At 32.0% G+C, this 144,179-nt stretch overlaps 10 protein-coding genes and 1 long non-coding RNA gene across 18 annotated transcripts; 6 read left to right on the forward strand and 5 right to left on the reverse strand.

Annotated features, from left to right (window-relative positions):
- Nucleotides 1-21,124: 21,124 nt before the first annotated feature.
- LOC146952194 (endo-1,4-beta-xylanase 1-like) lies at nt 21,125-26,487 on the reverse strand. The gene is made up of 7 exons (XM_085758659.1): nt 26,137-26,487; nt 25,177-25,544; nt 24,932-25,088; nt 24,375-24,733; nt 23,919-24,096; nt 22,831-23,367; nt 21,125-22,385 (listed from the first exon to the last, which is right to left on the reverse strand). The coding sequence occupies exons 1-7, from the start codon at nt 26,212-26,214 to the stop codon at nt 21,270-21,272; spliced, it is 2,793 nt and encodes a 930-aa protein (XP_085614785.1). The 5' UTR covers nt 26,215-26,487; the 3' UTR covers nt 21,125-21,269.
- Nucleotides 26,488-40,496: 14,009 nt separating this feature from the next.
- Nucleotides 40,497-49,934, forward strand: LOC146952195 (transcription factor MYB15-like). Its single transcript, XM_085758677.1, has 3 exons — nt 40,497-40,760; nt 41,420-41,549; nt 49,242-49,934. The coding sequence occupies exons 1-3, from the start codon at nt 40,625-40,627 to the stop codon at nt 49,735-49,737; spliced, it is 762 nt and encodes a 253-aa protein (XP_085614803.1). The 5' UTR covers nt 40,497-40,624; the 3' UTR covers nt 49,738-49,934.
- Nucleotides 49,935-55,962: 6,028 nt separating this feature from the next.
- On the forward strand, nt 55,963-62,255 carry LOC146952196 (ENTH/VHS family protein). The gene is made up of 11 exons (XM_085758762.1): nt 55,963-56,110; nt 56,233-56,284; nt 57,415-57,494; nt 57,689-57,767; nt 57,882-57,965; nt 58,080-58,225; nt 58,336-58,578; nt 59,599-59,729; nt 60,008-60,201; nt 60,924-61,299; nt 61,737-62,255. The coding sequence occupies exons 1-11, from the start codon at nt 56,070-56,072 to the stop codon at nt 61,958-61,960; spliced, it is 1,650 nt and encodes a 549-aa protein (XP_085614888.1). The 5' UTR covers nt 55,963-56,069; the 3' UTR covers nt 61,961-62,255.
- A 3,432-nt stretch (nt 62,256-65,687) lies between these two features.
- Nucleotides 65,688-73,265, reverse strand: LOC146952197 (3'-5' exonuclease domain-containing protein / K homology domain-containing protein / KH domain-containing protein). Of its 2 annotated transcripts, XR_015034129.1 has the most exons (11): nt 73,101-73,265; nt 72,808-72,974; nt 71,684-71,815; nt 71,434-71,484; nt 68,654-68,750; nt 68,438-68,484; nt 67,337-67,553; nt 66,655-66,784; nt 66,314-66,356; nt 65,953-66,098; nt 65,688-65,812 (listed from the first exon to the last, which is right to left on the reverse strand). XR_015034129.1 is itself a non-coding variant. In XM_085758765.1 (10 exons), the coding sequence occupies exons 1-10, from the start codon at nt 73,201-73,203 to the stop codon at nt 66,024-66,026; spliced, it is 1,062 nt and encodes a 353-aa protein (XP_085614891.1). In that variant the 5' UTR covers nt 73,204-73,265; the 3' UTR covers nt 65,688-66,023. The 2 variants fall into 2 exon arrangements, 1 of the variants encoding a protein (XP_085614891.1); XM_085758765.1 differs by having other exon boundaries at nt 65,688-66,098.
- A 1,841-nt stretch (nt 73,266-75,106) lies between these two features.
- LOC146952198 (pentatricopeptide repeat-containing protein At2g46050, mitochondrial-like) lies at nt 75,107-75,721 on the forward strand. The gene has a single exon (XM_085711426.1). It carries the CDS (start codon nt 75,107-75,109, stop codon nt 75,719-75,721), a length of 615 nt encoding a protein of 204 aa, XP_085567552.1.
- A 13,653-nt stretch (nt 75,722-89,374) lies between these two features.
- On the forward strand, nt 89,375-93,749 carry LOC146952199 (protein EARLY FLOWERING 3-like). The gene is made up of 4 exons (XM_085758780.1): nt 89,375-89,715; nt 90,761-91,464; nt 92,430-92,481; nt 92,555-93,749. Exons 1-4 carry the CDS (start codon nt 89,503-89,505, stop codon nt 93,548-93,550), a joined length of 1,965 nt encoding a protein of 654 aa, XP_085614906.1. The 5' UTR covers nt 89,375-89,502; the 3' UTR covers nt 93,551-93,749.
- Nucleotides 93,742-96,667, reverse strand: LOC146952200 (protein neprosin-like). 3 transcript variants are annotated; one of them, XM_085758808.1, is made up of 8 exons: nt 96,576-96,667; nt 96,219-96,319; nt 95,992-96,078; nt 95,257-95,565; nt 94,720-94,881; nt 94,573-94,626; nt 94,327-94,473; nt 93,742-94,234 (listed from the first exon to the last, which is right to left on the reverse strand). In XM_085758808.1, exons 1-8 carry the CDS (start codon nt 96,595-96,597, stop codon nt 93,860-93,862), a joined length of 1,257 nt encoding a protein of 418 aa, XP_085614934.1. In that variant the 5' UTR covers nt 96,598-96,667; the 3' UTR covers nt 93,742-93,859. The 3 variants fall into 3 exon arrangements, with proteins under 3 accessions (XP_085614934.1, XP_085614927.1, XP_085614920.1); XM_085758801.1 differs by lacking the exon at nt 96,576-96,667 and having other exon boundaries at nt 94,720-94,878; nt 96,219-96,486; XM_085758794.1 differs by lacking the exon at nt 96,576-96,667 and having other exon boundaries at nt 96,219-96,483.
- A 1,836-nt stretch (nt 96,668-98,503) lies between these two features.
- LOC146952201 (uncharacterized) lies at nt 98,504-102,674 on the forward strand. The gene is made up of 4 exons (XM_085758688.1): nt 98,504-98,801; nt 98,896-99,003; nt 101,411-101,578; nt 102,335-102,674. The coding sequence occupies exons 1-4, from the start codon at nt 98,700-98,702 to the stop codon at nt 102,455-102,457; spliced, it is 501 nt and encodes a 166-aa protein (XP_085614814.1). The 5' UTR covers nt 98,504-98,699; the 3' UTR covers nt 102,458-102,674.
- A 1,910-nt stretch (nt 102,675-104,584) lies between these two features.
- Nucleotides 104,585-107,594, reverse strand: LOC146952202 (uncharacterized). Its single transcript, XR_015016567.1, has 2 exons — nt 107,430-107,594; nt 104,585-104,961 (listed from the first exon to the last, which is right to left on the reverse strand). It is a non-coding gene; the product is annotated as an uncharacterized LOC146952202 (long non-coding RNA).
- Nucleotides 107,595-108,343: 749 nt separating this feature from the next.
- On the forward strand, nt 108,344-115,428 carry LOC146952203 (Core-2/I-branching beta-1,6-N-acetylglucosaminyltransferase family protein). Of its 4 annotated transcripts, none has more exons than XM_085758819.1 (3): nt 108,344-108,411; nt 109,151-109,652; nt 114,543-115,428. In XM_085758819.1, exons 2-3 carry the CDS (start codon nt 109,164-109,166, stop codon nt 115,182-115,184), a joined length of 1,131 nt encoding a protein of 376 aa, XP_085614945.1. In that variant the 5' UTR covers nt 108,344-108,411; nt 109,151-109,163; the 3' UTR covers nt 115,185-115,428. The 4 variants fall into 4 exon arrangements, with proteins under 4 accessions (XP_085614945.1, XP_085614942.1, XP_085614951.1 ...); XM_085758816.1 differs by having other exon boundaries at nt 108,347-108,411; nt 109,160-109,652; XM_085758825.1 differs by lacking the exon at nt 108,344-108,411 and adding an exon at nt 108,657-108,747.
- A 19,591-nt stretch (nt 115,429-135,019) lies between these two features.
- On the reverse strand, nt 135,020-144,120 carry LOC146952204 (uncharacterized). Of its 2 annotated transcripts, XM_085758837.1 has the most exons (8): nt 143,940-144,120; nt 143,742-143,828; nt 143,546-143,640; nt 143,246-143,377; nt 141,691-142,128; nt 138,195-138,543; nt 135,651-135,728; nt 135,020-135,372 (listed from the first exon to the last, which is right to left on the reverse strand). In XM_085758837.1, exons 5-8 carry the CDS (start codon nt 142,113-142,115, stop codon nt 135,322-135,324), a joined length of 903 nt encoding a protein of 300 aa, XP_085614963.1. In that variant the 5' UTR covers nt 142,116-142,128; nt 143,246-143,377; nt 143,546-143,640; nt 143,742-143,828; nt 143,940-144,120; the 3' UTR covers nt 135,020-135,321. The 2 variants fall into 2 exon arrangements, with proteins under 2 accessions (XP_085614963.1, XP_085614970.1); XM_085758844.1 differs by lacking the exon at nt 143,742-143,828.
- Nucleotides 144,121-144,179: the final 59 nt, after the last annotated feature.

Below are 144,179 nucleotides of genomic sequence, written 5' to 3' on the forward strand. Positions count from 1 at the left end.
ATTAAAATCAGTACACCTTCACTACCAAAAAGATTAGTACACCTTTCGTCTCATTTTTTTTTTATGACATTAAAGCAAGGATGTTAAATTTTACTTGACAACATGAGCTATGTCGTTTTCACAATTAACTAATATTAGTCAAATTATTTTCTACATTCATGAAAAAAAGTATACATTTGGTTTTTGAACACATTTACAATTTTTCACACAAATTAAATAGATATGTACATCATGAGTATTTTTTTTTAATAAAGATGTACCTCATGAGTATTTGTTTCCCCTAAAAAAATCATGAGTATTTTTTTTCTTTCTAATTTAATCGTACAAATTGTTGATAATTAATGTACCATTTAATTGTCAATTACTACATCCATGGAATTTTTTTTGTGATTGCTTCATACATGCTGGCTATAAATATTGTGTTTGAAGCTCACACTTTTTACACCATTTTAAGTTACAACTCACAATTTTCATATCACTACTATACATTGTGCTTTTTGGTTTCAACATTCTCACTCAATTTCGAGATTCATACTAAAATTTTGAAAATTTTCTCGAGATCATTCTTTTATTTTATTCATTTTTACTTCTTATTCTCATTTTTTTCTTCTTAGATCTAATTCTTAAGACTGGATCAATTTCTAATATTTTTTCATAGGTACAACAATTAAACAAACTTCTCTCTGTTTTTCTTTGTCAATTATTCTTGATCTTCATTCACTTTCTATTTAGTTGTTGCAGAAGTGGATCTCAAACGTTGAATGTGATGAAAGAATCAACATATGGTTTGAACTTTGAAGAAATTGGATTAAACACTTTGATTAGAATGGATGTATTTTATTAGTTTTTTAAGCAATGATTATTCTTTTGTACAACTATTCATCTAATTAGTTTTAGAGATATAATCTGTTTTTGTAAATGATAGATATTTCACATTCCAAATAGTAGTTTTTCTATAGATTAATGATTATGTTGTACTTTCAACTTTGATGTGCATCTACGAAAAAATGTAAGAATTGTCATATGTTCATTATGAGTTTTTTCTTAATATTATAATATTGATAAGATCTTATTGCATATTATAGAAATTTGTTATTTGCTTCTTTGTAATTTGTTATTCAAAGAAATTAATGAGCACCAAAATACAATTATAGATCTTCTTTTTAAGAGACATGGAACATCGTGGTTCAAATCTTTCGCCTATGACTTTGTGTGGGACGTGAATAGAGACAAACTTTCTAAATCTTTAGAAATGGTTTTAATGAATCAATAAAATTGGCTTGCAGTTTTGATTTTTAACTTTTGAACTTTTTAGTAGTTTACATTATTGGTGATTTATTCAATATTTTTGTTGAATTTTAGATTTTTTAATGATTTTCGATTTTAGTTTTTTACTAATATTTGACTTTAAAATTGAAAACTGTTCCATCTATAATAAAAATTATCAAGATTGGTTTTTTTTTCCCATACCATTTTGTTTCATCCGATGGTAATAATCTTCATAGAAATGAGAAAAATAATATCATTAAAATAAAACAATATAAAATACTATCCTTCAACAAAAAAATGTTATTGAACCGTTTTTTTTTGTTAAAAAATGATATTGAACCATTTTTTTTGTCAAAAAGAAGTTATTGAACCGTTTATATTAAACCGTTTTATGTTGATTTTTTTTTTATAAGTCAAGAGCAAAATGAGTTTTATGTTGAATTAAAATAGACTATCCATTTATGTCGAACTGTTTTATTCATAATGATATTGATAATCCATGTAGGATATATGGTACACGTTAAATGTCCATTTTTTTCTCATGGCAGTGCTATCCATTTAGCAATTAAAATATACCCATATAACTTTGCATTTTAAGTTAAATCACAATGAGCACAATTCCTTTTAAAAAAATTAAAGCACAATTATTGCATTATTGTTAACCACAACTTTTAAAGCTAATATTTTTTCCAAGGAAATGATTAATGAGTAAATATTTACTATTCAATAGACATTATTATTGATCAAAACTTTTAATGCGGTTGAAGTGTTACATATATTTTCAGACACTGTTAATATTTTAATTTTAATAAATAAAATAGAAGATGGTATATATTTTTTTTAAAAAAAACGAGATTAAATTTATCATCGACAAAAAAACATAGACATTTGTTGTTTGTTATAAGAACCAAATAAACCTCACCCTTTTATATCCTAAACGGATTATCCTACGATTCAAAATATTCACCCTTCAAAGTATTTTTTATAATATAAATCCTAAATTAATCGATATATGTACCATTCTAGGTATATATTTTACATTAATATTTTTTTATTAGTTTAATTTTTTTTCCAAGTACCAAAATTTATAAGGAACCATTGTTTTAATGGACATTTAACGAGGAAATATTCATCATTCAATAGGCATTACCATTGTCTTAGTCCTTTAATGAGAAAATATTCACCATTCAATAGACATTACCATTTTATCTCTTGAACAAGTATAAATAAAAATACTTTGATTTTTCTAAAATTCAAATCATTTTTAATCTAAGGTACATGGTTAAAATGATTTTGATATTTATTTTTAAATTTGTTAAGATTTTAAATATTATAGTTATATAATTTTTTTTTTCATATTAAAAGAAACCTATGAAGGAAGACAAATATCTAAGAGAATCATAAGCAATTTAAATGATATGATCAAATTGTAATATTTTCAATAAATATTAATTATAATGAATACTTTCCTTAACGAGTAATGATGTTTTTCAAATAAGGACATTCTCATTATTGTCAAATTTTAATAATTATAATTATAATAATAAATAAAAAATTCAATTTTTTATAACTATAATTATACATTAATAGATTAAAATATTAAGTATTATTAAAATAAAAATGGAAAACCAGTCCATTTCATTTTATCACAAGTTGATATAATTTGTTGATTTCTCTTTAATGTCCAAGTTCTATCTTTTTACCACCAGACCAAACATTTACAAATGTATTACATTAATATATTATTTGTTGATTTTTTTAAAAAAAATATGATATTTTATATCATTCTTATGAGTGTGTGTGTGTGTCCATGGGCGGATGCACCATATGGTTTGGTGTGACTATAATCACGCCAAATTTTTTCTAAAAATACTTACATGTGAAAGATATCTACAAGATAACTGTAGAATTGCAAGTTTAGAAAATTGGTCAAACCATTTGTGATTATATATACTTGGTGTTTCATACATGTTGTTGCATCCACGCCTATAGGTGTTCACAGGATGGATCGGTTTTCATTGTAATCTATTACCCGATGAAATGAAGTTTCGTTAGGTTGGATCAATAAATAATTACACATAACTTTTTAAAATTTTTTTTCAAAAAGTTACAAAATATCACAAAAGTATGGATAATATTTAGAGATTTGCATGTTACATATTAATATATTTCTACATTCGGTACGGGTTCGAAGTGTGTATCTATATCTTTAAAGACTTGCTAATCATAATAGGAACATGGGCTACCATAGACCTTATAGGAAAAACCATTTTCAAAAGGTGAATTTGACAATAGTAAATAATTTTTTTTTAAATGTCAATGTAATATATTCTTGGGGTAAATATTATCATGTTGGAGAGATTCAAACAATTGTTCTTTTTCTGATGACAAATGTTAGTAATTAGTTGTTAAATTAATATTTACTCTTTTATTTGAGTTTGACCCGGTACCTTCAACTCCTTATTCCTTAACTCAAATCATTTGAACTACTCAACCCCCAAAACAATTTATTAGTTAGGATAAAAGTATTAGTTTAAAAAATATATATATATATTTGTAAACTACATATATAAACTTTATATTTGTAAAAGTAAATATCTTAATACAACTGTATAATATTTTTTACAAAAACTACCAATATTACAAGTTATAGTTTTTGTCAAAAAGCTTTATAATTTATATTAAAGTTATTTTAAATTTATATTGATTTATATATCAAATAACTTAAATACTCGCTAACTTTGTGTAAATTAGTTTTCGATTTAAAATAGTATTTTATAAAACATTAATAAATACGTTAATTCCTTGAGTAAAAAAAAAATAAGTACGTTAATTTCCCGTGCTTAGCATGGGTATCACATTAGCTTATCATTGAGAAACATCGATCAGGCCAATGGACTGTGTAATGGTACGAGGCTGACAGTTACACATCTAGGGAAGAGCACGATAGCTGCTACCGTAATAACAGGAAAAAGGGCAGGTACCAGGGTATTCATTCCCAGGAATGGATGAATCTTATTCTGAGTGATCCAGGACTACCCTTCAAATTCAGGCGCAGACAATCTCCATTGACACTTTGTTTTGCAATGACAATAAATAAAAGTCATGGTCAATCTTTATCTCGAATGGGAGTTTATCTTCCTAACCCGTGTTCACGGATGGACAACTCTATGTCGCTGTCTCTCGAGTTAATTCTAGAAAAGGTTTGAAGCTGCTCATCTTGGATGAAGATAATAATGTTTGCAAGGAGACCACAAATGTTGTGTATCGTGAAGTTTTTTCAAAAAGTATGATCGTTGATTATGTTTTAGAATTGTTGTTGCTATAATTTAGAAAACTAAAGTTGCGTATAGTTTGGAAGTCGTTTTTTTTAATTTCTTTGTAAGGCGTACTGGTCATTACAGGACATGCAATTTCTATATAAGCAGATCCTCCTACCATTGACTTTTAATTGATGCACTTTTCAGGTATAACAATCCGCGAAACTTTTTTTTTACATCGTTGTTACCCTAAAATACAATATTTACTAGACATGGCAACAAACCCATCCCCTGCCAGACCCAGCCGCCCCGCCCCGAATTTAACGGGGAAAATCCGATTTAACCGGGTGCGGATGTGGGGGAAATTTGAAGTTTTAGTACGGGGGCGGGGCCGGGTGCGGTGGATGCTTACACCCCGCCCCGCACCCGCTTTTTAAAATTTTGTTTATTAAATTTTATAATCTTATTTCCATAGCGCCAACCTATTTTAATATATTATTACTCTTTAGAAACACATTTATAATAATTATTTTGCTCTTTTGAAATAAGTTTATTAGATAGAAAATTATTAATATAATTATTGTGTTTTTGTTGTTATGAAAAAATGAAAAAAATATGCATTTTTTAAATATTTTATAAAAAATAAAGTTTTCGCGGGTGGGGGTTGGGGCGGGGCCGGGAGACCCGTCCCCATTGGGGGCGGGGTTGGGTGTTCAATTTTTACCCCCGATATGGTTTGGGGACGGGGGCGGGGGCAGGGACGGGGATACTCAAACCCGCCTCCGATCCGCCCCGTTGCGATGTCTAATATTTACATTAGACCATTGGTTTTGTAAAAAATAAAAACAAATAACAATCGGCGTTTCTGTAGCCCAAACTATATTTATACACACCCGTAAAAAATTAACGAGTTCATTCACAGACTAGGTGTATACATCTGACACTGACTATGATATAAAAAATACAAATTTTTTAGTTTTTATGATTAATAAAATACATTATGTCAACAAATAATAATATACAGTACGTCGGTGTATTTTTGCAAAAATATTACATATGCTAAGTTTAACAATTAGTACATCTTATACTACAAATAATTAGTATAAGTATAAATCCAAATACTTTAATCGTTATGTGCAATGTTTAGATATTTCAAAATATATACAAAATTAACAAAATTAAGATGATATTTTTTTCCATATCAAATTTGAATTATAACCACATTTATAACTTTAAGATAACATAATATAAAATCTATACATTTGATCAAAAAAGTTTTTTATTTCCCGTGCTTGGCACGGGTCACTATACTAGTATTACTTATTTCAGAAATTTGACAATTCTAATATCCTGAAAACCAATATGGCAATCAAACAGTGATTTTAGTTTAAGATGTTAAAAGTAGAAAGTTTAATTTTTATGCTTAATGAACATTTTTGGGGATGTGTTAATTAACGAGACCTAAGGTCCCAATACAAATCCTATCAAAACTTTAACTCCAATCTGACAGAGACCCATTCATTTCTGTTTGAGGAAAGCAATGGAATTGAAAATGAAGTCCGGCAAGGCACACTATGTCACCATGTGGGGAGTGGGCTCCATCATATGGTGAAACTAAGAAGAGAAGAGAAGAGAACATTCAAATTTCAAGCAGACATGGGATGGAATAGGACTTCCCAAACCAGCCCAATCATCAACCTTCTTATATTCATATATTTTGTTTAGCAAAATTCAAGGATTTGATACTATAAAATTCATGGACTAAAACACCAAATTACTCTTTTGGATTTGTAAGGCACTCTTAAATAGATTTAGTGAATATTTTAGAAAAGTCTCGATAACTCTAGTAAACTTTACTCATAAGTCATTATGAAAACATTTTACGGATTATTGTATATTGATTGTAAGGCTTTGTTTGATAAAAAAATGGATAACTCATAAACTATAGCTGATAGTTGACCATCAATAGCCGATAATTTATGGTTGATGATTGATAGTCTGTTAAATTAAAGTGTTAGCTAAAATTGACAGTTTCATTAGCTAATAAATGTAAAATGACAAATAGAAAACATTCTTAATTCATAATGAATTTTATATCAATTAATATTTAAATATTTAGAATTTAATAATTCAAATTTATTAATTTAATATATCTTTTATATACTAATATTAAATTAATTTTTATTCGCTAATATTTTATTTATATTTATTTTTATTTTAGTTTTTATACTTCATAAAAAAATTAAATCTCACAATAAAACATACTCAACTCATAATAGTGAGTTAAGACAAAATTAAAAGCAAAAATAGTTGGCGGTGACGCTAGATTGTACTCCTTCAGTTCTAAATTACAAGCGGTGTATTTAGCCGAAGTTTTACACCAAATACATTAATTTTGTTTGATATACTTTTTTTATAATTTAGAATAGAGCAAATAGTATATGTAATAGGATAATAGCTAGCATGTTCAAAACCGAACTAATCCAATAGAAAAACTGTTAACTGAGTCAACTCAAACCGCAAAAAACCGCATTTGATTTAGATGTATTCGGATCACTTTTTTTACTCAACCGCATGGTTTGGTTTACGGTTTTAATTTTACCAACCGAACCAAACCAAATCAAACCACAACATAATAAAAATACTAATTAAAATCTATGTCACCTAAACCAATACTCATGAAAACCGCACCACGAACACCCCTGATAATAGCACACATACAAAAAAAAAAAAAGACTCTTTTTTTTTAGTTTTATCTACTTGTCTAAATGTGTCCAAATTGTTTAAATTTGTGATCGACACGAAGAGCAGCTTAATTGGTAAGACATTTCGGTTAAGGTTGGTTTAAATCATAAAAGAGGAAATGAAATGAAAAATTCTAATCTCTTTTCATAAAAAGCAAAATAACTTCTCACATTATCAAGTAGATTTTCGAAATTGCGGATGATTGTGTATCTCTATTTTTCCAGCTACTCAATCAACTACCCCAACGATAACTTCACATTTTTGTCATAAATTATGGTGCATATGGAAGTGAAGAAACGACGACCTCTGGAGCGATATTGGTACAAGCCCTCGTGTGTCTGTCCATATGACGCGCGAAACCTTATTGCAATGCCAGCAGGCTCACGCAATTAAGGATTGTAGCAAAGAAAAAGAGTTGAACAACAACGGATCTTTCCACCCTGAACAAAGTAGATGGAGGAAACCATAGGGGGGGCGGGGGGCGGGGGGTGAAGTGCAATATTGATGCGGCAATTTTCAAGGGGGAAGGTTGTTATGATATTGACATGTATCTTTGTGTTTTTGGAATTATAAAAAGTATCTTAAATAGAAAAATTCACCACCGAAGAGATTACTAGGTTAAGTCACGACCATGTCGTTCTCTTTAAGACGTTTCGCGACACTACCTGAAATTGTGCAAGGTAGGCCTCAAGGATAAACTAGCCCAGTTCACTTGTTCGATCACGCACTGCATTGTAAATAATAGTTTGAGAAATAACACCCTCAATATGGTATAAGAAGACCACTCAAAACTGAAGGGACAGAAGAGTATAAGAAAGGAAGAAAGACTCGTCAACACAAGTTGAAAGGAGGGAGAGAGAAGAAAAATAATAGAATCATCAACAATATTTTTCGGTGTACAGAATAAGTAGCGAGCTCTCTTCTTTTATAGGGAGAGTTTTTTTTTATTGGATTTTTATAGGGAGAGTTCGTAACAAATCCGAAGCGACTTAAGGATTATGCTAACTTGCGGATTAAACAATCTGTGATCTATTTTCACGTGAGCGGATATATCCGGAATTTTCTGTTGGATCGGATTATAACGAAACTTCTTCATTAAAAAGCGCTTTTGGATAATGATTAAATTAATGAAAATTTAATTTAATATTTTTAGGTGATTAATTAAAAATATATTTATCATTTTTGCCCAAACCCAAGCCCAGACGGACAGACGATAGCGGTGCACGTGATATATATTTTCTTAAGCGCTCACTTGTTCACAAAAGTGGGTACCTCAATGACACATCCTTGTAGGCCAACCCTCACTTATATAAAGATTACTAATGGATATGTCCTTTTCAATGTGGGACATTATTTTAATTCATACCAACACTAGTTCTTTTCAACGAGACTTGTGTTTACTCTTACAATTTCTATTCAAATTCAACTGGTGTTCCAATAGGAAGGCGTGACGAATATATAACAGTTATGACAACTTGGTTTCAAGGATTGCCACAATCTCATGAGGTGGAAGTAAGAGATTAAAGGAAGCAATAAATTGGCTTGGTAGCTTAGGTTTGTCTAACGTGTCTATCAAACCTGATTGCAAGTAAGTGATTGACAAAGAAATAATGTTATTTATTTATTAGTTAGAACGTCCTTATCTTATATCAGTTTCTAAATTCATGATCATATATCATCTTATATTGTGATAGTTATTATTAATGAAATGGGTTGATTTATTTTTGTCAAAAAAAAATATTGTTGATGTAAATAATAGTACTTTATATTGATCATATAAAAAAAAACTATAGATTTACAGATATTCATTCTAATCACATTCATACCACGTCAAAAAAAATAAAATTATTTTAGCCATAGAAGTCATTGATCAACTATAGTACATAGTTAGTGGAAGGCTGTCAAGTTGATGTGAGTGGGTGTCTGATAGTGTCTTCTTCTCTATCTGGATCTGACCCATCTCACTATTGGATTTGATGGCTACTTAATTAATAATTGACCTTTCTCTTTGCATAAATTAAACTATTAATAGGAAAAACTCGATTCTGTTTGCTATTCTGCATCGAACCTCAAATAAGTATAGATTATTATATTATGTATTGATTGAATTGAATGAATGACTATGCACCGTTGAAAAATAGAATCAATTCCATACCAAATCTAAACTAAAAACGAATGTTCTGGTAAAACATCGTTTCAAACCATGTGATAAAATAAAAATTTATTTGAATTGCTAAATGGATCAAAAGTGTATTCTAGGAAATCACCCGTCTTGTATTATTTTTTGAAAGAAACGAACAAAATGGTTATGTTGCTTCCATTTTTGAGACGATTAAAGATCCCCCAAGTAATGTTATGATTCACGAATAATTTAAAGGATCTTGGAACAAGTCAATACAATTTAAAAATTGTCTCAACAATGAATTGTATTAGAATGAAGAAAAACACTAGATTCGCAAGAAGAAAAGAAAGAATAAAGCGCTCCATAAAAAACCTTAAAGGCTCTTTTTTCATTTGAGTTATTTTAAAGTTATCAAAATTTAGGTATGAGGTTGCGAACACAAATAGTTATTTTTTTTTTATTCAGAAAGAATAAGAAAAAAACGTAAACCATTGATTTAACGATTTGATTGATCTATTTGACATCATAATTAAAGACATAATTTTGAATTTGATTGAGAGCCGTATGAAAAAAAAACTTCTTATACGTTTCTAGGGGATATATTGTTCATCTATATGTATCCCAATGATCCGTTTATCGAATCGTTGAAATTGATGTTTGATCCCGAAGAGAGGGATCAAACCTCCTGAAAGTGTTTTTTTTTTTGTTGATCCAATAAAGAACCTATTTTTATATTCCTGTTATTTTTAATTTCTTTGAACAAGGTGCTCAACTTACAGGAACTAGTCAGGATATTTTAAAAAAGGCGGGTGGTTTTATGTAACTTTGCCCTAATCAACAAATGAAATTGAATTAATGAAAATAAAGAGGGTGTGGATAACTTCTATAAATATATTTATAGAACTCTTTTCTCTTTTATCCCCCCGCTCTCTTGTTCTATTCATACCTAATTTCGCATTTCCCTATTAATAACAGGGAATCGAATTTTTAGATTACAAATAGTTATAAATGGTTTTTTAAATACTTACTCGCTCGTTATTATTATTATCAGTTATTAATCCTAGTGATCTATACTTAAAACTTAAATGACTATTCATCTATTGTATTTTCATGTAAATAGAGGAAAAAAGCTCTATGGAAAAATGGTGGTTCAATTCAATGATGTTTAATAGGGGTTTAGAATACAGGTGTGGTATAAGTAAATCAATAGATAGTTTTGGTCCTATTGAAAATAACAGTGTAAACGAAGACCCATCTATTTTAACTGATATGGATAATACTATTCATAGTGATTATGATTATTTAGTAGATGTCAGGGTTGGAAAAACAATAGTGAGAATTCTAGTTATAGCCATGAACATACGGAATTTCCTATCTGATAAAACTTTTTTAGTTAGGGATAGTAATAGTTATTCCATATATAATTGGAATAATATCATTAATAGTTGTATTGAAGGTTATCTTCGTTCTGAAATCGGTATTGATAATTCCATTTTCGATGATAGCAATGATAGTGACAGTGACAATGACAGTGACAAATACAATGATAGTGATTGGGACAATGATAGTGGCAATGATAGTGATGATTATGATAAGCTCCAAAAGGCTAGTTACATTTTAGAACCGGAAAATGATAGTGACACTGATAGTGATGATGATGATGAGTTGGATAAGCTCCAAAAGGCTAGTTACATTTTAGAACCGGAAAATGATAGTGACACTGATAGTGGCAATGATAGTGGCAATGATAGTGATAAGGTCCAAAATAGGTTTAAATCATACCAAATCAAAGGACATTTAAACTCATGAACTAAATCTGAGTTCAGAAAGTTAGTTCAGAAGGTTGTTCAGAATGTTGATCAGAAAGCTGAACGTTCTGATGGAAACCCAGAAGGGTGTTCATAAGCAAACCCAGGTTTATCAAGAACGTGAAGAACATGCTAGTACATTTGACATAAATGAAAGGTCCAGAAAAGTACATTTGCATGGGCCTATCAACAAATAAAGGCATGAACAAGGAATCATGTGAAAAGGATCTTTAATGTTCATCCAAGACTATGAACATTAAAGTACTAGGAATATTCCAATGTGAATTTAATCCTAGATGTTGCATTCACTGCACTTCAGTTATGTCCTTACTATTAGGATTGATTACATTAAAAGCTAGTCTTACAAATCATCCTAAAGTAAGCACAAATGGAACATTATGATGGTCAGAATGTTCATGTCTGCGCATGCTTCAGCCAATGAACAGTGTAGTTGGTGAAAAGTTAGCAAGCAAAGCAAAAGAGATCTTGCATCAGAGATAACCTGACCTCTGAGCTGTAAACAAGCAGATTTCTTTGAAGCATGGGCCTGAAGTTGCAGATCCACTGCTCTCTCTCTCCTGCACAAAGTCCAAGACAGATTTGGTGTACTTTATCCCACATTTTCCAGCAAAACTGGATGCATATGGAAAGGCTACTTTTTGGAGGATAAAACTCATACATATCTCATACCACGTGCTGGGCAAGCCCAGATATTCATCCAACATTCATCCATGATGAACCCAGATGAAGAACATCATGAATATCCAACATTCTGATGAAGAACACAGCAACATTCTGATGTTCATCCTGGGAACTCAACAACATTCTGATGGTCAGAATGTTCACCCAGATTTTCAAGTAAAAGCTTGTGGGGCCCAGGACACGTGGCATAACACCATTGGTCACCTTACAACGGCTATATGAGCCCAAAAACTCTATAAATAGAGATCAAAAGCTCAGCATTACTTGCACCATTGCAAAGCATACAAGAAAACAACTTAATTTGTTTGAAGCTCTTGCAATTCAATTGATCATCACTGAAGGCTTTCTTCTTACCTTCTTTATAGTGTACATCAATTTTCTTTCTCCCTCTTTGTTATCTTATTCACAGATAACTTCTTCCTTCCTCTCTTCTTCTGTTTGTCTGATTCACATTCAAACTTTCACACAAATTGTAACAAAGTCTCATCTAGCTTTAGGGGTTCTAAAGTGTTAGCTTGAGCAAGAATTGTAAAAGTCTAAGTGGGTAACTTAGCAACAAGGTGCAAGCCTGCTGAGGCTTAAAGAATACAGGTTGTAAGTGTTCAGGTGAACACAGTTTGTAAGGTGCAGGAGTTGAGAAGTTATCTCAAGCATCATAGTGGAAAACTCTCACAAGATTGTGAAGAGAGGACTAGCCCACATTGGGTGAACCTCTATAAATCTCTGTGTGTTCTTTCTTTCTTCCCTATACTCTTTAATTTCAGTATACACAACACACACCAACACATTTACTTCATTAATCAGTTTCTGTGTATGAACTTCAGAACGTTCTGAGTTCAGAAAGTTAACTTAACCATTCCAAGAATTTTCTTGAGAATTATTTTTAAGTTACAGGTTATTTTTAAAGGGTCACAATTCAAACCCCCCTTTCTTGTGACTATTTTATCTACTTCAAGCATATTAATATAAAAAATGATAGACCGAATCGACTGCTGAGAGAAGCATATTAATAAAAAATAATACATATGCTTTGATGCTTTTGATTTGCAATTTAAAAAAATATTTGCTTAAAGTTAGATTTGTATTCATTAAAAAATAGAAAACGACAAGGCTATATTGGACTTTGAGCCCCTTCCGTGCCCTTCCGTCCAATATAGAGCAGAAACAATTCTGAGCATGGACCCCACCCAAAACAATCTTTCCTCGCTACAGTAAAATAGATCGAAACTATGGAAGCCCGAATTTCAAGAAAGTTTTTGTCCTCAGAGCTATCTTTCCCTTTACTTTCTTCAGTTCTAAACAAACCCTAAGACACTGTTTGGTTCTAAGGAAAGAGTGTGGATGGAAAGGAGCAAGGAAAGAAAGATTATAGAAAACCCTTCCTTCCATTGTTTGGATGCACTGTCAGTAAGGAAAGAAAACATCTTTTGGGAGGGGCCCACGTTAAATACTTTTCGTCCAGTGATGCGAAGAAAGCATGGTGAAAAGTTCCAATGTGCTGAAATGACATATCTACCCTTTGTTTTCCACATTTACATTTTCCTTATCATTTTAATTTTTAATTTGTGCTTTTGGCTTACAACGTCACTTGTTTTTTGTTTTTTTATATTGTTCTTTCATAAACATTTATTTATATAAATTACTGGGTGTAGTGGCAATTTTTTAATAAAAATTAATTAATTACAAAAATAAAATATTAAATAAGTTAATATTTATTCTATAAATATATACATATACAAGGATGGTTATGTCTTTTACCAAATACAGTATATATCTTTCTTTCCTCACATAATCTAGTCACTTTCACTCATATCAAACAACCAAAAAAATCATCTAACTTTCCACTCACTTTCATTCCTTCAACAATCTTTCATTTTATTATCTTTTGTACTATTTTCTTTTCTCTTCCAAACAAAGCCTAAAAGTATAACTTAATTCTCATGTACTTTCAAGATTCTACTCACCAAAATTTATCTCCTAACAAAATATTATCGCATATTATTTTTTGTTTGAAAAAAACTAAATTAATTCATCTAAATTAACATTTAAAATAATTAAATCTAAAGTTTTGAGTGGAACACACTTCAAAATTTTAAATAACACCACCAAACTAATCCAAATATTTTTTTTAGATTATTAATAAATAAAAGGTACAAAAAGTGTTTGACTAAGGTCGTGTACGAATTCTTAGTGACCTAAGAGAGACTGTACTGCTATATTCTCTCGTTCTTGCTTGATAGATCTCTTTCAATATCTTTAATTTTTATTAGAGTTGAGTGATCCTGAGAGGTCCAAAATTAAATCATCATCAATTATTCCCTCCTAAAATAAAATATAATTGCATACATCAAATCAATGCTTTAATTTTTATCAACAACCGATGGTTTTATGTTTCACCATAAAAAACAAGTTCATTAATTCTTTCTTGTCCTCTAAATTATTATTATTATTATTATTTTATGAAAACTTATATATTTTCTTCTTCTTTTATTATCCTGGAAAACCTTGACATTTTGAGATGGGAGTCTAATTATTGTCCGATTTTTTTATTGTTTTCGTCATCACTCAGAGCTGATAGAATTGGCAGATGACTTTTTTGTTAGAAATTAGAAAGCAAGAGAATCTATGCGACAAGAAGAAAAAAATAATAAACTGCAGAGTCGGGAAAAACGTGAATTGTGAAAGAGAGACAAAACAAGAATTTTTATGAGAGAAAGGTGATGGAAAGAAAGACTTTCCTCGGCACTAGTGTCATTCAGGCCTTCTCTAGCACTATCGAAGATTGCACCAATAATTTTCTTCAAAGTCCTCGGCACACTGAAACAATTTTCATTGGTTGGAAGCAGCCTCGAGAGGGATGGGTTAAACTCAATTGCGATGGAGCGTGCAAAGAGAATGGAAATCGAGCGGGGTGTGGCGGTCTTCTCCGAGACAGTAATGGCAAATGGCTCAAAGGATTTGTGCGCAAGATTGGAGTTTGCGATGCTCTGCATGCAGAAATGTGGGGTTTATATTCGGGGTTGGAGCTAGCTTGGCAGGTTGGAGTTTCACACCTCTGTGTGGAAGGCGATTCAAAATTGCTTATTGACATGGTTACAAACAACTGCAAGACTAATGGGACGACCCCTTCGTTGATGCGGCGTATCAGAAATCTTTTAGACCGTAGTTGGCACGTTGAGATTCATCATACTTGGCGAGAGGGCAATAAAAGTGCTGATTGACTTGCTAACTTCAGCCTTACCATGGATTCTTGGGATTTTGTTATTTTGGAGACCCCTCCTAGTGAGCTCAATAGTCTCCTATCTGATGATATTTCCGGGGCTTGCATGCCTAGGAATGTTCGTTTAGTTGTTTAGTTTTTTCTTTGGGCTTTTGCCCTCTTTTGTACCAAAAAAAAAAAAGACTTTCCTTTGTTTGGAACTCACTAAAAAGGTGTAGGAAAGAAATAATATTAGTGGGACCTACGTCTGAAACCTTTCCACCCACATATGGACATAAAGCTTGAGAATCACAGGGATTATGTTTTAAATGTCCAAAATACCCCAACTTTTATTATTTATTTTTTACTAACATATTATTTTTGTTTAAGGGCACCTATGTCAATTACTACATTTAGGCCTTTCTTTCCTCAAACTTTCTATTCCACTTTCTCTTGTACCAAACAACCAAAATAATCCTCTCACTTTCTACTCTTTTTCTTTCCTTAAACAATCTTTCCTTTCTCATTCTTTACTTTCACTTTCTTTGTGCATCCAAACAAAGCCTTAAGTTTTGTCTAAAAAACAATAAGAACCAAAACTTTATTCACGGTTTTCATGTGTGCCGAAGCTTCAAAAGTAAGAATATCATTTGAAGGATCAGTGGAGAGATTTTTACAACACCATGAACATATATGTGTGATTTAGTGAGAATAGAAGTCAAATATTTTATGACCGAAAAATAAAGAGTCAAATGTTTAGTTGTGTGAGAGTTTTAATGATTTTTATCATTTCGTACCTATGGAAAAAAGTTAAATATTTTAGGTTAAATATCTCTTTTGGTCTTTTAAGTTTAACAAAAATATCATGTTAGTCCATTAGGTTTTTTTAAGTTTTAAATAGGTCTTTATTACCCTTTTAAATACCTATTTGACACTTAAAAACTTAAAAAACTTTAAAAAGGTGAATTAAATTAACAACTTAAATGACATATTTGAAACTTAAAGGACCTATTTGAAACTTACAAAAGCTTAAAAGACTTATTTGAAATTTAACAAACTTAAAGGATCAAAAGAGGTATTTTAATTTCATTCAAATTGACAAAGTACGTTGAAATCAAATAGAAATCCAACTTTGTTAAAAACAAAAGGATAAACCTACAAACAAACTCAAAACATCAAAGTTAATAGTATAAAACGAAAAACCATTTACAAATCATGTGACAAAATTAAAGTGATCGAAATACGTATGTCTTGAGATCTGCAACGTTAAAGACCTAGTTATTTGAGTGAATTTGTAATTGATTGATGTTTATCTACAAATCAAAATCAAATGAACACTACATTAAAATGCTAAATGAACCAATGTCTCACCAAAACGACGAGCAAAGAAACTCCATATTAAGACGACAAAATCACAAAACAAAAATTTAGAGTATGTGGAAACCATTTATTTAAATTAAAAGAGAAGAAATAAATATAAAGAGGACTGGTTTCGTTCACAAAAGACTAAAAACGCCTCTTCAATTATAAAAATGAGTAATGATATTTGAACAACTATTTGATGACGATTTTTGTGACAACTTTGTTTTTCTCCCTTTAGAGAGAGAGAGAGAGAGAGAGAGAGAGAGAGAGAGAGAGAGAGAGAGAGAGAGAGAGAGAGAGAGAGAGAGAGAGAGAGAGAGAGAGAGAGAGAGAGAGAGAGAGAGAGAGAGAGAGAGAGATGTCTAAAAATTATTATAAAATTGTTGTTCAAATACCTATTCTCTATAAAAATAGAAGAGAGACTCTGTAGAGAAATGCTAAGGCTGACTCGGTTGTTGGAGAGGGAGTTTCTAATATTCATTGATGCACTGTAAGGATCGTAATTATTTCCAAATTTGTACTTGACAACAAACACATAAAGTTATATGGTTTTCGGTGCATTAGAAACAAGGTAATTAAATCAGGATGAATTAGAATTAGATTCTTTCTGTATAAGAAGAATTAGAATAGAATTAGATTATTCTATCAAAAAAGAATAGAATTAGATTAGTATAGTTATTACATGTATTTTTTTTTATGGTCATGTTATCTTGTGCCCTAAGGGCACATGTTAAGCAACCCAGAAATAGAAATATTCTTTTAAATTTTGTGCATTCAATTAATTAAAGTTAAAAAGTTGGGTGGCATTTAGCTTGCACCACCAATTAGATTGGTTCAACTTAAACCATTTTTTCTGTAGTTTAGATTAAATCACCCACCAAATCATTTTATGTACCATCCACACCAAATCATTTTATTTATCTCGTCCTCTCTCTCCCTGGTCTATCACCAACCACCACAACTCAAAAACAACATAAATCTGGAAAATGCAGAGTTCATCAATAGATACAAAAACAAATATGCCAAAATCACCCAACCCACCTTTATCTTCATTCTCATCGACAAGTTTCTCACCCACCCCACCTTGACCTTGGCTTTCCATAATTCCATTATCCCATCAAGAAATAATGACTTGTCTCTATTAAATCCTTAAAATCCCAAAGTTTTTCCACATGCTTTATACCTTGAATCCTCATGTCAGTCAAATCTTATCAACTCAAATTATTCTCTGGTTGTGTTTATCAATGTGTGCAGGTTTCAAAGCAATAGAAATATGAGAGGAAGAAGAAAGGGATTCCAAATTTCTGGGTTTTTTTTTTATAAAAAAATCATGGGAATAAAGTCTGGTCTCACTTCTTAGAAACTCAAGAACAATGGATTTGAACAATCTCTAAATTTTTAATGGGTTTTATTTTGAAAAAATTGGAAACATTGTAAAATGAAATGTAATCCAAGAATTTAAAAAGCTTCAAACTTGTAGATTTATGATGGATGAAAACTAATTTTTTCTGGATTGTAGAAGAAAAATAACATGAAGAGAAGAATATTTGGCAGCAATTACAAGTTATCGTAATTGTTTTCTTAAAACGAAAAAATACATTCTATGTGAAATTGCTACAAAGAAAAGAGAGAATTAGAGAGAGAGAGAGAGAAATTTTATGGGTCAGATTTGGTGTGGATGGTGCACAACAAGATTTAGTAGGTGATTTAATCTAAAGGTGAAAAAAAAATGGTCCAAGTTGGAGACCAACATAAACTGGTCCAAATTAAAATTCACCAAAAAGTTGAATTCAATACACAAGTTCCAACAAAAACTTTCTACATTTGACACATTAACTTGTGCCTTAAGGGCACAAGTTAACATTTTCCTTTTTTTTAATAATTTGGGTGGTAAAAATGGAATAAAACATAAATTGTGTTTAGAAAATATAAGATTTTAAAGTTTTAAATTATGGATTGTACAATTTCTTATAAAATGTTTCTATCTTTAATTTTTTAACTTGTGCTTTAAAGGTCAAGTTAGCATTTATTTAATAATTTTTATAAGAAAAAAAGTAAAATAGAGAGAATGTTACATGTAGTCTTTAAATACATTCAAATCCCTTTCAGAATGGAGTATTCATACATTAAGAAAAATTATTATTTTTATTTAATAGTTTGTACTATATACATTTTTCTTTTGAAAAGTTAATGTGTGTGTGTCTATATATATATATATATATATATATATATATATATATATATATATATATATATATATATAACTTGCTTTGATTAATTCTATTGAAAATATATTTTTTAGAGAACTTTATGTATGAATGAATCATTTACAACGAAAAATGTAAGAAAAAAGACATTTGAATGATAAAAAAGGCACAACTTTACATATTCATGAGGACACCAAAAATCTTATGACTGACTCTGGGTTGAAAAACGGTACTCTATAGACGAAATTTCTTTAACATTTAAACTTATTTAAAATATATATAAATATGACATGTCATTGGATGATGGCAGGGGTGGCCATGTCGGGAGGGACGTTAATTTAGGGTACCATTTTTTTTTTCCACCAAAATTATTAATTTTACTTAGTAGTAAATAATATATATATATTTTTTTTTAATTTCCTTTGCAACAGAAAATGTAAGAAGAAAGATATTCGAATAAATAAAATGACACAACTTTATTGATTCACCAGAACACCAAAAATCTTAAAACCGACACTAGATGATGAGTGCATATCCAACCAAAGAACCATCGTGTTCACCATATAAACAACAATGAATGTCATATTTGATGTTCGCATTTGATATTGGAACATTATTTACTCTAATGGACGAACGAATTACATTAAAAAAAAGGGTGAAGAATATGAAGAGAATGGTTAAAATATGTGGGGGTAAATTTATCATAAGCTTGGAAGCTTTCTTTGTTTCGTTTTTTCTGTTGAAAATGGAATAAGCATCTGGGAATTGCTCTTTATGCACTGTATAAATCAATTACAGAATGTAATAATAGAAGTGGTGCATAAAAAACAAAAAAAATAGAAGTGGTGCATGCTCACGCCCACAGCAAATCAATCTCATGATGTATATTAAAGCAATAGAGGATGATTTATAGTCATAAAAACAATTTTTTATTTTTTAACCAGACAATGCTAGTATTAACGCTAGTATTATATACTTGAAGAGGGATCAAATTCTCAGTCTCTTTGTCACTATGCTCTTGTATGGATCAGAAGATACAGCCTGATCCAAGATCAGGTTGTATTTTCTGATCCAAGATCAGGGGTTACGGTCCAACATGTTCGAAAGTTAGAGAGGGTAGTTTGAGATATTTTAGGGGTCTGTGAGCTATCCATGGGTGTTAAAGAGCAATTTTCTAAGCATTTTGAGTGCAAAAGTAGTCATTAACCCATTTCTGTGGTATAGCCCAAATAACACTGTTATTGATCTTTTTGTAGCTGAGGCTTTTATAGGACAACATTGCAATTTACAACATCAATTAGAATGATTAACAAGTAACCAAGCGAAATTGGACTAATGAATTCAACGAATTATTATGAAGACTTTGAATTTGAATTCTAGCAGGAACAATCCTTGGCACCAACAAGTAAATATTTACCCTAAGTTAATATTTAATTGTCAAAATGGTAATTAGAAAGATCAACAAGTAAATAATTATAACACAAATTAGAATAACCAAGAAGCTATGAAGCCCGGATACGTAGTGCGATACGGGTACGATACGATACGGGTACGCGAATACGCAAAATTTTTAAAATTTAGGATACGATACGGCTAAGATACGTTAACAAAATATTTATATTAAAATTTATATGCGTGTAAAATACTTAAAAAAACATTGATTACTCATACTATATAATCATAAAAGTTACAATTTACAAAAAAAAAAAAATACATATGATCAAAATAAAAAATGTAAAGTTTTTGTATAAATCATATTCTATTTTCATTCATATGTTAGGATATCAACAAATGTATCAATAAAAGAACTCAAAACAAAGTTTGTTTAATGTTGATTGATTAAATCTCCCCTCTCTGGTTACTTTCATCCACCAAAATCATAATATTTAATTTGTTAATTGAAAAGTAATTATAGTGATTCGTATCTTAAATTTTCACAACACAATCTCATTTTTATACACTTCATTTTTTTTGGATATGTCCGTGTGAAGTATCTTATAAGTATCTGTGTGTATCCGTCGAGTATCTTTTAAGTATCCGATAAAATATACTCCCTCCGTTTCAAAATGAGTGTCGCTTTAGCCAAAAAAATTTGTTTCAAAACGAGTGTCGCTTTCAGTTTCCAATGCGATAATAACTTTTTCTTTTCAATTGTACCCTCCAATTAATACTCTGCACACTACTTCCAAAGTATTACTTTTAAAACTAACCAATAGTTAATAAGGATAATTTGGTAAAATAACCATTCTCTTTCTCTTAATCATTGCATTTCTTAATATGTGTGTAAACACCTAAAACGACACTCATTTTGAAACGGAGGGAGTATATTTTAAATTAAAATAATTAATTCCGATACTTCTGGGATACGGTATCCGGAGTATCCGCGGAGTATCGGTATCCGATACGTATCCGACACGGGTACGGCACCATTTTGGAGTATCCGGGCTTCATAGCCAAGAAGTAAAACCATTTTATTTATTTGCAGAACACAGCAGAGACAACATTACAATTTACATCATCATATTGTTTCATCAAACCCAATAATAAGAAAGAGAAAGAAAAAAAGACACATTAATTCATAGCAGTATACTTTGCTTATAAATCAATTGACACCTCCATTGGGGAGTCACCTTTATCAAGCACGAATGTCTTCGAAATTTTCTTTGATGGTGTCACAATTTCCACATTATATGTTCCATAAAATCCTCTGAAGTTGAATTGACCTTGTTCATCAACATGACCATGACTGTGAGATAGCCACTCTTGTTTCAAAGCTAGAAACCTTTTTCCAGCTTCATTAATATCACCTTCTGCATTCACCAAATGCGCATTATCCCTACTCATAAACAACTCCCAGAATCCCCACAACATTATCCCTTCAACAGCAGGGTGAGCCATGGCTTCCCTAAGCATAACTTCAAGATCATCACCTCTCACATATTCATTCATAGAAGACACATCAAGTTCTGTAAACCATATCGGTAAACCAAGAATACCTAATTTATCAAGCGAAGAACAAACGACAGGCCCAACTGGACTATCTATGTGTCCTTGAATTCCAATTCCACCTACTGGTGCACCTTGTTCTTGCAAATCAAGAATGTGTTCAATGTATTTATTTGGACACGATCTTGTGTCACATCCATCTTCAATATGATAATCATTCACAAACAATGTAGCGGACGGATCTAGTTGGTTTGCAGTCTTGAACATGTTTGCCCTTATATCTTTGCCTAATCTATCTTGGTAAAATGAACCATGCAGCATTTCATTGTTAACATCATAGTGACTAAACTTACCCTTGTAGCGAGTCAGAAGACTGGTTAATCGGTTTTGAACAGCCGTCATCAAATCATTTTTATTCAGTGACTTAATCCATTGCTGAACAGTTCCATCCACTTCCCAGAAGATGCAGTGTCCGCGAGTTTGGATCTTGTACTTTTGACACAAGGTTAAAAGATCATCGGCGTCTTTGTAATTCAAATTCCCTTGTTGTGGCTCAGTCCAATACCACTTCAACTCATTTGCAAACACAGCCCAGTTGAAGTGTTTCACAAGGAAGTTGACAAAATCTTCATTGTCAATGTTTGATCTGCTGATGCATGTTCCAATCGGGAAATCGTTCTGTGTTTGTTTAACTTGCACCATGGTGTTAGGGTAGCTGCTAGAGTCTAGTCCCGTGAATTTCAGGACAACATCACGCTTCCGAATCTGCAGTGTGGAAAAACTTATATATAAATTAAGGCTAATGTTAACTTGTGCCCTCAAGGCACATGTTAAGATACTCATTATAGAAATACACATATCAAAAGGCGTGCATTCAACTTCTTAAAAGTTGTTATATTGTGTTTTCCAATGCAAAATTGCTCTATTTAGGTTGCTTAACATGTGCCCTAAGGGCACAAGTTAACATGACCCATAAATTAAATGTTATATATATATATATATAATAAATGCAAAGCATCACATATCCTACCAATGAAGAAAGAATATATTAGAAAAGATTAACATTAAAGTCTGAATATGCACAGCTTCATGAAATATATAAACAAATCTGCAAATGCAAAGCATTACATATCCTATCAATAAAGAATGTAAAATTAATTTTATATATAAAATAAAATAGAATAAAACTAAATATCACACTAAATATCACCTTGTCTGTCTGCATCTTTAAATATCTAAATCTTGCATGTCTATCAACAGGGAAAATTTGAAGTCCGGCAACCATTAAGTCTACACCAGAAGCTGGACCTTGAATATAAACCATAATCTTTGTTGGCTGCTTTTCAATTCTAAAGGATCCACCAATTTCATGCCATCTATCATCTGAAACCTCGGTTTGTCCTCCATTGATCCACTGATTGTCAGCGCCAAGGGCAACATTCACATTTTGTGGTCCATTTGAACCAGAACCAATCCGGACCCAAGCAGATACTTGATAAGTCAAAAATAGCTTTAATTTCTCGGTGATCACCTGAGCAGGACCCATCCAAGTTTGTGTTCTATTAGTTACAAGTATGTAGCGGCCACTTAGGATTCCGTGAGGTCCAAGAGAATCTCTTGCCATTGGTGGAAGTATATGAGGAGAACCGGATTTAACAGTTAAAGTGCAATTACCAAGTGGAAACCATCCTTTTGTATCATCAGAAAGATTGCTGTTCTCAATTATATTAATTCCAAAAGCAACATTCTGTAAAATAAAATAAATTGTTAGAGGCTTGCAAAACATAAAAGTCAATAATACAACCGAAGTTCAATATGAATCTGTTTGAATTGGCTTATTTAAGCTTATCTACTGACATAAAAACTTGTTAGACTGTTTGGAAGAGCTAATGGGAACATCTTATGACAAGTCCATAAGCTGTTTTTAGCTTATTTTCGTAAGCTCTCCAAGATAGCATATTGAAACAGCTTATAGCTTATATGAAAATAGTTAGAATATATTTTATCTTTTGTTATAGAAATAACTTCCAATAAATACTTATATGACAAGCGCTAATGCTATAACAGCTTAATTAAGTTGTCTATCGAAACCGGGCCTAGGGCAACAGCTAAGTTCTTCGCCAATGCTCGTGCAAAACAAAAAAGTTAGGAATAACAAACATTGATAATAATAATAATAAAGTAGATTGATATGAGCTTATAGGTTCGAGTATATTTTACGTTGGTGTTGATCGCTTAAAACAATCTTTACACTAAGTTTTCCAATGTAAATTACAGATAATTTATCAAAAGTCCAACCTGTGCAGCTGGTGGTGTCGAAGGAGGTGTTTTAGCAGCATGCTTTACAACCAAAGTATTAACAAGAATGTCGGTGCCAGAAGGAGGTCCCTCTAAATAAAGGACCGCTTTGGATGAGGGGCCATTTAGAAGGAATTTTCCCTGCAGCGTCACCCAATCTGTATCGGTTCCCTGCACACTTTAGAACACACCAGCATTGTTCAACAACTACCATAAATGTTAAGGTTTAGATTATCGCTAATGCAGAAAACTCATGGCTAAATCATACTACAGTAAGTTTCCTTTTGTTATTTTTATCTAGTTTCAAGAATAATAAACAGAAAAATCATATGCCTCAAGAGTCAATCTAAAATTCATGGCTGAATCATACGATTGATAGACAGTGTAAAAAATATTTCTAGTACACTGACGATGTATATGAATTAAATCTTTAGCAAAAATAATGTGAAGACTAACTTTGCAATGCCTATATACTGCTCTCGGAGATCTGGTGTTTGAACCCACAAAGTAGCTCGTACATCGGCATTAGTGACATTGTTGCCATATATTCGAACTAAAGCAGTGATCTCATAGGCCAGCTTGCGCTGCACACGTCCAGTTATCTCCTGCTGAATTCCATTCCAGAATTGTGTTCGTTCTGTTGCGCATGCAAAATATTTCCCAGACTTTGGAACAATTTTACCATCTGCCATGGAATCATGCAACACAATCTTGCAGCTTCTTCCAGACCAATTATTCAGGCCATCCTCAAATTGTGGGTTTATTATGATGCTTTCATCTCCAGTAGAAACACATGTTTCTGTACTTGTGAACTTCTGAAATATGACGAAAAGGTACACCAGTTAGTGTGTTATTAAAACATATAGATTTCGCAAAAAGTTAAAGAGTGAAACCATAATAGGCTCAATACAAGTTCAATTTAACAATTAAAGAAGTAATAAAAACTTTGCCATATGTAGAATTCCATAAAGAAATAACAGTATCTGAAATGCATAATTTCATGTATGATATACGTTGTCATTTGGAATGGAACAGTTGATCTCTACTGATCTTATAAGCAAGTCAATTCCAGGAGCAGGTCCTTCCAAATAAAATACAACCCGATCGGGTTTAGTCGACAGTGAAAATGTTCCTTCCAACTTTTCCCAGCTACCCTTCATAACAGAAGTTCTGTAGAAAATAATGGTGAACATGTAAGGGAATTTTCCTCAATTTCTTTAAAAGATAGATGTAATGAAATTACGAAAAAATATTATACCCTCCAATGAACAAATAATTTGTAGCTGAATCATGATATTCTAGTTTCAGTGTAGCTTTCACATCAGCAGATTCCTGAGAAAGGTCGGATACTCCAACAAAAGCCGAAACCGTGTAAGCAGAACCAATGGAAATTCTGTCTGTGATATCTTGCTCAAGACCTTGCCAGCATTCGTTTCGGTCGGTGATAACAGCATAATTACAATCCGAATCCATCAAATTAACACCTTGATCACCTGCTTTGGACGAAATTACATAGCCATTGCAGCAATTGAGATGCCAAGAGTTCAGGTCATTTGAGAAGTCATGATTCAGCAAAATATTAGCAGCATTGCTCTCACTTGGACCAGAGATGTTTCCTGCCATTATCTGTCAAAAAAAACAATATCATAAAACAATGATGCTAAATGCCAAGAAGAAACTATTTTCCTTAAGTGTTTAGTGTGTGTGTTTAACATCTATGTAGCATCAACACTTCATATTGAAGGCGTGTTCGGTGTCCATTCAGTCGCTTTCATTTTTTCAAATTATTACCGGTGTGAGTCGTGCCCAGTCTCATCTATATCTGTGTTGGTGCTTCATAGATTAACACGGTTAGAAGAAAAAAAACAAGAATTTCAACAAACATGTCAGCTGCAATGCAAACCATTAAGCATTATACATCACATTCAAATATTTCTTAGAAAAAAAAAACTAAAAGCTACAGCGAAGCTTTAAAAACAGGTCTGCAACGGCTACATTAAGGTCACAAACTCAGACAGTTAGTGACGTGTGACCGTCCTATCAAAGATTGGACGGTCTACTTTTGATTTCCTTTAAAAATTAAAATTACAAAGTCTGAAATATGGATCATCCAATTTGATGAGACGGGTCACGCAGTCACTCACTTTGTAAAATGCATGTAGTAAGAGATGACAGAGAATCTTAAAAAATAACTGAGGAGGGTAAAAAAGTAAGGTACCTGAGAGTGAGAGTGAGATTTCTTATGTTTCGAGTGGGAGTGAAACTTTGAGACACAGCTTGTGAAGAACCTCTTCATGCATTAACTATATATACACCCCCCACTCAAATTTGCGAGTAACGCCTAAGAAAAATTGGGTGACCAACCAGAAAATTTCCTTCCAATTCAAATATCATAATCCAAACTTTGGGATTAAATGAATTTTATAACCAATTATCATTCAAAACTATGGGATCATGAATATTTTTTGAATATTTTTGGGGGGGTTGGGTCTCTGTGCTTTTTGCTTTGGCTTGCAGATTGGTAATACTTGAATTGAAATGAAAGGCGAAGTAAGTAAAGATCAAAGGTAAAGGAATGATTCTTTGGTTCCTTGATTAAATAGATTAATAAATCGGATTTGTGTGAAACTTAGATTGTACGTAAGATTTTGCAACGATGTTAGGTGTTGATTACTTTTCAATCCGTACGAAATAGCATAATGGCATTTGAAAAATACACTCTTTGAATTCCAATGCTATTTTTTTACGATAAATAAATGGTCTATATTGGATTCTTTCTTTTTTTCCTTAGAAATATTTGAATTTTTCATAATCCATCCTAATTTCCCAAATGAAATGTTAACTAGTGTTTCGAAACACTTTTTAAAAATCTTAGATAATACACTTTTATAAAAATTTATCTATTCAATGTATTCAAAATTTTATTATCTAGTTTTTTAAAAAATAATTTCTTAATTTAGTATTCTTAAAAAATGTGTTGGGAACACTCGTTAGCAAAACCCTACAATTTTACATATGTGATTGTTTGTGATGTGTCAATTGTGTAAATATTTTTACACGGACAATTGCTTACAATTATAACTCTTTTAGTTATTATTTAGGCTTAATTTCACTTTTACTCTCCCTATCTAACCAAAATAACTAAAAAATAATCCCCTTTTTAAGATAACACCTTTTGATCCTTTAAATGTCATATTTGTTGCAATTTTGTTTTTTAGGGGATGTTGCAATTTTGGTTTTTGTCCATAAAAATGGTCGTGTTTGGTTCTAAAAGGGTGAACTGTCAACCTCAAAAGTGATATTTTCTCTTAGATTTAAAATGTGAGCATTAAACCATCATTTTTGGAGGTTTTTTTTTTGTTTTTTTTTTTGAGGGAAATCATTTTTGGAGGTTAAAAGTATAGTTTGGGACCAAAATTGCAATCAATAAGGAGACTTTTGTTAGTGAGACAAACTTGGAGAATAAAAGCGCAATGAAACATAATACTTTTTGAGCAAAACAACATATTACTTAGGGTCTTGTTAACCGGTGCCTCCGGGGCACTGGTTAAGGAATCCAAAAATAGAAAAATTATTTTGGAAATATAAACTGTTACTTTTGACTAACTAATTATTACATTACTTTTTAATAAGATCTTACCTCTTTTAGTTGCTTAACCAATGCCCGAGGACACTGGTTAATATTCTCCTGTTACTTATTATAGAAGTGTCTTGTATTATCATAAGAACGTCAACAACATGTTTTATTACACATTCTTTTTTATCGATTAAAATCTAAATAAATTCTACTAAATAATATAGATCCTACATAAATTTAGAGTCGTGAGTTATAGAAATTTTCATACAAGTTTGTTGACGACAAAAAATGTTGTCCGACACTATATTTTTATACTTTCTTCAAAAAACACTATATTTTTATACGGTTGTCAAATTAATAATATTTTTCTCTTTCTCTCTCTTAATTAAATTAACACTTATTTTATATGTATTTTCATTTTTATATATTATTGTTCAAATAATTATCACATTTGGTTATTCAAATATCACAACTCTAAATTTCAACCGATCAAAATAAGTATATTGCTAGCGTTCTTTCTTTTGGAAAGAAATACATGATTTTGGTACATGTACTTCTTATTAGTTAAACTAACTTTTTGTGCTCTTCCGACTGAGAAAGTGTGATCTCAATTTTATTGTTTAATTGCTAAATTGCTAATAGAATGTGCTAATTTAAACACAAGTTTGACGTGACAAGTATAACGGATGATGCATATCACTACTCTTATGTTAAAGGAAGTTTCTAGTTTGATGGAACTTAGAGTTGTGTTATAATGTATGATTGAAATGATCATGAACCAAGTGTGAATTCTGATTGTATCTTGTGGGAGTAGTCTTGGATTGCATGTTTGGTCATCCCATGTTTTACATTTCAATCTTTGGCTGTCCTATTCTATTGTATTTTGATAGGAGTGCTCGTTATACTTTAAATTTTGTTATTATATACTCCCTCCGTCCCATATTACTTGACCTATTTAGAATATTTGCACTATTCATGTACCATGCTTTGACTCTATTTTTCTACTAATATATAAAAACAAAATATAGCATATAAGATGTTGTTAGATTCGTCTCGATTAATATTTTCAAAATATCAAATTTTCGTAATTTTTTATCCTAGATTATTAAAGAAATTTAAGTTTAAAATTGTGCATTGGCATACGTGACAGAGTCAACTAGGTCAAGTAATATGGGACGGAGGGAGTATTTATATGTATACTTTTGCTTCAAAAAAATTCATATCCCTTGTTAGTGTTACGACCTAAAAAGTGATTTTGATTAGCACATTTATCATCCATTGAATGTCTGATCAAATTTGTTTGAATAGAAATCTATTGAATGTCTGATCAAATTTGTTTGAATAGAAAAATATGAAAATTTAAGACTTGTTTTCTTGGTGGTGGAATTTAAAACTTGTTTGATTGTATTTTTTTTTTTTAAGTTTTTTAAAACAAGTATTATATATTTTGTTTTTTTGTTTAAAAACAAGAAAATAAGAAATATTCGTATAAAGAAAAAGAGAAATTATATTTGTACATCTACTTTTTGACAACTTTTGAAACAACTCTATCTCTCATACTTATATTTGTTTTTATTCTCTCTCTTCTTCTTTCTCTCTCCATTGTTTTTGTCCAATAAAAAAAGAAGAAAAGTAGTTGTCACAAAAGATATACAAAATTAGTTGTACAAATATCACTCCTAAAAAAAAAGAAAAACGATTTCTCTTTTAATATTCGACTTTAGAATATGCAACTTCTTGTTATATGGGGGATGGCATCTCTTGAAGTCTTTTTGTTCTTTGTGGACGCATTTGTAATATTTTTCAATTTATAACACACTGAACTGTTAATTTAAGGGGCTTTAACAATTTGAATTTTGAACCACAACTCCAATGTTATAGGGACTTAAAATACTGCAAATGAATGAGTTTATTTTTTTATAACCTTTAAAATTGTAGGCCCCGTATCAAGGGGACTTAAAATTGCCGACCTTTCCATTGCCTTTTTTTTCAAAAAAAAAATCCTGAATTTTTTTTTCAACAATTTTTTTAACAAGATAAGCACATTTTTTTCCTTCAATTTATTTCAGCAATACTTTTAAAAAACACTATAAGCGTTCATTCATTTTTTCTAAACCACATTCACTTAAATTTTTTAAAACATTTTTTTTTATAAACAACTTATTTGCGGCGTATAGCACAAACACTTATCTTGATAAGCGCTTATATATAGTGTGTATTTGGTTGAGCGGCAAAAAGAGTTGATTTTGGCATAATTGATTTTGAAAGAATTGATTTTAGTTAAAAGTGAGTTGAATGTGTATTGATTTATGTTTGGATATACCAACTCAAAAGTGATTCTTATAAAGTTGTGTCGTTTGGATAAATTGAATCAAAATTGATTTTAAATGTATGATTACCAAAATGGGTATTGACATTGATTTAAAATCAAATTTCATTTCTACTCTATATAATTATTTATAAATTTTTTAGGGGAATTATTTATTTTAGATTATTAAAAATGTAAATTAAAAGTTACAAAAAAAAGACTAAATTATTATATTTTTTTATAAAAGAAAAAAAAATTGACAAGTTTTTATATAAAAGTTAAGATGCATATTAGAATTTGTTAAGTTAGTGGGCCGGTGTGTAACAAAAAGAAAAGAAAATTGCTTTTTTTTGACAATGAATACTTCCAATTGACACATGGAAATGACACTTTTACCCCAGCGGTAGTTAACTACCGCTGGTTAAAGCTCCGGCAGTTAACTACCGCTGGTTAAAGCTCCTGTTAACTACCGCTGAGTTCTGCGATTAAACAAGAACAGAACCTTCATTTTCTCATTTTCCAGAAACACAAACACAAGAAAACACTCTTCCAAATTTCTCCAAACTTCATTTGATCGAATTTGAGCCCAATTTCTTCGATTAATTCACAAGTAAGTTCTCTTCTTCTTATTTACATGCAATGTAGTTTGTTTAGGGTGTTAGTTTTCATAATTTTGAGCAAAATGTTAGTTTTAGGTTAGGTTAGAAAATTGAAAATTAACTATGATTTAGATGTTTTAATGTATTGTTTATGCTGGAATTGTTGTTTAGAGTAAGTGTAGGTACAATGTAGTTGTTTAGATGTTCAAATAACACTAATTGTGCTCCTAATTTAGAATGCACATAAGGTGTTTGACAAAATGCCTAAGTGAGAAATTGTTGCTTTTTTTTGTGTAATTTTTTTTCAAGTATGTTCAATTTTATAATGTATAGATGTTGTAATTATTATAAGCCTGGATTTTGACATTTTTTGGCAAGTTTAAGAATGACATAATGTTATACGATACATAATTTTTTTTGATGAAATGCCCAAGTTGAATGATTCTAAGTTTGGATTTTTATGAATGCCTAAGTTAAATTTGTGATATGTTACATGTTACTTGCCTTAGGTTCAACGCCTTGGATTTTTATGATATGTTCAATGGCTTAGAATCATGTTACCGTAAAGTATACATTGCCCACGTATTTATGCCTTCTTTTAATTTGTGTTTTGTACAGATATGGCTAGGGATACGGATGAGCAGCAGCGGATTATTAGAGAGGATAGGATGCAGAGAGGTAAAGAGGCGAGTACCGCTAGTGCTCGGAGAGAAAAGAGGGCTGATGACCCATATGTCCCTAAGACTCGGAGGCGCAGGGACCCGATGATACATGGAGAGGGCTCACATGCACATGTGGATGACTCCTTCCAGGTGGTTGATCCGACACCATCACATGATTATGCTGGGTATGCGGATGATGGTTTTGTTGGCTATGATCAGATGGAGGAAGAGAGGATGTATTTTCAGCCGCCGCTGCAGGACGAGACAGAGGATGAGGGTGAGGGGGTGCCAGAGGATGTTGTGGCAGATTATATGGAGGATGTTGTGCCTGAGCGTGAGCCTCAGCCACGACGAGGTGGTCGTGTTCCGCGGATACCGCCCTATCCTGCTGGAGAGGCTCCCTTTCCTGAAGGACCTCAGACCACAGAATTGTTGTCCGACTACGCGAGGCACGTGACGAACCCTCTTTGGGTGAACCACAATAATGTAAGTGTTTAAATTGTTTAAAATTCTTTAAATGTTTTAATTAATTATATTAGGTAGCGTAAATGGCTTAATTAATTACAATAACGTAGCGTAAGTTGTTTAATTAATTAATATTAGGTAGCGTAAGTTGTTTAATTAATTAAAATAACGTATCGTAAGTGATTTAATTAATTAATATAACGTAGCGTAACTGATTTATTTATTTAAAATAATGTAGCGTAAGTGTTTAATTAATTAAAATAACGTAGCGTAAGTGATTTAATTAATTAATATAACGTAGCGTAACTGATTTATTTATTTAAAATAATGTAGCGTAAGTGTTTTAGTTATTTAAAATAATGACAATGTCTTATTTAATTTGAATTTCAGATGTGGCATGATGCAGTGGGTTATAAGTGCGTAAACGCGGGGAAAAGGTTGAAGGAGCTTGATAAGCCGGAGGCGGCTTTGAGGTGGTTTTGGGAGCCTGTGGAGGGGTCTGGCCTCCATGGTTTGATACACGTTGGGTATTTGACTGTGACCCATGCGATGATACGTGCTCTATGCGAGAGGTGGCACACGGAGACGAGTAGTTTTCATCTACCTGTGGGGGAGATGACGATCACTCTGGACGATGTGCATAATCTTCTGCACATTCCTATTTACGGCCGCATGTTGGAGCACGATGAGTCGATGGATCGGGACCGATCTATTGATATGATGACCAGGTTGTTGGGCATGTCAGATGCTGATGCCAGAGCTCAGGTTAGGGATGAATCTCCTGGTCATATCAGTTATCCCGCACTGAAGCGGCTTTATGAGCAGCACCTGACTGAGGCTAGACGACTTGAGCATGCACAGTCGAGGGAGGAGATGCAGGAGAGAGCCAGGAGGAGGGCGTGTTGTATGAGGAGTTTCCTTTTATATCTCGTCGGTTGTGCGCTGTTCACTAACAAAACGAACAGACACATCGACTTGATATATCTAGATTGCATGGCGGACTTGGGGGCGATTGGGAAGTGGTCGTGGGGAGGGATGACGTTAGCCTACCTCTACGATTATCTGGATGATTCTGTTATCTTGAATAACAGAACGATGGCTGGCTCTGCGACTCTTTTGATGGTAATATTTATCTTAATTTCTTTATGAATTTATTTTATAAATTTTATTATCATGTTAGACTATTTTATAATGTTTTAGATTTATTAATATTTAAATCGAATAATTATTTTTGTGTATTATTTATTTTGTTGCAGGGATGGATTTTGGAGCATTTGTCAGGTCTTTACCCAAGAAAGCGTAACCCGGATTGGGACCCGCGGACACCATGTGCTGGGAGATGGCTCACTAGCAAAGGCCATAAGAGTGTGCACCATTACCGCTCACGCCTGGATCGCATGGAGGTGGATGACGTCAGGTTTTCTACCTATGGTGATTGCAGAGACGTGCACCCATTTAATATGTTGTGCACTTACTCAGGATGGCTCATGTGCGGGAAGGAGAGGGTGTACCGGCATTTGCCTGAGCGGGTGAAGAGGCAGTTCTCCTTTGTCCAGGACGTTCCCAGACATCCTTCAGCTGTCCCTCTGGTGCCTACACAGATGCTGACTACTGTGTTGATGGACGCTACTGCATGGTTAGTAGGTGGTTGGGTAGATGGGTGTCAGACATCATGGCAGCATGTTCCTGGCTACATGGCTTGGTATGCCAGAGTCTCTCACCCTCACATTCTCCCACCCGATGAGGGATCCCCTCCCAGGCCGGCGAACGTGGAGCAGCTGATTGAGGAGGAGCATGCCAGAGAGATGCCTGACACACTGACCATCGTCCGGGATGTGGCTCACATAGCCCGAGATATTGCGGTCAGGCATGGCGAGATGACCAAAGAGGAGGTTGTCCAGGTGGTCATGCAGATAGTTAGTGCTACTGAGCCTGTCCTTACTTATCAGATTTTCAGGCGGCGCAGGGGGCAGCAGAGGCAAGGTAGGCAGGGCTGATTAGTATTAGGATTTTTTTTATGTATTTTTTGAGTATGATGATCATGATGTATTGTTATGACATATGTTCCATACATTTTTCCTATTTCTATGACATATACGTACGTTCGTTTTATATTATTTCTTGCGTTTTAATTTTACCATGTTCCTGTTGAATATTGGATGAATATGTTTAGGTATTATTAGATGAAAATTTTAGAAGATTTTTCAATTGGTTATTTGATAAAATTTTTAGATGAAAATGAATATGAAAATGAAAATTGGTTAGGAAACCTTCAGGAAAATGGAAATGAGCTCCTGGAAAATGGGCAAGCACGTAGCGGCAGTTAACAACCGCTGACTTCAGATTCGGCGGTTGTTAACAACCGCTGGCACTCAGCGGTAGTTAACTACCAGCGTGTTTCCCAGCGGCAATTAACAACCGCCAGGGGCAATATGGTCATTTCCATATGTCAATTGGAAGTATTCTTTGTCAAAAAAGCAAGCTTCAAAAGAAAAAAATGAATGGGCTTTTGCTTTTAAAGCCCAGATCGTCCTTCATCCCTAACCTTCAAAGCATATTTATCGCTAGAAGCCTGGAATGGTGGTCGGCATCGGAAACAAAAATAAAAAATACCAGAAGGGGGAGAAGAGAAAGATAGGGGTGAGGAGACATAAAGCAATACAATGAATTTCACAAATGGTGTTTGCAGTTAAAATCAACCAACAAGAAAAGGGTAGTGAAGGAAGGAAACAAATGTTGTAACTCTCAAAACCGAAAAAGGTCGAATCACGTTTAGAATAGAGAATCGATTATAGAATAGAAAGCCAAATATGTTGGCAGCACAAGATGAAAACCATGTTACATTGCTGAAACGCCATAGTCATAGGCTTGCATAAGTTATTTTGTCCCCGCCATGTATCACCTTACAAATGTGCACATCTTAAAAAATGAACTTCATTTTGTGCATGATATCGTGAAGCTCTAGTGTGTCTGTGTCTACAATGTAATCCATTTCAAAATTTATATTCTATAAATAACTTAGTATCATTTTCAAATGGATCTTTGTTCCAGTTTTTATCCTGCCTTCAAAAAAATAAATAAAATAAAAGATAAAATAAAGTTAAATTGTTGTTGGATATTCTATAAGTTATTTTTATGCTATAAACTTAAAGAACTTGTAAGCATAAGCTATAAACTAGGACTGACAATGAACCGAACCAACTCGACAATAGTTTGAAACTCAATTCGACAATTATCTCGTTGAACTTGGTTCATGAACCAAATGAGTTGAACTTGAGCTAAAAATTAAGTTCGTTAAATAAACGAGCTGAACTTGAGTTGTATATAGTTCGACTCGATTGGTTCATGAGTTGACTCGATAATATATATATATATATATATATATATATATATATATATATATTTGTGTGTGTTAGTTTAGTAAAATTTAGTAAAGTACAAGCTTAAATGTTAAAATACGAAATATATAATTTATTATAGGATTCCTCTAATATTAATGTACTTATTTTTAGAGAAATTATTACTAATTTAATTAACAATAATTATAATAAAAGAGAGGGAAAAAAAACGCTAATAAAATACTTGTGTATGCTTATAACACATATGTGTGTTATAATTCTCTAAAAAAAAAAAAAAAAAACATATGTGTGTTATAAGTATGCTTATAACACATATGTGTTATAAGCATACATATGTTTTTCTTTTTTTTTAACAAAAAAAAAAGCAAAATTACACAATTAGTCCCTTAACTTAATTTTAGGTAACATTTTCGTCCTTTATCTTTTTTTGGTAACGATTTAGTCCTTTATGTTATAAAATAACAACATAGTTATCCTTTTTTATGAATAAAATAATCAAAAACTCCAAAATAAATTCATCAAACTCATAGACAAACGCAAATCTTCATCATACAAGCCTAGAGAATCAAATTTCATTGAAAAAATCTCATAAAAAATGATAAAATATTGTCATTTTATAACATAAAAGGACTAAATCGTTACAAAAAAAAAGATACAGGACGAAAGTGTTACCTAAAATTAAGTTAAGGGACTAATTGTGTAATTTTGCCAAAAAAAAACATATGTGTAATAAAATTAGTCCCACGTCGGGGAGTTTGAAAACAATACACAGGAGGAGTAGATATAAAATGAGAACTGCGTTACACCACAACTGTTTTAGTTTTATTATTTTGGGTTAATTAAGTAAATGGTCCTTATAAATATTTAGAATTTTGTTTTTAGTTCCTACAAAATAAAATCACACTTTTTAGTCCCTATAAAATTTTCCACCAACATTTTTAGTCCCTATAAAATTTTTCCATCAGCATTTTTAGTCCCTAAAATGCTTAAGAAAAATGTCACAGGGACTAAAAAGTGTGATTTTATTTTGTAGGGACTAAAAACAAAACTGTGAATATTTATAAGGACTAAAAACTTAATTAACCCTATTATTTATAATAAAGTAATACTTTTTAATGGAAATTACACAATTATCCCTAGTGTCGAATTTATGTATGATTTTTTGTGTTCAGTTATCATTACTGTTTAATATTTATGGAACAATTAAAAAATGTTGGCTCATGTGCGCTAATAAAAGTCTCATTTTCCCATAGTATAGGCGATGGTAATAGAAAGTATGTCAAAAGAGCGTGAAAAGTGCCCCCTTAGACAACATGCAACACTAGGATATAATATAGTTGCAAAACATCCCCTATTCATTTAGGTAATGTTTTTCACAATTCTCGCAACACTTTTCAATTGTTGCTGAAAAGAAAAAGTGGTGGTGATATATATAGATCTGATTGTGGTTTAATTCTGAGGAATTTACTGAGATGTAATCTAACCCCTTACAGTTTAGTTTATGGATGATATATAAGGGAAGCAAGGGTAAAGACGTGGTTCTTAAAATGAAGTCCTTTTGTGATATATTTCCCTTCTTGTAACTTGAACTTGGGACATAAAGCCAAGGGATGATCATGTATTGCTAGCTAATGCAAAATTTATATGCTTATCAAGTACTAATTTGTAACACCTTAAATTAAACTGTAGACAATGAGTTATGATGTTATGTTTTAGTATCAAAGCTAGTCGAACCTGGTTGTTCCTTTCGTAGTTAGGAATAGTTAAGAGTAGTTGTCCTCATAGTTTTAAACAATATGTTCTAATTATTATTTCATTAAATATTAAGCCTGGTCAAATTAATATTTACGTGTGATATGCAGAATATTTTTGGTCAAATTAAATATTAAATATGAGTGAAAATCGAAGAAGACTTGGTATGACCCCAAATAACTAGCTAAAGGGCGAATGTAAATGACGATTGTTGAAGTCAGATGATGCAGTAGCAGCAGTATTAGATGATGCAACAACAACAAAAGGTGATTCTACAACAACAAATAATGTAACATTAATAGGCACCAGACTAGTTTCAGTTACCACCCTCACTAGAGGTGGGGAATCATACCTTTGATGAACTCCACGAGTTAAAGCCACCATCTTTTGAGGGAAATTGCATTCCCTTAGAAGATCAAGGTTAGATGAAAGAGATGGACAAGAATGTCAAGTTTGCACCATGTAAGTAGGAAGATAAAGTGATATTTTCCACTCACATACTGAAGGGAGTAGACGAGACATGGTGGGATAATGCAATAGCTTATATGATTTCAGCTAATGTATGTGTTACTGGATTGGGAACACTTTTATTCAATTTTCCTTGACAAGTATTTCCATGCCAACATCAAGATACTGAGAAACCAATAATTTCTCCACTTGAATCTAGGAGGAAAGCTAGTAGCAGAGTATGTTGCCAAATTTGAAGAGCATGACAGATTTTTCTCCCAAGGTCTATATGCACCAGATAGAAGTGGAAGGTGAATCAAGTCAAATGGGTTCAAAGACTAGATATTGAACACCAAATATCAATGCAAGATTTCAAAAGTTATGATATGTTGGTACAAAAATGTTAGTCATATAAACAAGTCTGACAAAAGGTTCGGGAAGAGAAAGATCTGAAATGGCAACAGAGGAAGGAGCCAGACAATTATACAGGGAAACAATACCATACCATAAAGTTGAATACATCGAACAAATATGGGAAGTCTCGTTTGGGAGAATGTACGTTAGGAAAATATGTGTTATATGTGTAAGCAACTATGTCATTTGAAGAAATATTGTCCTCTTTGAGAGAGATAGGGAACAGTTGATACAAGTGCATCAGGGGCTGACATAATATATACACTTGATGCAAAAAGAACAAAAAGGAACACATGCCTAATTGTTAGTAAGTGTTACATACACCAGGAGTCAATTATTGTATTTTATGAATGTGAAGTATCCCATTCTTTTATTTATTTCAAATGTGTTTGAATACTTATAAGTCTAAAATTGTCTTTATTACCTTCTATGATGGTATTTACTACTACAGATGATGGTAATGTAGAGATTGCTTTAATATATAAAAATGCCTCGTTACAGTTTTCGACTGAACATTTCAAGTAGATTTACTTGTTTTCCGTTGAAGAGTATGGACGTCAGTTTAGGTATTTATTGACTTTATGCTAACCAAGTGTATATAGGATGTAAATAAATGGTTATCTTTATAACCCCTAATGGCTGAAGGAGAAGTCATTTTCGCATTGTTGGTTGTTAGGCATCAAATGATTTAGTGCTTGTTCGAGAGTGATCATAATTTCCTGTTAATTTTTTCGATGAACTCTGAACTCAACCTCATTGCAGATCCATTCTAGTATTGTGTGCATAAAAGGATGTTTTTTTTTTTAGGGAACATACAAGGATGTTTTTGTAGAGTGAGAGATAGAGTTCACCGTATATTTAGTCTTAGGTGTAAGATCAATTTTCTCCGCCCACATAGGATGTCCTCTTTATAATTTAAATAACTTAAATAACAATTAGAATATATCATAAAGAATCCTTTCATTAGGCCTTGTGTCTCCCAGTGATATTGGTCAATAAGAAAAATTATGTATTGACTATCAAAAACTTAACAAGGAGACCATAAAGAATGTATACCCCCTTCCTAAGATTGATGATTTTCTAGACCAACTCAGATGAGAAATAATATTCTCCAAGATTGATCTATATTCCTTCGTACTCTTAATCTAGCTTATATGATAAATTTAGTTTGGAATATGATTGCACCCCCGAACTGACTTTAAGTTATAATCTTTAGAGCCAAGTATGCTTGCAAATATCAAGTCCTTCATGAGATTCATAACCATATCAACACATCAGTTGCTTGGATTGGTATTGTCAAAGTGTTGAATCATGTTGATGTTAACCTCTCTTAGATCACACAGATGGCAGGGTGTAAAAGTGCATCTAACCCTTTAGATGTCATAAAATAGAAATAGCATTCAACTTTATTGTTTTCAAATTAAAATATGAAAACAATACATTTTCAAGATTTGACATCCTTAATTCATATTGTTTTCAAGATTAAAAATAGGTCAAAATCTTTAATAGCCCATGTATATAGTCCGATTTGGTTACTAGAAATATACATTTCTATTTGGTTTGAAATCTTGAAGTGTGCTCCTTTCAATGTCTTATATTGAATTCTCGTGTGTGTCAATTATGGTGGACAAATTTGACTTCTTCAAAAAAAAAAAAATCGAAATCTTTTTTTACACAATTTTGAGTTTAAAGGTGGTGAATGTTGATTTAAAACAACTCTATGCAGACAACCAATGAAAACACTCAGAAGTGGGAGAATGCAGTTACATAGCATCATAAATGTTTTCTATTAACATGATGTGACAATTCTGAGTGTTTTTATTGGTTGTCTATGTAAAGTTGCTTTGAACTAATACTCCACCACTCCATAATTTTTTACGTCGCACACCATATAAAGATATGTTTCAGAGGTCTCGTAAACCTAACTCAATTAATAAAGACATTGCAATTGATAAATATTGACATTTGAATTCAAGATTATCCACTTATTCACCTTAGTATATGAACTTTTGATCTCCACACTACTACTTGATAAAAAAAATACGTTTGTGAGTTTTTATCATTAGTTCTCTCTTATCTAGAATGAAAAGTACAATAATTCAAAATGTATTTCATAGGGTATCGAAATAACATCCCTAGATCAACTACGGGATTTTTTTTTTTTGTGTGGATATGGGACTATATCCTTAAAAATAATCTCTCTTGAGAGTGTGTTTGTTTCAAAGTTTGTAATATGATTTTCGATAATGTGAGATTGGAGATGCATTATTAAATTTGTTCCGTGGAATGTTATATTCCCAAGAATGTTATTTACACATGATTTTTTATATTGTTATTATCATGCTTAAAGGATGGGAATCTAATATTCACATGAGAATAAAACTCAACTTGATATAAATTCTCACTACCATTCACATTTATTTTCTTTTATATTTTTTTAATTAAATGATTTCTAAAACAGTCCCTGGAATATTATTCATATGAATATCGTTTGAAGGAATGTAATTTCTTACCTTGAAACAAACACACTCTCAGTTAAAAAATATAAAGTTGTTATTAATGTATTTGGTATGTAATACAAACTAAGTACATTAATCATTTAATGAATCTAAAAATAAACTTATACTTATAATTTAAAAAGTGAATTTATACTTGTAATTAAGACATGATGTTTTAAAATAAAACTAGAGGATGTATACATCACACAAGCATATAAATATTAATTTTCCCCCTAAAAGTATATAAACATTAAATTTTAAAAAAATAAAATTAAACGGCATAATAAATTTGGGTTAAACAATAAAGAAAAAGCTATTTCAACAACCGATAATAAAACAATAACCAATAAAATAATATTATAACTTTAGACCAAAATTTTGTCAAAAAAAAAAAAACTTTAGACCAAATTAAATTATATATTTTTTGAGGAGACCAAATTAAATTTCAATTTACTAACTTTTTGACAGGTTCATATTTGACTTATTAATTGCCACAATGCAAAAATACATAGCTTTGTCTTGTAGTTGACTAGGTTCTTCTGCTTTAATGTAACCATAGCGGTGGCATCAAAGAAGTTTATAACATCATTGTTCAACAATTTCTTTGTTGAGTGAGAGAGTAGCCATGGGAAGAGCTCCTTGTTGTGACAAAGAGAAAGTTAAGAAAGGACCATGGTCTCCGGATGAAGATGCAACACTCAAGAGTTATCTTGCAACTCATGGCACTGTTGGAAATTGGATTGCATTGCCCAAAAAAGCTGGTTTTTTTCTTCCTCTCTTCCCATTGTTTTTATTTTTTATTTTTTTTTATTTCTATGATTTTCTTGGATACCCTTTTTCACAAACCAATTTTGTGATCTTAATTACATGTTTTTTTTCTTCTTTATTTTGTTAAAAAAAAATACATAATTTTTCTTCCAATTTGAAGTGTTATCAACAGACATGAAAATGGAAAATGAAAAATGAAAGAACTTTTTTCCCCTTTCACATCAAGCATAAAAACAGGACTTGTATTTTTGGTGTTATTTATATTATGCACATTTTATTTGTGAGGAAATTTCAACTTTGTGTTATCTAAGAAAAGTGATTCATTTTCATTGTTTGATTCATTTTTTTTTTAAATTACATCAAGGCAAAGTCAAAAATAGCTTGAGAATCATAATATACAGTGATTGTAGTTCGTTCTTCTGTTCCAGCCTGTTAAATTTAATCTATCTTAGTTTACAATTTTGATTTAGTCAAAGAAATTTGTGTACTTTATTAGAAAAAAGTAAACATGGAAAAAATTAATTTCGTCACTAATTTGGTTTGTAAGTGTTAGAGACGAATAAAATGAAAACCAAATTTATTTTTTTGCTTTTTGCATTTTCATAATAATGACCTATAGATAATTAATTAATTAATGATATGCAAATGGCAGGACTTAAGAGGTGTGGGAAGAGTTGCCGTCTAAGGTGGCTGAATTATCTGAGGCCAGATATCAAACATGGAGGCTTCACTGAAGAAGAGGATGCCATCATTTTCACCCTCTATTCTCAAATGGGTAGCAGGCAAGTACTATTTCCAACTTATTTAATTAAGTTGTATCTACTTTCACTATATAATTTCCAAATTGTTATTATTATAAACGTTGATCATTGCTAACTGTTATAATCACTTTATTTAATTTAGTATTATATATAGTTTTTCATAAGAGTTGATCATTGTTAAGTGCTAACTATTACAACTTTATTTAATTTAGTACTATGCATTGTTTTTCTTTAAGAGTTGATGATTTTTAATGTGTACAAGTTGGAAAGATTTGTTTTTTCATGTAGATAATAAATTGAGAAATTATAACAACCAACTAGGGTTGAGTCAACTTGAAGGGGATAACTTCCCATGATGTTATAAACTAGGAATTCCGAGACTAAAATTTAAATTTCAGTTGGGAGAGATGTCGTATTTAGAGTTTGATGGTGTTTTAAATAAAATTACAACCTTCAGTCAAAGTGAGAAATTATAACCGACAGTCCGACATAATGTTGGTCTAAGTGTAACTGGATTGGACTCAAATTTTTTTAAGCAATGTCTCATGTTCAAACTTTATCAACAGAAAAAATGTGATTAGAAGGAGAGAAACTACTAAATGTTGGATTTTATTTAATTATCTGTCGAACCTGTGATGATTATGGTCTTTCCCCAAGATTAAGACCCAAAAAATGGTTATAGAATATAGATGCTTGATACCAATAACATGATTTTAAAAAAAGTGAGAAATTATGGATTGATATTCTATCATTTAATTATGCATATATACAAAATAAATGTACTATCTATCTATTAGTAGTATTGGTTTTTTATGTTGGAAATTTAGGTCTTAATAATAAACAGATTTCATAAAACATGTTCAACAATTATGAATCAATAGCGGAAGCAAACAAAACATTGAACATGATTATGATCGGATCTACGACATGTTTGATTTATCAAAGATATTAAGAATTAGGGTATTAGGAATACCTGGATAGAGCTTTCATATTCAGCCCTCTCAGCAACAGCCATAAACAAAGAGAAGATGCGATGATATGAAACACAAAACAGGGTTAGCGGCGGCCGATTTGGTTCTTCCTCAACCGGTACCTTTATGCCTCAAGTTCTCTTCAGATGGGGAGAAGAGAGAGTTTGCCGTGTACGGTATATTGGGGACCATAGCCTCTTTTATATTGGATGGCCATTAGGGTTTCCCATTATTCCGTTAATGGGCCATCCGGACATCCACTCATTTTGAGTCCATATCAACTAATTAAATAATTAATTATCCAAAATAGAAATCTAATTAGCCATATTACTTAATTTGATCACTAATCAATTAAGGCTCTAAATTGATAAATAACTAATATAATTATTATTACGATATTTGCCCACATAATGTTATTGGAATATTATTAAATAATAAAATATTCCAACAATCTCCCACTTGGGCTACATATCTTAATAATTATATCAGAATACTTTAGGCGCGCGTCTGAATGTTATTTATCTTTAGATTTCAACTGTACAATCTGGTCCACCTCATACATTAATAATGGGACCACCGCGGCTGTCGTCACTGACATATAACGTGACGGAACCACGACGACCACCATATCAATGCACTTGATGACATAGATTGATATGGATGAGTGGCATGGAAATTTCATGTAATGTGATCTCTAAATCATGCCTATTTCCAACTGATCCAACTGAAAACTTTAGTGAGATCAAACTGAAGTTTGCAAATTTAGTATTTGCACAAAATGATACAGAAATGGTTATAACAAAATAACCTCATGAACTTTATTTCTGCAGAAAATCATAACATATGGTCTGTATCGATACCAAAACAAAGTATAGAACATAAAATAAAAGAGACTCCCACTAATCCAAGACATCCTTAATGACAATAACCATATGAAAGACCTTATGTGTCATGTCTTTGAATAACGGATCAACTAGCATAAAGTTTGTCTCTACTTGTTCTATCATTCAACAACAATAATCTATAAGGTAATGAACCTTATAAACTTTGTTATCAAATAACTATACGACTGAATTATGTCACTATATAACTTGAGTGGTCTTTCAATGCCTTTAACGATATGCAACCAAGTGACATAAATACTTACAGTCATTTCCTGAGTTAGGATGTATGTCATATACTGACATCCAAAAGTCAGAGTCTGACACAAAAATGATCTCCAAATTGTCAGATCTCTGATGTGAGCATAAGCTCTCTTGTTCTCTTTAATAATCCTTAAGGTTGCTTTTCAACAATTCAAACTTTGAATTGCTCAAGTATCTGCCAAACAATCTAATTATATATGCTATTTCCAAATGCATATAAATAAGATCATACATAAAAAATATTTTATAGGCAAAACTTAGGAAAATACTTAAATTTCTGAATTCATAAATTTCCTAATGGGCAATATTTGAGACTGAAAAGTCTCTCTCGGTGATTGAGGTTACCAAAAATTATGTCATTTCATTTTCAACTTTATTGATATAAATCTTTTGTGATATCCGAATAATACCTTGAGAAGAATCTCTAAGTATTGAAATGTCTAACACAAAAGAGGTGTCCCCAAGATCTTTCATCACTAACTTTTGTTTGAGATTTCCTTGGTTTCACATAACAAACATATATCATTGTTGACTAAATAAAATAAAATTGACATATTAATATAAACTTACTCCCACTGAACTTGCTAAATCCACAATTCTCCATAATATTATCTCAAAAACAAATGAGATAATTGCTTTATGAGAATATGTAGTAACAATAAAGAGACAAATTTCTTAACTCATAAGTGGATTTCATGACTTTGCAAAACATCTACTTTGTATCTATTGACACAAAAGTTTTCTTAAGTTGCACCATATTGTATCATTAATGTCACCATTAAGAAACACTAAATTGAAATCCATCTTGTGCAGCTCCAAAATTATAATAAGCAAACTAGTATCAAGACTGTCTTAATAGAGTCATTCAATTAAACTAAATAGAATTTCTCTTTTCAATCAATTCTTAATGACACTAGATTCCCTAGTTCTTGAGGGTGTTGAGTTTGATCTATATGAAATAATTTCTTAACTTGATTGAGAGGAAGAACAATAATGTCCTCATGAGAATCCTAATATACTATAATAATAGTAACTATATGAATTAGTTTAGAACTAATTCTTCCTCATTCAGTTTTGTTCTAAAACCATATCTCTCCCCCAAACTCAATATCCTCAAGAAAACTTAAAAATTTATGTCTCAAAATTTTCTTAATTTGTGGGACGGAAAACTAATAGTATTCAAAACCTTAAACAATATAGAATGTCACAAGTCATAACTAAATTGACTCTAATAACTGAACTTAAAAGACACATTGAATCATCATTCGAAAATAAAACTCAAGATATCATGGCTTATTCAAAGAGAAAAAGAATAAAGAAAAAAAAAAAGGCAAATGATGATTCACCAAATTGTCTTTTAAATACAAAAAAAAGCTAGTAACGACAATCTAAAATTGGTTCAAAAAATGAATAAAGCAATCTTTATCGACTTTGTCCATTCTAAATTGATATATCTTTCAACATCATTGGACATAAGTCTGTCAAGACTACCTTTCTTTATTTGCCCTTATCTTTTGAGGTATTTTCCGAATGAGCACTATTTAATTTTCTCTTGCTTCAACTTTTCTTTATTTGCACACTTTATGAATAGATCTTTCAAAAAGATCATTTCTAACTATAACAGTTATAAACTTAATTGTGCAAATAGAATACTGAATTCTCGAACAAGTCATATGATAGTCAAAATTACTGAATTTTCGAACAAGTCATATGATAGTATAAATTATAGTGTCTTAGCAAGATTAAATATTTACATAATGTGCTCCTAACATTTTCTTTGCCTAATAATCTTAATGAAATACTCACTATCAAATGAGAGCTTGTCTTTCTCTATATTGCTTTAAAAGCACCTTAGTTTAAGCAAAGAAAATATGACAAAAAATTTGCCATCTTAAATAACACCTCTAATACATATGATATTTTAGCTTTATGATCACATATGACCTATGAGATTTGGTGTATACTTACTTGTCAAACTTGATTCTCACATTAGGTGTTGAATTTGTGAGAGAATGTGAGTTTCACCATCCTTATCTAAGGTCTAGATCCAAGAACAATATTAATATTATTCTTTAATTCCTAAAAGAACTTTTAAGAGTTAAAATTTAACTCAAATTAACAGATACATAAACTATATTTGTTTAGAGAGAACAAGAGTAGTAAAACACTCACCAAAATACCTAGTGCACCATCAATATCAAGTCTTTAAACAATAATATCAATTGCTAGTGGTATTTTACAGCAATGATCAACCAATGACAATTTACTTTGACAAAGAATAAAATTTTTTTTTTATAATTGTCATATGTTTATCATCACAGGTGTGGATGTAAACTCTTAAATACTTAAATGAGTCTACACTCACACAACATTAGCCGACATGTCAAAATTAATTAATTATAAGACATGCACAATTTATCTTTATTTGTAAATTAAAAGACAAAAACAAGATACCAAGCGCACCATTAAAACACAATCTTTTGACTGCTAAGAATTAATTGCAAGCGGTACTCTCAGTGCAATGATCAAATATTAGTAATAAGTCCTGTCAGATAATGGGTGCATTTTGACATCCTCATTACCCACATGAAAAATTTAAGAATTACCACATATTTATCATCACAAGTTGTAAATTAAAAGACCAAAAACAAGATACCAAAGCACCATTAAAACACAATCTTTTGACTGCTAAGAATTAACTGCAAACGGTAATCTCAATGCAATGATCAAATATGGTAATAAGTCCTGTCAGATAATGGGTGTCTTTTGACATCCTCATTATCCACATGGATAAAACTTAAGAAGTCCGGTCAGATAATGGGTGTCTTTTGACATCCTCATTATCCACATGGAAAAACTTAATAATTACCGCATATTTACCATCGCATGTATATAATTATCCGGCCAAACTGTGCCTTCCTTTTGGTCGACTAAAACAGCTCGCATGAACAATTACATACTACATCTTTTGTAATTTCAACTGAATCAAATCTACGCAACAGAGGTTACTTTTGCAACTTGTTGTTTCAACCAACTCAACCAAAATTACTAGACAATTCAATAAATGAATTTAAATGGGGATGGTCTTAATTTTACAAAGTTAATGGGAAATGTCTTAAATTTACAAGGCACTACCGACATAATGTAGGCCAAATTAGTCCATTATGTCGCTAAGTAATCATAAGGTCACTCGGCAACTCTTAAGTGTGAAGACAAATTCACAATAATTGAAAAGAAGATGCAAGTCCCAAAATCACACCAATGTGTGTATGATAATGCATTTACAGTTATCGCATAAAGTGACAACAACAACAAACATAGCATGAAATATATCCAAAATGCATGATAAAGACAAAGTATTATTGTAGAAAACTTAATAACAATAAACTCAAATATGATAATCATGCTATAACCAAATATTCCATTTCAAATCAAATGAAAATTGAATCTTTGTATTCCAAAATATTATGCTATAATTGATTCACAAATATAAACATGCTATAATTGATTCACAAATATAAACTGAATGATTCTTTAAACAAAATAAAATATAACTCTAGCATAAATATTTCCTAAATAAAGGAAACAAACTTTGCATGTTTTAAACAAACAAAACTAAAACTAGAATTATTATTTCCCAAAGTTTAAAGAATCAAAACCTTATTTTCTGTACTACAAAATCAGGGCAACAATATTTTGAGATTCATTAGTAAAAGACAACAAATATTCCAAAAGTATATATGTAATTACCAAATATATATATAATAAATTTATATTTGCCTTATTTTTCTCAAAATAAACTTTATGTACAAAATCTTTGTGAATCAAAACTAATTTCAAATAGAAATTAAGCTGCAAGATATGATAATGATATTTGAAAATCATATTAACCAAAAGATTTGATTTAAAAAATCAAATTACTAAAATCAAAATAAAGATTCAAATCACTATCAAATCTAAATGTATTTAGCCAAATAGTGTAGGATACCCAATATTATTGCTTTTTTAAACAATTAAACAAATAATAAAAGCAATATTTTCAAAATATTTGGATAAATTCAGTGTCGCAAAACATGACCCTTATCCAAAATAAAAGATTGTTGCTTTAGAGACATTCATGCCCAAATTAATTTCAGCTACAGTGGTTTAATAATTCTCATTCACATGAGAAATCGATTACTAATGCATGAGTGCCAAACACATATAATATCCTGGCCATCTATTTGGTCAAATAAAATCAATCAATTTCAGAAACAAAAAATTGCCGAGAGCTAAACACAATTAAGTAATATTAAGATCCAAACAAATTGGGAAAATTAACCAAAACTCCCAACAACAAACTGGATCTACGAGAGGGGAAAATAGGACAATATCTTGATCCATGATTCAGTTAAAAATAAATAAAATAAAATAAACATTTTATTTTAAATCACACGAAAATTGTTTCCATAAAAATTAAGTAACGGATTAAGGATCCAAAAATTAATGAAAAAGGATCCCAATCATAAAGGGATTTGTTACACCGATTCACATTCATATATGGTAACAGACAAAATAGGAGCTGAATCAAGGGATGATATTAACCGAATTATAAATCAAGCACAGAACTACGGTGTAAAAAAAAAAACAAATTACACCGATTCACAAAAGAAATAAATAATTATTCACATCAACAAATTAAACAAATAGTCATCGCTTAAAGAAGCGATTTTGACATCAATTTTTGACACTTAACACCGATAAACATATGAGAATCAATAAACAAAACGGCCATCGATATCAAATATCACGCAACAAAACAAAATTGAACCTTAACAACATGGATCATTAATGCGTATATATCAATTGAATATATTAACATTCCAATAAATCAAACATGAAGCGGCTCTGATACCACTTGTTGGAAATTTAGGTCTTAATTCATAACATGTTCAATACAAAATAAAAGTATAGCGGAAGCAAATTAAGAATTGAACATGAATATGATCAGATCGACAACATGTTTGATTTATCAAAGATATTAAGAATTAGGGTATTAGGAATACCTGGATAGAGCTTTCATATTCAGCCCTCTCAGCAACAGCCATAAACAAAGAGAAGATGCGATGATATGAAACACAAAACAGGGTTAGCGGCGGCCGATTTGGTTCTTCCTCAACCGGTACCTTTATGCCTCAAGTTCTCTTCAGATGGGGAGAAGAGAGAGTTTGCCGTGTACGGTATATTGGGGACCATAGCCTCTTTTATATTGGATGGCCATTAGGGTTTCCCATTATTCCGTTAATGGGCCATCCGGACATCCACTCATTTTGAGTCCATATCAACTAATTAAATAATTAATTATCCAAAATAGAAATCTAATTAGCCATATTACTTAATTTGATCACTAATCAATTAAGGCTCTAAATTGATAAATAACTAATATAATTATTATTACGATATTTGCCCACATAATGTTATTGGAATATTATTAAATAATAAAATATTCCAACATTTTATAGTCAGTTGAATGGTCCTCAAAGTTAGTTTCATAGTACTTCAAGAGGAATATGCCTCAAAGTTTGAATAGTTCTCATGAAATTTGTGATTTTGTGCAGATGGTCTGCCATAGCATCTAAACTACCTGGCAGAACAGACAATGATGTGAAAAACTATTGGAACACAAAACTGAAGAAGAAGATTTTGGCAGGAATAGTTAAGCTCAAACCATTGACTGAAAATGACAATACTATCCCTTCAACTCCATCACTAACTCAAAGTTCCAACCCTCAAAATTCAGAAATCAATTTCCCTGCTTCACAAAATCAACATTCTCCACCTTCACCACTTCCAATTATGCTAGACAATAAAGTTGACAAAATTCATGATGCTGTAGTATCAGAAATTGGTACAAGTAACAGCAATATTATTAATCCTTTGGTGTCAATTTCTCAAGACTCTTCAAGCATTGCAATTCAAGATCAAGCTGGTGATGAATCTATGGAATCATTGATGGACTTTGGCTTTGGATTTCCTCATGATGATCATGTCAATGATCTTAACTGCTTTCCTGAGTGGGTTGATTTTAGTTATGCTGACATTAAGCCAAATTGACTGAATCAAAATGTTGCATTGTTTAGTTCTAGTGATCGTGGGATTATGTAACAACAAAATTACATTACATAGGTGACATATTTCTAGTTTGTTAGGTACTATAATTTAGTATTTTTTTTCTCGAGAAATCGAAGTGACAGAGGCTGAATTTTAGTATTCTTCAATAATAAAGAGGTTGAATTTTAGTAGATTGTTAATCGTGAGTTCTATCAATAGATAAGACTGCATATGATGTGTTTGTTTTAGCGGTGAAAAGACAAAAAAAACGTGCTTCCATCAAGAAGTTCCAAATAGCAGCCTCACAATTTTCACGATTTCACTGCTTTGAGACGCGATTTCACGATTCCACTGCTTTGGGATGCGATATTTCAATGTGACGCAATTTCTAACTCAAATCCAAACAGACACATAGTTTATAAGACCAAAATTTGGATTAAGCAATTTTAAAATTGATTATTCAACATTATAAGCTAGATGCTTCTTTATGAGTCTTTGTTTAAGGTTAATGTATGTGGCATGAATAATGTTGTTGTGGGGTCCATGAGATTTGGTTATTTGCTTTTTGTTTGGGAATAAGGATTTATATGACATAAGCATGTTTGCTGGCTTATTTTTTATGAGTGGGTCACGAAAGTTGCATGGAGGTGTGTCCAATTCAAAACTTGGAGTTGAATATTGTGTCCTTCTCATTCAATAACCATAAAAGATTCTCTATCCTTCTCTCTCTCTCCTCACGCATCTCGTGCTGCATTTTTAGCAGTCACACTAAATGGTCGTTTCTGAACTTCATAAATAATCATTTTATAAATAAATTAAAATTTCTAACTTATGTGATCTTTCTCAATAAAACGAAGAGATATGTTTCTACATGGAAAATGCTATTTAAACATATGTAACTTTTGTATTATAGGAGTGTTATTTGAACAACCATTTGGTTGACAACCTATGAGATAACCATAATTTACAAAAAAAAAAAAAGTATGTATTTGCACGAAAACCAAAACAATAGTGAGAAAAAGTAAAAAATAATGCGAGTATGAGAGAGAAAGTTGTAACAAAAGTTATCACAAAATGGATATATACATTGTTAAACACCTAAGAAGTTGTTAACAAATATTATTTCTCTTTGTATTGAGGATATATACATTGTTAAACACTAAGAAGTTGTCAACAAAACATCACTCAATCCTATAAAAAAAAATCACTATGTAGTATATTGCATATGGATGGGTTAGAGGCAAACGTGTAGACTCATTTAATAAAATAAATAAATAAAATAATGTATAGTGGATATCAAAAGCAGATAAGATAAGATAACCGGTAAGTGATGACAATTTTTCTTCTTCAAAAAAGCTAAAAATGCATTCAAAAATTATTTACCGCATAAGATGTGCTATAAATAGGACAAAACAAGAGTCAAACACAAAACCTTACAAAGCTCAAAGAAATGCAATCAAAAAAATAAACAAAACGAAGTTAATTCATATCCAAAAGTCTCAAGCGTCCAAGACGAGTACACCGTTAATTTAAAGTCAAAATCTTTCACATGAGATTTTAGTCAACCACACGAACAAAAGTTTTATTTCCTCAATTACCGATGATTCAATGTGACAAGGATTATAAAAAGGATTTTTCTATCATGTGCAAATTTGCATATGTTAAAAAATTTATAATAGAAATTTTGTATTGGAACTTGTACATTTAATATTAAGTGTAAAACACGACACATGGCTAGATAAAAACAAAACACCAAATTGATGAACATGGTGTCTAGTTTTTTTTTTTTTGGTAGTGACATGGTGTCTAGTTTGATAAAGCACAATAAATTCCTAATCGAGAGAGGACATCGAACCACAATTATCTAAACAAAGGACATTTAAAGAATAAGTGACCAATCGACTCGGTCACTTCACAACCATTCACACAAAATTGAGAATCAATGTTTAAAATATCACTTTTAAGTAATGTCTCCTTTGTTGAAAACTTGTTATTCAAAAAGCGCCGAGCAAACAACGAGTGCTTCAATGGGACAATTTTATTCCACACAATTTCGTAATTTTTGACGATATCACCACCATCATCATTTCACAACAACATGTAAGCTTTCTTTGACCAAATAAGAACTACTATGAGCATTGTTCCAAGACTAAACATCACACGTATTATCCTACAAAGGAACGTTAACTAACAAAAACGTACACTCTTCAACTACTAAAAATTTGATAAAAGGAGAAATATGCAATGCAACCACACTTTATTAATATAGTTCTTATTTAATAATTTCACACAATGAATGTTCCATTGTTGCATATAACAATTTAATCAACAACAACGACAATGGCAACCTCGGTCGTCACGACATTCTCCATGCCCAGAAAATGATTTGCATACACCCTTGCAAGTTAATACGCAAACAAAATTCTTCCATGTATTACAATAACCAGGTATAACATAATAACATTGTTTTGCCTCCAGCAATTGCACTTGGTTTCCTGCACAAAATAAAAAATCCATTCTATCATGAACATGATTGATTAAAGAAACAAAAACTCGTGAAATTTGACACAAAATAAATCTTAAGTATCAAAACTCATACCAAAATCAATTGAGAAAATAAGCAAAAGAACGAAGAGGATTTTCATATCTTTGATTTTGAGACCAAATGTTCAAATTCTATGTTGATAATTCACTAAGTGGACATCTATCTATACATATATAGTGTGAGTTACTTCCTTGATCTAAAATAAGTTAATAGTTAAATGAGCATCTTCAAGACATTGGTCAACCTACAAATTATAAATAAAAAAATTATACTTTTCAACTAAACAAAATATTTTATTGGTCAATAATTACTGGATGTTTTTAAAGATATTAAGTATTGACCAATAATTATTACTTTGTATAATTATTGGTCAATACTTATTGGTCAAATTACAATATTTTATAATTATGATACAAATTACAATATTTTATACTTTATAATCAATACTTGAATTAAATCAGAATATTTCATAATTTTTAATGGATGTTTTTTTTAGAAAGAAAAAGAAAAGTGTTTATAACACTGTTTTTTTCAATAGAGTACAATCATTTTTCAAAATAATGATGTCATATGAGTTATAGTTGGCTTGGTGACGGACGAAGGAGTTAACATTGGATAGTAGGTGGAGTTTGATAGGTTATCGGAAGGGGAAGTGGACTCTTTGGTTACACCTTTTACTTTGGAGGAAATTGAGGTGGTGGTGCGAGATAGTGATGGTGGAAAAAGCCCGGGTCCGGATGGGTATAATTTTGCGTTTATCAAAGAATTTTGGTACTTGATTAAAAATGAGGTGAGAATTATGTTTGATCAATTCCATGCTAATGAGGTGTTGCCTAAAAGTATGTTGGCTTATTTTATAACTTTAATCCCGAAAGTGTCTTCCCCATTGGAGTAGAAGGATTATAGGTCGATCTCTTTGTTAGGATGTCTTTATAAGCTTATTGCAAAGGTCTTAGCAAGGAGATTGGCGGGTGTGATGAATTCCATTATATCACCCTCTCAATCGGCTTTTCTTAAAGGGAGGAATTTGGTAGATGGGGTGTTGGTGGTCAATGAATTGGTGGATTATGCTAAGAAAGTTAAGAAGGAATGTTTGATATTTAAGGTGAATTTTGAAAAGGCGTATGATCGGTGGATTGGGGCTTCTTGGTGTATATGATGAGGCGGGTGGGGATGTGTGAGAAATGGGTGGCTTGGATGAAAGCGTGTGTGTGTGGAGGTAGTATGTCGATCCTTGTCAATGGGAGTCATACGAAGGAGATTAGTATTCATCGAGGTCTCAAACAAGGTGACCCTTTAGCTCCTTTCTTGTTTCTTTTGGTGGCCGAAGGCTTTAGTGGGATGATGAGAAAGGCGGTGGAGAGAAAATTATTTGAAGGCTTTGGTATTTTTAATAATGGGTTGGTAGTTTCTCATTTACAATATGCCGATGATACACTTTGCATAGGAAAACCAACGGTGGAGAATCTTTGGGCAATGAAATCAATTCTTAGAGGATTCGAAATGGTGTCGGGATTGAAGATAAATTTCTTAAAGAGTTCCTTGATTGGGATTAATGTGAGTGAAGATTTTATGGAGATGGCGTGTGAATTTTTGAATTGTAGTAAGGAGAATTTACCGTTCAAATACTTGGGGTTGCCCGTAGGTGCTAATGGGAGGAGTTTGTCAACTTGGGAGCCGTTGGTGGAAAGTTTGAATCGGAAATTGAATACGTGGAGTCATAAATATATTAGTTTTAGAGGTAGAATCGTTCTTTTGAATTCGGTGCTAAATTCGATTCCGGTTTTTTATTTGTCGTTTCTAAAAATGTCGGTTTAAGTTTGGAGGAGAATTGTTAGACTACAAAGAGAATTCCTTTGGGGAGGTGTGGGAGGGGGAAGAAAGTTAGTTGGGTTAAGTGGGAGGTAGTTTGCAAACAAAAAAGGAATGGTGGTTTGGGGGTGAAGGATATTCGGGTGATGAATGTGAGTTTATTGGCGAAGTGGCGTTGGCGGTTGCTAGATGGCGAGAAAGCTTTGTGGAAGGATGTGCTAGAGGTTAAATATGGCCCTTGTGTGGGAACCTTGTTGGAAGGGGGGAGTAGGACTTGGCCTAGGCACTCGTCGTGTTGGTGGAAGGAGTTGAATAGGATAGGTGATTTTGGTGGTGAAAGATGGTTTAATTCCGAGGTTTCAAGAAGGGTGGGGAATGGTTTGTTCCCCACACCTATCCCCCATAATCTGTTTGTTCATTGGGAATGTTGGTGTGGGAGGGAGACAAATAAGAATGTGTTGAAAGGCCTTCGCTTGATTTGGCTATCAACTATTTAGGTTTTGTGGAAAGGGAGGAATGATAAAATTTTTAAGGGGAGTACCTTTGAAGTGGATGACTTAGTAGAGGAGGTTAAGGTTCTTTCGTGGCGATGGATGTTGTATAGGATGAATCTTCCGGTGTGTCTCTATTATGAGTAGTGTTGGAACCCTCAATTTTGCCTTCAAAGGGTTACGACGAGGACTTTGTAAGATAGGCCGGTTGCTTTTGGAGATGCTGTCAGCTGCTGCTGTGTTGTTTTTTTTGTGGCAGGATGGGCTTTTGTCTACTGGTAGAAGCTTCTGTTGGCTTCTCTCTGTTGGGCTGTTGTCTACGTTTGTTGGGCAGATTTTTTGATGGGATAGGGTGGGAGCAGCTGCTGCGCTGCTGGTGCTGTTTTGGAGGGGCAGTCCAGCTTTTACCTTGCGGTGTGGGTTCTGTGTAGTATTTTGTTTTGGTGTAGCAGCTATGCAGCTCGAGTGGTGGCTGCTCTTTAGCAGGTTTCGGTGGTGTAGGTGTTGACGCAGGGGTATGCTTATGGTTTTGTCATAAGTATATGCTTGTGTCATTACTCTTTTGGGTTGTTTTCTTTGTTTATGGGTGGTTTTTAAGGGGTTTTTGTTCGAGTCGGTGTTTTCGTGGCAACCGATTTCCCTTTGTTTGTATTTTTTTTCCACCCGAGCTTATTAGTGCTACTTGCACGGGCTTGTTGGTTAATAATATTTGCCGTTTCAAAAAACAAAATTGGATTTGGAGGTAAAGCTTGGATTCAATTTTCATTTCTGGATAAATTAACTCTTTAAATCTAACAAGTTTTGGTCCATTACTCATATATCTGGGACTAAAAAGCGAAGATGTGAAATATTTTAAATTATACAACATACAATACAATGGCGTAGAATGATTATCACTCATATAATTACAAGAACATCCCTTAAAAAACTTCATTCTCAACCTCGAAAATTCTTCATTTTTGCAACTTAATCAATAACATGTATATAATTAATTCACGTAGGTGATCTACATCGTCATCATTGAGTGAGAAACCAAAATTGGTAACCAATTTCGTGAGTGTAAAATTAGAGGGATCAAATTTATAATAGAAAGAATCAAGCGACTGAGCTCAAATGATTAATAAGTTTTACTCAAAATAAATCATTTTAAAAAAACCGATTTTGATTTCTAAGTGTAACAATTACTAGTCCAAACTTTTTTTTTTGAAAGAACTAGTCCAAACTTTAGATGGTTAAAAAAATTTAACCGGAGTTTAATGGGAATGCACCGTTAGTGAAAATATTTTACACTGACGGTGTATATCTAGTTTTACACTGACGGTGCATATCAATTAAATCCATACAATAATGTATAAAAAAAAGATGAAAGAAATAGATCTGAAATCTTAGATATCACAATAACAGAAGAACCCATCGAATTTTGCCTCAATTAACACAACGCTACATAACCTTTCCCCTTCAGATCAGATCTACACAGATCAATCATCATGGATTTCATGAAAGTCTTCGATCAAACCGTTCGAGAAATGTAATGTTACATTTTCAATTCATCCATTTTTTTTTTTTTTTTGCATTTCAATTTTCATTTTTTTTTTAAATTATCAACTTCGAAATATATTTCAATTTTCGTTCTTATTTGATTGATAACAGAAAGAGAGAGGTGAATCTGAAGGTGCTTAAGGTTCCTGAAATCGAACAGAAGGTGAAATTCTAATTTTTATTTTATTTTCATTAATTTTTTTGATATTTTGAAGAATTGTGTTTATTGATTAATAAATATATTTTTCTCAATAAGGATTGTTACATGTATCCGAAATCAAATTGAAATTGTACGAGAATTGGTTGAGGCAGCGTATTTTAACGTAGTTTTTGAATAATTTGTTGATGCTTGTTTTCATAGAATATTAAACTTTAAGAATCTTTGTTCAGTTTGAGAATACATTTTATGTTGTGTTTGATTCCTTCCCTGCAAATGTAAACTGTGGAATGCTTATTAAAGATGAGGATGTTGCGTTGAATGTGCGGTGATACTAGACGAGATAGGATTAGAAATGACAATATTAGAGAGTTGGGGTAGCATCCATCGTAGAAAAGATGGTGGAAGATGGTGGAAACTCAACTTACGGGGTTTGGGCATGCAGAGAGAAGATCTTTAGATTTTGTAATAAAGAGAGGAGATTAGATGGAGGGTAGTCAAATCACTATACGCCGAAAGAGACATAGGAAAACTATTAAGAAAGATCTAGAGATTGATGAGTATGATAGATATATGATAGAACAATATGGCGTAATTTGATCCATGTTGCCAACTCCTCTTAGTGGGATTAGGGTTGGTTTTTGTTGAGTCTGAAATTGATGGTAGCAGCATATGATCACGTAATTTTGGAATAATTTGTTGATGCAAGACAGGTGTTGCATAATTGCTTGTTTTCATACAATCACAAACTTTAAGAACCTTTGTTGAGTTTGATGATACATTTTATGTTTTCTGGCTGATTCTTTCTCTCCAAATGTAAACTGTGGAATGCATGTTCAAATTGCAAAGTATATCAGTAATGCTTAATAAAGGGAATTGCACATCTTAACAATGTTTTTGGTTTCAATTTGTTTTACATGGAAGCAAATCCAACCACTTTGCCAAGGCTCCTTTTCTATTTATTGAGAATGTCAAAATGTTTTGAAGATTTTCTTTTCTTTTGCTTGAATATTTTATATTTATAACTATATATATGAATGAAGAATAAGAATGTAGATTGATATCCATGCTAGTACCTCACAATCTGCAATCCATCGGTATTGTTTTGATTTTTTCTGCCACTCTTTATAATTTAGGTGTTGGATGCAACTGATGATGAACCTTGGGGTCCTCATGGTACTGTGCTGGCAGAGATTGCAACGGCTACCAAAAAATTGTAAATAGCCATCTGATGCTTTTCCTGTTATATTGCTTTTTAATTTTTGAATTTCTTTTGGTTTTCATGGAGAAAATTTTTGATGCAAGTTAATTGATTGCTTATTTGCTTCTTCTGTACCTCTTTTGGTTTTCATGGAGAAAATTTCTGATGCAAGTTAATTGAATTTCTTTTGCTTCTTCTGTACCTTTCAGTACTGAATGTCAGCTGGTTATGAATGTTCTTTGGACAAGATTGGTTGAAACTGGAAAGGATTGGCGATATGTATACAAGGTATTGTTATCTAAATAACCATGTTATTACTTTAAGTTACAAGGAGAAATGTTTTGTTTTGTTGCATTTTCTTTGTTGATACATCAACTCGCCTCCCTTTCTATTTGACGTCAGGCATTAGCTGTTATAGAGTATTTGGTATCACATGGATCTGAACGTGCAGTTGACGACATTATAGAACATACTTTTCAGATCTCTGTAAGGGTCATTCTCTTGCATTTAGCTAGTTTTTCTTTCAATTCTCAACAGTTCTTATAAATAAATCATAAGAGCAATTTCTTACATAAACACCATATGCTTTTATTGGTAAAGGCACTTTCCAGTTTTGAATATGTTGAGCCTAATGGGAAGGATGTGGGACTCAATGTAAGGAAGAAGGCAGAAAACATTGTTGCCCTTTTGAATGATAGAGAAAAGATACATGATGTCAGAAATAAAGCTGCTGCAAACCGTGACAAGTAGGTCAAATTTGTCAATATTTCAATCCCATAATGATTAGGTAAACTAAGCCACTATTATGGTCTCAGCAAATAATTTTCTTGTTTTTCTTTTGGTGTGCTTAATTTAGGTATGTTGGTGTTTCATCTAGTGGAATCACATACAAATCCGGGACAACCTCATTTAGTAGTGGGAGCAGTAACAAATATGGAGGTTTTGGTTCAAGTGGTGATAGGTTTAGTGATAGCTACGGAGACAAGGGGCGCTATGATGAAGCAAAAGTGGACAAAGATTACTCAGGAAAATCACGCCATGGTGTCTCAAGTAAAACTGAAGAGAACTCCTTCAAAAAAGGTTCTGCACGGTCTGTCAGGTATGGCGTGCAAATAATTGTAAATGTATTTTATGCTTGTTCAGTAGTTCCATACTATAGTTGGATTGTTTTGCCATACCTAATCCTTCGGAAGTTTGAATCTGAAGTATCTAGTGACTACTTTAGCGTGCATTGTCTTGTACATTGTTTTCTGATGCGCCTTATTCGCTACTGTATGTCTAGTTGTGCCCCAAGTTTTTAAACTAGTGAAGCCGTTTACCAAGGAGTTTATGAAATTGTTAGTTTTTTTAATAACTTGCTTTTAATAATTTACCTTTCTTTTTTGTACATTAGCTGGTCTCGTTGAATTTTTTTTTTCTAAATAATTCATTCATTAACCATATTTCCATGCAGTCTCTTGTCTGCATATCCTAACAAATATATTAAATTTCATTATAATTAGAGCTTACTTTCTATCTTTCTTTACCTTGGACACCATTGGAAAAAAAATGAAGGCTCAAGTTTCGATTCTAATGTTTGTTCTTCATAAAGGAAACTTATTCTTAAAAAAAAGTGTAATTTTTCTCTAATAGGTTTTATGGTCTCTTTTCCTTTAGAAGAAAATGTGTCAATTTTTAGCAGAAGAAAATGTATCTTGTAGATCTATTAAACTGTTACTATTAAAATGTAGGGAAGTGCCCATAAGAAAGATTTCTAATTGCTAAAAATTCTATAAAAGCTAAAATAAGCCTTTAACTAGTCAAAGACAGGCTACCTGTGCATGATACAACTATATGCTCATCACTGGACACATGTCCAGACTCAAACCTTTGATCCTTGATCCTCATTGCCTAGTTCAACAAGCTTATTTTGACTTGGAAAAAATTTATTTTGACTTGGAAAAAATTAAGCAGGAGTTTTGGTAAATGGTTGAGAACTTGAGATGCTTATCTCAACTCATCTTTTTACTTGCACCTGCTTTGGTTTTTATGCACAGAAAGGCACATGCTTCTGCCTCTCCATACTGCAATGATTCTATTCTGTTGCTCATATTCTTATTCCAGAGTGTCTTCCTTGCAGCAAAAGTCAGGAGAACAAATCTTCTAGAGCATCAAAGTCATCTGCTAATGCAAGTGCAGTTCCTTCTCAAAGTGCAAGTGTACCTACTGAGGACGACTTTGATGATTTTGATCCGAGAGGAACATCTACTAGTAAGTATTCTGAACAGTCTTTAACATTGCAGTTGTTGATTCAATTCATATGAGAAATATAAAGCGATTCTTTTTACTGTTTTGTGCGTGGTGCACTTGAAACATTCACAGTTCACACAGAAGCTTTCGCAACTCAATTTATTGTCCTTGAGTATTACAACTCCAAGGCCGCCAAAAAAACGGAAGAAAAACCAAATTGAACAATTGACTATGTATTTTGATTTTGAGGACAGGACTTTTACCTATTAATTGTAATTTTTTTTTCTTACTTCAAACAGAGACTTCAGCTGGAATCTCAAACCAGGTTGATCTCTTTGGACAAGATTTGCTCGGTGACTTCATGGATGCTCCAACATCTGTTTCTGTAGAAAAGCCAGCAACTAGTGATGCGTCAGAGGTTGATCTCTTTGCGGATGCATCATTTGTATCAGCAGCACCACATGCGGACAAAGGAGCTAGTTCTCAACCACAGGTTAAACTTCATTAGCAATAATTTGTGTTGCCGTTGTTTTTTTAATGTTAGCTACCAATTACTCACCTGTTTAATGGCATGAATCTCCGTCATTAGGTTCTATCTTAAAACCTTAAATTTCCACCTTCATTGGTGCTCCAAAAGTATGAATGTTGCCAATATTGAATGAGATTGTTTGACTGCAATTTACTCCATCGATGTGAATATTATTGGTATATTCTTTATTATGAATTGTAACTGAACTAGTATTTTGAGACTGGAATTGTCTTGGAGGAGAACATTAGAAATATTGGTGTTGATAAATTTTCACATGGGTGTATTAATTGCATGTGAGGTAAATTATTCAGCTTATTAAATTGTGATCACAAGTTATTCATTTGAGATAATAACGAGTTTGGACGTTTTTTAGACTTTAGAAGGGATGTAGAAATACAAAGACTAGACTAGATGGAGGATGGTGGATAGTCCAGTAGTTGAAGATAGAGGAGAGAACATGCAAACTTATAGCCCAAACCAATAAAACAGATTTAGAATGAATGATCCATCATTGGACTTAATTCATAACAAGATATTACGTCGTTGTTGGATTTATGCGGTCGAACCCACCTAGTGGGGGAAAATTTGGTTGTATTATGGATTTACCTGTTTAATCTTCTTTCTCCACATTTTCATTCACAGTGCTAAAATTTCGCTTGTGTGTATCTTGTTGATTCCATGCTCAGGATGAAGTGGATCTTTTCTCTTCACAACCCATTCCTTCAGTTACACCAACAGTTGACTTGTTTTCAATTCCTGCACCAGCTGTGCAGCCTGACAGCAAGTCGGAAAACTCTGTTCCTGTGAATAACAGCACTTTTGATCCCTTTGCTTCTGTTCCACTTAATAATTTTGAGGGATCTGATGTTTTTGGTGATTTTACTTCTCAATCTGATTCTGTATCTTCTCAGCCCTCAACTAATGCTGCCACCGATGGTAGTACAAGTGGTAAATCTGTAGCAGACTCTAATGTTTCGCCTAAAAAGGACGCTTTTCAGGTGAAGTCTGGCATTTGGGCTGATTCGCTAAGCCGTGGATTGATTGACCTCAATATATCTGCTCGTAAGTTTTTATGCTGATTACTTTAACAGCTTTTCCACTGCATAATACGTTCTGTGTTGAGTTACTGCTTTATATCCTGTACCTGTATGTTTTCACCCGAAAAAAGCATGTAACTGCATGTTTTAAATATGTAGTTGCATGGTCCTTTTCTTCCATGATTACATTGAAACATATTTAGGGTTTTGGCCTTTTGGGATTCAATCTTGTGTTCCAGGGTGATTAATGCATTATATTGTAGTATGTGTTATCCTTGCTTAAGATTAAGTACATGAATTTGGTAGGAGGTTCTTGGTGAACTAGTGTATTCGTCCACCTCCCCGTTGTTTCCTCCTGTATGTGCACTATCACGAGTCAATCTGTTAAATGATGCACTCGTGAAATATGTAATATGCCAATTATTTTAGTTACTTATGTAATTATCTTATATTATTTTGCAGCCAAAAAAGTATCCCTTGTCGATGTTGGAATTGTGGGTGGACTAAGCGATGGATTAGATGAAAGGGAGAAAGGCCCTCCAACTACATTATACATGGGGAGAGCTATGGGTACAGGATCTGGTCTTGGTATGTATGGTGGCACTCCTTCACAGTCAACAGCTGGAGATGACATATTTTCAAACTTCGGCAGCCAAAACTATCAATTTGGTGGGTTCCAGAAGTAAAAAATATCACAAATTGTATACTCATTCCATCACATTTTCACTCATTCTTTGTGTGTCGGCTTTATCAAGATTGCTGAGCTTTTTGGCATGGTGGATTTTGTTAATGTATATTTCTCACTATTTTGTACCCAAGAAAGGTAGGAATAGCAAGTTCCTATCACTATTGTGATTATATTATCTTAATTTCGTGTTACTGTTGTGTTGCATCTTAATGTTGATTACAAGATCCAGCAAACTGCAGTACTCAAATAGCTTGTGATACTGCTTAATGTTGTATAATGTGTGGTTGCCTTGACCTTCCTTTGTTCCGGTCTTATTCATTCTTTATGTTGTATCATTTGCATCTGCCCTGTATTGTCCCATCACAAGCATCTTGCTAGGACTAGGAGTAGTTTGTGGACCATAGCGAAGACAGGAGACCGTGAAATTTTCAACAATAACTCCCGCCGCTTCACTGCAGCATACAGCGGTATGTTCACTGTCTTCCATCCATGGTTGCTACCACCACATTATGAAAAGCAATCTAAATCCAATTCTAAGTGGATTTCAGGGTGTTGTCGGGGCTCCATGTGTTTATGCCCATTGAGAAATATAGTGGAAGGAATAGAAAATCGATGAGACAGTTGTTCACACATACCACTTTTCTAGAAATCCATTACCAGTCTATTGTTATTCTTCATCCTCCTCCGTGTTTTGCTTCATTCGCTTTTGGACAGAGATTGAGAGAAGTGGGAGGGTTTTCTACGTTGAGGAACAAAGAACCAATAAAATATTTTTATTGCAAAATTAGACTTATCGGTAATCTACAATCTATTGCAAAACAATAATTGTCGGTAAAGAAACATGGACGTGTCACCACTAAGAAGTAATCTACAACAATAAAATGGATTTTGAGCTGGATTTGTTTAATTAAATAATCAAATTTCTTTTAATATCACTCTTTTATCTAAAATACAATAAGATTGGGGGTAAAATTTTCTGTTTTAATTTTACCCTTCATTTTTTCTTGACAATTTTTTCCTTCCTTACCGATTGAAATTGAATAACTTGTTTTTATGTTTTTATAGAGTAATGTTATATGAACATCTAAAAATCAACAACTTTTGGACAACTAATATAAAAGGGGAAATAGTCACTTTGGTCCTTGAATGAGTGACGAGTAGTCATAATAGTCCCTCAATGTATTGAAATAGCAAAATAGTCCCTGATTGTGTACTTTGTTAGTCAAAATAGTCCTTGATATTAAAATATTTCGCTAATATTGTCATATTAGTCCTTCAATAAACTTATTTATTGTCATATTAGTCCTTATACGTACTTACTTATTGTCATTTTAGTCCTTATATCAAAAGAGTTATTGTGAGTATTAAGGGGTTATTTAAGCTTTAGGGACTATTTTGACTAACAAAGTGGACAACCAGGGACTATTTTGGAATTTTGATACATTGAAGGACTATTATGACTACTTGCTACACATTCAGAGACCAAAGTGACTATTACCCCATACATCAATTATAACTATCGATGTGACTATAAGAGAGAGAAACAACTAATTAAAAAATATAAAGTATCTATATACGATGTTGGACAACAAAAGGTTGTCAATATATCATTTCTCTTTTTTATATAATGGGATTCAGATGAAGTTATACAACTTCAATTATTCATCAATAAAAACCGAAATACAATCACATTAGGGAAATTATACCATGTACCCTTACAATTAATCTTTTACCCCTACAAATCATTGAAAATGTCAATTTTATCCTTTTGTTATTTAATTTTTTTTACTGCTATTTTAATTTCACCCCTACACATTTCCGGCATATGAATTTCTTCTGGAATTGAATTATTTTCGGAAATCTTAACTTAAGTCTTTTGGTAGCCAAGGTAAAAGTGTCGGGGTACAAGGTAAAATTTTCTCACATTAGTGTCTGTGACACCAGTAATAACAATAAAAATTGCCTAAGAAAAATACCAAACTAACAATTGATTCCTACGCTCGAATTGATATTCCAAGTGATATTAATTTTTAAGTGATTTGCAGAAAGAACTCCACAAGCACACAAAATTGTTGTTAGATAAAATACTTTTCATTTCAAAAGATAACAAAATTAGTCTTGGCTAAACGGACCCAAATATAACTATTTTTTTCTTTAGACATAGCCCCAGATGAGCCCTGCTCTTTACCCAAATAGTATTGCTCATTCCCAAAGTAAAAGACAAAACTGCCCCTACGCATGTTAAGTTACACTAGTACAAATATTAACGCATGTTAACATGCGCTACGTAGGTTAACATGCGTTAGTGTTATTTGTTGAAAAGCACTGCGCATGTTAACATACGCTGGTGTTATAAGTAAAAAAAAAATAACGCATGTTAACATGCGTTAGTGTAATGGAGTGCGTGAGTTAACTCACGTTGCCATTTGCACTGGCGTGAGTTAACTCACGTTCATAGCAGAAACAGAAACTGCATGCATGCATGCAGTAACAGAACAGACTTTTGAAAAGTCTAGAAAGACCTGTAATCACGCCACATTCATAACTTAACCAAATTACGCCAGTTTAAGAAGTTTATCGGATAATACGACATAATTGATCAAAATTAATTAAAAACATCGTTTTTCTCACAATCACATAATCACACATAAACGATCCAAACGGTCCAAATTTTACAAATACGCCGGTAATGACCCGTAATAATTTAAACACACTTAATGACACGTAAACGATCCAAAATAATTCTTTTCATATATTTATATAATATTAGTTACATATTGGCCATAAATATCAAAATTACACAATAGGCCACCAAAAAATATGTCGGGGTGTAATACCACCAAAAAATAGGACGAACACTCACCGACCCAAAAGTGTCATAACCTATCTAACTAGACTAGTGATAGTGCATAATCTCCATCTTCATCCATGACTTCGTTCTCTTGCTTTGGCTTTTCCGGGGTGTCAAAGTAATAGGATTGTGCTCATTTGTTGGTTTCTTTGGCGGCTTCGGCTCCTTTGACATGAGCTCATCGAAGGCGGCGTTTTTATCCAAAATATATATTTAAATTGCGCTATTGTTATCTTCCTACGCAAGTTAACTTGCGCACACCTCACAACTAGCGTGAGTTAACTCACGCTTAGCCCTAGCACCTACTGACAAAAATGAAGTGACAGGCAGAAAAACCAGGAAAATAGGATGAGTTTTGGTGATACATTACCTGTTCTTTGATGCTTGATGAGCGTAGAAACTTGCTTCCTGACGACTTGCAATGATTTGGAGTTGAGATTATGACCCAAAAATTCGCACTTTTTGGGTTTTTGGAGGTGGAGGGAAAGAAAAAATGGTGTTTTGGGCTTGCATGCTAAGTTTTGAACTAAAAACTGCACTTAGCGTGACTTAACTCACGCTGCGTGACTTAACTCACGTAGCGCATGTTAAGTTGCGTAGGGGTAATCTAGTCTTTTACTTTGGGAATGAGCGAAATCATTTGGGTAAAGAGCAGGATTCGCCCCAGATAATTGCGCTATAAGAGTTCGAACCCAAGCTACTAACATAACATATTTTTTTGAAGAAGTACTAACATAACATATTAATGACGAGTATTAGTTTATAAAATCTAAAAAAATTCTTTGATATTCTACAAAATAGAGTATATATGCCAAAAATATATTTGTTTAATTTTTAAGTTTAAATTACTAGTTAAAAGCTAACGAACAGTATATTCTCTATTTGAAGAAGTCTATTAATATGTATGCCTGAAAACAGTCTCTTTTACATATACGACAAACGGCACAAAATAGCAATGACAAAAAGCTGATACCACATCTTCCAGTTCAAATATCGGACCTGCCCAAACGAGAGAAACGAAACAGTTTATTCAGTTTTGATAAGACAAATTTTGATTTTTTATTTGGTTTTTCATTTTGTGTCCAGCAGATGTAAGTGGGGAAAAAGGACTCGTGTATAAACAATTCCTATCCCCTTACTCATCATTGGCAGAAGTCCCAGAAATTTGATTTATTGCAGAAATTTGATTGAAAGAGAAGAGTTTTCGCTATCAGATATACAATAGTCTACCCCTTAACATGGCCTCAGCTTTCTTCACCTGCTTCACCGGTCCTATGATGAAAACCTACGTGTAAAAACGCGAACGCTTAATAAATGCACATGGTTAAATATACTATTTTTAGACTACTGATATATAGATTATACCAAAGAGAAAAAAAAGAAGTATATACGTATACATATATTAACAAATCAATACCAAGCCACAAACAGACAAATTAAAAAATAAACTAATCAGCTGAGAAGCTGGAGCTTATGAATCACATGGTACAGTGCAGATACCTTGTTAGCTGGACCCCTTGGACCTCCAATGAGAATTTCCGCACTGCACAAATAATGCATTTAAAATTTCAAAAAAAGAAGACATGGAAAGCAGAAAAACAAATAATACCAAAACAAAGGGATCCAGATTGAATGCAGTCCGAATACGTTGATCCTAGATGGAGATCGGAAGGTTTGGGTTTTAAATTCTAAAATATAACTTAAAATCATAATCATCCGATCTTCAATGCATGACCAAATTTACAACTGCAGGAAAAGGTTGATTGGGTGCAATCCATTTCCAAAACAAAGTGTGTATTTATTAAACCTGGGGAATCGAAAGGGGAGAAACAAATTATTACTTGCAAGACTCCTTAATTGACATAATTGAAGCCCCTTTTTTCCCAATAATGCATCCCATCTTTCCTGGGGGAACATCAAGAACTGAAAGAATTTCTTCCTCGGGACCATTTCCATCAACTTTCAGCTCATCTACAAGAAAGAAGCAGACATTCTTTAAAACAGTGAATATAATGAACCAATCAAAACAAGCATTTCTAATATGTATCAAAATAGTACGTAGGTTATTATAAAATGCTAAAAAATAAAAGTGAAATATTTCTTTTCAGTTGTAATGAAATCAAATGAACAAAGTGGACCAAAGTTTCACTGAACTATATCTCATTTTCCATGAACCTCGAAGAGGAGTAACAATATCAAAAATGGAAAGAACCCCCGGGCCTCATAATGAAGTAAGAGTTCATAGTTCCTGTCAAATTTGTCCCTTATGTTTACATAGGAGCTGCATATATTCATGCTTTGAGGTGATTTTCAACAGGAAAGTTGTGTCATCACACTATTACGAATGACATCATACTAATATAATTTCAATTTCAAATTAAACTCCATTGGCGCAAAGTGTTAGGAAGATTTAAGGGTCAGACAGCATATCATACTGGTAAAATAACGTGTCCAAGCAGTCTCATACTATAAAAACAAGAAAATATAATTTGTACATAATATTGTCGTCCAGATTTTGATGACCTGGAATTGGAGGTAGAGACGGCCAATCAGCATAATTATTATTGTTCACACAGAAACACCGGCAGTACAAGGCACCACGAACAGCAAGAAGCCATAAGGACCGTTCAGTTAACTTTGCCATCATTTGATGATAAATGTAGAGAAGGAAACGGACATCATCAGCAGCAGAGTGGATCATTTGTTCAGATAAAGGTCTGTAAGTCCAAAAATTGGGGTCCTGACAAAACATTTAGATATAATATCACTAGCTAATAGAGTTTAGTGCAGATTACGTAAGTATTTCATATTTATTCTTTCATATCTTATGGAACTCTTTCACAAATCAATGCCAACAAGTGGATAAAAGGGTTAATTATGTTTCTAGTCCCTATAAAATAGCGACCTTGTAAGTTTAGTCCTTACTTAATTTTAATAGCATTTTTAGTCCCTATAAAAAAAAAAATTACTTATAATTTTAGTCCCTGCTAAAACAAAGTTTGATTAATTATCCTTAAACTCTTAAATTTTTGAACGATTTTTTTGAGACAAGATTAGAACACTATGAAAGGTTCGTTTACTAAAATTTAGAATTTTCAGACATGAAATGAATTAAATATGAATTTTTTAAAACGACAAAAGTTAAAGATAAAAAGTAATAAAATCTGGATGTAGAAATCAAATTTTGCGATAATTTTTTGCGGAGGAACTTTTAGTAATGTTCTAAACATGTCTGCAAAAAATTGTTCAAAAATTTAAGAGTTTAAGCATAAATTAAACAAATTGGAATTGAGTAGGGACTAATACTCAGGGCAAAAAAACAAAATTAGGGACTAAAAATGCTATTAAAATTAAGTAAGGACTAAACTTACAAGGTCGCTATTTTATAGGGACTAGAAACATAATTAACCCTAAATAAAATTCACTGTTTCTTTTATTCAAAAACTTTCTATAGTTATCAGCAAAAAAAATAAAAACTTTCTATAGTTACCGGTTTGGTATCACACTATCAGATCTTTAACATGCATGATGGAATCAATCATAAAAACCCTATAATTTTAACTTTTTCAGAAGGAAAGTGAAAAATAAATCCTCTTAGCAACAAATATCATTCTAAAAACCAACCTGTCGAAGGAGGACACGGACTTCTTCCTTGTCAACATTTGATAACCCTGCATGCAAACCCACAAACTGAATAATGAATATAAAGGGAGGAACCAATCGACTCGAAAGAACTTATCAAGAATTATTAATCACCTAAATCTAAAATATTATGGTAAAATATATAAAGAAACCATGACCAACAAAAATATTTAATGGATACCACGACGCAATTAATACCACAATAACGTGGATCTGCTAGGAGACCAACAAGTGAAATATAGTCATCTGGCAACCGCCTTTGTCCTTCTTGCTCTTCTAGAAGTGAGTAAGCAATCTAAGCCAAAACAAGAATTATGATATCAATAAAACATAAGGATCATCGGTAATACCAATGAAGAAAAATAAAGGACAAAACATGATATTGATAAGGGAAATTATTTGTTATGCAATTTTCACCTCTCTCCTGCCTTGTGATTTCCTATTTTCAAATGGATCACTAGGGGGAGAGGATTAAGCAAACTCCCTTGAAACTTTCCAAAGATTATAGAAGCATATTTAAGTAGCTAACTGGTGTTCTTATCGTAAATAGGTTAAGAGGATAAATGAATTTTTTTCCCAGTTGTATAAGTTTATTGATGTGATAAAGTTGCAGAAACAAGAGTGTTTGAGACTAATCTGTCATACAGACCTGCTCGCTTGTCCCTCATAGTATGGATAATTAAGGAGATGAAAATAACAACAACAACAACAACATCCACCACCGGTCAAAGAGATAAGCACAAGACAATTTTCAAAAATTAAATAACTAAGGTTGACTAGTTGATAAACATTCAAAAAATGCTTATATTATAACAATTCTCGTCAGAACTGCTTGCTGAAATTGAAGCTTATATTAGGCTATCAGCATGTTTCAAATGAGCCCACTAGAAAATAATTTGGAAATATAATGTGGAAAGCTGGAAAGCATCCAAAATACTCATGAACTTATGCTTTAGACCAAAATAGGAAAAATGAGTACTACTGGGACGATAACTCAGCAAGATGGTCGGAATCAGACACAGAACAGCAAGAAGGAAAGATCTCTAACAAAAATTTAAGAGCATGCAATCATACAAAGCAAGGAACAAACTCCTTAAAGTTAATCAGAAGGAATATTTGGAGTTTAGCAAGGACAGCCAGCAACAGTTCTTGGAATTGAATCGGGCTCTAATTGATTACAAAACAGACCGTGCCTAGAAGATAACAAAACAAACGGGGGGAAGTGGAGCCAAATCAGCCAGTAGCCTAGTGTAACTTGTCAGCTGGTGCAAAGCATAGCCAATTAGATGGTCCGTAGTGCAGCTGGAATGGAAAGAGGCCAAAGCTAGAAACCAAAGCCAGAGCGGTTCTTAGTGGATACAGTATAGGTGTATTTAGAGAACACTGGCAGTGGACCCAGAATGGGTAGGTGTAAATCCAGGAGACAGTGGTAGCCACTACTATGGTTCTCTGGATCAAGGTTGTCTAACTCAACAATCAACGTTAGCTCTTAGTTATAGTACAGATACAATAAAAGGAGATAATTAGTTAATTACTATCAATATAAGAGTAAACTAACTACTAGCTAAACTGTAGTAATGAAAAAATACAGTTGAGAGTTGACTAAGCAATAATATTGTAAGAACATTCAACAACAATAAAGTTGTTTCCCACTAGATCGGGTTGACTGCATGGATATCATAATATCCTAGAGTAGTACCAGGAACACTCTCTTTTCAACACTCTCTCTAACACTCACTCTTTTATCGGGTAAAATCAATGTAGGTCCCACCACTTTATGTGGGTCCCATTTCCAAAGTGTAGGACCCACATTGATTTCACCCAATAAGAGAGTGGATGTTAGGGAGAGTGTTGCTAGCTAGCACTCCTACTACTCTCATAAATCATATTTGATGAGAATCCATTTAAATAAAAATCCTTCTAATTTGACCTTTAATTTTCGTTTATTTGCCCGTAGTCCCCCACTTCTAACTATTAATTAGATTATTCTCCATCTAATTTACTATCCTCACCAAGGCTTCTATAGGTCCTCCCCACACATGCCCAAATCAGCTAAGTTGGGATTCTACCATCTTTTCCACAATAGGCACTATGCTGACTCTCACTATAGTACATTCATTTAAATTCTATCTCGTTTTGTCGGTCTACTCATCTATAATAACATTCTCATCTCTACAACACTGAGCTTATTTTCTTATTAACTTTTCAACTCTGAAGCATTTAATCTCGTAAAACACCGCCAATCTTGTTGGTGTGCAGTAACATTTTTCCTTAAACTTGAGTGGTAACTTGTTATGAAAAAATAACACCTGAAGAAGCACTACATTTTATTTACCGCGCTTGGATCCTATAGTTTATAACTACCTCTACTTTTCGATTAATTAATCTTTACAATGAAACTTAAACTATGTGACTTGTGTTGTGGTATATTCCCCAATTTTCACTACTAAACTAGAATTAGAGCATCTCCTGAAAATATCACATTCCATCCTTCATTACTAATATTCTTAGCATAAATCCAAATATTCTAATGGAAGTAAACATACTTTACACAAAAGGGGTGTCCTCGAATCATGAAAACTAAATGAGGAATATGCAACAACTTTTGTCCGTAACTAAAGGTAGACAATAAACTTAAGGGGAAATAACCGAAACCTCATAAATATTGTCATAATAAGAATCATATCATTGTTTAAAAAATCCAAAACAAAGCAGAGATAAGTAATTGATTTTAGATTTATAATGAGCATATTCGAGTGAATCACAAATGATAAGAAAACATATCTAGGCGGCATAATCACAACACCATAGAACATAGAAACTTCCATCATCAGATATGCAATATGATATCTCATTCCATGAATTATGTGCTACCATGGATATGGAAGAATTTTATTCTGCCGACATAACAAGACCTATAAAGATTCCGAATAGCAATGAACACAGTGGAAAGGATGTCTGTTAATAAGATAGCTCACCTGGGTATCCACCACGTTGTTTAACTTGATGCCGAACTGAAAGTACAATGCCTACAAAAAAACAATATGTTTGTAAGGGCCAAAGTCATATGATGAAATTGGGAATTGCTGAGATGACAAGTCAAGTCTCAAACTTTTTTTTATTTCCATGAAATGTTTCTTTTTCTTATGATTTCCATGAAATGATACTTAAACTTGTCTTCAACAAATACTAAAAGCGGCAGGAAAAAAAATAAAATAAATCTGAAACCTCACTGTCGCGTTTGCAATCATGAATCACTTTTGTGACATAATCAGACTCAAGTGCAGGCTTACAGGCTTCGATAAGCACACTCCCCCCTTCAATTGCATCAACCAGGTATATAGCATCAGGAAATGCAAGCTGCAGAAACATAAAACTTAATCATATGCTAAGAGCAAAAATCCGAAACGTGGCAGAAAATCATTATCCATTGAAAAATAACACAGCAGATTAATAAAATCATTACCCATGGAAAAATAACACAAGAGTAGTAATCGGCTGCTAGTATATACATATATGTTGCTCTTAGTTTATATACGGACGCATTTAGGACACATTTAGATAAACAGTTTACTTAAACCACCTGATCAATAAACTATTTTAGAGAGATCAGGATTGGCACATTTAATCTTATCCATCATCATAAACACTTGTGAGACTGTTTGAGACAACTTATGAAAATAGTTTATGACATGTTTATAAGCTGTTTTCAGCTTATTTTCATAAGTTATTCAATATAGCTTATGAAAACAGCTTATAACTTATACAAAAATATTTTAACTTTTTTTAATCAATTCTTATAAAAATAGCTTACACATAAGCACCTATCAGTGCTTATCGTGATAACAGCTTATGCTATAAGCTGAAATTATGTTATTTAACCAATCAGGGACTAAGAGCCTACTCACAAGCTATTCTGTAAACTTTGAGAGCTTATTGAAATTAATAACCCGAATACAAATTATGACTTATGAGCCCGTCATTAAAAGCACTCCATATTATATACTACTATATACCTCTGAAGCACCGATACTTCATTGAAGGCGTGTCCGGTGTCGATCATTGACAAGATACTTTTAATAATTACATTCAATTATGTCATTTTCTTAAATTACTGCCAGTGTCATGTGTTGTGTCCGGACGGTGTCCGTGTTTCATAGCTATTAGCTATATACTATAGCCTCTACTACAATTTTCGAATATAAAATTTATACCGTATAAATTTTAATCGTGATTTCAAATCATCATATCTCGATCAGAGAAATGTCAGAATAATGAGAACAGAGTTTAAAACACTTCATATATGAATTAGAATAACTAAAGCACAAGAAGAAAAAGTTAAATTCACTAACCTGGATTATGCAAAGAGCTCCATCGCGACACAAGTCAACAGCTTCACAATCAAAACCAATAACGATCTTGGAGTGCGGCGAAGGTTCGAGAAAATCCACAGGTAGTTGCGACGCTTTCGTCACAACATGAATCGGAACTCGCGGTTCCTCCTCTTCAACCTTCTCACCTAATTCATCATCGATAAAAAAAAATAAAAAAAAAGTTAAAAAATTCATAAATCATGAAAACAGTTAAAAAAAAATACAAATCCCTAAATAAATCGGAAATGGAGAATCGAATCGAGAAAACGCACTGGGAGAAGAAGAAGGAGCAATGGGAAGATGAGTGATGAATTGATAGGAAGGAGGAGTTGCAGAAGAAGAGGATTGTGACAGAGGAGGAGAAGAAGAAGCCATGTGATCGGAACCACATCACACAGCGGTTTCTTCCTCTCGAGTTTATGTTATATTATGACGACTCTTCCCCTTCAACTTTCTTTTCCCTTTTATATCTATCAGTAACGAATGCTTTTAACCCATTTCTCCGTTGAGAAAGAATATTCAACTGGGAGAACAATCTTCCTCTAGATTTCGGTACCAAAAAAAGGGGCGGCACTTTGATGTCATTAATGGCACCGTGCCATTAAATCTAGGCCACATAAACACATTGTCATTACATCTGGACCACACAACACATCTATCTTGGTGCTATTAATGGCACGGTGTCATTAATGGCACCAAAGTGCTACCCCAAAAAAAGTATGATTTTTTATTTTTTATTTTTTTACAATGGATTCTTTATTTTTGGAAAAAATGGATTTTTTTTATTTCTTAAAATATATAGTATTGTATAATATATTTGATAAAAAAAACTTAGAGATTAATTTGTGGAAAACTTTTTTACACATGTTTATTTTAGGATGACATTCAACCAAATACACATTTATGTTAATGCTCCATTTTCTAGTTTCAATAAATTCACGATATAACCCTTCAAAAAAACAAAATTCACGATATAACCTTTAAAAAAAAAATCACGGTATAAATATAGTAGGACATGATAATTTGTACTCCTCCCGTCCTATATTAAGTGATATATTTAACCTTGTTACACATGCCGATGCACAATTTCAATCTTAAATAATTTTATTAAATTATTAGAAAAAATTATAAAAATTTGATATTTTGAAAATATTTATAGAGACGAATCGAACGACGTCTTATATGATACATCCTCTTGTCACTATTATAAGCAAAACTTTGCATTTTAGATTCATTCATTAAATAATGTATGTGATATATAATAAAGACCATATACATCATTAATTGAATGAATCCAAAATGCAAAGTTTTGCTTATAATAGTGACCGGAGGGTGTATAATTTATCTTTATGTATTACTAGAAAAACACAGTCAAAGTAGTTAGGTCAATAGTGCACATTTTCAAACATGTCATTTATTGCACGACGGACGGAGTAGTTATGTAGTAGATCTAGACAATCTTAAATCAAATTGCAACATCAAATTATCTTTATAGGTTTTTTTTTTGAAAGAAAATTATCTTTATAGGTTAATTCTTAAAATATTTTATTTGATTGAATATATGTATAAAAAGTTTTACAATATCGATATATATTGATTAAATCTATATTTTTCAGAGAATGTAAGCAAAAGATAATTGCAATAATAATTCAATAGATTCGATGATGTCAGGGGTAGCAACAATCAATAGATTCGATGATGTCAGAGTAGCAACATGCGACTATTAGGGTCGAGGTATGCACAACTGTGTACTATAATTTTATTTTATTTTATTTTGAGGGGGAAAGTACTGTTATAATAATAATAATAATAATAATAATAATAATAATTATTATTATTATTATTATTATTATTATTATTATTATTATTATTATTATTTGGAGTTTCTTCCGAAGAAGATGTGAAGATGCTGATGGAGTTCAACCGTTTTTTCAGGAGAGTTGATTCTACTCCTATAGAGAGTTCAACAAGGTACTCTCACATTTTGTTAACTCTAAGAAACAGTACGTTGCCATGTCCTTTTTCCGGGAAATGAATTTAATTAGGGTTGTAACAAATATTAGAACAATGAACATTATGATAAATTAAATGTTCAGAAGGGTGGGGTGGAATTAGTTTTGCATTAAGCTTGTTGGGTACAACTCTGAAGTTGGGTCTTGAACCCAATGTTGTTACTTACAGCACTGTGATAAGAGGTTATTGCTAGTTGGGCCGTGTCGACGAAGCCTTGAGTTTACATGCTAAGCTGATTACATTTGGTTTTAAAGGTTTTAATCACATGACTTATGGGACCTTGGTGGATGGCCTCTGCAAGACCCAAGGTCCAAGCTCTGCCTTAAGTTTTCTATTGAAGTATAATGTGTCACCTGATATAGTGATGTGCAACACCATCATTGCATCTCAATGTAAGAAAGGAGACTATGATGATGCTTTTGAGTTATATTCAGATATAATTCACCGTAATGTGCCTCTTGACACCGTTACATTCAATACCATTATTGATGGTTTTTTTGCTGTTAGGGAAATGAAGGCCAGAAAAGTCTTCTTTAGCATGATATCTCAAAAATTTGTTCCTGATGTTTTCACCTTTTCAAGTATTGTTAATCACTTGTCAAAGAAAAAAAAAATCAGAGAAGCAAAAGCATGTTTAGCCATGATGGCTAAGCTAGACATTGCTCCTGCTATTCATACATTTATCGCCTTATTCCAGGGCTGTTTTTTAGCTAATCAAGTTACCAAGGGTGTCCAGTTGTTCCAAAATCTCCCTCATTTAGGAATATGTCATGACAAGGTTTCTTTCACACTTCTAATGCATGGGCTTTTTAAGAGCAAGATGTTTGATGAGGCGTTACAACTTTGGAATACACTGCTTTCTGACACTAAAGATCCTTGATCTTGCAATGTATAATTCTGTCATCAATGATCTTTGTGACTTTTCAAAAAATGATGTTTGTGAGTTTAAGTTTAAGAGAGTTTCTGCAGCTATGACCCTTCTATATCAAATGGAAGAAAAGGGGTTCATCCCTGACGAATCGTCTTATGATCCGATACTTGAAGCTTTGTTCAAGCTAAGAGAACCACATGATGCTATGAAACTGTACAATTCAATGACAGGGAAGGTTTTTGTAACTGTTGTCACAGACAACATTGTCCTCGAGGGTTTGATGAATTGTAGACGGCTATGGCAAGCAATATCAATCTTTGAGGGTCTTCCTTATGTAGATACCATCTCTTACACCAGTATGATCAAATGGTTTTTCTGCACAAATTATACAGTGAGGCACTAAACTTGTTTTGTAAGATGAGAAAGATAGGAATGCTCTTAGACGGATTGCTCTTCAGAACTATAATTCGTGGATTACTTGACAATCACAATGTCTCTACTGCCAAGATATTATGTACACAAATGATTGTTCGAGACATGCTAAGTGATCCTGATGAGGTTTCTAAGCTCAGCAATGTCATCAAAAAGGTATTCAAACCCCGCCTTCGTTGCAATGTTTATTTTTCCTCTTTAGAGCTTTGATATGGTTGTTGTATGATTGTGTAAATTATGGCTGAAATTTGAATTTGTATGAAATGTCATATCCATTCAATTAGGATGTACAAATAAGATTTATAAACAACCTTAATAGTTTTATCAAAATGACATATCCATTTTGAATTTGTATTATGAGGTATAGCCAACTAACTTCATGACTCTTGTCTTACTTCCCAACACTTGTCTGTTATAATTCTTAATTGAGTTCATAACGTGAGTCCTTTGTTTTTTGTTTTTTAATTCTATGGCGGTTTTATTGCTAAGAATGATTAATATATGCAACCAAACTCAATATCTTGTTGTATTTATTTCTGGTGACATTTCTGTAATAATTTCATGGGACGTAAATGCCTCACCTGCCTCCCTATCTAACAAAGCCCTGCTCCAACTGGAGTGCCCTTTCCAACTCAAACCAAACTAGCCCCCTGATTCCTCGATTGTCACATTGAAATAATCAATTGATTAATGATCAACCAAGGCCATTCATATATTATTTACTTTTGAAGCAACTAGTTTATTTTTTTATTGCTCATTTTATCTTGTTTATAATAATATAGAAGCAAGTATATGTTTTCAAGCGCGCATCGGGGTGACTGGTTACTGCGTGAAGTAATGAAGATATATGATGTTTGATCTGCTTGATACAAAGTGTTGATGATGATGATGATGCAGCCTTACCCTGAATGGGATGTAAAAAGTAATAATAGATGGAGCAGTATGATCCATTTGGATTTTATGGAAAGATTATAACCATTTGTGTTTGTGTTGAAAATATTTTCTTAACATATGTAATTGGATTGATTTGAATTTGATGTGGTTATGGAATGATAGAAAATATTTTAATAAAAGATATATTGTTGGTCCAACATAGTGGAAAAGTGTGGTTGGTTAGCATGGTATGAAGTGATGTATAAGTTTCATATGCAACCTGGATGGAGAATCATCTATTGCTAGGTGAACATCGTCCATCCATATGAATAGTACTCCTATATATTGAAACGATTATGAACTAAACAGGCGATGTAAGCGTTGTTTGATCAAAGTCTTTACAAAGTGGAAATTACTACGTACATTGTTCGAAATTTTCAAAACTAACAAAGTAAGAAATTAATTTGACCACACTGTATATTTCACGATGAAAGTGTGGAATTATTTGTATCTTTTAAAACTAATATGATCAATTGTCATGCACTGCAACAAAGGTTTGCTCGATATTTTAATTGTGGCCTTGCATGTGATACATGCTTTCTTTGTTGCGGGGACATATTTCTTTGTTGATATACATCACTCATTTATAATTTTTTCATCGAATTTTTTAAACGAGACCAATTAATCATCTATTAATAATTCTACATTGTTACATTTCACAATGTGAGATGATTTAATGTAGCACGTCTCTCCAACGGGTACCCATTTTTTTTACTCCACAATGGGAGTACATATTAGGTACATGGTCTTTAAAAGGAAGACTCTCCCATTGTGGATGGTCTTTCAATCAAGGTTTTAAATAACGATCGCAGTTCATGCATGTTGCATTGAGGCTTTCATGATTTTGAATGTTATGGATAATATGTTGTGGATTGTGGTCGTTGTATTGATCAAATTTTATTAGAACCAAAAGTTGTAACTCTTCGTATGAACCATTCATATACATTGGAACATTATTATTTATTATAGGTAATGAACCATGACATTGATTCAAGTGTATATGGTTATAACATTTGGCAAAAGGGTGCTTAATGAACCATAGCATTGGTTCAAGTGTATATGATCATAATCTTTGGCAAATGGATGCTTAATGAACCATAACATTGATTCAAGTCAAAGAGGTGTTTTCTCTCTTGTGAAGAGTCATATAATGCACTATAAATGTTTGACATTTGGGCATTAGTTGGACACACTACAACACACAATTTTGGACAAAATTTTGTTGCATTACCAACATAATTCTCCCTCATTCTCTTACTCTAAATCATCCATCGAATCTCTAATGCATGAGTGAATTGCTGGAACCATAAATGTGTAAAATACTGTTAGGAGATACACTTGGTGTGGTTGTGCAATACTCGTCAAGGAACTCATAGTATTCTGAAGGGGATTCGCCGGTCATTCCTTATTGCATCCGATATACAGTTATTCGTGGGGGCGAATCGAACCTAAAGGTTAGTGTGGCAACCCCATGCGCTTTGAGTTTTACATGCATGACCATTAAACTTTTCAGGTTTCAAGTGCAGCAGCCTCTTCCCAACAATCAAGATATACAACAATCTTTGGAATTTATGTGCTCACTTCATCATAGTCATCTTCGTCATCTTCTTGGTCAAGTTATTGCAGCAGACCCCCAACACAAGTTCTAACACCCCTTCCAACTCAAACCAAACCAGCCCCCTGATTCCTCGATTGTCACATTGAAATAATCAATTGATTAATGATCAACCAAGGCCATTCATATATTATTTACTTTTGAAGCAGCTAGTTTATTTTTTGATTGCTCATTTTATCTTGCTTATAATAATACAGAAGCAGGTATATGTTTTCAAGCGCGCATCGGGGTGACTGGTTACTTCGTGAAGTAATGAAGATATATGATGTCTGATCTGCTTGATACAAAGTGTTGATGATGATGATGATACAGCCTTACCCTGAATGGGATGTAAAAAGTAATAAAAGATGGAACAGTATGATCCATTTGGATTTTATGGAAAGATTATAACCATTTGTGTTTGTGTTGAAAAATATTTTCTTAACATATGTAATTGGACTGATTTGAATTTGATGTGGTTATAGAATGATAGAAAATATTTTAATAGAAGATATATTGTTGGTCCAACATAGTGGAAAAGTGTGGTTGGTTAGCATGGTATGAAGTGCTGTATAAGTTTCATATGCAACGTGGATGGAGAATCATCTCTTGCTAGGTGAACATCATCCATCCATATGAAAAGTACTCCTATATATTGAAACGATTATGAACTAAATAGACGATGTAAGAGTTGCTTGATCAAAGTCTTTACAAAGTGGAAATTACTACTTACATTGTTCGAAATTTTCAAAACTAACAAAGTACGAAATTAATTTGACCACACTGTATATTTCACGATGAAAGTGTAGAATGATTTGTATCTTTTAAATACACTAAAGTCACCGAAGTCACCCAACACAAAGTCGCTGAAGTGCCATCCGTTTTTCGGGTAGCACTTTGGTGCCTTTGGCTTCGGTGCCTCTCGGTGTCTTTATCTCTATCTCTCTCCTAACCAATAATTCTCTCTCATCAAAATATATTCTTTTAATGATTCAATCAACACTCTTTCATCTAAAATACACTAAAGTCACAAAAGTCACCCAACACAAAGTCACTGAAGTGCCATCCATTTTTCGGGTAACACTTCGGTGCCTTTCGGTGCCTTTGTCTCTATCTCTCTCCTAACCAATAATTCTCTAAAGTCACCAAAGTCACCAACACGAAGTCACGGAAGTGCCATCCGTTTTTCGGGTAGCACTTCGGTGCCTTTGGCTTCGGTGCCTTTCAGTGCCTTTGTCTCTATCTCTCTCCTAACCAATAATTCTCTCTCATCAAAATATATTATTTTAATCATTCAATCAACACTCTCTTTCATCTAAAATACACTAAAGTCACCAAAGTCACTCAACACAAAGTCACTGAAGTGTCGTCCCTGTTTTTCTTCTTCACCACATTTCTTCCTTTTCTTCTCCAAACTCTATCATATGCGTACCCATTCTTTTGTTGCTTCAACCCAGAGAAATAAATGCAACTTTTGCATCAAATCTGCTCAATTAAAGTTGTAGATCTACACAAGATTCAACATTTGATTCAAAGAAGAAGATAATCTTCGGCCACAAGTAGATTTGACATGAGTTTCACAATCTTTTATGTTATTGTTTGTTGTATAAGTTTATTTTTTTGAATCAAATGTTGGCTGTATAGGTTAAAATTCAATGCTTTGAAGTTTATTTTTGTTTGTAATTTTGTATGAATATTGCTACTGGATGATAAGTACTTTAACCCCTTAAACAAAAGATTATGATCATATTGCTACTGGATGGAAACAGACTATATTCTACCAACCGCGGTTACCTTTCGGTTTGGGGTTCTCAGACCGAATTCCAACCGAACCCGTCCGTTGTCCACCCCTACTACCCATACCTTATTCAGCCATATTTTATCCCGTCACCATAATTTTTTTTTTTTTAAGGAACCATAGTCTTATTATGTTAAATCACTATTTGACTAACAATTGTTGATACTATTATATCCTTTTTACTATAAATAATATATTTAATGGGTCTAATATAGAAAAAATTATAAAAAAAATCTTCATTATTGAATGTATACACATTTATTCTTATGAATGAAAACCTCATAACGCGACATATTTTTTTTATTTTTGAAGAAGCAAAATGAATTATAACGCGACAGATAACTTTTCTCGAGAAGAAAAATATTCTTTTCTAGATAAATGGTTTATTAATTTTCATTTTTATTCAATATTAATTTTTTATGGTACAAAAGTAAATATATTACTTAATATAATGAGATCTAAATTATTCAATATTACAATAAATGTATTTTAACTAAAAAAAATGTATTTACATGCACTCCGTGACAGTTGTTTGTAGTAGAAAATATCGCACATTAAGTGTGTTCACATGCACATGATGACACTGTATCAGGTGAAATTGTGTACACATTAAATGTGTTCACATTCACACATCCATACATGTTTTCTTAACCAGTGTCCCTCTCGAGAAGCACTAGTTAACATTTTTCATATAAATATGCTTCTATGAATCAAACACATTGTAAAATATTGAACACGTATGTGGGTCGATGTATTCCATTTTGTTTGAAAAATTACATTGCTTTTACTTTTTGATAGGCATTACGTGGTCTTTATGAATTTCTATCGAAATCATTTTTCCTCAACATCTTTTCACTTCTATTTACAAATATCGTCTTCAACAAAAAAATTTCTTCTCATTTCCCCTCCTTTTTTTCTTTGTTGATTTGGTGTACAAAGCATTTTTCTTTGCTTTGAATTTATATAGATTTGAAACTGAAACTATTAGAATTTTCTAATTACAAAGTACAACTATATGCATTTTCCTTTCAAATACTTGATTATTATAAAATGTTATGTAATGGAACAACACTAATTATTGATTTAAATTCTTAAAGTTTATGTAGAATGGGTGTATATATGACTTATTTTATGGACTTGTATATGTTTTTCTTTCTTATTTCAGATTCTATATCATGCCACTTTTATACGTGGGATTAAGCGCACGAAAGCTAGTGGCAACTTATGCTTGACACACCAAGAGATAAATCATTTCCTACCACCAAGAGTTTAACTTCTTTTGATCCTTCCCTGTACAATTTAATAGTGAAAACTATGTATAATCACCATCGAACTTAGTTTGTTATTATGCTTCATCACATCACGACCTTTTGTACATACATAAACACAAAATGGTAGTATCTAATCTAATATTTATAATACCCAAAAATTTTAGAGATATTTGATTAGATTTATAGTTAGTTTCTAAATTAAAAGAAGAAACTGAATACTTGATAAGTTAGGTCAATCACTAACTATCAAAAAGTTCAACAACATAAATAAAAATCATTTCAAATTCACGGGTATTTAAAATTAAAGATTAAGGATATACAATCAAAAACTTAGTCCAAAAAACTCATAAATTATTCATAAGTTTTAAGGATATACCCCTAGAAGACGTTCCTCCAATGTCTTTCTGCTTTTCAATATCATTACCACAAGAGACCCCTGTTTATAACCTTGTCATTGATAAATGAAATAAAGAAAAAATTAGATGCTGATATCAAACATCAATTAAAAAAATTATGACATACAAAAAAAGCAAATAAAAAAGAAAGAATGAAAAACCTAGTAATTCCTTTGGCACGAGTAACAGTAACATTGAATGAAATTATTGTGGGTATCATAAAATTTCTACAAAAAAAATAGGCAATGCAAACACTTATTTGATTTTGTGGGAGAAATTGACTTTGAATGGAGCAAAAATGAACAAAGTCGCACTTGAAAGATCACGATTTTCCTTAACTAACATAACACAATGTCAAGTGCATTTGATCGCGATATTCTTTGACATTAAAGATCAAGTGAGTGCAATTTAAAATCTTGTAGTGTAGCCATGCAAATTTATCTTGAATTGTTACACAACTTTGTTTTAAAAAAAATGGTAGCAACATTAGTTGCATTTGATTGTATTTTTCTTCTAAATATCAAAGATCACAACACGACTACAACCATGAGTGAATTAAAACCTTCTTTCAAAAAAAAAAAAAAGGGTGAATTAAAACCTTGTGACCATGCAAATTATTTAAAGGTTATCCATGATTGAAAGACAAACCTGGTGAAGAGAGACAACATCTTGGTTGAGACCTTTAGTACCTTGTTTAGAGTAAACAGAAGTCTCATATTGGATCTTGCTTGCTTCAAATATCATCACATTCTCGTCATGATAGCCTAAGTTTTATTTATATCAAATAATTGACTTTTTTTTTTAATAATTATAAGTCCTAAGGCCTTTGAGGACCCTAATATATAGCAAATAATTGTTATAAATAAATGTACTTAATGATAGCTTAAGCTTTACTTCTATCAAATAATTGACTTTTTTAATGGTTACTCCGAATAAATGTTCGATTGGGTTTGTCCGAATAATGGTTTTAAGGGACATTTCGGACGTATTCTTCCAAAGTAATCACCAAAGGTGTATGACTTTCATTTTTTAAAACTATAGTTCAGAATTATTATATAATTAATAATAATAACGAGTCCTTATTTGATGATGAAGCATTGACCCATTATTAAAATATTAATTTCAACATCGTGTTTTAAAGGACACTACACACATAACATATTATAAGGGATTCATATTCTATTTAGTAGAAAAATCTAAAGTCAAACAATTCAGAGAGTATGATTAACATTGAAACGCTTACGATAAGCAAAATTTAATTTGTCTTTTAAATTTCATTCACACTTAAAATTTAAGCCGTTTGATCTTGATTAAATAGTCACAATTTGTGTGACTATATAAATGCCTATCTGTATTTTATATTGTGTTTCATCATCTTCTCTATTTTTCAAACAACTTTTTATAACTTGCCTTACTCAATATTTCATACATCCAAGATCCATTCATCCATCATTCATAAAAGGCTTAAATATGTTATTCGTCCCTGCAAATAGGGGTCGCTTAAAAATTCGTCCCTGCAATCGCTAATCCTTTTTTTTTGCCCCTGCAAAGTTTAATCAGTTAAAAATTCGTCCCTTGACCCAGTTAATGACTGCCACGTCATCAAAATTACCATAATGGCATGGGAATTGACGAAAATACCCCTGGGCTAATTTTTTTTTCCTTCAAAAAAAAATTTCAAAATTTTGAAAATTCTTTTTTAAATTAAAAAAATCTGAAAAAATAATTAAAAGTAAAAAAAAAATTCGGAAAAAAACTGTTAAAATTAAAACTGAAAAATTTTCGGGAAAAAATCGTAAAAAAAATTCGGGAAAAAACTGATTTTTTTTTGAAGGAAAAAAAAACAAAAAAAAATAAGTCAGGGGTATTTTCGTCAATTCCCATGCCATTTTGTTAATTTGATGATGTGGCAGTCATTAACTTGGTCAAGGGACGAATTTTTAACTGATTAAACTTTGCAGGGGCAAAAAAAAAAGATTAGCAATTGCAGGGATGAAATTTTAAGCGACCCCTATTTGCAGGGACGAATAACATATTTAAGCCTTCATAAAACACAATTTCATCCAACTCAAATATTTCAATCATCCATGATTCATTTATCCATCATCATCAAACACACAGTTCCAAAAGAAAGAAAAACATCTTAAAATTAAAACATACACAAAAGAACAAATCCATACAATCCGAAACTAAAACATCATGAAATTATGTTCTTCATCAAAAAAAATTAAAAAAACATCCAAACTAAAATTTCAATTCAATTCCAACTTGAATTCACCAAATTCCAATTCATCATCAAATCTGAGTGATGAGATGAGATGTTAGGTTTTAATTTTGAGTTTAATCATAAGTGTGTGAGGAGAGATGATATTAGTAAAATGAGGAGTGGGGGTACCGTCGGTTCGGTTCATCGCTTCCTTGGATCTCAAAATGAAAAACCAAAAACCGAACCACTTAAGGTCGGTTTAGATTGGTTCAATTTGATTTTGAATCGAACCAGACAAGGTTGGATACTTTTCGGTTTGGACTGTTGGTTTCGTCGGTTTTGTTCGAACCGCTTACACCCCTAGTTATGTGTGCTATTTTCTATTAATTAATAACAACGTGAAAATTAAGATTCCAATTTTATGCTCCGTGACACTTAAGTGCCGTTGGAGTTTTTTGCATGTGCACGTAGATATGATTCTGGCCCTATGAAGCCGATACTGGTATGAGTGCGTGTGCGATATTATCCTGGTATGGAGATACGCGATTATTTTTTTTAAAATTTAGGATACGATACGGCTAGGATATGTTAACAAAAAATTTATACTAAAACATATGTATGTAAAATACTTGAAGAAAATAAACACCAATTACTCTTCATTATTATATTATTATAAAAGTCACAATTGTTTTAAAATAATACATGTGATCAAAATAAAAAATGTAAAGTTTTCTTATAAACCATAATATATTTTCATATGTTGGGATATCGAGAGAAGTATCATTAACAAAACTCAATACAAATTTTATATAATCTTGATTAACTGAATCACCTCTCTCTCGTTACCTTTATCCACAAGAAATATAATTTTAAGTGGTTCATCGAGAAACGGTTTTATTAATGCATATCTAAAATTGAATCATATACATTTCTCTATTGAATTTTTACAACATTGTCTTACTTTTTTGCCCTTCATCTTTTTCTGAGATACGTATTTGTGAAGTATTTTATAAATTTTTTTTGACAAAAATAAACGATATTCATTCATTCAAATTGATAAACTATATCGATACAATACAAATCCAAATTCGCTAAAAACAAAAAGGATGAATCTGTGAACAAACTCACAGCATCCGTGTTAATAGCATAAAACGGCAAAGTATCTATGCCTACAAATATGACTAATATGACTATATTTATGTCTCCAGAATACTCATGTCTCTGGATCTGCAACGTTGACGCCGCCAAAGTCATTGTCATTGATCGGATCTGCACTTGCTCAAAGTTAATCTTTCAACATGAATCAAATAAAACACTGCACTAAGACGGGAAATAAAAAACACACCGCACAAAGATGGGAAATCAAAACAAACAGAGTCGTTCAGAGACGACGAAATCACAAAAACAAACGAAAGAAAACAGAAAATATGTGAAATCACTTATTCAATTAGGATAGCAGGAAAAACAATTCGGAGGGGTGATTTTTGGGTCAAAATTGACCCTAAATCACCCCTCTAAAAAGAAGAAGAAGAAAGGGGTGACGACTAGGGTTTGAGAAGGAGAGAAGAGAGAGGGTTTTCGTTTTGCTAATATCGAACTACATAATTTTAAAAGACCGGCGATTTTATGTTTTTTGAAGTATTTTATAAATATATGTGGAGTATCATACAAGTATCCGATAAAATATTTTTTAAAAATTAAAATAATTAATTCTGATACTTCGTGGGTATGTATCCGCGAGTACATGTGGAGTATTTTTTTGGTAGTATATGTGGAGTGTATGTGGAGTATCATACAAGTATCTGATAATTTTTTTTTTTTAAGTTTCAATGTTATTATTATGTTTTATTATTATTTTGTTCATTATTTTTATTGAGAATAATTATAAAAAAATTGAAGAATCTTTATTTTACTACTTTTAATGAGTTATTTTTCAAGGAATAATTAACAAATCATTTATGTTCATTAAAGAAAACTAATCATGTAGACCAATTATTTTTTAAAAGAATAATTATAAAAATTATTTTTGTTCATGAAAAAATGAAAGCTTTTTATGGAGAATAATTTAAAAAAATAAATAAATATTTTATAAAGAATTTTTTTCTTTTACTTTTTAAAAGAATAAAATTAAATTAAAGCTTTTAAAGAATTATTCTTTAAAGAGTAATTAAAAAATAACTATTGTTCAATAAAGAAAACGAATCATGTGGACCAATTATTTTTTCAAAGAATAATTATAAAATCATTTTTGTTCATTTAAAAAGGATATTTTATTTTATTTCTTTATGATTATTCTCAAAAAAAAAATATGAGCAAACTAATAATAAAACATAGTAATATAAAATAGAGAGGGACATAGTGTAATATGAGCTTAGCTCAGTTGACAGGGACATTGCATAATTTATACAGGGGTCGGAGTTCGAACCCCGGACACCCCACTTCTCCACATTTAATTGTGTGATCTCTAGCCACTAGGCTAATATAAAAAAAAAAATCCAGTGACAAAACTCACTCACACCTAATGCTAAAATGTTGGAAATTGCGGGTTCAAATCTACACTCCGGCACATCAAACGTATTCGTAACCTTTTGTCATTGAAGTTACATTACACTATTTTTTTGTTACCATGATATGAGATGTTTCTACAGCAAGAGTCAAGGATCAAACACCTACTATTTTGTTTAAGGGGTTAAAGTACTTATCACTTTTTTTGTTTGTTAATAAAACTTACTTATCACTTGACTAACCAATTGTTGATACTAAAATAGGGCCGTTCCTAGAGTTTTACGGGCTTTAGGCATAATATGAAAAAAGGGCCCTTACGTAATACATTATAATTTTTTTTAGCTTATTGTTGTGTTTTTTTAGCTCTTCATTTAGTTTTTTTATTTCGCTTTTCACTACCAAATAAATGTTTTTTAGACAACATCTGAAAATAAATTAAATATTCTATATACACCAAAACAAAATAAAATATCGTAGAAGTAGAGAAAAATAGCACATGCGAAGTAGACTGAAATTTTAGCACCCCATTTTCAACTAAAATAGAATTTGCTTTGTTATGAAAATTATCCCAATTTCTTGGATAATAAATATCATCGATATTTTTAATATTAGTGAAGCACATTATTAGGAACAAAAGACCCAAAAAAATATCACCAATTTCTTCGATAATAAATTTTCGAGCATATTATTAAGAACAACCAAAAAAAAATTAGAGGATGGTGTATATAGAAATTTTTGTGCTGCATGGGATATATATAGCAAATCTCACTAAAAGGGCCAAAAATATTGACAGATTTCAGCCCATTCCTATATCATGTCAAAGCTTGGGCCTTTTCAGGGAAGTTTGCTATATATACCCCCCCAAAATCCAAATATTTCTTTATACACCCCAACCTTAAAAAAATTGTGGGCCCCCTACCGGCAAGGGCCCTAGGCCGTCGCACTCGTGGCCTATGCCCTAGGGCCGGCCCTGTATCCTTTTTACTATGAATAATATATTTAATGGGTCGAATATAGAAGAAAAAAAAATATAAAAAATCTTCATGATTGAATGTGTATACATTGTTTTTGGGTTAAATATGTTTTTTGTCCCTATAAATATGTCAACTTTTCGTTTTAAACTCTCTAAAAAATTTCTTCAACTTTTAGTCCTCTAAATTTTTTCATCTTCACTTTTGGTCCCTCTTTAATGTAAACTCATATGTAGAATTCATATTTTTTAATACAATTTTGTAGAAATATTTATAATATTATAAAGATCTCTCCTAAAAAAAATTAGATTGTCTGATGAGGGACGAATTTTCAAATGATTAACTTTTACAGGGGCAAAATGGGAGGATTAGTAAGCTCAGGGATGAAAAATCAAATGCCTATAATTGCAGGGATGAAATGCATATTTTACCCGTTTTTTTTTTTGGTACAACCACACATGTGTACTTTAGTTCATACTAAATAGCACAACTATATACCTGGCCTGTTTTGCTTGTAGTGCACTCTGTTTGGTCCTAAATATAAGAGAAAATTCTTTTTTCAAATACATTGAATAAATGAGGTATTTAGTTTATATTATAGTCTAAATACATCAACTATTCAATGAACCTAAAAAAAGATTCTTCTCTTATATTTAGGATCGGAGGGAGTATGTCAAAAGAGATCATACAAAAGGGGAAAAATCTTCACACATTTATTCATTTATTGATTAAAAATGATATCATCAATATATATCGCTTAATTTTATATTCCAAATACAATTGAATTGTTGAGTTTTTTTTTTGACAGAATTGAATTGTTGAGTTGAAATTGAAACAATCCACTTGTACACTAACTTAAAATTTAATTATTTGACGATAATCTAGTACATGTGTTAAATCAGTACACTAACTTAAAATTTAATTATTTGACGATAATCTAGTACATGTGTTAAATCAACCAGAAGTAACCAAACTAAAATGAGTAATCACTACTAGGCCAATTTTATGGTGCATAAATGAGACAAGTCATCTTCACTATTTATATATTTGTAAAGAAGATTAAAAATTTGTTGTTTGTTGTTATGATTGACACATATACTTAGACAACATTGCTTCATACCTCAATAAAGGAAGAGAACTACATCAACCTAAAATTCTTTTTTGATAAATTATTTGTAAATTTTATCGTAAATCTTCAGACAGATTGATCTTTTAAATTATTTTAGTCACACATAAGTCTTTTAAAGTTGTAAACGTTTTCAATTAAGTCCTTCTATTAACCAAACATTACGAAAACAATGATGTGATAGAATGGTTAAATCGAAAATGTTTACAAACTTAAAAAGTTATGTTTGACCAAAATAACTTAAAATCAATCTGTTACAAACCTCAAACTAAGAAAACTGATCAAAAAAACTTAAAAATCAATCTATTACAAACCTCAAGCTTAAAAGACATTGCTCTAATTTAGCATGAAAAAAACATATAAAAGTTGTATGATTGGTTTGGTTGTACAAGAGCACCAACATAAATTGAGACTTTCTGTATACTTTTTCTACCGTTGTTGACTTCACGCAAACTACTTATTGCTCAATCCTTCATTTTCTTCATCTGGGTTTCTCTCTGTGTTTGTAATAATTCAACTATTCAAGATCACAAAATTGAGAAAGAAAGAAAAACGAGAAATGAAGAGAGGAAAGGGTGGTAACGATGAAAAGGTGGGACCCATGTTCCCAAGACTCCATGTGAATGACACAACGGAGAAAGGAGGACCAAGAGCTCCACCCAGGAATAAGATGGCACTTTATGAACAGTTTAGTGTTCCTTTTCAAAGATTCAACCCCAGTTCAAATTCAACTTCTTCTAATTCAATTCCTCTAACATCTTCATCCACCATGGTAAGTTTTTGATTTATTTAGTTTTAATTTTAAGACCCTTTTGATTTTGTGAACATGATATAGTATAATGATAGGTATGATAAGAGTAGAATATGATTTTGGACAAAAATTAGGTGTTGAGCTATATGTGCTGCTTACCAATTATAGCATGTCATATAGCTTTAATTTTTTTAGTTAAATTTAGATTTGAAATTTCGAATGGTTCTATTTATATTGTTGAATTTTGATAGAATAACAATAAAAATAGTAATTTTTCAAATGGTTATTCACTTATAGAAAGGTTGTAATAAGTTGATAAGTATAGGTTTTTGTGGAGAAGTTGGATGGAAGGGTTTCTGAAAATATTGAGATTGAAAACTAATTTCAACATAATTGAGGAGCTATTGTTTTTGTGTTGACAGAAGCATCAAAATGTGTGTATGTTGAAAACCAAAGACAAATTAAAAAAAGGTGCTTTAATGTTTTTATAACCAAAATACGAGTCTATTCGGCTTCTTTTATTTCACACTGAAGTCTAACACTTTATTTGAAAGAATGGTGTGACAATGAGTTTGTTGTAGAGGCTTTGTTATTAAGGTTAGAATCAAATCTTCCAAAAATGAGCTGTTAACAAAGAAGATTCCCTTAGTATCTCTATGCCTCACACAAATGCCTGTTAAACCTGCACATTCTCTTTTTATCATACGCCGAAATCCAACTCTTTATTTAAAAGAATGGTGTGGCATTGATTTGGTTGTTGTAGAGGTATAATAAGAAAGATCTATTCCAAAAGCTTAATTTGTCAAGGAAGAAGGTTCATTAATGTTTTTATATCACATACACCCTCACACAAGAATCTAATGGACTCACTCTTGCTATTTTTTTTTATCATGTGCGGAAATCCAACTTTGAATTTGAAAGAATGGTGTGCCAACCATTGAACTCACCATTTAGTTATAGAGGTTGTGTTACCATATTAAGAATTAGGCCTCTCAAAAACTGAAGCTTTGTGCAGAATGTAAATGAATGACTATGTTATCTCTAATATGAATCACTATATTTGAAGGGAAATGACCTTGAGAGAAGCAACATCTTCCCAGTTCGGTTACCTTCACAAGCGGGCACACATCGAGCTAAAAGTTATATTTCTCACGAATCTAATGGAGCAAACTTGGACACTTTGTCAACCCAACTTGAACAGAGAAAAAAAGTAGATGGAGATGACAGTCGTGCATATGATCACTCAAGGATTGGTCAATCTAATGATAAAATGACCAACGGTTTCAATGGGGAAAAAATCACTCTTGTAATTCCAAGTAGACAAAAAACAGTAATATCTGTCAAAAGTGCATTGACAGGAGAAATTATTGACGGTCCAGCGAGGCAAGCTAAGAAGATTGTGAATGAAGAGGATCAAGAATGTTCTGTGTCAAATATAAACAGGTTTCCTCAGGGTGATTCTTGTACACGACAGGAATCCAATGACATTGAACATAGCGATGGCCTCCTTGACACTACAATGGATATGGATAACAGAAACAGCTTTCATTCTACAGTAGACCGAACCATGGTACTTGAAGCTGCCAGTGATACTGAGTATCATGATACTAACATTGACAGCCCAATTGAGAAGGGAAACTCAGAAGGAAGTGGCGATCTTTCCAATATTTCGACTCTAGAAAATTTGTCAAGCCTGAAACTTTCTCCTGACGGTGTCGTGCAGATATTAGGCCAACAACTTTTTTGGAAAGCAAGACGAAAAATTACCAAGTAAGTATCAATGATTGTCTGTATCATCTGCTTTTGTTGTGGTCTCCAAAATAAGATAACTATTACAATATCTAAAAAGGATCTTATCAACTCATTATTCTATTATAAAAAATGTTGAGTATTTAGACTATATCTTATAAGGAGGATGCTAACAAGTGCCTTTAGGACATTGTTTAAAGAATCAAAAGAGGTAAGTTTAAAGAATCAAAAGAGGTAAGTTTTGTATAAAAATGATGTTTTTGTTACTTTCACAAGTGTTTAACTTTTATTTCAAAGACAAATTTTCTTTTTTGTATTCCTTAAAATGCCCATAGGGAACTTGTTAGCATTACCCATCTTATAATTAGTTGTCATGCTTTCATGAATTGTTTATCACTTAATTAGGAGTACGAGTCTAATATTAGTATGATTAAGGATTACTGTTTTGTTTTCTTCAACACATTATATGCATCAATATCAATAATTTTATTGTTATCCTGACTATTCATTTTCATTCCTCTCCTATTTATTTTGAACCAGAAACAATTCAATTGCACACACAACTATGCTTCGTTTGGAATTCCCGAGCTTTTATGTTTTAAATCATGTGAGAAAGCTCGTTGATCTATTGTAAACCATAGACTGAATAGGCATATTAATTATATGCATCAGCCATGGTATAAGATTTGTATCTAGTTAATACATTCCAATCCTCCTGGAACAATAATGTTAAGATTTATGAGAAAAAATGATATGCATGATGAGTACTAGAATGGTAGATATCTGGCTTGATTAACCGATTACCTGAGGTGACGGTAGAATCTTTGATTTTGTTAGTTATTGGTTTATATGTTTGTTCCTTCAACTGTTCAATGTAATCATATCTAGTTCCAAATGTATAATTTTATTTTATTTATGTGTCTCAAGTCCCATATTGGATCAGTATTGTGCAATTTTCTTGATTGAACTCTCATTCCTCTCTACAGTCAACAAAGAGCGTTTGCGGTCCAAGTGTTTGAATTGCACAGACTGATAAAGGTAAAATATGATCAAACTAAGTGGTTCACCCTTCAAGCATGTTCATACCGACTAATTCATTTAATTTAAACAGGTCCAACATCTGATTGCTGGATCATCAAATCTTATGCTCGACGTTGCTGCTATTTTGGAAAAATTTCCTCTGCAGGAATCTATTCCTAAAAGTCTCTCATTGGAAGTTGTTGTTGAACCTCAGACACAAAATCATAAACAACAAGACCATTCTGAAAGCCTAAACCATAGATTGGATTGTTCTGCCGAAAAAGGAGTAGAGAAAACATCGTTTTCATACCAAAAATATGGTAGCCACCTTTCAAATTACACCCGCTTTTCTGGAATTTCAGACCAGGCAAACGTCGGTTCCCAATGTTTTAATCAGTCACCTGGACATCAGTGGTTAATTCCTGTTATGTCTCCTTCTGAGGGTCTTGTATACAAGCCATATCCCGGTCCTGGATATACTGGAGCCGTGTATGGAGGATACAGGCCTTTTGGACAAGGTCCTCCTGATGTTACATTCATGAATCCTACCTATGGAGTTCCAGATTTTCATCAAGCAATTGCGGTGCCACCGTTCATTCCTCCAGGTGGTTATCCGTACTTCCCTCCTCATGGCGTGCCAGCAGTGTATCAATCAGCATCAGTGTCAGCTGTTGAACAGGTAAACCAGTTTGCCGCACATGGTTCTCGTAATCAAAATGGTAATTCATCTTTAGAAGAAGCCAATTTTAACACTCGTAATCAAAGCTCGTGTAATTTGACAAATCAGAAAAATGGAGCCACATTACATGTCAGAAAACCTCAGCCATCTAGGGAAAGAGAGTTAGAAAGTAGTCCCGGTGAAAAGGCACAAGAAATAATAAAAGAGAAATCTGCTGAAGGAAGAGACACACTTTCTTCTTCCTTTACGGTTCCAATAGTATCAGAGGAAGCCCTTAAATCGCTTGAAACAACACAAAAACCGCAGGTAATCAGAGTTGTGCCACATAACCCACGATCTGCAACAGTATCAGCTGCTAGAATTTTTCAGTCGATCCAAGAAGAGAGAAAACGATATGATCTAGTCTAGTGTTGGTAATGGATGTGTAACCTTTGAGTTGAGTTTATAAAGTGGATCAAGTTCATAACTATTTTTGCTGTCATGTATCAGGCTATTTTATTTTACTTTTTGTGCTGACCTCATTAAAACATAGTTGAGGGATTAAATTGACCGACCCTTGCAATTTCAAGAACTATAATGTCAATTTACTCGTTAGTGTATTGAAAAATTTATGTGTCTTGTACCATTAAATTAATGAGTTGGAAACATACAGAATGCAAAGAAACAGTGGCAACATAGAATTTCTGCATATTGGAGTTTGTAATTTTCAAAATGTCATCAAGGACACATTGGGTTTCTACCAGGCCCTCCATAATAGAACTCGGGATCTTCCACATAATCTGCGTCATATGCAACATCATAACAGTTATATTCGTCCGAGTAATGATCAACAAAGTCTGGGATCTTCAAGGTCGCAGAATTATCATGAATTCTCATCCTTAAGATGGAGGCCGAAAATCCAGGCATACCAAATTCACCATTACCCATTTGTGTTTTGGTATGAGGAGTATGTCCAACAGCTGTGCTGTAAACTTCACCACCCCATTCCACTGCATCAGCATTGTAGCAAATTGCTGTGAATAGTTCAGATGGCCAATAACCTATGTTGGTCTTATCACCATATTGCACCCACCAATTATTAGTATATGGATCCTAAAAGCAAAGGAAAATGGTGATTAAAATGAAAATAGAAATAAAAATAAAAATGGAAATCTCCATAATGGATATACTATATTGCATGTCACCTTATAGACGTAAATAGTTATTTGGTATGGAAGACCACCAGGAATTGGTATGGGATAAATTGCAGCACCTAAGGCAATTTCATTGCTAGTTTGGATGAAACCAGGACAAGTCAGATCAAAGCAACCTGTGTTCTTTGAACCATCAGCCTGCAGAAATTGGTGCTCCAAAAAGTATAACAAATTAATGAAATTACACAATACTTTGGGTTCCTCTTCATTAAGGTTGATGAAATTTCATATACTTACCGTCCAATAAACGAATAACCGAGTGCTCCTATCTCCATATACACTGGGATTGACCTGTAACAAGTTTATTTTAGTAGTTAAAAAACAATGATTAATACTTCATTGGTAATCTAAAATGACAAAAAATATGAGACAATGGCTTCTTACCGCCCATCCGGATTCAACAAGCTCATAGTTATCGTAAGATCCAGTTAAGAGAGAGACCTGTGCAGTGCTGTATTCATCATCCTTTTCAACAAATGGATAGCACACTTGAATGTCTCCTTTACCTCCCACAAAGCGGAATGCAGTTGCGAACAACATTGCCTTCTGGTTCACATAAATATCAAATCAGCAAAGTAGAAGAGTTTGTAGCTTCAACTACAAGAAATAATGCTGAAGTTGGTTTTATAACGCTCATAAAGTTTGTAAAGCAAGCAAGTTACTAGCAATTTTTAATTTATTCATTTTAAATTTGCGTTTTCTGCGGTCACAAAGTCACTGCAGTCAAGAAATTGACATTATTGTTAATTAGATAAAGATCAGACGACTCATTCTGAGTATAAATTTTGAATTCAATTTTCTAAAGTCAGAATATAAATCGTCTGATTTAATTAGCATAATGTACAATAAAAAATTGTGTTTGAGAAATAATGTCAAATCATGATCCAACATTTTGTAGCTGTAGCATGCATAGAAACTTACAGAGTGGTTTTTCAGCAGTACAAAGGAATCAATATTCTGATTAAGCTCATTAACTTTTCTGTTTAAGAAGCTTGGTTTCTTTCTTCCAAATTCATCGATGGATGGAGCCTTGAGAAGCTCTCTCTTTCGTATTCTTCGAACAGGTATTGTTCCTTTTGGACAACTTCCACTTTTCTGCCACATTTGTTGGGAGGTTAATTTCACATATGAGTCTTCCTCCCTTTGCTTCATCATGCCACTCTTGGTGTTATTTCTACTTGTAGTAACTTCTGTTGTGTCCTCCTTAGCTGAATTGTAACTTGGAGCCATCTGATTACATATTTATATGAAGATTCATAGAGTAGTATTAGTGATTAGTAACTTGGAGCCATCAATGTTTTGTTTTGCAGCGGCAAAAATTGATTTTGGCGAAAGTATTTTGATTAAAAATGTGTTGAGTGTAAAATGATTTACTTATGTTCCTCACGCAAAACTGAATCAAACGATAAATTTGAGACTAATAACTTCAAATTAGAATAAATTTCAGATGTGTGAAAAGCACAAGTAATCGGCACAAGTCCATGGATACTTCGCACCAATTACATGGTTACAAAATAGAATGTAAAAATTAATTTCATACTTTTAAAATCACATTGATCTTTCACAAAAGAAAGCCCAAACAAGCAACTAGTGTATCATCTATAAATTAACACACTAAAGTATTGTAAAAAAAGGCATCACATGAAGAACATTCACCTGAATTTTGTGATTTTTCAATGCAGGATGATCAAAGGCAGGCTGCTTTTTAATGTCAATGCAATCTATAATATCTCCATCTTCACTCTACAGGCATGAAGAAAAAAAAAAATTAAACTTAGCACCTTGTGTGACAAATTAGAAAATCTGAACAATATCAAATCTCACTCAACAATAACATTCAACAGTGTCAGATATTGTCTAGTATACCAAAGAAAACTTTTTACCTGAATGGTTTTTAATGAGTGTTTTCTAAGATGCTGTAATTTTTTCTCAACTTCCAAAACCTTCTGTCTTGAGAACGAGTCATCATTGTTAGTACCATAAACTGTCATGCAAAGCACCAAGAGCATGAATATTACTTTGGATCCCATGGCTAAAAAGAACAATATCTTTCCCAATCAAACTTATATATAGTTCATGTAAGAGCTAATTATTATAGTATAGGTATTGATTATTTTGACACAAAATGGAAGACAAAGATATTTCTATATATATAGATATACATGACATTTATTGGTAACATGAACTATATATGTACATTGCTTAACTATAAGTTAGCTAGTGATGTCTGCATGAGTTACCGTCTATATATTTGTCATTCATCTTCTGTTTTGATCACGATTTTCTTTCATTGTTGAAATGCGCATGCTTCATTTATCATCCACTTTCCCATACAAAAGAATAAATAAGAGATATTTTATTTTTAAAGGATTAAAAATAATAACTAAACATTTTATTTTATTTTGTATATAAGAACAAAATTTAAATGAGTTGGGTCCAAGGTTCCCTAAGGTCACAAACTTCAAAACTCAAAAAACTTATAAAGTTACTTACATATTACCAACGATGTCTCAACATCAACAACGGACTTCGAACCCTGTTCTTTATGGGATTATAAGGATTACAACCTGATTGTACCATGTGTTTGGGGAGTACGCACATTCACTTAAGTTAAAAGAGAAACTCTAACACTAAAGCCTAACCATAATCTAGTGACCAAGTGCCAAAATGGCACCATACTAAAGCCTAACCATAATCTAGTGACCAAGTGCCAAAATGGCACCATTAAATCAACAACTAAAACCTAACTACTAGCTTACCATAATCTTCCACTCACAATCAATGACAACAAAGATAAGAGGAATCACAATTTTTTTTTATCGATACAATAACATATAAATTTGTTGGTTACTCCTAGCATGTTTGAATAAGTGGTTATCCCTTGATTGGAAGATAACTGAAACTTGGAAAACAATTTATAGAAATGGTATAAGTTGTTTTTATAAACTCTTCCATACAACCTTACAAATAATATGTGAATAGATAAGTTCGAATAAGTAAATCCAAATAGACTGTTATATTATTGACATGTATAAAGAGAGGTTAGTTTTTTCAAGAAACACTTATATTGGGCTAAATGAAAAGCCGAAGTAATCTTGCTATAACTATATTAAACAAGGAAAATGCTGACAAGTGTCATTAGAACATTGTTTAAACATTTAAAAATAGTAATTATTACGTTGAAAATTATGTAGTTATGTCTTTTACATTTGTTTGACTTGTATTTTCAAGACAATTTTATTTTTCATAGATTCCTTAAACAATACTCTTATGACATATGTTAGTAAGTCCGAATAATGTTGATTTCCGAATAAGATGAAGATAGTTTTTTGTACTTTCTGAGAAACATTTAAGTTACATAAGTGGATCAATTTGAAGGGAACTTTTAAACTAGAATAACAAGGGTTTTATTAGGTCTGAAAAATTACCACACACTCAAGGTTTTAATTTGTTAGCATCAATATCTTTGATATTGTGGAGAGTTTGTGGTCACATGCAGTTGCACTATATCATTAGGATTTCACATCGCTTTCTTATTGATTCCTCAAAATAGGTTCATGAATTTTGAGCTCAAAATTGAGTTTGTTGATTATAAAAGTTGAATTTGATATAATTTGATTTGTTTGATTTCTGAACCAACTATGTATATAATTCTTTTTGATGCGAAGTGGTATCTCTTCATACTAATCCCTCCAACTGAGAAATTTTTAATCAAGAGATTTGACATTGTTGCATTTTGAGAATTTGATTCTAACTCATGGTCTCATGAAAATTTCTCACCGTTTCACCTATATTGTTGGGTTGAAAATGTACATAATGATGGACGCTGATATTTACTGCGAAGAAATCATTTTGAGAGTTTCACGAAAACTTTTCCATCGTCAGATCTTCAATTTATTTGAAATACATGTGTGCTAAAAGAGAAAGAGGTAGTGGTACTGTGTTATTTCAATACCTCGTGATTTTGTCGGCATAAAACTTTTCGGGATACATAGCATTTTCCTATGATGATATACCTAAACAATACTTTTAAATTTTCATAATTATTTAATTATACAAGTTTGAATCATGAAGTTCACAAGTTTGAATTAGAAAAATCACATATTTTTAATCCCATTTTAAGGATTGAAAAATAGAGAATAAAAACAAGTTAAACCATCATCCATTTAAACAAGAAAATAATTAATTTAATTCATTCTAATATTGTTCTAATAAACTCACCGCTACATCTTCTGAGTTCTGTCTATATATATAATCCTTCTAGAACCATCCATCCATCAAAATTCCAATTCAGTTAGAAATTCTTACAACCCAAAAGCAAGAGAGAGAGAACGAGTGAGTTTGACGCTAACAGAAGGAAAAAAATGGTGAACTTCATGCTAATGATCAGCGCTGAGCTTGAGAATTTGACCAATCTTCAACCTCAAGGTGGCGTTGATGACCCCAATTTCTCCTATTTCTTCAAGGTTTTCTATCACAATCTTCAACATAGCTTTTCTCTTTATCTTTTTTGTGTTAATTTCGTTATTATTAACTTTTTTATGATCTTTGTGATGATAGTTGAAATGTGGAAGATGTGGTGAAGTGAGTCCGAAAGAAACTTGTGTTTCCTTGAACGACACCGTTCCTCTTCCAGCTGGTAGAGGCACTACTCATCTTGTTCAAAAGGTATTCTAAATTTCATTTTTCAGTTACGCATTTCATCAAACAGTTGAGTTGCATAAATGGATCAATTACGATTGCGAGTAGAAAAAACGGTTAAATTAGAATAATAAGGGTTTATAAGTGTGTAACTGTTTGGATTGTCTTATTTGAGTTTATCTACGGATATAAACACTTGTGAGACGGTTTGGGAGAACTTCTGAAAACAGCTTATGACATGTTCGTAAGTTGTTTTCAGCTTATTCTCATTATGAAAACAGCTTGTAGCTTGTTTGAAGACAATTTAACTTTATTTTATCTTTTGTTATAGAAATAGCTTGCACATAAGCACTTATCTTGTTAAGCGATTATGCTATAAGCTTCAAATTAAGTTAGTTATGTATTAAACAGCTTATGACATGTTCATAAGCTGTTTTCATTATGAAAACAACGTGTAGCTTGTTCGAAGACAATTTATCTTTATTTATCTTTTGTTATAGAAATAGGTTGTACATAAGCGCTTATGCTTTAAGCTGTAAATTAAGTTGTTTATGTATTAGCTATTTCTATGACAACAGATATAATAAAGTAAAACTGTTATATAAGATGTTTTCATAAACAATCCTGGAGAGCTTATTGAAACAAGTTGAAAGTAACTTATAGATATGTCATAAGTTTTTTCTATAAGCTCTACCAAACAGTCTCAGAAATGCTTATGCCAATAGATAATTTCAAATAAACCAATCCAAAAGCTCTATTGTTGCAGGCGTCCAAATTCCAGTTGTTGACCTTCTTTTAATACCTAAACTTAAGTCCATTTAGGGTCTGTTTGAATTGAGCTGTTTAAGTTTATCTATTATTGACAGAAATACTTGTTAGTCTGTTTAAGAGAGCTTTTGGAAACAATTTATGACCTGTCTATAAGTTGTTTTCAACTTATTTCCATAAGCTATCCAGGATAGTTCGTGAAAACGGCTTATAGCTTATATAAAAAGAATTTTATTTTTTTAATCTTCAGTATGTAATTAGTTTATACATATGCACTTATATGATAAACATTAAGTCCTTTATCCAAATAAGGCCATAATGCGTCACATTATAACAATATCATTCACATCTGTGAATAATCAATAGTTTTTTAAACAAACACTTATAGTATGGGTAAAGGAAAAGTTGAAGTAATCCTGCTATGACTCTTTTAAGCAATAGCATTAATTTTTGAATAAGTTGGAATTGGAATTAGCTTTTGTACTTTTTCAGAAACTCTTGTGTCTGACCTCTCTATTCGCTGCAGTAAATTTATAAGGGGTTTTCTTATTTATTGCAAACCTAATATTTAGGGTCCGTTTGGATTCACTTCTTTGAGTTTATTTACTGACATTGACATCTGTGTGGCTGTTTGAGAGACCTAATGGAAACAACTTATGACATGCCTGTAAGTTGTTTTTAGCTTATTTCCTTAAGCTCTCCAAGATAGGTTATGAAAACAGCTTATGACTTGTATAAAAACAGTTCGACTTTATCTTTTTGTTACAAAAATAGTATATACATGAGTGCTTATATATCGTAACCGTTTATGCTTTAAGTGCCTTATTAAGCTGTTATCCAAACAGAACCTTATTTTAGTTGATATGACCCCCATTAAGATCTTATCTAAAGTGGGTTGTTATCTATAGATACTAAATTGATGGTTTACTTTTATAACTCAGAGATTCCTCACTTGTATTCACATTTTATTGTCTTCTCTAATATGGATCATTTAGCAACATCTGCATTCAGAGAGCTCCCCGTTTAACTAGTAATTGTAGCTGTTACTCTGTACCTAAAATCAAGTCTAAGTTTGGAGATACAGAATTTCGAAGTTTTAGTATTTTTCCCCTATATTTTGTACATGTATGGTAGAGAAAAGGAAAGTCAGCATATCCCAAATTTCCAATATCTTATTTACATGATTTTTATGGATCTATCATTGGCAACTTCTTTTTATCCAACTAGGTAGAATAATTGTGTGTTTGGAAAATTTGGTAATCACGTTGAGACCGCGTGTTTCGCTAACTCTATGATCTGTTGCTTCTACAAGTCCACGGTGTTAATGCATAGAGATGCGAGAAAGAGTAAAAAGCCGTGAACCCAAACATACTTTTAAGTCTATTCCAGAAACAAAAAGGAGATTCAGCTCATAATTTGCATACAGTTATTAGCTAACTGAGTTTAGGTTTTTATTTGTCTGACTTGTTATGACTGAGCAGAATTATATTATGTTTACTCTTCTGTTGTTTATGTTCCATCTATGTCCACATTCTGGAAATGTTATATAATTCTGCTGCATAACTTTTAAGTGATAAGTGCTATTTTTATTCATGTGGATGTGGTATTCTTTAACCTGTATTGTCTACTGGTGGTACTTTCTTGACACCCTTTGTTTGATATGCAGTGCAAGTTTTGTGCCAGGGAGAGCACTGTAACTATGATCCCAGGCAAAGGAAAACCACTCACCCAGGAAACAACTGAATCAGGAAAGTTTTCCCCTCTGATGTTGTTTGACTGCAGGGGCTATGAGCCGATAGATTTTGTATTTGGCACTGGATGGAAAGTTGAGTCGGTGAGTTTCTTTGTTATTGTTTGATGTTTTCATTACTTTTGGCATCATATCTTCGATATTCTCCTCTCATTGCTCCATGTTGCTTATAGTGATATATAAACTGGATATGGTAAATTGCTCATATACTCTATTGTTAGTTTGCTTGGCTTTTATTCAGTATTTGCTGCAGTTAGATGTCACATTTTATATGGTTTGATGCTTATTGTCGATAACTAGACATGTGTTATATCTGTCTGAAAAGTTTACTTTCAGAACTCCAAACTAATAAGAATTTGATGTGATTAACTTCAAAGTCTTCTACTCTACTGTCTCGGAAATCAAACCAGTAATCATATGAGATGAACAAGTTCAAAGTAATTTTCATTTTTTAATCTTCACAATTTTTAAGTCTAAATTATTGTGAGATTTGCCAGATATGCAATCCCAATTTTCCCTCTTGAATCAAGTTTCATGCTATAGTTGTACACTAGATGATTTTTCTAGTGATGGGACCTCTATTTTCCAGCTTTAAGCATAAGCATTAGCTTTCTTCTTTTACATGTAATTTGTATCATACTTCGTTCCTACATTACTTCCCCATCCTTTTGTATATCATCTATCCTCTAGTTCTAGGCATTCTTTATTATTCCTACATTACCTCCCCATCCTTTATTCCCACATTTCCATTTTGATGGACCTGCTTCAACGTTTTTGTGGCATTATAACTTCTCTACTTGCTTGTCCAATTTTCTTCTAAATGCAATTTGTATTTTGTAGCTGGAGGGAACAAAGTTTGAGAATGTTGACTTGTCAAGTGGAGATTTTGCTGAATATGATGAAAAGGGTGAGTGTCCAGTCATGATATCCAATCTTCGTGCTACTTTTGATGTGGTGAAGTAAAGAGAACTAATTTGATGTTTGAACATTTTCTCGGTGTATAAATTAACTGTTCTCCTTTGGACAAACGTTTGTAATCTGGAGTACATCATAACAGTAAATTTGCAGGATTCTCTTAATATTACATATTACACATAAATGCTGTAGATTTCTTGGAAGGAATTAAAAGCTTCCAAGTTTCCAAGGGAGTGATTGGCTTCAGTTTGCATTTCGAATCTCATATTGTGTGTTTGTTTCATCCTTTAAGCGAGTAGGAGTGTCTTAGAGAAGCAACTTTTAGCTTTTCAACTTAGTAGACTTGATTTTAGGTATGAGATTCACATATAATTGATTTTTGGGTTAAATATGTTTTTAGTCCCTATATTTTGCGCGACTTTAAAGAATAGTCCCTACATTTCAATAAATGTTTTTTAAATCCCTACATTTTTTCTCCGTTACCATAAATAGTCCCTGCCGTCAGTTTCTATCCAGTCACCAAACAGAATGGTGATGTGGCAATTTTTTTATTTTTAAATGGACTGGGCCAAACAAAATGGGTAAAATAAGACCCGACTCATGGATCCAACCCATTTCATGGGATTCCAATCCCTAATTTCCCTCTCTTCCTCCTCTTTTACGATATTTCATTTCCCAAATTTCTTCTTCTCCTCACAACACAACACAGAGATTTTGCTTCTCTATAAAACCATTCTTCAGCCGAAAAATTCATCCTCCCTTCACTTTCTTCCACGTTCATCCGACGCCAGCTAGGGTTTTCTTTTTCTCACTTTTTCACTCAAAAGTTTTTTTTTGTTAATAAATCAAATCAAATAAAGCCAATCGGTGGTTTTGGTTGTTGTTGGACCAGCCGCCATGGAAGGAAGGAAGGAAGATGACAATGATGTTGGGCGGATTCTGGCTTTAAAATTGTCAGAGGTGAAACAATAGAAACAAAGGTTGTGTGTGTTTGTTGTTTTTTAGAAGGGAAAGGTGAAGAGAAAAAGGGTTTAGGTTGTGGAAGAGGATTTGTTGGGTGAGGTTGCCGAGAATTGTTGGTGGAAGTGTCTGTGACTGTGAGGGTAGTGGTGATATGAGCCACTAGCATGTTACGATGAAGATGAAGGGAGTTTGTGAAATTTTTAGTGTTCTAGGGTCTTCAATTTCTTCATTTTTTGTTTTAATTTTGTCTTTTGTGTTAATTAATTAAATTAACTACAAATTAAGGGCAAATTCTATGGTACACCCAAAGATTTGAGTGTATTGGTACACCAAATCATTGAATTAATAATTAAATGTGTTAGTTTTTGAAGAGAAAAATTGTTTTCTATCACCTATAATTGTAATAATTAAATCTTATTTACCAAAAACGTCCACGAAATAAAATTTAATTTTTATGAATTTTTAGTATTCGTAATAGATAATTTTGATTATTTTTTACAATAAAATGTAAAAAAAATTAGTATGATTTCTATAAACAATGAAATGATGTTTTTTCTTATGAAATGATATTTTATAAAATATAAATATCAACACATAGCTCTTTATTTCATAAAAATGATAGTTAATTTATAAATTTTTGAAGTAAGAGTACCGGTACACCTTAATTTTGTTGGTGTACCGTAGAAGTTCCCCAAATTAAGACTAATCATTTTATTAATTTAAATTCATTTAAAATAATTGGGGTCCACCATCTGCCACGTCAGCATCCCGTTAAAAAATTGACACCAGGGACTATTTATGATAACGGAGGAAAAATGTAGGGATTTTAAAAACATTTATTAAAATGTAGGGACTATCTGCAAAATCGCGCAAAATGTAGGGACCAAAAACATATTTAACCCTTGATTTTTTTTGTACGGATTGGTTACAATTGAGTTGAAAATCCTGTTTCAAGAGAGAAAAAAAAAAGATTCAAACATAAATTACAAATTCTCATCCTAACATGTTATTACTCTTTTCATGAAACGTGTTTCTCAGGTAAAAAATTTAGTACTAGAATTTTCCGTTTCTTCTTTTTAGCTCATTTGTTTCTTAGGTCTAAGGTTTGTACGAGTGCTTCTATTCATAAACATAAACAAACATAAATGGCCATTCGAAAGGAGATAAAAAAAAAAAAAAAAATCCCGGATGTGGATCCTCTGCACAGAATAGTTTCAACCTCTACACAATTATATTTCAACCATTTGATTACTCGAATAATTGAGAGATTAAAAATACAAAATTATTTCGAATTAACTATCTACAAACCAGTTTTTTCTCTCTAAATTTACCTTGTAATCATCACCGGATTGCTAAGCAAACCACAAAAATCGCAAAATCCGAAGTCATTTCTTCCTCTCCCACCATTCTCAGAAACCACGGAACCTTTCTTAAGCAAATTATTAATACACACTTTAATTTCTTTCTTTCCAAAAGTCATCAAAATCTTAATGCTATAAATAGGATTTTTCAAATGAATATTAACCCAACATCGATCATAACTTAAATTCCATTGATGCTTATGATAGATCAAACTGAAATTGTTTTACCTGTTCAAAAAAAAAAAAACTGAAATTGTCTAAAATAATAAAATCCCAAATTGTCATGCACATACAATTTCTCTTTCTAAATTAGTAAAGTATGAATTGAAAATGATATTTCTTTTGGATTCAGCATAATTTAGTAGTTGTTTCGGTGGAAAAAATGTAATAGTAGCTTTAAAATTATATTTTCCCGTCGTCGACGGAGTTAAGTCTAGCTTAAGATGTTAGACTCTCACAGTATAGTAATAAATTAATGTTTAAATTTTGATTAGAAGATGTGTCACAAAGTGTCTGACATGTCTTGAATGTAATTATCTCTTGTGGAGAAAACCTTGAGAGAAAAAAAAAGTTATATCAAGCATTGTGAAATAACAAATCATATAATAGTGCATGTTTCAAAAAAAAAAATCATATAATAGTGCAAGACTAATAATAATAATTTTTTGGGTTAAATGTTTTTGGTCCCTATAAATATGTCAACTTTTCCTTTTAATTCCTCTAAAATTTTCCTTCAACTTTTAGTCCCTATAAAATTTTCAATCTTCACTTTTGGTCCTTCTTTTAAAGTAAACTCATATGTAGAATTCATATTATTTAATAAAATTTTCCAAAAAAATTCAAAATATTATAAAAATCACTCCAAAAAAAATTCAAATTTTTTTAGCAAAACATGAATTTAATATGAATTTTTATATTGTTTACGGTTAAAAATTCATATTTAATTTATGTTTTGTTAAAAAATTCTAATTTTTTTACGAATTTTTTTTAGAATATTTTACACATTTCTGCACAATTTTATTAAAAAATACAAAAGTTAAATTAAAAATAGGGACCAAAAGTAGTGATTGAAAATTTTATAGGGACTAAAAGTTGAAGGAAAATTTTAAAGGGACCAAAACGAAAAGTTGACATATTTATAGGGACCAAAAACATATTTAACCCAAATTTTTTTAAGGAAAGAATAATAATAATAATAATAAAATCACTTTTTTTTAAAAAAATTAGACATTTTTAAAATAATTTCATTCAACCATTAATTTTTCATATTATTTTTTATTTTTAATTCTTTAACTGACATTAAGTATCAAACATTATGAAGTAATAAAATATATAAATAGGTCACGATTAATAATAAATAAAAAAACACATTATCCTTAATAAAAACACTTTTTTGAATATTTGTACCAAAAAAAAAAAGTTTGAATATGATTTTTTTTTCTAAGCCGGGAGAATGGACAGGCATCAAGGGGAAGCAACGACGTCCCAACTAGGTTGGCACCCCGCAGAACCCCCGCAGAATATGATTTTATTCAACCTTTTTTTACAATAATTTTATTCCTTTGGTTGATAGAATTAAGTCACTTTCTTTTTTTTGGTTGAAAGCCAGGTTTCCAACACTCCAACTCAACTACCATGGCTGGTGGCTTTCTCCTTTCACTGTATTGGGCATTCATGGGCGGACCTGAACAGGTCCTGGTGTGGCAAGTGCCACACCAGCCCAGCCAAAAACTCTTTATGAATTGGTACTCTTGAATTCTTGCACAATTAGCAGAAAACAAAGAACTCATGTACCAGTACCAGCACGCACTTGAAAAGCCTAAAGTTTTTCACCCTATGGGTTTCAAACTAGTGAGTATTGTTCAAACCAAATACTAACAATGACCCACAATGCATTGGATAAAGCACAAAGGGAATTGTTCACTTATACATTAGATGTGGGACTTGGTATCTATTTCTGTTTTACAAAGCACATGCATATATAACTGGAAGTATTTTTTTCGACATATAGAGAATGAAATTAATTATCTAATTTAATATTAATAATAAGTAATATCAGTTTTTGTGATTATCAAGCTATATATTTTGTGTTGCTTGTTGGAAAATGGTTTTACAAAAGACCTAAGAATTGAGTTTTCATCGTTAGCATCGTATGTTTGTCAAGATATTATTGGGTTTTGACTACTAAAATTGATTTTATATTGTTTGAAATTGAAATTGAATCAGGATGAAGAATATGTGAAGAGTCAATTAAGTACCAAGATGGATGATTAATGGTCAAATAAATGATCGTTTTGCTACAACTATTTTTAATATAATTTCTTATTAAATTTAGTTTTGTTTAATTATTTGACAAAAAAATTGTGCCTCACCAACATTGCGAGTCCAGATCCGCCCCTGTGGGCATTGGTTAATTTTTGTCTGTTTTGTTTCTGTCACCGTTTCAGTTTGGTGACCTTTGTAAATATTGTATAGACTCTGTTCCTTCCGGCATGTCTTATGCTAGGAAGGATTTTTCGTGGTGGTAATATATTTCATTTTAGCTTCTTCAAAAAAAATAATTTTATTCCTTTGATAAAAAAATTGTAAAGCAAGTTCTATTTTGTTCATAATTCCTTTTCCTAGTTTATGACAAAAGGAAAATAACAACAGAAGGTACATACTTCTTAAAAAAAAAAACAACAGAAGGTACATACAAAATCTGCCGATCTGATGAACACTTCTTACTGTGTTGTTGTGATAAACATTGTAATGTTTACTACGTTTTATTTAACTCCCTCCACCTTCGTCAAAAGAAATTTCTCCATTGTCGTAAATGAAACGTGAAAAAGAGATTCAAATGATTAATCGATAGAGTTGCACATAGAGAATATCGAATTCGCATAAATAGATAGAATTATTAATATGGATCGATTTAAGTGGTAAATTTTTTTACCCTTAAACAAATGGTCATGAAACCCTTGTATGTTCCGTGACGGAGATTTAATGATGGAAACTCAGTACCAAAAATAGGTAAAAAAATGATAAGGTTTCCATTTTTTTAAGAAGATAAAAGTTTCCATTTGTTTACTGATATATTTAAGATTCAAAGTTTCCATTTTTTTTTATACTGTAACTAAAAAAATAAAATTGTTTTTATACATTTCAATCTCCTTTTATTTTTAGTCAAAAAAAAATCTCCTTTTGTTTACTGCTATATTTAAGAATCAATTAATACTAGTTTCCATGTTTTTTTTTGACTAATAATACCAGTTTCCATATGTATAATTTAATTTATAAATCTATATATGAGTTGATATATTTTTATAATGTTATAGTTAATTTTTAATCAATAACTGAAATTTATTAATTCATTCTTTAAGCTAAAAATACACATTGAATAAAATAATAAATTTTATTTTTATTTTGAAAAGGAAAATAATAAATTTTAATTATGTATTCAAAAATTAAATATATATTATTAAAAAAATTAGCTTTAAACCTCACATTAGTCAAAAACAATTTGTTTCCCTAAAGGGTAGTATAAAAAAAAATAAACTTTACATATACATTTATAAAATAAATTATAAATTCATTTTTTGAATTAAAAATTCAGATACACATGATACATTTGTGTTTTTTTCCTTCTTACGAGGTGGAGTGTCAAAGAGTACCAGCAAGGACAATCACGCAAAAATCGTAAGTACCACCCTATGCTCGTGTGCACGACAAAACATTAACCTTATTTTTCACAGTTTCATTCATCATCATCATCATCATCATGTGTCCAAAATCATGTTTTTTTCTATGTAGTAGTAAAAGTAAAATACATGTGACAATTCACCTTCAAAGATCGCTATGTATGTTTCGTGCATTGCTCGACCTCTGAAATGAGTCGATTGAGGGTTAATACAAAAAACGATGATTGGATCGTAACTCTGATAAATTTTTATGTCATTGGAAATTACGATCCGATAAATCTAAGGGGCTTTTGAGTAATCTGGGACTATGTAGAGCAATCATCTTCTTCCTCCTGTACCATACCATCCCTTTCATCAATCAGTTTTTTCACTTCTATAAGATCAAAAAAATAAAACTACCCTTTATCTTATCTTCTTAAGAAAAGTCTTCATTTTGTAACATACCCATGTGCCATAATCTTGTTCTCTCCGACCCCGTATATTCAAAAGTTGACCCAGCATAGTCTACAACTTCGATTAGATCCATAGCTTGTTTTATTGTAGTGAGAATTTTCTGAAATTTGCATAACCGTAGAGCATAAATTTAACGCTATTTTATGCATTTATTACTCCATTTACATTAAATATTTGATCTTTCATAACCCTTAATAGAGGGTGGTTACCATATAAAGTTTCATTCATTCTTTCTTTCTTTCTTCATGATCTTTGTGTTTTGAGATAATTTTTGTTTATTTGAGGTTTTTAAGCAAGATGCAATCGAGGGCTTTGGCATCTGAAGAAGGAAAATCAAAAGGGTTATCATTAAGATCACTGCGTTTACTTGTTGTTTTCCTTGCACTATGTGTTGTGTTTTCTGTCATAAGCGTATACACAATTAAGCATTTTGGAATTCAGAGTGTGGTTACTACAATGAGTTCAAGTTTTCAACCATGCGTTGAAGAACGTGCTGGTTTGGAACAATGGATTAAACCTCCTTCAAATCTGATCCATAATATGAGTGATAAAGAACTTCTTTGGAGAGCTTCTTTGGTTCCTAAGATTAAGAATTACCCTTTTGAAAGAGTTCCTAAGATTGCTTTTATGTTCCTTACTAAAGGACCATTGCCTCTTGCACCTGTTTGGGAGAGGTTTCTGAAAGGGCATGAGAGTCGTTATAGTGTGTATGTTCATCCAACTCCTTCTTATCAAGCCAAGTTTCCTCCTTCATCTGTTTTTTATAAGAGACAAATCCCTAGTCAGGTATGTATATTTTGATCTTATGTATATATTTTTATGAAACTTCATTTGTAGATGCTTTACTTGATCAGAAGTTAATAATGTTTAATTGGTGCTAACTTAGTTGCTTACATTGCTATTCACATGTTTTATGTCTTTTTATTTTGCCTTGTTTATGATTGTTTTGAGGTTTTGATGAATTTTTTTGGGTTATAGATTGTGGCTGATATGCACTTTATTATGGTTGTATCTTACTTTCTGATTTCTGTTCTGATAGTGATGTTGATTTTTCCCGTCATTGTTACATGACGAGTGTTATCAGTCGCGGATCACAGAAAATAGTAGTTTGTTTAAATTTCGCTATGCTATAGCGTCGCTATAGCCGCTATTTGATAATACTATATATGTACTAAATAGCATATCACAGAACAATAGCGATTTGTTCAAGTTCCACTAAACTAATAGCTGTATAGTGCCACCATTTGACAACATTGTACTTGATCAGTTCACCGGGTTGCTAGAACTACATAAGGAACTAAGGAAAGACTTATGAGGGTATACAAAAACATTTAGGTTTATGTAAGGGTTTAAGTTCATAAGAGACTTTAGTCGACGAGTTAAATTTCTCAAGGGTGATGCATTTTCTGAATTTTATTGAGAAGTGAGAATATAACATGCTTTTGGGTTGTTTGTTGATAAGTGTGCAGAAACATGTTGGCATGCCACATACGACCTAATTATACGTACCTAGTTGGTTGTTGCAAATTCATATCTGTCCCTTTTTATCATTTTCTGCGTAAATCTTATGCAAAGTTATATTGTAAGGGCATGATACAAGTTTGAGAGAAGGAAAAAATAAGATCACTCAGGGATTAAGGTTGAGCTTCCTCCAAGAAGAGACATGGAAGTAATTGTTGCCTATTCATGGTCTGTTATCTGTTTGTAGAGGGTGGGGGGTAACAGCCTAAATGGATGATCTGCACGTATTTTGGATTTCATGGGAAGATGGACACTTATATTTACTTTTACTGCATGTTCGGATTTGGCCGCGAGTTAGGTAGAATCATAGTGTACCACCTTTATTTCATCAAACTCGTTGTGATTAAATTACGGGGCTTGTCAAGGTCCAACTTTCCTATATGCTTAAGCTATTAATATACGGACACATGGTTGGTTTTACAGCCATTTGGCCACAAAATGCGATGATACTGAGACCCACCGCATCAAATGATAAATTAAGTTGTGAAGAATAAGGGTGGAAAGGATACAAATAAATACATATCACTTGGTCAGTGACTGACTTTCCTAAAACCTTAAATTATTAAAGGCATGAAATTAGTTTAAAGGGTTGTTTCTTTTCATGCCTCTGTTCATAGCCTAATATTTCTGATATCTCGTTAAAGCAATTATTCACTTAACCTAACATTTCACAAAAGTCAATTGCTTAAAAGTCTACAGCAAACAGGAAGCTACCAATTGTTGACATAGTTAAGGTAGTTAAAGTTAGTTAGTGCTTGTAGGTTAGAAATTAGAATTCTAACAGAATCTGGCACGGACAAGCTACAAAACTGTAGGGAGAAGATTAGGCAGCATGGTTGTCCAAATTTCCTCTAAACTTAAGCTATTAAGTGAAGGACATGATTGGTTTGACAGCCATTTGGCCATAAAGTGTGATGATACACAGACTCACGCCATTGCATGCTGATATTAACCTGTGAAGAATAAGGATGGACAGGATAGAAATCAGAGCTGTCAAATAGCAGCTATAGCACTACAGCATAGCGTAATTTGAACAGTTCGCTATTGTTTCACAATTCATGATTTAGCACAAAGTGTTGTCAAATAGTGCCACTATAGCGCTGTAGCATAGCGGAATTTGAACAAACAACTATTTTTTGCGATAAGTGATTGACAACATTGGTAGAAATTCAGATCACTTGGTCAAGGAGTTTCCAATATTGTGTATGGGACTAGCTTCCTAAAAGCTTAAATTGTTAAAGGCACACAATTAGTTTTACAAGTTTATAGGGTTGTTGCTTTTCATACCACAATATATATCCAGATATCTTGTTAAAGTGATTGTTCTCTTAACCTAAGATTCCACATATGTAAATGAGACATGGTCTTGCTAACGAGTGCCCCGGGACACTTTAAGGATTTCAAATTAATATTTTTTTAAAAAAAAAAAAAAGTCAAGTACTACAATTTCCCATTGAAGAGTGCCCCCGGCACTCGTTAGCATCTCCCATTGAGATAAAATATGGAGAACTCCCTGTCGGCAGCTTTTAGCTGAGTAGTGATCACAAAAGTCAATTGCTTAAAAGCCTACATCAAACAGGAAGCCCCCAATTGCTGACTTAGTTAAGGTAGTACTAGTTAGAGTTAGTTGGTGCTTGTAGATTAGAAATTAGAGTTCTAACAGAATTTGGCAGACACAGGCTACAAAGATGTAGGGAGAAAAAAATTAGGCCGCAAGGTTGTCAAAAGTCAAAACTCTTAACTCAGAACCAGATGAGACTCTAGGTATCAAAATCAAGCTATCTAGCTTAAAATATCATTTAGGGTAGACACAAATACTAAAACATTGTCATTTGGTGAGGACAGTTGAACAAGTTTGCAAGTAGACTCGGATCATTTCAAGTGGACTCTTATGATGGTTATTTACTTATTTATAGCCAGATATCTTGTTAAAGTGATTATTCTCTTAACCTAAGATTCCACATATGTAAATGAGACAGGGTCTTGCTAATGAGTGCCCCGGGACACTCTTTAAGGAATTCAAATTAAGAAATTATTTTTTACAAAAGTCAAGTACTACAATTTTCAATACATTGAATACGCAGATTTTCATAAAAACTTACTATTTAAGGCCCTTAAAGAGTGCCCCGGGGGCACTTGTTAGCATTTCCCATTGAGATAAATATGGAGAACTCCCCGACTTGGTTGGCAGCTTTTAGCTGAGTAGTGATCACAAAAGTCAGTTGCTTAAAAGCCTACATCAAACAGGAAGCCCTCAATTGCTGACTTAGTTAAGGTAGTTAGAGTTAGTTTGTGCTTGTAGGTTAGAAATTAGAGTTCTAACAGAATTTGGCAGACACAGGCTACAAAGATGTAGGGAGAAAAAAATTAGGCCGCACAGTTGTCGAAAGTCAAAACTCTTAACTCATAACCATATGAGTCTCTAGGTATCAAAATCAAGCTATCTAGCTTACAATATCATTTCGGGTAGACACAAATACTAAAACATTGTCATTTGGTGAGGAAAATTGGACAAGTTTGCAAGTAGACTCAGATCATTTCAAGGAGACTCGTATGATGGTTATTTACTTATTTACCCCTTGAGATGCCTGAAATGACAACGTTTTAATGATTTTTAAAATGAAAAATGTAACAGCTAAATGATAAGGTTCCATAGTGCACTAAACATTAACCTCGCGGTTTTAGCACTAGACTCCACAGATGCTGCAAATCGTGTCTTAGTAAGGGCATTTTAGGTATTTTCCTATTAAAATAGTTGAGAACCTCTCAACCTTGTGCTTCTCTCTCTAGCAACTGTCTTCCATCTCTGTGCAGACCTCTGTTTCTTGCTGCAGAGCTGCTGGCAATCTCTTTTTTTTACCTCATCGTGGTCAGTTTCATCCATTGCAACATCCTCTCAGCAAGGATTAACTGTATAAATTGTGAATGTCATGAATTTTTAACAATTTTCAAGAATTTTTTATATATAGTATATATATGATAAACTGTACAGATACTTTATAATAATATATACATTTGTTTACTACCCACTATACCTCCTTGGCATTTTGGGGTCGGCCATTTTGCTCCACCATCCAAGATTGATAACACAGATTAATAATTATTACTATGTTGAAATGTTGAATATTTATTGTGCATGTGGTAAATTGAGTTTGGATTCTATGATATATGTTTTAAACATTACTTTTGTATTTAGTTAATTCGTTTGTTGAATCTAAGAGTTAAGTTACAGAGAATTCAAGAGTTTACGTATTATTACTATGTTGAAATGTTGAATATTTATTGTGCATGTGGTAAATTGAGTTTAGATTCTATGATATATGTTTTAAACATTACTTTTGTATTTAGTTAATTCGTTTGTTGAATCTAAGAGTTAAGTTACAGAGAATTCAAGAGTTTACGTAGACTCTCGAGTTTTACAACTTTATATTAGTTGTGTTTGTTGAGTTGAGATTGGTTTTGGTTCTTTAGGATGGTGAAATCTCGTGAAGAACAACTTGTATTTGTTCTGTCACTTCCTAACCTAGGTTCATCACTTGTTCAAGCTAAGGGCGATCTCATCAATAAAATCATATTACATTTGTTCTCTAATCACTGAACCAGTTTTTCTTCAAAAAAAAAAATCACTGAACCAGTATCTTTATCAGATAATCGTAAAGTTTAAACCATAAAGATGCTCTTTTTGCGTTAAGAATCGGTAAAGACTGCGGATATGAATAGCATTTGGGTAGGATAACATAGCTGGTAGTTTCTTCTTTATTTGTTAAGTTCTCGAGTCATTGTTATTTCGGGAGATGAAAGTGTTGATGTGTCAAGTGTGGGTTAGAAGTCCGACATTGGATGAAGATGTGGATGTTGAGCAGCTATACAAGTGAGAGGGCCCATATGGTGAAGATATGGTGTCCAAACCACTTTTTGGTTGCTCTTAGTCTACCGTGATGATCCCTGGGTTCCCCTCATGACCCAACAGAGAACTGCAACAAAAACAGTGCAAAGTTATACATGATAGTCGTTTATTTTTATAGGAGTATGAAGCAATGTTTATAATGTCTTTTGCACTGTGCAGACTGTTAGTTGCTGCATCTGTTGCTTTTGCTTAGGTTTATGTTAATATGGTCATGTATTGATTCATGAATCAATATTCTTCTTGTTCAGATTGCTGAGTGGGGAAGGATGAGCATGTGCGACGCCGAAAGAAGACTACTTGCTAATGCATTACTTGACATCTCCAATGAGCGGTTTATTCTATTGTCCGAATCATGTATCCCTCTCTACAAATTCAGTCTAGTCTACAACTATTTAATGAAATCCAAATTCAGCTTCGTCGGTGCATTTGATGATCCTGGTCCATACGGAAGAGGACGCTACAACCCAAACATGGCCCCTCTAGTCAACGTTACAAAATGGCGTAAAGGCTCTCAATGGTTCGAAGTAAATCGCAAGCTTGCCGTCCATATTGTGGAAGACACCGCATTTTATCCTAAGTTCGAACAATACTGTAGACCGGCTTGTTATGTCGACGAGCACTATTTTCCAACCATGTTAACCATTCAAGCGGGGAGTGTGTTGGCAAATCGGAGCATAACTTGGGTGGATTGGTCTAGAGGTGGGGCCCATCCAGCTACATTTGGAAAAACAGATATTACAAAGGAGTTTTTTGATAGAGTTCGTGGAGGTCAAAAATGCCTGTATAACAATAGAAACTCTACGCTTTGTTCTCTTTTTGCAAGAAAATTTGCTCCTAGTGCCTTGGAACCTTTGTTAGATATGGTGAATTCAAAAATCTTAGACTTCTGATATATTTATATTTTCTATTGATTACTGCATATGAAAATATAGATGTAGAACAAAAGTCTTTAGAAAAACTAGAAATTTTATTATATGGCATGGCATGGTGATTGCCTCATTGGATGGTGAATGCTAGATGATGGTAGTGATGACCTCAATTTTCATAACTTTTGAGTCATTTTTGAATGTACAAATGAGCTTATTGGATCATACATTTGTTTCATATTGATTGTTTGAATCTTTATTTTTTTAATCTTGTCTTTACTTAATTTTTTAGTTTTATGGAAGCTCGAAAGAAGATGCATCTTCAAAACTGAAAAGTAAGAATAGAGATTTTGAAAATGTGATGCAATAGTTACTACAAATGCTGTCCTTAATATGACAAGAGCATGAGATACTAGACGAGGTTGTGCCTCTTGGATTGGTCGACAGTCTTGCTGTCTCAATAGAGACTTTGCTTTTGGAAAATTCTTTATGGTTAACAAAATTGTCTATATTCTTTAAATCACAAAATTTGTCCATATTCTTTCTTTCTGTTTTTTATAAGAAATTTGTCTATATCCTAGTTTATATATATAATAAAAAACTGAAAGGTAAAAAAGATATACCCCCTTTTTTCGTAAATATTTAAAAGGCTAAATTGCATTTTTGGTCCCTTAACTATTTAGGTAGTATCGCTTTGGTCCCTTAATTAAAATTCGATTTATTTTGGTCCCTTAACTTTCGAAAAGCCGTTCAATGAAGATGCTATAAACATCTCAAACTTTTTTTTTTGTTTGAGGAAAATAAACATCTCAAACTTATTAACATTAAAGATTTGTTTGAGAGTTTAGAAGGGACAAATTTTGAGAAAATGATGGAATAATAAGTCTCCAAACATTTTTTTTTTCTTTTTGAAAGAATAAGTCTCCAAACTTGAATGAAGCTTATTTTTCTTCATAGACTTTTTTATTATTCATAATAGAAAAGTCTATCTAACTTTTTTTTTCAAAGATAAAAAATATAATCTTCCTAACATGGAGAATTCAAAAATCGTATTGGATGAAAATCTTAAAAGACAAGAAAAAAAATCAAATTGTTTTCATATTTTTATAAATCTCAAAATTAAAAATATGTTATTTATAAACATATTTTTTTCCTTGTCAATAAAAATACTCTCATTTTCTCTCAAAAAATAAAATAAAAAATACTCTCTCATTTTTCATACCCCCTCAAAAAAGAAACTCTCAAATATGGTATTTGATTTCTCGCTCTTTTTCTCTCCTCTCTAAAGTCCCAATGGAGCCTAAAAATATATAAAGTAAAAGTCGGTTTTGGTTAACGCAACCTTGTTGGGCTGGAATATTGAGCTGCTTGACAAATATGACCAAACAAACTTTTATGCAATTTATTCTTATCAAATTAGAGCAATGTGATTACATTATCAAAATAATATTAAATGGTATTTTTAACATATGAAATTTGATTAATTATCATTAAAAACTATTTTACATTTCTTTGTCAAAAAATTTCATTTAAATTTTAAGGTGAATATCATGAAGAGGTTTCCTTCAAAAAAAAATCATTAAGAGGTCATTTGTTACTAATAAAAAAAATTATATTTAATAATTTAAAAATTCATTCTTTGATATTTTTTAGAAAATCAACAGAAGCTGTTTTGTGATTTATTAACATATTGAAAACTATTTTTTTTATAAAGGTATAAAAATAATAAGATATTAAAAACATCTTCTCATTTGAACCAATTTTTAGATTCTAATTTTTATAATAATAAGTAACAAAGGTGAAATTTCTTAAACTTCTATTTTTTTAAACATTTTTCTCCATAAAAAAAAAATGTTACAAACGAACTCTATAGTTAAATATTTATAATGCTTTTATTCAACTATTATGATTGGTTGATAGTATGATTTTTTTTGCCTACTATCTGTGCATTATCATTTCATCCAAAACTCAAGCTTATAATTTATTAAGAGTGACATTGAGTTTTATTAAAATAAAAACATAGTGATGTTGAGTAAGGGAGTTAGATACAAGATAATGTAAAAAAAATAAGAATAGTGTTTAAAAAATTATATAAAATTGATCAAAACAAAAGATTAAACATCATTTGGTATAGGCTTTTAGTCTGGCGGGTGCATGATATAGGGTTGGATTTTGATCGGTATGTATGGAAAAATATTTGTTAGGAAAGATTGATCTCTTAAATGAATCTCAGTTACTTCGACTGAATTAGTCTCTATACTTATGTGTAAATGATATATTTAGTTTTAAAAAAAATCACCATTTGTACAATTTTGCCAATTAACAACCAATAATAAGTAAATAGTAATCAAACATCTTAAACAAGGACTCGAGTTGGAGATATCTTATACACAAACTCGAGTTGGCATTGTATTATGATCCCTTCTCAAGTTCAAATCTTAAGGAATGAAATATTGTTGAAAATAAAGTCTCCATCAAAAGATAGACAAATCCTCGAAAGAAATTAATTATCAACTAAATTTGTATATACTTTGCATCAATAATATATGTTCTTTTTTGCTTATTGACATTTGACATTGACAGAAATAACTTTCAAAAACCACCAGCTCCTAGTTCTAAAATTTTACCTCATAAAAAAGAAGAAGAAATAGCTTTCAGCTCCTTTAAAAAAAGAAATAGCTTTCAGCTTAAATAATTAATTATTTACGTTTAGTCAAAAACGGAGTGTTGTTTACGTTTGGTAAAAGAAAAATTGTTTATTTACGCTCAGAAGGTTCTGGAAACGGGAAAATATCTAAGGACACCTGTTATTACCTTCCATTCCGTGGTCCCCACTCCAAGTCAAAAGTTTCAACGGCATAATTTCCATTAGTACCTTGATTATTGCTTAATTGGTCAGTCTGTGGCGTGATTATTGCTAATACGACGAATCTTACATTGCCCCTCAAATAGCTTTTGCCCAGGTAGAGTAGAGAGGGATATGTGGAATTTTAAAATTCTTTATTAATTATTTTTGTTTTGACCTACGTGTGCTAAAAATATAAAATAGGAAGTAAATTTATCACTGGATTATCATAAAAAACTTAATCATCAATAACAATTAGTACTGCAGTATACATATTTTTATTGCAGTTACTTCAGTTGAGCAAAATCACACTATTATTTTTTTATGTCATCTTTTTAAAGAAATTATTGAGCTTGTGGAAGGGGATAGATTTAGGGGTTGAGAGTTGGTTTGACGATAATCTATGAATGGTCGTGGATGATGGAATACGTTGGGTGGATGGTGTACCTTTTTGTGTTAGTTTTAGGCGGTTTTATGAGTTGGCGGAGACTAAAGTGTTGATTGTTGCGGAGATGTGTCAGTTAGGTTGGGGTGAGGGTAGATATGCTTGAAAGTCGAAGCGACGTTTGCACACTTGGGAGGAAGACTTGCTGAGGGAGTGTTGTTCTTTGGTTCACAATGTTATTTTGCAGGTTAATGTTGAGGACATATGACAATGTTTAGTAAACTCTCATTCAGTCCAACACAACAACTCTAAAAAAATCGCTTCATTTTTAATATTGAATTTGTGCATTAATCATTTATTTAAAATATGATGAAAGAAGTTGAACAAAGAATCGAATGGAACGACATTTATGTAAGAGAGAGATATGTAGATAAATAGATAGACAAATTTGTACAAGTTTTGCATCTCAATAACGATCCTTTTTATTTCTTCTACATGATATTAGGCAAAACATTTTCCATAGAAAATGCTCTCACTTTTTTATTCGTAGCACACAAATTAATCTCCGTTAGTAATAGATAATGACTTTTATCCCAAATTTGATAATGTGAAGGGTTGTTTGAGCCTCAAGGAAATTGTAAGACATCAAAATGAATCTGCATTCTTTAATTTTTTAAAATTATTTTATTTTTTGACAAATTTTTAAACGTGTTTACATATCATTAAAGAAAATCAAGAAATATTTTATATTGTTAAAAAATCAGGCATGATATTCTTATTCTCAATGAATGGAACCGCAAAATATAAACAGCTCATGTGTGAGAGAGAGAAAGAAAGAGAGAGAAGCATACGCGCGATTTGGGGCGCGTGGTTCTATTATTACAAAAACTCGCCATGTGAAATCTGAATCTGTTGAGGAGAGGAGAGGAGACACAACAGAATCTCATCCAGCTGGCAACCAACCTTTCGCCAGTCTGTATTTCGGTCAGCTACCCGACCTGCCCGTAACTTCCTCTCTTCCCTCCTATATAAACCCCTCTTTCCCCTTACACTTCTTCATTTCCATTCAAATCAAAACCTAACAAAACCCTAGCAAAGAAAAAAATCACAAATCTCAAAACCTTCAATCATCAATGGCTTCAACCAAAACCATGCTTCTCGCAACAATGGCGGTTCTCTTCGCCGTCATCTCCATCGCCTCCGCTGCTGAGGCTCCAGCTCCAAGTCCTACCTCTCCAGCCACCGCTGTTTCTCCGTCGTTCATTGCCGGTGTTGTTGCTGCGGTCGTTGCCCTTGCTGGTTCTACTCTCCGGATCTGAGCGTATTATACTCTTATGAGCATGGATTTACTTTTACTTGTGTGGATTTTTAGTAGAGGATGAGATTTGACTAGACTAGTGTTATAGTATATAAAACTCTATCTCTCGTTTATTACTTTTGTATCGGATATTGATATATCGATCTTGTTGCTTTTTTTTTTGTCATTTGATGAGTATTATCGTTGTTACCATTGTTTCTGGTACATAATAATGGATTTTCTTCTATATTAATGCTTCTTCTCTTTTTAATCTAGTTTAACTAGTTTTATTTGGCTTTGTTCTGCTTTTTTGTATATCATTTTTCTATATTCTGTTGTGAATTCGGAATGCAGCTTTAATGTTTGTTGAAATTGTGATTTGAGTGGATAAATCTTGAGAACTTGCTTTGCTTTCTGGAAAATTTTCGATTATCTTGATTCGAATCCATTTTGCTCTTTGTATTTCACCAAACTAACTTGCGTCTTAATTTCAAAGTAGCTTCACCTACTATAATAATGGTGATGATAATTTTTATCACAAATATAAATATAAACTTGTTATTTACGGAAATAAGTAATTGACTTAGCTGAATTAATTTTCTTACAATAAGGAAGGAGTAACGGTGAAATTCACTAAACAGTATTAACGTTCTAACAAGTGAAAATAATTTGTATATGTAATATGTAACGCATGAATCAAATTTAAAATTGAGTATTCGTTTCTGGGTAGTTAATGATATTCATGTTTCATTTAAATAAAAAGAAAATTCAAATTTAAGCAGTGAGTTAATAATCTGAGTAGTAAAAAAAAACGTAGTCTTAGCAAAGAAACACAGCTAGTGAAGCAAAGTGGGTCTTACATCCAATAGTTTTTGGCTTTTTGCACAATGTGAACATTTATTTGGTTTTGGTGTGGTAGTAGTAATATTCAATGATTGTTATAATAGGTAATAATTTACCTTAATGGACCACCACATTTCTCTTATTAAAAAAAATTTATAATGACCACGCCATTCGTACAGAAACCTTTATTTGGCAGTATAGGAAACCTGTGATTTACGTTTTGTGAGGGGGTGGCCACTTTCTCTATTGTCCTTAAAAAGTTTCTTTGAAATTTTGCCTTATCACATTTTGTTTTGGTAAATTGTGTGCGCACCTATTTATTCCTCGCGTTCACATAAAGCTTATCAATTAAGGGATGTGAGTGTCGACGAGCTTCTCTATTTGGTTGCACCTTAGAGGCTCCAAACACATATGTCCACACATCACATGCCTCGATTGTACGAAGCAACTAAACCAAGCTTCTATTTGAACGTGGAAAATTGTGGTGAACATTGGAAAATTATCGTGATTTTGCCGTAAAAGTGGAAAACTCACTGTGCAATAGGACGCTAGGTCGATACACTAATATCGTCTTACAAATTGGGATGTCTCAATTTTACAAAATTTACATTTAGGTCTTTTTAGATTTTAAATCTATGTTAATTATTCAAAATCTGCCTATAAGCTGAAATGATTTTCAACCTTTTATTTAGATCTTATCTGGTGGTTAAACTCTTGAGTTAACTCTAAACTCTTAGCAAGCTACGACTATATGTCACAAAAACGAGTTAACTCGCATGTGACTCTCTTTTAAGTAAAACCCATTTGATTGGTGTGGTGATATTGACTTGAGACATTAAAGTGTACATTTTTCAAAGTGTTAGGCTTGATTCTCATGTCTATTTTTGTGGGTTAGTTTGTCTTCTTCTTCTTAAAAAAAAATCACTTTTACGTAATCTCTTTCGGGTTTAAGTAAACTTTCATAAAATCGGTAAACTCTCAATTTTACCGGTAGTTTATGAGCTTATGATTTAAATTGGTTTGATCTTAACATGTAAAATTTTGATCAATATTTTTCGATATTCAGTTCAGTTTTTTATTAACTTATATTGGTCTTAAAATGTAAACCCTACACTTGTAATGTTGTTGTAATGGACAACTATCATGCCTCTACGATTATGTTGTTTCTTAAAATTTTATAACATACACAAGCATGTTTAAAAATGTTGATTTTTTTTAAGGATGTTGATGATTTATTATGAAGATGAAAAGTTGAATTAATGTTTTTTTTTGGTTACACAAGGTTGAATTACTGTTGTTATAATGATATTATATCATCCATAAATATCTTATATAAATTATTTTAATTTTAGATAAACTCTTACGAATTTATTCGAATCTACGAATCGAGCTTACATGTTTGACGAGTTTATTTAGTCTTCCAACGACCTTACCTTATCTCTAATCAAAAGTAAAATATCAAATTCCTTAGCAAGGAAGGTGTAAGCCGTAAAGAATGGGGCAACAAGGACAGGCATATGGTGTCATTTACAATGTAAGCCTAATGTTTGAAACGACACAAAAGATAAAGAATTCTCCCACGCCATGAATTGGCTTTTGTTTCGTCATATACTCCCACGCCATGAATTGGCTTTTGTTTCGTCATATATCTAGCTAATATAAACCATCGATTTAATCCTAAAGTATGGGTATAAACCATCGATTTAATCTTAAACTATCAATTTCATCACAATTTTAATCCTTAAACTATACAAATATGATAAATATAATTCTCAAAGTATGTAAAATCGGTCAATTAATCAATATTATTACGGTTATGGATTAAGAGAACAAATTTTTATATACTTTAATAACTAAATTGAGGAATTTCATATAGTTTAGGAACTATTTATTTAATATATGAGTTTTGCTAATCAGTATCCTAAAGGTAATGGTTAAGGTCCTTATGATGTCCTTAAATTGACAATATAATATATAGTTTAGGAACTATTTTTTAATATATTAAAGATGTCAAAAATAGAAAATTTTCATTAAAAACAACAACTTTTTACTTTCATAAAGTTAAATATTTTACCTTTCATCAATTTCCATTACATAATTTCTATATTAATCTTCTTAACTAGTGCCCTTAAGACACTAGTTAGCATTTCCGTTAATATATTTATATACTCCCTCCGTCCTTTAATGTAACCACCCATTTGATTTTATTTTTGTCCCTAAATGTAACCCCCTTTTCAAATTACTAGATGCATTTATTACTTTTTTCCTAAATATACCCCTAATTAATACTACTAACTTGTCTTGAAATATGAATAGTCAAATTTAATACACATACAAACAAAGGACAATTTGGTAATATTAATACACAAAACAGACACATTAATTACACTGACAACTTTTCTTAAGAAATGTGAAAAATACAAAGGGGGTTACATTAAGGGACGGAGGGAGTAGTTTTTTAAGGAACTTAAATGATAACTTTTTATGGAAGTTTGTGTAATCAGTGCATTGAAAATTGAAAACTTTGACATTATTAAAGAATAGTTACTTAATTTAGTAAGTTTAAAGAGTGTCTCGGGGACACTCGTTAACAAGACCATTTTTTTTAATAGTGATATATTTATATAGTATAGAAACTAAATTGAAAAGAAAATGATAATTTATGGATTATATTGATGAATTATTTAAGCTAAAGGTGAACCGAAGCTTCATTAGACCGTGGTATGGTAAGTAGCAAGGGAAGAATGAAAACCATAATATATTCATAAAATTATTCCACGCTTCGTTGTCTTAATATTAATCAATCAATAACCCCCTAAACAAGCAATCATGCATAACCACTAATAAGTACTCTTTCAAAAGAGAATCACTTTGTTGAGTTGTACAACCAAAAAAGAAGAAGAACGTTATTATAAGATGATTTTAAAAGTTCAAACATTTCTTCCTTAAAAAAAAAGTTCAAACATTTCTTGTGATTCGAATTACAACTTTTGCAAAAGTAGCTTCTTTATTAAAATTCACCCCATTACTTCTCTATGAAGTTTCTAGAGTATAACAATTGAAATCTTTGGCATCTTTCAAACGATCAGCTAGCCACTCAAATATGGGGACCATGTTCCTACTTGTTTGTGTCACCACTCACTATGCTATGCCCAACAGAACAAATAGTGATATTTGATCTGCCTTTGTATTGTAGGAGAGTACTCGCAACCTCAATTCAATGTTCCTTCATCACATGCCCACAACTCAATGGCTATCTAAGGCAACGTTGAAATTTTATTTTATTTTATTTTATCAAGGCAATATTATTGATACATATATTTACATCTTTGATTTTATTTTATTTTTTTATAAAAGTAACATGTGTATATATCTATCATGACCATGATATTATTTGAGGCTACACCTTGCCATTTATTCTCTACGAATCCGCCGAATATTTTGTTTTTGGTGAATAAATCCACCGAATATGTTATTTATTGTGATCACCGATACAAAACTATTCAAAACACCAAATAAGTTAGTTATATTTGGCGGTTATTCACGTTCTTTGCTTTTCGGTTCATCACATTACAATCATTGTGACAAGCTGTTATCATGTTGTATCGTTTTATCAATCAATCATTTGTCTAATGAATCAAAACTAAGAAGAAATTAATAGGGCGATTCATTCAACATGAACAATTACATGGTAGCTAGTATTAAGTATTTTAAGTGAGTCAATGTACAACTAAAAATATTTTACGTGAATAACTATTTCTTAGAGGAGGAAATACTATTTGAGGCGTGTCAGACACTATGTATGAGTACTCTTTAACCTGGATTCAAACTTTGCTGGGTTGTGGGGGGTTTAGCTCCTTTGTGATAGATCAAATTCTCGTTGGTATTAATTAATGTAAATAACTTACCAACTATATTTTAACTGAATACAACTAACTATTGCTACCTCATTTACTATTATTATAAAGTCAATGTACAAAACATTTTTATTTATCTGGAAATCTAATATTTGACATTATTTTTTGCTAGTACCTCATTTGGTGTGAGATGAAGACAGTACAATCCACGTGAGAGTTTACCCGAACCAATCCATGTGAAATTAGATTTGATTCAATCAGTATCAATGGAGTGAGGATTGAGAATCCTAAATATGAATGATTTGTGTACAGAAATTCTCTACTTCCCTTATCCTCAAAGTTCTCTCTTCTCTGTTCGTAGTCATAGCCAATTAACTGTAATATAGTTTGGCAAAGAGAAGGGTCAATAAATTTATCATAACTATCTATTAACTAAACTTTAAAAAAAAAAAAAGACTAAGATAATACTTTCATCCTTATATTACAAGGAAATTATTCTACGAATAAATCTAACAAACATGAATATACATTAATTATTCATGAATTTAAATGCACAGTTTTAATTAAATTACTCTCATTCTTATATTAAACTTCATAGTTTTAATTAAATTATAAATTTGTTAACTTTATTAGTGATTTAGCTTATGAATATACGTTAATTATTCATAGATTTAAATGCATTATTATAAATAAGAATTAACATGACATCATATATAGTAAAATTCTCTAAAATATCATGTTAAATATGAAAAAGAGCAGGTGCGGAACCAAAAATTAAACATCGAGTGGAGCAAGTTTAAAAGGTATACTTTACTAAAGAAAAAATAAATTCTCAAATGCACTACATGTATGAGAAATTTAAGCTAAATTTAAGTTAATAGGGTAAATAGTTCAAATTGACCCTCTAATATACGTAATGTCTAAAAAATGATCCTGTAAAATAAAAAATACATGTTCTAACCCAGTAATTTAAGATTCTTCTTATTTTGACCCCAATATACGCGTAGTCCAAAAAAGTGATATCGAGGTTGAATTTTTCCCGACATATTTATGACGTTAAAATACTGCTTTACGCAAAAAAATTCAACTAGGGACAAATTAATTATGAATTTTATCCCCCCGCAATTATGAATTTCTTAAACAATTCATGATGAAGATTCTTACGATGTTCTAATAATGCCTACAAAATTAGGGAACACAATTTGACACGTGAGTACACTCTTACTCGGAACAAAATTGTAATTTTGTACGTTTTGGCTGAAAACTAAAAATAAATTGGAACGTCTTTAAAATGTTTAGAAACTTTGGAGATCCTTTTTATGTAGTTTTATATATATCTCTGCAAACAATCAACTCAAAAATTTATTTATAGGTCGAGATTTCCGTTGTTTTGATCTTTGAGTTTTAAAAATTCACAATTAATTTGTCCTTAGTCAAAATATTCTAATTTTTGTGTATAAAATCATACATTAATGTCTTAAACATGCGTCGAAAAAATCATTAAAAAATTCCACCTTTAGTTTGCTTTTTTGGACTCCGGTTATATTACAGGGTAAAAAAATAATATGAATCTCAAATTGCATAGTTAGAATATGTATTTTTTTATTTTACAAGGTCGGTATTCAGACTTCGGGTATATTACAAGGTTAATTTCAACAATTAACCCAAGTTAATATTATCAAACAAATATATAAAAAAAATAGTGCAAATAAATATAAATATATCAATGTAAAAAAAAATATTTTATTTTTTACTAAATCAATAAATTGATAATGGTTGTTTGTGAACAAAAAAAAATCCTATCTTTGTCATAAAAGACAAAGGCTCAATGTTTATATAGGACTCCAATTGAAGTGCTAACGACGGGGGACCACATTATTGACCCTAGTGAAACAACGACATATAATAGTAGTATACTAGTAGTATACTTTTATTTTATTTTTTAAAAAGTTGATGAGACCATAGTCTTCCTTGGCCACCCAGTACTTCCGTCCCAGAAAGAAAATTTAATCACATTGATCTATTAGTTTGTTAGTATATTAAGACATAGATCGAGCTTATCAATAACTAACATGATCAAACTTTTAAAATGTTAGACTCATATCTAACAAAAAGACAAAAAATTACTCTACAAAATCATATAAAAACATCCAACAAAGAATCTAAAAAATAAGTTTCATAAGTTGATTCTAAAACTATCCAAAAAGAAACTATCCAAAAAGAAAACTAGAGTTAGAGTCTCATCATTTTGAAATATGGTTTTTAAATCGGATACATATCGTGTATCGTTCGACCATTGTTTTGAATCGTGCATCGTAAAATACATTAAAAAAAAAAAAACTTCAAATATCATAAATAAACTCCAAAATACTTCAAATATCATATATAAAATTCAAGATATATACTTCAAAACTTAAGTCATTAACAAAAATAAATAACATAAAACATCCTTAATTCAATAAAAGCCAAGCATAACTCTATGATAACTAGGAGGTTTTAGAATCTTACTATATTCACCAACAGGGTGTTTTGGGATCCGGGGTAGGATACACATCGGTGAAGGATGTTTTCGTATCACACTTTGATACCTACTTTATGTTTCGTAGGATGCTTACCACACCGTTTCAAAATACTATGTTTGGTTTAGTCGTTTATGCGATGCACTCCCGTGTGAGTTATAACGCTCAAACCCGGTGCAAGGTCCAATTTCACTAAAAAAAGAATTTATCATTGAGTAAACACTAAATTCACTCCCAAAAACATAGACTCATGGGTCAACACTAGAGTTTGAGAACTGTAAGGGTTTGGGTAGGCTAGGTTTCCTTTTTGAAAAAGAAAGAAAAGTATCTAGTTAGAATATATCCACATATGTTTGTGAGTATTGGTTAAATTTCATGATTTCTATGAAAAATTGAGTACTCAAAAATAGCAAAAAATGGAACATTGCTTATGCTATTTTAGTGTTGTTAATTTCTCTGTTTTCAATTTTTCTACACCTGTAGATGTGGACTGATTCTTGCACGAAGTGTTCTTTACTTTGTCTGTGATAAATTCATTTATGTCTTAGAATCACTGAATGATCCTTGAGACAATTATCATGGAAAGTTCAAGAACAGTTATGGTGTCTGCTACTGTTTGAGACAGACTGTGTGAGATAACATTGATTAATTTTCATGATTTCTGTCACAAGTTTAGCACTCAAAAGTAGCAAAAATGAAACACTGCTTATGCTATTTTATTGATGTTACCTTCTGTGTTTTCAATTTTTCTAGACTTGTTTGGACTGATTCTTACGTAAATGTTAGACTTCATTTTAATCCTTTAATTTTCTGGTGTTTAAAATTTTCCAAGTGTAATTTTTGGTTTCAGAATTTTGAGGACTTTGTAGTGGAACATTTCCTCACCAGAGCTCGTGATATTCTGAGGGCATGCAAGGCCTACATGGAAGGTCCTCCCGTGGAGGTATGGATGTTAGTTACGTTGACAAAAGTTGCAGAGTAGTGATGGATGCGGTTGTTGAAGAGTTTGCAAAAATTGGAGTTTGCTCAATTAAAAAACAAAAAAAGATACTTGCAACACACGTTAACAAACAACTGTCTCTAACTTCGAAGATTTGACAACCATCTACATGTCCTATTTAAAAATAGAACTTTTCTTCCACGTTGATATTCACTCAAATATAATAAATTCATGCCACCCAGTGACGGATCCAGAATTTTTGAATAGTTGGGGAACCATATAAAAAATTGTCCTCTCCTATTTTATATATTATGGAAATTTTGAATGATTTTCTCATTTTCAATATCAATAAAAATATTTTTCTCTATATAAATAACTAAACAATCATTTAACTTGTCATCTCCGACTCGATTTTGCATTCAATTCTCCAAGGCTTTGTTTGCGAGTTGGGTTTTGGAGGGGAAGGGAAGGGAAGGAAAGGCTTATGGAGAGGTAAACCCTTGTTTGGGAGTTTCAAAAAAATAGGGAAAGGTTTTGGGGGGTTTTGAAGGATTTCATTTGTTCAATTTTAAAGTTCCCCCAAATTGAGGGGTTTTGGAGGGTTAAACATACAAATTGACAATTTTGTCCTCATAATAATTCAAAATTTCAATTATAATTTAAAAGATAAATTACAAAGTATAACACAATGTATTGATTTTAAGAAAAAAAATGGTAAAATAATAAAATTATCACATAATCCCTCCATCTCATTTCTTTGTTGGTTTCTTTAACTCCCAAACAAGGGGGAGGCTTTCCCTCATTTCTCCCTTCCCTTCCTTCCCTTCCCTTCCCCTCCTAAGCCTTTCCTTCCCCTCCCCTCAAAACTCGCAAACAAAGCCCAAGAGAGAAATAATTTATGATAAGTGTGGGCAATGTTGTCAAAATGTCAACTATTGATACATTATACTACTAAAAAAAAAGTGGTTTTAAAAATTTTGTGTAGGCACAAGCCCACACTTGTAGCAACATGGATCCGCCCCTCAGGCCACCCGGTGTTCATGGAAGACTTGTGCTCCTAATGCCAATTCAATTCACATAATTCACAAGTGTTCAATGAAGATTGTGTTTGAATCAATATTAAAGGGAATATTCTCATTGAAAAAATATTCTATTTGCAGATAAAATCTGTAAATGAGTGTCAACTTATCAAAGTAAAAAATGCCGCTATTTGATAACGATTGTTATAAGTATCTCTTTATGTTTTTATTTTTTATCCTGTGATTCTTTAATTTGATTTGATTGCGATTTCTGTAATTTTATTTTGTTTGTTTTTATTTAGGCAAGAGCCGCATGCTTTTAACCTAAATGTTGTTAGCGATTCAAGTGGAGATTGTGGTGAATTTCGTTAAGGGGCAGAACCATTGATGGCTATAAATAATTCATGGTATAATAAGGGATCATGTTCGTTTTAGCTAGTTTTAACTGTCTTATTAGCTTACAACAACATTTATGATATCACAATCGTTAGAGGTTATTCTAAAGAGTAATGTTAACAACACTCTTTTTTAAAATCACAAACAAAATCGTTAGAGGTTATTTTCAATGGTTTGTACTTCTTACATTGTGTTGTACGGGATCTTTTGCTAGCACAAGTTTTTAGTATTCATGCATTGCATCTAGATGAACAAAGAGTGTGGATTAGTCCTCCACAAAATAAGATATCAGCTCGAATGTATGTAACTGCCTAATAGCTAGGGTCAACCAACCTCATACCTAAATATGTATCAGTTTTGATTCAAAACATTAGTTTGTGGTAGTAATGTTTTAGATTTTTACCAATTATGTTGGTTATTTCTAACAATAAATAGAAAGAGGGTTGGGTATAGTTGATTGCGAAGTTAAGGGAGATAACCAAGTTTTCAAAAATTTGGCGAAACCGTGTCTTGTCATATTTTTGTGTTACTTTTATTTTACGTTCAAGTGTATGTATAATTGTGTGAATATTATTATCTATAATAACCAGAGGTTATTTATCTATAGATTCAATTGGTACCATTTTTTATCAACTAAATGAATTCCCATATAATTGAGCATATCAATTTCTTTCATTTAAAAAGAGAAACACAAAAAAAAAATTGAAAAAATGATAACATATAGTACTTTTTAGCAAAATTAAAATGAATTATTTTTAGTTTTTGTTATTCTATTTTGCTTTTCATATGCGCCAAACAAGTACCCATATAATTGATTTTGCATGAGAGATAGAGGGCCCGTTTGTTTTGGATTTTTTTTGAAAAAAATCTATTTTTTTGAGTAAAAAATCACTTTTTTAGTTTTTGTTGTGTTTGTTTGAGATTTTAAAAAAAATCCATTTTACTAAAAAAATCATTTTTAGACTCAAAATGAAAATCTATTTCAAGTAGCTTTTCCAAAATCTATTTTTTTTCTAAATGCAAGGAACTCAAGTGTAAGTGTTTCAAATCTCAAAAAAATGATTTTTATGAATAGTAGACAAACGGAAATAGCTTTAGATTTTTTTAAAAATCTCTAAAAAAAAATCTCTAGATTTTTTTAACTCAAAATCTATTTTTTTTAAAGCTGAAACAAACGCACCCAGAATATCGTAGACAGAAAACACCGTAAAATCAATTAGCTTCAAGCCTTCAACTTTATCTTTGTGAAACCAAAAACCGGTGGGCACTACAAAAACTCAAGTGAGTCAATACATATATCAATAAAAAGCACTTAATCTCACGATTTTGCAGCATAAATTGGATTAAGGCCAAATAATATAATTTTGGGACATTGGTGAGTACTCAGAATAATTCAAAATACGAAAGAGTGGCGAATAAAAACCCTAAACATGTTGCCATGGCATTCATTACAAAATAAGAAGAAAAATATCTTATTCCTTCTCCACAATACAATAAAATACTTGTTCTGATGTTCATTATTCATAAATATAAACAACAAGTAATAAGTCATTTGTATTAAATCCTTAAAAAAAAGTCATCTGTATTAAATGCTAGTTCAAAGAAAATACACTAAAATGAAAAGGGTTTCAGAGATCACTCTATTATGTGCAAGAATTAAATATGAAAAAATAATAGACCAAATGTATTAAATGCTAGTTCAAAGAAAATACACTAAAATGAAAAGGGTTTCAGAGATCACTCTATTATGTGCAAGAATTAAATATGAAAAAATAATAGACCAAATTTTTTATACAACAACCGAACTAAGACCCAGGAAATAGGGGTAACAATAAAAAAACACATTTCTTATGCATGAATCAATTATTATTACTTACATGGTGACCCTCTACGTCATTGTCCTTCCACATTGACCCGTATATAATCCAACAAAGGGGCGACAAGTAAAATTCTTTTAATTGTCACAAAAAGTATTAGAATATGCAAATATCTTTTATATTTAGTATGTTAGATAATATCTGTTTTCCTTATTTCATTGCATGAACATGTATATGTAAAACAAAAGTCTTGACTACCAAGTCGTTCAAAGGCTAAAAGAAGCCTCAAGGCTACACATGATTTGTTGTTGAACTTGAAATAAAGAAATTAGACATGGGTTTGTGTTGGGGAAGGCTAGTATATTGCTTGGTTTGTAAGTTGATGGAGTTTTTGATTTGGTGAATGGTAGAAGTAATGAGGTTGGAATGTGGTGGTTACTAGATGTTGTTGAACTTGAAATAATGAAATTATTGTCCATGAAAAAAAGTGATGGGAATGATGATGAATTGGATATATATGAGTTTCCCTGAGCTCTACTTATACCTATATTTCACATTAAATTAATTAATGTATTAAATTCAAAGAGATAAAACGATAAAATAGCAAAACTGAATAGTCAAACTACGACAAAATAATGGACTGCATGTACTATTTTTTTTGTTTTATAGAGAGTAGAGGTCTGAGAGGAGACTACAGCAAAGTGGTCCTTGCAGCATTTGTTATGTTTGTTATGTTAGGAGGAAAATGGAAAAAATAAATTGAAAAACAAATTTTGGATTATCCTTAAGATAGAGATGGTGTAAATTGTTATGTTGCTTTTTGTTATTTTTATTTTTCAAAAAATAAGGTTGAGAGTAGCCATGCGAGAGGAGATGAAAGTTGCAGAAAATATAGAAGTGGTCTTTGTAACAAATCATATTTCGAGTAAAATGGAAAAAGCAATTGGAAAAGAAAAATTTGGATTTTTCTCAATATAGTTCAATTATATGTATTATTATTTTATTTTATTTTTTACATTTGAAAACAGAGGTAAATGTCATCTCCATTTTTTTTTAATGTTTTTTGTATTTTGTAGAACATTTTTAATTTAAATATCAATGCATTATTTTTTATTGTTATTTTACAAATATATCGTTATTTATTCAATTGCACCCCATATAAGTACTCAACTAGCTAAATTTAATAAAAATGTTTCAATAAATAATAAATTTTCTATTGAAATCAATTTAATTAATCATTTCTTTAAGAAAAACACACAACTCAAATGTAGCATCTAACTCGATACAAATTGAGGCTTTAAGAAAAACACATAACTCAAACGTGACATTTAATTCGAGACGAAGTGAGTACTTGTCGGAAATAGTCAAGTGTGTGCTATTTTGTTTTAAATTCCATTGTTATTATTTTTAAAACCATATCTAATGAGAATAACATTAGCCATTGTATAAAATAGTGTGAAGTTTATTCATTTGATTTATCATATGAAGTATATTTACAAGAATAAATATGTGCGCGACTATGGAAGACACGTCAACTATTTAAATGCAGATAATTACACATGACGCAAGGATATAATTTGTACAAATCAAAATATGAATCCATTATGCCCTCACAAGATGGAGGAAGGTTCAATGACACTAATCTTGGAAGTAAGAAACTGATGTATGTAATTCGTGACAGAGGCTTGGTCAATAGATCAACAAGTTGATGGCTAGAAGGAACATGAGAAACTTGGAGTTCTGTCTTTGCAACAAGGTCACAGACAAAGTGGTAGTAATGGTGAGGTGTTTTATCCTTGTGTGGTAAATAAGATTCTACGATAATTGCCGCGCCAATGTTATCAGTAAAATTGTTGGAGGTTGAGGGCGTTGCATGCCAAGTTTAAGCAAGAATTCTTACAACCATAATAGTCTAGTAGTGATGCACCCAATGGTGCAGTACTCAGGATGAATATAATGTAATGTGTTGTACCTTGCACGAGGAGCTTGATTAGACCAATGAAACTTGCAAACATAATTAGGATGAGATTAGTGAACTAATCCAGGAAGTTGTGCCATGTAATCTTCTTCATTTGGAGTTCCATTTAAAAATGCATTGTTGATGTCTATTTTCATGAGATTTCAACTCTTAGACAATTTTATGTGTAGTACGTTTTTGAATATTTTAGGCTTGAGGACAATGTTGAATGTTTCCTTATAATTATTACTAGGATGTTGATAAAAACCTTTTGCAACTAGTCATGCTTTATACCAGAAAATGGATACATTTGGGTTCATCATCAAACGAAACGGCCACTTATTTCCAATGGCATTAAAACATGGTGGAGGAGGAACATGAAATCACGTACCATTGTTGATGAAGATAGTTATTCATCAGATATAGCTTGCTTCCATTTGCTATCTTAGATAGCATGTGTGACGGATGTTGGTTTTGTAGAAGGTGGCAAACGATATTTGGTGATTGAAAAAGGTTTCTTTGGTTTGAAGATTCCAACTTATCCTCAAGTGGTTGTGGAACAAGTCTCAACAAAGGGTGTCGAAAGAGAATCATTTGCATTAATAGATATAAAGAACTAGACCATGCGTGCTCATGTAATGAGTGAGGAAGTGGTTCAAGTTGTGGCCATTTTGGTAAGGTAGGGTTTGGAAAGGTTAATATGTAGGTAGGGGTGGGGGTGTTGTATGTGAAGATGGTTCGGATTATGTCGTTTTTGGAGAAATATGGTTTGGCAAGGTCGGTGTAGGTATGGGCGCGACTGTTGTAACTTGCTTGGTTAGGCTGGTTGGGTAGGAGACATATGTGTAGTGGTTCTAAGACTAGAGCTATTAAACACCTTGGATAGATACATTTCGTATAATCGATCAGCCTTTGTCATTGGTTAGTCTATCTTGGATAATGTTATAGCGGCAATAGAGATTTTGCATTTTATGAAATCTAAAACTGGGAAAAATTGGTGTTAGCACTCAAACTTGAAATTAGCAAAGGCTTATGATTGGAAGTATTTGCATGGATTGCTCAGATCCTGTTGTATGTGAAAACCATAGATTATTCTGCTATTGTTAATGGTAATGGTGTTAGACTTGTCATTCCAGATATAGGTCTTTGACAAAGGGACTCTTGATCATCATACTTATTAATTACTATTTGTGTTGAAGGTCTCTCAGCACTTCTTGTAGAAGCAGAAGCAAGAGATATGATATCCATGGGTTTAAAAAATCACACTATTTTTAACTTGGTTGTGCTTCATGGGGGAGATGTGGTGTAAGAAGAAATGAAGGTTTATTCGGTGAAGAAGAGTGCTTATCGCCTTTGTGTCTGAGAGAGTTAATAGACACTTTTATTTTTCAAACCATGCGTTCAACTTTATAAAATGGTATACGCACATTTTTCGTCAATAAAAAATCTACAACAAATAAAATGGCAATCAAATAAAAAAAGTTCAAGGTAGGTCTAACCAATTCCATTAGTTCTACCAAGTTAACCACATTTTATTTTATGTGCGGAAGAAATGAGAAATACCACATAAAACATTTCACATCGGGAGACCATGAATATCTAACATACCAATTTCAACAAATACCAATGTTTTCAATGCCGAAATTTTACAAATACAAATAAACAATGGTAAAAATCTAGATGCTCTCTTTCATTAGTAAATCAACTTAAAATAATCATCTCCGAGAATAATCTGAGTAGGTTCTCTTTCATTCTTAAAAGTCATTGAAGATTTTATAAATATCTTCTCATTTTATTATATGATGATACGTATTTACATAATTAAACTATATATCTAAAATCTAATAGTCATATTTTTCTATAATTTAAAAAGAGAGAATCTCAATTAAATAATCTACTTTATCTTTAAAGGAAACCATTACCTTCGAATAATCTTTTATTTTTACCGGTGAACACGAAGAATCTTCTACTTTTGGACAATGAATTTTTGTAGCCAATTTTTAACATTCTAGCAATTTTTATTGAGATGTAAATCCGACATCTAAAGCTTGAAGCTTATCCTTCAGCTGAAAATGGGTTCCTTATCATTCACAATTATGCATAAACGTTTTGGAGAACAAAAATGAACATGGCTGTGAGAAAAACAGGATCAAAACCAAGTTAATTTATATTCGATTTTACTTTACACTAACCCAACATTTCTCACATCAATAGCCACAGCATAAAGCAAGAGTTTTTTGGTCTATTCCTTTGCTATTATACCATTTCCTCATTTCCTTGCTTCTTCTATTCAGAGTCAGAGTCCATGTTACCCATTGCTTTTAAGCCTCTTGGTCTCTGCATAATATTCCAAATTAGGTTTCTTTATCAATGTGCTAAAGAATCAAAAAATTAAATAGTAGTTATAGGTCAAGTCAAGATATATATAAAATAATATGATAAATGAAACAAAAAATACTAACAATATTCTCTAACAAATCCTATCTCATTTATTTATTGATTAGTAAAATTGAGTCCTGTTTGGTACGGAGGTCATAAAATTTACCAAGATTTATATATATTTCAACAAATAAAAAAAATTAGTTAAGGAAAAAAGTTTGTTTATTGATTAATACCTTTTTGGTTATTTTCTTCTCCCTAACTTCATATCGTTCCAAGGTAAGATCGGATAGCCATGTACCTGGACTTACAAGCTGCAATACAAAGCAAAATAAATTAATCAAAATATGCAACAATACACATAAATATAGGAAGATGAATTGAAGAGGTAGTAAAGAACAAACAACTAATCAAGGACAAAAATAATATATATATTTTTTTTAAAGAAGGACAAACAAAAATATTGATGACGATATTAATAATAGTAATATTTTTCTATGAATATGCTTCAGAACAGCAACCATTTAAAGAAGGAAAGACAACTCATCCCATTTCAAGTTGTCGGTTAGTATATGGTATTTTTATTTATTTTCTTAGTACAGTGTGTGGCATTTTTATTAATAAAGAAATTAACAAATTAATGATATTCACTATCCAGCTTGCTCCATCCAGGTTTCCAACACAGCACATCCAATTTCCAGTGTCACAATATAAAACTCGACAGTGGACACATGCCTAGACCACAAACTGCTTCAGTGCACGACAAAAATTTTAATTTAAATAAAAAATGGCTAGTGCCTTAATTTTGTCTTTAGTTGCTGTAACACTTGGCTTTTATTATTTACAAATATACTATTATTAGGTTTTTTTACTAAAAATATATACAATTATAATTAGTCTTGTAATTGTCGAACTTTTAATTTTTAGTCAGCCCCTCGAAATAGACTATATAACCAAAATTAATATAACACATTACAAGAACTAACTACAATACAAACAAGTTTTATCCTAAATAATAAACATAAAAATAAGACTAACAAAATGAAAAGTTGTTATATATATAATACACTATATAAAAACAAACAAAAATTTTATAGACTAAAATATATAAATCTTTCAAAGGTAGTCTGTAGAACCACGAAAGAGGATTAGTCAAAACAAAAAACCCACAGAAGAGGAAAATTGCAATTACATGCGTAAGGACCAAGTCCAGATATTAAGTAATTGACGTTGAAGTGGGACCTAATCAAGTGCCTCTTTTCTTCTTTCTCTACCCAAAATATTTATTTTACTATATGATGAGCAAAATATCAATTTCCAACAAAAAAAATCAGAATATTTTCAACTTTATGCTTTTTATATTATTGCCCCTAGATAGCTCCACCACCAATACTAACGAAGCAATCAGATAGTGTTCCTCTACCATCAACGTGCAACTTGCATTTGGACATATTGAATTTTTATTTTAATTTTTTAATGAAAAAAAAAGTTTAGATGAATTGAGTCGGAAAAGCCATCAGATATACTCGTTATTATTATCTTTCAAATAAGTCTTCAAACCGGCAGTGAAATTAAATTCAAAGTATGTTTTTGTGGGATTAATCTGAATCCTTACGAATATACCTCACTAGTAGTATTTTTTGGACTAAAAATTCATATTTATATCACAATTTTTTTTCGGCGACATTTTCATACAGAAAATACTAATCCTCTTATTACAACGAGTTCAGGACCGAATTGGAACCATTATAAAAATATCGAAAAACTAATTTAGTTATTTCTTTTTTTTCATGAATCAAATTAGGTCTAGGTCATAAAGAAATTGTGAAGAATCAAATTTTTTTTAAGACAGTACTTAATGTGAACCATGGTCCCGTTGACGCGTGTATAGCAATCCATAAGCTGCCAACCACTATTTACGTATGGCTTTTCCAGGCATATAGGGTTCAAAGGAAAAAAGAAAAGAGGATGCCCACTAAAAATGACAATCTTTATTATAATTAAATTAAATATTTAAATTATGTACACAAACAAAGACCAAGGATAACTATCAATTTAAGAAAGGGTACATAATGAATATTTATAAAGCCTATCAACAAAACAAAAAAAAATCTATATCAAACTAAGTTACAAATAATGAAAATTTTATTTCTAACCATCACTACAACCCTTTTGAGATTATACTAAAATGACTTTATGCCTTTACTAAAATAAATATAAACTAAAAGATGTATAAATTTGTTCAAGAGGTTCTAATGTCACCGTTATTATTAATAATTTCTCCTTCTTGGTATTGAAAATGTAGTTTTATCACATTTTGGGAGGAGTTTATTTGAAGTTTTTCATTCAATTTCTAAGCTAAGATCACACAAAATTATACCATCCTTGTTTATCACGTACTCCCTTCAGGTCCTATTTACAAGAGAAAATTGACCTTTTAGATACATTGAATAATGTATGTATCTAGTCAAGAACCTAAACCAAATACATAAATTATTTAATGTATCTAAAATGTAAATTGTCTCTTGTAAATAGGACCGGAGGGAGTATTAATTAACAAAAAAAACGCTTCTTGCGAAGTGTTTCATTCACTTTCTACGCTAAGTTCACGTGACGAACACCTCTAAGAAAAAAAATTCCTCTCAATTAGGATTAATTCTCTAATGCATAAACTTTTCCAATCTAAATAAAAGCTTCATCAAAAAGATAAACAGTTAAATAAAGCAAATCAAATTGAAGAACATAAAGCAAACCAAACAATTAAGGAAAGTAAAGCTTACATTGAGGGTACGTTGTATCAATTTGGCTCTTTTCTTAGGTCTTTGAGGTAGCTTAGAACCCTTAATAGCCATAAAATCTTCTTCTTTCTCCTTGTTAGTCAAGGCAATCACAAACTTTGGTGGCCACACCGATGGAGTAGCATCACCACTCCCAGAAGATGACCCTCCACCTTTCTTCCCATCCAAAGCGTTATCAGATGAAGCTGCAGATTTGTTGTTGTTGTTATTGTGTTCATTGTGATGGGTGTGGGTCCCTCTTTTCTCATGTCCAACCCTCTCTGGTGAGGCAATTCCTCTAACACTTCCGTTGGTTTGTGTTCCTCTCATAGCACCTGAACCTTCTGTGTTCCTAAACATCAAATACAAGAAAGGAAATAAAAAGTTATGATTTATTCTATGATAGTATGTTTCTAATTATTAACCTATGAATATGAAACATGACATGATAAATATAGAAAACAAATTAAATATGCATTAGGAAATAAAAAATAAATAAAAATAGAGAATATTTATTTGTTTTGTTTGAATAAATAAATAATAAATAAAATTGGGAGAAGTGGATTTACGAAATTGACCTTAATAAGGGTCAATCTGAAATTAAATATCAGCGTTGGAGAAGTTGGAACAATAAACAGGTTTTGTGTGTTTTGTAGATTATAAGGTGGTTTTTGGATTGTTCGGTGTTTGTGTCTTTAACGTTATTTTAACTTAGATGAAAAGGTTTTAGGTAGATAGAGAGATGTTGGAGAGACACAACGTTAAGGTTATGTAAAGTGAAGGTGATTCATAACGGACACAGCTGGTTTCACGAAAGATTTAGGGCCGTTGGATCTGGATGGATTATGGGCTCTTGAAGAAAAGATGGAAGATTACTTTATTTATTACTACGTGTTGGAATGAAGAATAGGACGTACCAGATCTAACACTTGGTGTATCATCCAACGGTTGTAAATGGGTTTTGTTGTGGAAAATGACTTTAGATTAACACGTGGAGGAAGACCCTCTGTTTCATGTCCCGACAAAGTCTGGTATTATCAACATCCTCATGATGATATTTATGTTTATGTTTAAGATAATAAATAAATAAAAAACAAATTGATGGGTAGTACTAAAAATACAAAACAAAACAAAAAACACAAATTGAGGGGTTGGTTTGATACTTTACGGTGTTTCAGATCTAGATCCACAAGGTGTAAAGCAGTTAGTTATGAACATGATCTTCAAAATACCCCAAAGATTTACGGTAAACCTCTATGATCATTAACATATCAACCAAATCTAGAAGTGTATCATATCATATAATATGAATATGAATATCAATTTAATCATAATCAATGTCAAAGCAGTTGCAAAATGGTTAGATAATAGCAATTGATTAATAATAAAGATTCAATTTGCAGACACAAAACACAGCACTACTAGAAGATAGCATACATAATGAATATATCAACTACTCTTATGAAATAATAAAAAATTCTGGTTAGTCCTAACTTAGTTATAACCTTAAAACTATCCGGCTCGAGGAACCAGTCTCTATAATATTCGCAGAAGAAATCCAGTTCACACCAAAAAAAAAAAATAATGATACCTTAGAAAAATAGATTAATTTCGAGGAAAGTAAAGATGGGAATCTCACGCACCCACCGTGAGCTGATCGTTTAATTCGGATGAGACATTTGTGAGGACCTACCAATTGGTGAGTGGACAAAAAATAAGGCTTATGGTCATAATATAAGTGTACGTATTATTCATAGCCCAAATGCAGCAAAATGTCGTCAATGCCACTTTAAATAGACAAAGAATATCTAATTGGCTCGCCAGCCATCACCGCCCAAATTATTTATACTCAATCACAGTAGTGGTGACATTTTTTTTTTTTAAGCTGAAGATTCAAACCCCCTCAGGAAATCCGTGGCAGACATGAATCTATTACTTCCACACAAATTCTACCAAGAAGTTCCTACAAGATTATCGGATACTGTTTGACTAGATATGATGCCATTAACCATGCAATAAACGGAAATAATGGACCAAAATTATTCACAAATTAAAACATGTAGTGATTTATGAGAAATGAAAAGTATTTTGCCCTTAAAACTTTTAAATGACGTGGAGTGATAAGGTGATTTCTGATTTGGGGAGGGACATTTGAATTGGAGTATAAAGAGATCGTCAGTTCAACCCCCCCACAAAGTAACAACAAAAAAATAACGTAGTATGTTAGTAGTCTCAATTTATCCTAAAAGTAATCAATTTGGAGCACATTAGAGTTTTGGTTACCATGTTATTGCTAAGATGGGACTGATCCATAACCTAAAGGTCTTCAGGAGAACAACCCAAAATACATAAACAATCAGCAACCTTTTTGAAGACTAAAACTACACTTATCATTTTTCGGAGATTAAACTTTGTATCTTTACGATAGGTCCTAATCATCTATGGTCGTTCGACAAACAACTGAGGGTTTGCCCAAACGACAAAAAGACGATTTGTATTGAAGGAGGACTTGGATCATGTGTATCCATACAATTACAATCACTTGATAAATCCTTGGATTTGATACAGACGAGACATATTACATCTCAATTTTGTATTTTGGACTTGATTTATGAAAGTCATAATATAGATTTATCCAATATCGATCTACAAACCTAGATCAAATGACTCAACAAGTGTGTGATTTATCCAATACTTGAAGTGAATTACCTCCCCAACTTGGTTGGACACCAGCGTCATTGGCCAAAAGGGAGCTACCCAGAGCTGGAGGGCAAGTATCCCAAGTCTTCCTTCCATAGTCCGAGCAAGAGCTATGCTTATAGCTTGCTAGTGTGTAAAGGTAGCAGTGTGGTACATCTTCCTCAATCAAAGAAATTCACATATAACAAATTTGTAACCAATGTTTTTGTTTGATCATGTTTACTTTCATTTCACCTAATTTAATCTATGTGATTCACAGTTATCTTAAAATCTAGCTGAAAATAACTAAAATTGCAATCCCATTATGACCACTATCCTAATATTAAGTTGAATCGCGGTTAAATGCAATCTTAATCACAATTGATCTTAAATTGCAAAAACATGAATAATTGATGTCTTGAATAGTCGATAATTTCTTAAAACTCTAATTGATGTCACGCCTCGACCACAATCGCGCAGCAATCACAAAAACGTTGATCAAAAATCAAATGCTAGATATCAAATCCCGATCGATTTTTTTTCCAAACTCAAATCGAACACCACACTCGATGCATGTTAACTTGGAATCAAGGTAGATTTACTGAAATCACATGAACCACTGTGATTCTCTCAAACTCACCGCAAATCCAAACACGCACTTAATCACAATAGCAAAAACAATCACAACGGAAAACCTTCATGTCACAACTCACATCACAATCACATTTTTTTTCACCAAAAAAATTGCATGATTTTAACAAATATTAATGTAAGCAATCAAGCAAGTCAAAAGAGGGAAAAGTAAACAAATGACAAGTACCTGAGAATCCTTGGAGGAGGTTGCTGTGGAGAAGGGGCACGTTGACGAAGACTAGGATACCCGTTACTCTGATTTTGATTATTATGACTATGACCATTCACAATGTTATTATCAGTGTGGGATGTTCCAAACCGGTTTGAAGTATCTTTCTCGGTCCTAATTACCCTCCGGTCCACTCGAACCGTTGTCCTTTGAACCGGGTTTAAAGAATCTTGTTTAACTTGTACCTTCATGCACCTTAATCGCTTCCTGTTCCCCCATTGTAACACCAAATCTGACGTGGATGATTGTCTGAATCCATCTGAGCTAGCCCTCAATAACAAGGAACTAGATCCATCCCCTCCTTCATTTTTGTCTCTATTATCATCTCTTAAACTACCAATGTTGTTGCTGTTGTCATGGTTGTTATGTGATTCCTTATCCATCACTCCCTCCTCCCTGTCATCATTATATCATCAATTAGTAAAATATGAGTTTGCAAGTAGACCATTATTAGTAAAATATGTTTTTTTTGTTCAAAATTATTACTAGTGGAATATCTAGCACCATTTGTACAAAAAAAATATCTAACGCCATAAATTATTACATATTCATTCATGTTTCAATAAACTTGAAATTGGAATTTGCTTTGTGTTTTTTTGCAAGACTACAATTAGGTCAGGGTCATTATCATTATAAAATACTATATAATTTATTTATAATATTTATAATGTATCTGTTATCTATCTATATATTATTGTATTGTGCCAATGAAGGTTGGTAAGGAGTTGAATCCATATCCCGCAAGAACATGGGTGGCTTCTGCTCTTTGCTCTTGATAGATTCAACTTCCGTTGTCAACATAATTATCTCTTTAGTGATTGATCTACAAATATTTTTGAAAACGTTTCTTTGAGCTTTGGAGCTCACTCAAACCCTAGTGAGCTTCGAAATCAAACTCACCTAATTTTTTTATTAGAAAAAAAATATACTCCATTATTATTATTAAATTAAATAAAACAAATTGCATATTTTGGTCCACTGTTTTCGAGAAGAAATAAAAATGATAGCCATGGGAATAGTGCAAAGGAAGCATCTTGACACGAAGACAAAAAAATGGATGGTGAAAATTATGAGGGGTACCTCGCTTCAAATTATGAAAATATTTTCCTTCAAAAAAAACTATGAAAATATTTTACCAAATTAGAAGAGATTCAGTTCAATTTGCACATAGAAAAGGATTAAGATTGTTTCACCGATTTTGCTCTTAAAACAATTCAAAAATATTAAAACATGAAGAACACGAAGAGGAGGAGGAAGAAGAAGAAATAACAGAACATAACATAAAAAGTAAAAATTGTAAACAGAAATAAAGAGAGAACTGCACAAAGTACAAAGCATACTCTACGCCGAAAGTGTAGTTTCAAAGTTGACTTAAATCTACAATATTTATATTATTTTTTCAGAAAAAAATAGTAAGAACATCAAAATCATTTGCAAGAGCAAGGATGAAAATAAAATTAAATAAAAAGCAATAAACCATGAAAATTAATGCAATAATTAACGAAAAACTTACAATTAGTGAATAGTCAAATTCTTCTGGCACATCACCAACAAGAAGAAAATGAGATTTTTTTCAAGTCCCTGCCAAGATGATGAAGATGAAGACAGAAATCCAGAACTTCTTCACAACTATCGATCGTATCCACTGAAAAAAAAATTAAAATTAATAAAATGTCAAAAACTTGATTTCAATGAAAATCAACTCTTCACTTCCAAATTTGATATTTAAACTTTCTAAATTAATTCGATTTCATCAAAATTCAAAACCGTCAGCTTCAAAATTATTTTATTTTCAGAAAATACAAATCCATACCTAAAATCTAACTAACAATGACATTTCAAAGCTTCGATCTACAACTTTTTCATCAGAGAATCCAGAATTTCGAATTTTTGCATATAAGTGCTTATCTGCAAATACAAAAAAAGCAGAAAAACTTTAGCATAGAATTCAAACAGAGAATAGAAGAATGAAACAGAATCAAAAGCTTTGAAACTGAAAATTTGAACACCTTCAAAATACAACAAAATGAACCAAAAAATGCACTCTTCTGAACAAACAGAATTAACTTGATTTTTAACAATTAACAATTCAATACCTGCAAACACAGAAAATAAACCAAAAACAAAATGAAATTAGATATTCTGGTTAAAGATGAAACAAATTATAGATTGAAGCATCTTATAATTATAATTTAGATTTTAGAAACCTTAATTATGTTAAAGAAATTAGCAGATCCTTAGCGTTAACCATTCAGTAATGAAAATTAAGATCTTAGAACAAGATGTTTGGTTTTGCAAAGAGAATGGTGAAAGAACATAGAAAAATTGTTGTTGTTGTTGTTGCTCTTCGTCGTTCTCTTTTGTTCTTGTGATAGAATGAAATGAAATGCTCTGTTTTTCTGTGAAGACATGTTTTTATACATCTTCTGCTACACTGTGATGAATTC

Source organism: Medicago sativa, chromosome 1 (assembly GCF_051527215.1).
Source record: "Medicago sativa cultivar Bolivia chromosome 1, Bolivia_mono, whole genome shotgun sequence".
Taxonomy (NCBI): domain Eukaryota; kingdom Viridiplantae; phylum Streptophyta; class Magnoliopsida; order Fabales; family Fabaceae; genus Medicago; species Medicago sativa.

Bases quoted from the DNA above. Each gene is read 5' to 3' on its own strand.
- LOC146952194 (XM_085758659.1), bottom strand. From the start codon at position 26,214: ATGAAGAGGTTCTTCACAAGCTGTGTCTCAAAGTTTCACTCCCACTCG. The intron at 25,545-26,136 runs GTACCTTACTTT...TTTTTTTGACAG, and splicing joins AATCTCACTCTCACTCTCAG to ATAATGGCAGGAAACATCTC. The intron at 24,734-24,931 runs GTATATCATACA...GTCATATTTCAG, and splicing joins GTTCCATTCCAAATGACAAC to AAGTTCACAAGTACAGAAAC.
- LOC146952195 (XM_085758677.1), top strand. From the start codon at position 40,625: ATGGGAAGAGCTCCTTGTTGTGACAAAGAGAAAGTTAAGAAAGGACCA. The intron at 40,761-41,419 runs GTTTTTTTCTTC...TGCAAATGGCAG, and splicing joins TGCATTGCCCAAAAAAGCTG to GACTTAAGAGGTGTGGGAAG. The intron at 41,550-49,241 runs GCAAGTACTATT...GATTTTGTGCAG, and splicing joins TATTCTCAAATGGGTAGCAG to ATGGTCTGCCATAGCATCTA.
- LOC146952196 (XM_085758762.1), top strand. From the start codon at position 56,070: ATGGATTTCATGAAAGTCTTCGATCAAACCGTTCGAGAAAT. The intron at 56,111-56,232 runs GTAATGTTACAT...GATTGATAACAG, and splicing joins GATCAAACCGTTCGAGAAAT to AAAGAGAGAGGTGAATCTGA. The intron at 57,966-58,079 runs GTAAGGGTCATT...TTATTGGTAAAG, and splicing joins AACATACTTTTCAGATCTCT to GCACTTTCCAGTTTTGAATA.
- LOC146952197 (XM_085758765.1), bottom strand. From the start codon at position 73,203: ATGGCTTCTTCTTCTCCTCCTCTGTCACAATCCTCTTCTTCTGCAACT. The intron at 71,816-72,807 runs GTTAGTGAATTT...ATGTTTCTGCAG, and splicing joins GAGCTCTTTGCATAATCCAG to CTTGCATTTCCTGATGCTAT. The intron at 66,099-66,313 runs GTATCTGCACTG...TTTTACACGTAG, and splicing joins CAAGGGGTCCAGCTAACAAG to GTTTTCATCATAGGACCGGT.
- LOC146952198 (XM_085711426.1), top strand. From the start codon at position 75,107: ATGACTTATGGGACCTTGGTGGATGGCCTCTGCAAGACCCAAGGTCCA.
- LOC146952199 (XM_085758780.1), top strand. From the start codon at position 89,503: ATGAAGAGAGGAAAGGGTGGTAACGATGAAAAGGTGGGACCCATGTTC. The intron at 91,465-92,429 runs GTAAGTATCAAT...TCCTCTCTACAG, and splicing joins GCAAGACGAAAAATTACCAA to TCAACAAAGAGCGTTTGCGG. The intron at 92,482-92,554 runs GTAAAATATGAT...TAATTTAAACAG, and splicing joins AATTGCACAGACTGATAAAG to GTCCAACATCTGATTGCTGG.
- LOC146952200 (XM_085758794.1), bottom strand. From the start codon at position 96,365: ATGGGATCCAAAGTAATATTCATGCTCTTGGTGCTTTGCATGACAGTT. The intron at 95,566-95,991 runs GTGAATGTTCTT...ATATGTAATCAG, and splicing joins TGAAAAATCACAAAATTCAG to ATGGCTCCAAGTTACAATTC. The intron at 94,474-94,572 runs GTAAGTATATGA...CAATTTCTGCAG, and splicing joins GGTTATTCGTTTATTGGACG to GCTGATGGTTCAAAGAACAC.
- LOC146952201 (XM_085758688.1), top strand. From the start codon at position 98,700: ATGGTGAACTTCATGCTAATGATCAGCGCTGAGCTTGAGAATTTGACC. The intron at 98,802-98,895 runs GTTTTCTATCAC...TTGTGATGATAG, and splicing joins ATTTCTCCTATTTCTTCAAG to TTGAAATGTGGAAGATGTGG. The intron at 99,004-101,410 runs GTATTCTAAATT...TTTGATATGCAG, and splicing joins CTACTCATCTTGTTCAAAAG to TGCAAGTTTTGTGCCAGGGA.
- LOC146952203 (XM_085758819.1), top strand. From the start codon at position 109,164: ATGCAATCGAGGGCTTTGGCATCTGAAGAAGGAAAATCAAAAGGGTTA. The intron at 109,653-114,542 runs GTATGTATATTT...CTTCTTGTTCAG, and splicing joins AGAGACAAATCCCTAGTCAG to ATTGCTGAGTGGGGAAGGAT.
- LOC146952204 (XM_085758844.1), bottom strand. From the start codon at position 142,115: ATGGATAAGGAATCACATAACAACCATGACAACAGCAACAACATTGGT. The intron at 138,544-141,690 runs GTACTTGTCATT...TTTGATGTTTAG, and splicing joins CCTCCTCCAAGGATTCTCAG to GAACACAGAAGGTTCAGGTG. The intron at 135,373-135,650 runs GTATTAATCAAT...AATATTATGCAG, and splicing joins AGAAGAAAATAACCAAAAAG to AGACCAAGAGGCTTAAAAGC.